This window comes from Talpa occidentalis, unplaced genomic scaffold, assembly GCF_014898055.3.
Source record: "Talpa occidentalis isolate TD23 unplaced genomic scaffold, MPIMG_talOcc4v2.1 talOcc4.7, whole genome shotgun sequence".
Lineage (NCBI taxonomy): Eukaryota > Metazoa > Chordata > Mammalia > Eulipotyphla > Talpidae > Talpa > Talpa occidentalis.
The window spans coordinates 116,514,296-116,651,821 of record NW_023605083.1 but is presented as its reverse complement, the minus strand read 5'-3'; the positions used below and the strand labels follow the sequence as shown (position 1 = coordinate 116,651,821).

Sequence of the window (137,526 nt, the reverse complement as noted above, 5' to 3'; positions counted from 1 at the left end):
CCACTAAAACACCTGTCACAGGAGGGCAGTAACACCCCCCCTAGATGGTCAGTACATGATTCAGCTTTTTAAAGTGGCCCCCCAAGCTGGGAGTGTTAACTTCCTTCTCTAACCAGAGTACCACTGCTGCATCCACCACTGGAACTCACTCTTAAAGGGCCACTGACAGCCACCCGGGAAAGTAGTGGGCAGCAGGTTGAATTCAAATCAAAGGAAAATCGTCTTAATGGAAATCTGCCTCTTCAAAACCCCAATACCTGGCAGGCACCCTGCTGTCCCCTACCCAGCTCCAAATTCAGTTTCCTTGAGGGCTACTTCACACTAATCCTTGGCGTCCCCCAGCTCATCACCTAGATTTGCTTCTCCGCTCCAGGTTCAAGAACCAGGATTGTTCCCCAAGGAAGATTAGGTACCACCATTCATAAGAAATCTCACTCTGAAATACACTGCTGAGGGGAGCAGTGGGCAAGACAGAAGAGGTCTGCTGCACCATGTGGGTCACCTGTCTCTGGTGAATCCTCTTACCCCCCATACCTCTGGCCTGTACCCCAGTTCTTGTATGTATAAATAAATAAATCTTAAAAAGAAATCTCACGCTGGTCTCCGACACCCTGCATTCTCTTTCCTAGAGTGGAGACACCAGTGACTCAGGTATGTGTCTAGAACAGAGGGCCGAGCCGCAACAGAGGGCAGGTTAGCCACCTGGCCCAGAGTTCACTGGTTCAAAGGCTCAGGCAGCAAAGACCAGAGGAAGGCAAGACAGTGGAGGGGGTCACTGTGCCACTGTGGAGATTAGCTGAACGCATTAAACATGATTATTGTTGCTGACTCAACAGTAAGGAAGTTTTAAAAGCTGAGGATCATAGTGCTTTCCCTCAAGCCCACAATCATTTGCCTCTGGAAGGAAGAGGAAGGTCACACACCGGAACCCAGCACTCTGCAAACTCCAGGTCCGATGTAAGGCTGCCTAAGGGAAGGTCGAGAGACAGTCAGACCCGAGGCCTCTGAGTGATTCTGAAGCACCCCAGTGCCACCTAACTGTGCCCCCAGGATGGACTGCCTGGGGTACGTGTCTCCATTCCAGTGTGGCCGCCAAGGCCTTGGGTCTGCTGGCAAGCTATCCAATGTTTAAATCTCGGCTCTCCTTACTGGCTGTAAACTTAATCTCTCTAAACCGCTATTTCCTCCCATGTTAAATGGATGTAATAAGAGTATTTACCTCTTGGGATTAAATGAGATCAAGTGCTTAGCACGGGACTTGGGCTCATGGTAAGCACCCCATAAATGTTAGTTGTTATCATGAGTGGCTCTTTATCTTTAGGGGCTTTTAGGGAGGGGTTTCCACACTCACCATACCCAACCCCATCCTTCCAGAATGCTGTGTCTGTCCCTGGACCTTTCTCTCCTTTGTCTGTCTGTCCCTGTCCTCCATGAAACAAGGTTGTCCCTGATGTCCTTTTTCTTGTACTCCCCTGGAGATAAAAAGGGCAGATGGGTTTATTTGGCTGCCTAGTTCTAAAATCTGTAAATAGAGAAGAAAGCAGAATGCCCCTGCCACCAGATAACTGAAATCAAGGCCCACTTGACCTTCTATCCAAACCCTCAGCAACCTCCACCCCATGCAGTCCTGCTGCCCCAGGGCTGGGGCGGGGGGCTTGGGAGAGGTATGTAAGGCCTGTAAGCGGCTCGCCCCAGCTCCTCAGAAAACTGCTTATCAGGGAATGAAACACCCGCCCAAGCTTGCCATGACAGCAGGAGCTGCCTGAGAAGAGGGGCTGAGATAAATGAAGGATCCTTCATCCCCGTCAGCGTGGGCCAGACAGAAACCAGGTGCAAGGCAGCGAGCCTTCATCTTTTGTAAACAATCTTCCATCGCCCACTGCAGCAGCTTGAGCCTGAGATGGGGATTAGAAGAACAGCTTCTGCAGGCCTGGGGCCTCTCAGCTGGACAGCGAGTTAAAGGGCGCACAAGATAACTCACTGCTGGGAAAGATGCTTGAGGAAACACAGCCATTCGTCAACAGGGGGTTCGCTTGACCTGGCAGGAGAGAATCTGATATCTAAACAGTTCCCTGCGTCCCTGAAGCGCTCTGAAAGTTCTCCAGCTAAATATTTGATACCACACCAGATAACAGCCCAAGGCTCTTCCCACCAGTGCAGGAAGGAAGCTGCTAGAGAGGAGGAGATAGACCTCACCAAGGCTGGATTTGGCTGAAATTTGGTAGAATTTGAGGTAGGGGCATTGCCAGCTATACTGGTTTTGGGGCCTTTTAACCTTGGCTGGTCTAGGTAGGGTCAAATGTTGGCTCTCTGTGAATCCATGAAGACACATAGAACCTAAATCTCTTTCAAAGGCCACTGTCTCCTCCCCATCCCACCCTACCTGCCTTCTTCATGCTTTGATCAGAGTTTTACTTGCAGGAAATGAAATAAGAACCATGTGATCTGATGGTAGATGGATGCCAGCTTCATCCACCTGGGGTTATAAAAAAAGTTAAGTGCTTGAGGGCCTCCCTGGTGGCACAAGGGGTTAAATCTCAGCACTGTGAGGTTATCAGCAGCCACTGCAGCAGGAGTTCCATCCCCAGACAGGGAGCTACCCACATGGTGCAGCAGACCTCTCTTGTCTCGCCCACTGCTCCCCTCAGCAGTGTATTTCAGTCAGTCCACCTGTTCTGCTCCCTACTCTGTCTCTGGTGAATCCTCTCACCCCTCCCACCTCTGGCCTATACCCCAGCTCTTGTATGCATAAATAAATAAAATAAATCTTAAAAAAAAAAAAAGTTAAGTGCTTGAATCCCCCCAGGGAGGTGGGGACAGAGCTTTGAAAAGAAAGAGCTTTTCTGTTTACAAATCCTATTTTTCTAGCAGTGGGGATAAAACTATCTCCAATTCCATGTTCAGAGTTTCTCGTAAGGTGGTGAGAATGGAAGTACATTTCAAATAGTATTGCCTAGATAGAAGGAGGATCCCTCTGGTTATAAGGTAGTAGAGAACAGGAGTTATACAGAAGGCTCTCAGGCCAGCAGACCTGAGTTCAGGTCTCAGCTCTGATGTCTACTAAAGGTATGACCTCTCTAAGCTTCAGCTTGCTCATCTGTAGAGCAGGGATAGAGATCCCTTGTCATAATGTGGTTGTGAAGATTAAACAGTGAGACAAGTAAAGAGAGCATTTTTCAGAGTGCCTGATGCAATAAACTCTCCAAGATTAGAAAGAGGAATCATTTTCAGCAACGAGATCTCAACCATTAAAAGGAAACTTAGAGACAGAAAAATGAGATTTATCTGAGAAGCATTTTGATGGGGCAGGATTTGAGCACAGAACACAGGTTTATTCTTTTTTTAAAACTTTTGGTGAAAGATAATTTCAAACATACACAAATAAAAGAATATAATGGATTCTCATACACCTGCTTCAACAATTATCAGTCTAGGCCAACTTAATATTATCCACACTCCCCTATAGAGGTATAGTCTATTTCAAGGTAGCTATTTTGGATACAAGTCCCAAATCATTTTCTTTTTTTTTTTTAAGATTTATTAAAATTCTTTATGCATACAAGAACTGGAGTGTAGGCCAGAAGAATGGGGTGGGGGTGAGAGGATTCACCAGAGAGAGTGGGGAGCAAAACAGAAAGATCTACTGAAACATACTGCTGAGGGGAGCAGTGGGGAGACAGGAGAGGTCTGCTGCACCATTTGGGTTAGTTCCCCAGCCAGGGTTCAAACTCATGTGGCAGTGGCTGGCGATAGCTTGATAGATTCACCTAGATTATTTTCTTATAGGGTAGGGAACATGAGGTTTAGAGTCTGAAAATGTGTTCACATTGATTATCTGCATGATCTTGAGCATCAAGGGCCCTTAAGCAGGTCACTTAATTCATTCAATTCCCAGGTATAACTATAAAATGAAGTTGATAATAATAACACTAGCCATACATACTTCACAGAGCTCTGGTGTAGAGGAAATGAGATATCTGTGCAAGGGCCTTGGAAGGGGAAGTGCTACACAAACATCAGTTGTTATCACCTCCCTTCTCATTGTGTGGTACCAAATATGCACTCAACAAACATTTACTGAAGTTGTAACTAAGTATTAGGTCACGCCAAAGAAAACTTGCTCTTTAATCTTAGGTTACACCCCTCAGCTTAGTTGGTCACATTGCAAATATCACCAAGGCAACTGGGCCAGAAAGAATGGGTTACTCAGCACATCCAGCCCCACCCTGAGAAGCACCTCACTCCATGAGCACTTCTTGCTGGACCGAGAGTCATTTCTCAACCACATCTCCTTATTCAGTGTCAAGGCCTGGAAAATGTCCAGTCATGTCCCAAGTCCCAGTGTTCTCTGTTAAGGTTCAGGGTGAAAATTACAGAGACAGTAGGCAAGACTGCTGAGGGGAGCAGTGTGGCGGAAAACAAGTTGTAGAGACCACAACCTATATCATCACCCTTTCAAAAGTTATTTGCAGAAAGATCCTAGATTCAGAATTTCAAGCTGTGATAGAAAACCAAAGGGGGATGCATGATCCAAAGATTGCCCCTAGGGCTTCCCCGGTGGCACAGCGGTTGTGCACTGGGTTGCGAAGCTGCCCGCAGTCTTTGAGGTGCCGGTTCGATCCCTGGCTGCCGGAGAGGGTCCCACATGGCGCGACAGACCTCTCCTGCCGCCCGCTGCTCCCCTCAGCAGTGTACTTCGTCAGTCTGCCTGCTCTGCTCTCCCTTGTGGCTTGGTGAATTCTCTCACCTTCCCGTGCTTCTGACTGCACCCAGTGCTTGTATAAATAAATAAATCTTTAAACAAAAAAAATCACATACTTTAAAAAAAAAAAAAAAGATTGCCCCTAATGCTATTTTGGCTATAGTTAAGAGAGACCTTGTTACTCTCTTGTTTTCCTTCCCTTAGAGAGAAGAGAATTGCAGAATTTCCTCCTTGCCCCAGCCTCTGCCTCCTAGTGGCCCATGAAAACAATATTTTCCTGCTCAGCAGGGCAAAATCACTTCTTTCCAGCTGTTCTTTTCCCATTGCCTAGCTCCACACAGAAATCCTTGCCATCGCTGATTTCTCCAGCAAGTTCTTTTCTCACCATTGAGCCCCAGCTGCTGTGCATCCCTGGAGTACATCATGGCCAGAGCAGAAACGAAAGGACTGAGTTGTCTTCAGCTACATTGGGGTCCAGGTCCCTGGTGATCTGAGTTTTTAATGAATATGGAGGCCAGGAACTTGAAAGGAAGGTCAGGGTTCACAGAAGGGTGAGTACAATATGTGTCTGGATTATTAAATCCTGTATGCACGGACATCGATGTTCTTCCAATACCCAGTCCTCCCAGGAGCTCAATGTTGCACTCAGAAGACAGGGCTCCTGATCTCCTGGAAGCCTCTGACTTCATGCTGTCATAAGATGATGAAGGACATTTGACAATTGGGTTATATTCTAAGAACTGGTTTCCCATGCTGACTCACCAGGTTCCTGACTTCTATTTTGCAACAAGAATCCACACCAAGACATATCTATAGCATAGGGAATGTAGTTGGCTGTACCTCCTAGGTTTGTGTAATTACCCTCTGTGGCGTTCACACAAAATCTCCCTAGGATGCATTTCTCAGAATGTATCCTTGATGATAAGTGATGTGTGACTGTATATAATGGAATATTATTCAGTCATAAAAAGGAAATAAATCATGCCATTTATAACAACATGAGTGAAACAAAAATATACTAAGGGAAATAAGTCAGACACAGAAAGGCAAATACTGTGTGATATCACTTTTATGTGGAATCTAAAAAAGCTGAACTCATCAATCAAAGTAAAATGGTGTTTGCCAGGAGCTAAAAGGCAAGGGAATGGGGACATATTGGTCAAAGGGAAGGATGGATAATTTCTAGGATCTAATGTCCAGCACAGTGGTTATAGTTAATAATACTGTATTTCATATTGAAACTTGTTAAGAAAGTAGATCTTAAGTATTCCCCCCACAAAACAAAAAATTAAACAAAATATCTGAGGTGATAGTTGTGTTTATTAATTTGATTGTGGTAATAATTTACAGTATATACGTATATTAAATCATCATGTTGTAAGCATTGTGCAACCTAACTAGAATCAAGTTTTTTGCCATGAAGTTTAGTTGGGGTAAAAATAAGCTATTTTGAATTTTTAAAAATCACTGTTGTATCAAAGGACATGGTCATCAGTGAAAATGCAACCCATAGAGTGGGAAAATATTTGTAAATCATATATATGACAAGGGATTAATACCCAGAATATGTAAAGAATTCCAATAATTCAACAACAAGAAAAACCAATCCTATTAAAAATGGGCTAAGGACTTGAATAGACATCCAAAGATGATGTGTAACTGACCAATAAGCACAGGGAAAATGCTCAGTATCACTAATCATTAGGGAAATGTAAACCAAAGAGATATCACCTCACTGTTATTAGGATGGCTACCATCAGAAAAACAAAACAGCAAGTGTGGGGAGGATATGGAGAAATTGGCACTCTTGGGCATGTTGGTGGGAAAGTAAGATGGTACATGGCTGTGGAAAGCAATACAGAGTTTCCTCAAAAAGTTAAAAATAGAATTGTCATATAATCCAACAATTTTACTTCTGGGCAAATATGTAAAAGAATTCAAACCTAAGGCTCAAAGAGTTGTTTGTGCACCTGTGTTCAGAGCAGCACTAGTCACAATAGCTTAAAGGTAAAAGCAGCCCAGTGTCCAGCAACAAATGAACGGATAGTAAAAATGTGGTCTACACGGGCACTGCAGTATTCTCCAGCCTTAAATAGGAAGAAATTCTACATCTCCCATGCTCCAACCCCGATGAACGTCGAGGGCATTATGCTAAATGAAATTAGTCAGTAATAAAAAGACAAATATTATAGGATTGTAAGTAGAATCATATTTAGGTACTCAGAGTAGTAAAATTCATAGAGACAGAAAGTGAATGGAGGTTGCCAGGGGCTAGAAGGAGAAGGGTCTAGGGAGTAGTTTTTAATAGGTATAGAATCATAGTTTTTCAAGATGAAAGAGGTTCTGGAGGGGCCTCCCTGGTGGTGCAGGGGCTAAAGACACAGCACTATCAAGCTATCGCCAGCCACTTCAACACAAGTTCCATCCCTGGCCAGGGAACTAACCCACATGGCACAGCAGACCTCTCCTGACTCGCCCGCTGCTTCCCTCAGCAGTGTATTTCAGTCTGCCTGTTCTGTCCCCCACTCTGTTTCTGGTGAATCCTCTCACACACACCCCTCATCTCTGGCCTGTACCCCAGCTCTTGTATGCATAAATAAATAAATCTTAAAAAAAAAGAAAATGAATAAGACTGTAAATTTTATGTTGTATATCTTACCACAATTTTACCAAAAAATGTTATTTTGGGAAATTAAAGAAATTTTATATGGACTGGGTTTATTACAAATGTTTTAGGTGTAATAGTGGCACTGCAAATATATAGAACAATGTCCTTAGTAAGGAGAGCATGCTAAAAAATCACGGGGTTAAATGCATGGTGGAAGAATGGATGCATAAATAAAATGTTACATAAATTCATGCTGGCGAAATGGAAACAAGTGAATTCAGATGGTGGATGCACATTGTTCATTGTATTCTTAATATTCAAAATTTTTCATAATAAATATTGGAAATTTTTTTTAACCAATTTATATACCCAGGTAAAGAAAATGAGACCAAGCCATCACACATGGAAACAAACACACAGATAGTCCAATGTGAGTTATCTCTGGGCATGACCACCAAAACATTGTCAACAATGTAAAAATATAACCATGAGCTGTATTAATAGAAATATAGTATTTGTAATGTGACCCTGGACAAGTTATTTCTCCTTAGTCAGTCTTAGTTCCATTGGGTGCAAGATAGGTATTGTAAGAGTAATACCTTGCTTTTTAGGATTGTAGCAAGAATTAAATGAGATAATGCATGTAGAGGGCTTGAAATAAAAGCTAATATTCCATAAATTCTCCATAAGCAGCTGGTAGGACTGTTAGAAGGAGGGAAATGTTATAGTCCTAGTCGATTTGTGCCCCGTGACACCAGGATGCCCAACTTCCCTCTGCTCGGGGCGGTCTCTGAGAACATGGCTTGGTTCCTGCATGACAAGGTCGTGTTGCATAGTGAGAAGCTGCAGGGCAAAGAGGTCCTTTCACCTGGAGTGGGAAAGACTGGGCGTGGGGAGAATCATGACTCCGCTATTATTCTGAAGGAACAGCATTAGGAAGAAGCAAAGGGCAAAAGTCTCAACAAAACCATTCCCAACTTCAATACGAAAACACAGTCAGGGGCCTCCCTGGTGGCGCAAGGGGTTAAGATGCAACCTATGAACCTATCTGCAGCCTCTGCAGCATGAGTTCGATCCCTGGCCAGAGAGCATCCCACATGACACAGCAGACCTCTCCTGTCTCGCCCACTGCTCCCCTCAGCAGTGTATTTCAGTCAGTCTGCCTATTCTGCTCCCCACTCTGTCTCTGGTGAATCCTCTCACCCCCCACGCCTCTGGCTTGTACCCCAGTTCTTGTATGCATAAAATAAATCTTTAAAAAAAAAATAACAGGGCCTCCCGGGTGGCGCAGCAGTTGAGCGCTGGGTTGCGAAGCTGCCCGCAGCCTCTGCAGCGCCGGTTAGATCCCCGGCTGCTCCATGGCGCGCAGACCTCTCCTGCCGCCCGCTGCTCCCCTCAGCAGTGTACTTTGGTCCTTCTGCCTGCTCTGCTCCCCGCTCTGGCTCTGGTGAATTCTCTCACCCTCCAGCGCTTCTGACTGTACCCAGTGCTTGTATGTATGTATGTATCAATCAATCAATCAATAAATAAATATAAATCTTAAAAAAAAAAAAACAGTCAGAATGATATAAAGAGAAAATTGACCGTCTCAGGAAGCTGTATGAATATGGTCTCTGATGATGGGTGGGTTCAATTAAATGAAACTACTTGATGAAAACATCTGCAGTGAAGAGGAGATCAAGCCGGATAATTTGTATGGTCCCACCCAACCCAGAAAATCTAAGATGTTCTTAAAATATGACCCTGGAAGTAAATACAAAATAATAGATGTGAGTTAGTGAGACCAATGCCTCCTTTAATATTTATTGGGGGTCTCCGTGGTAGCACAGGGGTTAAAGTCTCAGCCCTATGAATCTATCCACAGCCACTGCAGCATGAGTTCAATCCCCGGCCAGGGAACTTACCCACGTGGCGCAGCAGACTGCTCCTGTCTCACCCACTGCTCCCCTCAGCAGTGTATTTCAGTAGATCTGCCTATTCTGTTCCCTACTCTGTCTCTGGTAAATCCTCTCACCCCCTGCACCTCTGGCCTACACCCAGTTCTTGTATAAATAAATTTTTAAAAAATAATATAGTTATTGTTATTAAAAAAATCTTGAAGATCTGTGTGGTATATGAAGAAGAGAGTGAAACAAAAGTGAATTATATTTGCTGTGTGTGTCAGCTATTAATAGTACACCGTCTATGCCAAGTGTTGGATCTGTCTCATCATTACTCACATATTCATTCATTTATCTCTCCAATATTTAATATATATTTACAAGATACATGTTTCCCCAGGTACTAAGGATACAAAAATGAACAGACATATAAACAAGAGATAAGAGCAAGGGGAAACAGCCAGCAGTGGGATTAACGAGTCATGGGTAGAGCAAACAAGGACAGAGATTCGCTGTGACTAGGCAGTGGGTGAGAAGGCTTCCTTGGGGAAGTGACATTTAAGCTGCGTCTTGGAAGATAAATAAGGATTTTCCAGACATGGAATGTGTAGAAAAGCATTTGGACAAAGAGGAGAGCTTATTAAAAGTAAGTGTCTTGTTTTGGAGTGCTTCCCTCTCCCAAGACCCAACATCCCTGCATTCCTTAAGCTGGTGTTCCTCCTTCACACCGTAAAGTTGTCACGTTTTCTCTCCAATTATTCTTATATTTTAAGAGAATTCACAGATACAGCAACCTGGAATGGGTCTTTTCCTGGCTGTGCCTTTCAGACATTTTACCCCTCAAAATATATGTACCTCAGTTGCCCACTCCACCTCTTGATGTGGGGGGGTGAGAAAATCACCAGAGACAGAGTGGGGAGCAGAACAGACCGATCTACTGAAATACACTGCTGAGGGGAGCAGAGGGTGAGACAGGAGAGGTCTGCTGCACCATGTGGGTCACCTCCCTGGCCGGGGATCAAACTCATGCTGCAGTGGCTGCAGATAGCTTCATAGTGCTGCGTCTTAACCCCTTGCGCCGAAAGGGAGGCCTTCCTCCATTTCTTTAGCTAACAACAGGGCTGGTGAGGGGAGGATAAAAGTGAGAGTGGAAGAGATACATGAAGCTTTAACTTGGCCTTATAAAAAGGAACTCTAAATCCCCACTCCATACTCTCACTGCTGTTTAATGATTTTTACTGATTCTCAGCAAAAAATTGATATTCCCTTTGGTCAGGGGGCTGAGTGACTGTGCAAAGTAAGTGAAATATGGTGAGCTTGGAGGCCCTTAGCTTGTGAAATTACCAAGGCCCATTATTCCAGCTTGGCTGTCTCTGGGTCGACCCCAACACATGGAAAAAGAACTGGTAAGATGCCTGGCTCCTGCCTTCCCATAAACTACATAATTTGTTTGACACCTCTTGCTGGTGAAAGCGCAGGTGAAGGAATACTAAAGCCGGACAAGGGCCGGGATCGCTAAATATGTTGAAAATGTTATCTGTTCTTTCTCAAATATGTCTCTCCCATTCAGGTATTTACTCTGTGATAGCCTTTTACCTTGGCAGCTGCTGAGTCTCTGTACCTGGTATTTCAAAACCGATAAGGAAAGGCTCAGAGCACCTGGTGAGGAGAGGCCTATGTGACTTGGACTGCGTGGCCCATCACCAGCGCTCACCCACCTCCTCCTGGTTGTGCCCTCCTAGCTCATCTAGCGAGCAGAAGGTAACAGAAAGGAGAAAATAAATGGGCTTTCTCTGAGGGACTCACACACACACCCTCTCCAGTGATCTTCTTATCTGCAGACTTGGCAAATTCTTTACAACATCTGATCAAAGAAGGGCTTTTTTTGATGTTTCTGCATGTTCTCGATTTACTGCCCTGCTGCTGGGATATGATGAGATGCCCTTATCAGGAGCCCCTTCAGAGCTCTCCAGACAGCTTGCAAAGTCTGCGTTTTTAAATAAACAGCAAGCTAGTCCCAGAATGTGCTTCTTTGGGGGCTAAAGCAACATTTGCATAAAGCAGGAAAGTAGATGCCAGATCTTAGTGATCTACCGCCCCTAATCTGGCTCTGTGTCCCTCCCCTCTCCCCTTGCTGTCTTCCTCCACCCTCCCCAGGCTCTCTAGCATGTTAATTCTCCTGTCAGGACCACTCTGTAGGTCCCCTGGGTCTGCACTGAGTTATGCAATGGGAAGCTGTTTCATGGCCCCGGGTTTCTGCTTTCCATCTGCCTTGTGCCTGATTCTGCAGACCAGAGCTGGAAAGCTCACAGGTGGAAGGGGTTGGAGATTCGGACTTTTGACCAGCTTGTTCCTTGAAGTTTTCAAAACTCTAACCTATATGTCTATCATGACCAGGATCTATAACAAGGTGGCAGGAGTGGAGGTCAGGTGGGGAAGACATGGGAGAAATGTGGAAGGAGGCTGATTCATGTGAGAGAAGGCACCTGTGGTCTCTAACTCTAGGGTTAAAAACCCCTACTTCTTACCCATCCTTATGGGTATTATGATTCCCAGTACCTAAGAAGGTACCCTGTACACCCACACACCCATCATCAGAATTTGGAGACATGTGTCATCAAACAGAGCCTTTCCCAAATTCACCTCAATATCCCCTTGCCATTTTCCCCAGACGTGCTGTAATGTACCAATCTGAACCTTTCAGCTTTGAGACCAGTCAAGTTCAACGTGTCTACATCTTTCCAAAAATAGAGCTGACCACCCAAATGGGATATTTCAAAGCCCTCCCCTTGATGGTCAACCCCTGAACCATTCAAGGTTTTCACAGAATCTGCAAGTCAACCATTATGCCACTTGGACTCTCTTTGCAAGAAATCTCACTTCTTAAGAGTTACACAAAGAAGGAGATTCCCTGTGAACTACTGGGATATTTGGGTAGGCCACTCGATTTCTCTTCTCTAGAATGAAAAATGCAGTGACCTGAGGCCCTAAACAATGCCCGGATGCCTGATAGCTAGTGTGGGGTGAGAGGAAGGGTGAGGTAGAAGAGAGGCCATGATCCGAGATGCATTGCATATTCCAAATAGGTGGACTCATATATAAATTCTCGAGGGCCAGAGGCAGAAAAAGAAAATGATATGTTGCTTTTCAAATGTGTAATCTTGGGCACATATTTTCTCTGAGCCTCAGGCTCCTCATATGGGAGAGTAATGATCATCCTAACCTCCCAGAGATGTGAGGAGAACTGAGTGCTAATAGAAAAGTGCTGTATAAATGTCAATAACAACAACAATGATAACAAAAATAATAACAGCCACCACCAGGGAGCACAGTCAGGGGGGAACCTTGTGAAACTGGTGGCGTTACCTTGACAACAATGGCAAGCAGGAGAATTGGCGCAGTTGTGTTATCCGGACCCTCTGCTGTTCCTTCCCTTGAGGTCATAGGGCCTCTCCTTCTCACCTGTACACTTTGTTTCTCTACCCTCCTGCACCTTCCCTGCCTCACAAATTATACAGACACTTCTCAGCAAATGTTTGTTCCCTACAAATGGCTGCCGCCTGGCAGCTCTCTCCCTGAGCCTGGGGATTTGTATGGATTACCGTATCAGTGAACAAAGCAGCCCTAGAGGTCAAGTAGATGAACACAATTTACAAGAGATAAAGGATGCCTCTCCTTTCTTTACCAGCCACCGGTTGTCCCCATTGTCCTTCCCTGCCCAAGCTGTCCTGTCTATATCAAGAGAAATATGGTGTTCAGATCAAGGAAGATGGTATTCCCACACCACTTAGAACTGATTCCATCACGCTTTGTATTTTCTGTTCCCTTCTGGATACTTCATGGGAAGTATTAACTGAAGAAGAGAAAGCAGAATGGGGGAAAGATCTGGAAATCGGGTCTTAGAAGAAACAAATGAAGGAAATCGGGGTATGTATACTAGACCGAAGGGAAGATCTAGAGGCACACACAACCTCTATCTTCAAGTATTTGGAGGGTAACACATGGGAGAGGAACCGAGTCATTCTGTTGACTTCAAAAGGCAACACAGAACTAAGACGGATGGGTACAAGTCCTAAGGAGGCTAACTCCTAATTCACGTAAACAATAGTCTTCTAATATTCTAATATTCTTCTCTCAATATTCCAATATTCTTCTCTCAATATTCCTTTAACATTAGATGAATTTTCCTTATAGTGGTATCCCCACTGCTAGAGATAGCTGAGTCCAGGATGTTGGAGTAAAGGTTGAATGACGGTATAAAGGAGAAACTCTTTCTATATTCCTTCCATCCCCCAGTTTTTCATTGTGCTTACACTTTGATTCTCCACAGCCTCATATTCTAAACCCATTTCAAGTGGGCACTATGAGGCTGATAAAAGCAAGAAGTTCCCAGCAACTGTCAATATAAGCATTGACATGTCTTGGGAAATTCACTCACTCACCTGAAGGAGAAATAGGAGGTTCCTGGGCTGTGTTGGGGGGCAGGGAGGAGGAAAGAGAGAGGGGAAAAAGAAGAGAGTTTAGCAATTCAGATTCCTTAGCTCCCTCTAAGAGCTAAGAAGCAGCTAGATAATCATCAAAATATCCAAAGCTGTGTGCTCTGAAAGCTGGGTTACTATACCATTTGAGGGCAGGAATTTCTCTCTGCATCTGCCAAAGAAAGACATGTCTCCCTAGTGCTGGAAGCCAATCTATAGGTAATTTGCTCCTCCTCTGTCTCCATTACCTTAAAAAACAAAATTCCATTAAACTTGCAGGGGTATGGGGTGTGTGTGTGTGTGTGTGTGTGTGAGAGAGAGAGAGAGAGAGAGAGAGAGAGAGAGAGAGAGAGAGAGAGAGATGGGAGGAGGGGAAAGTCCTTTTTCTCCAGGCACAAGTAGAATAGAAAGACCTACAGTTCCAATCTATCAGGACCTGCAGGCTTTTCTCTTTCCCATTCAGGGGCTTCAGATCTTGCCAGCAATCTTGTTGGCGTGGACCTGGTGATTCATGAAACTGTCCCAGCTTCAGGCTGGAGTTGGAAGGGGCATTGGGGATGCTGAGTGAGACCCTCTTTAACTTAGGAAAACTATCTGAGTCTTGAACCCTGGCAGATGTAAGGAAAGGGTGGAAGAGGGCTTCTCTAGGCTTTCGCTGGCCTGGGAGAAGAATCTGAGTTATGTCTCAGCAACTGTGCAAACATTTACACTTGTCACTGAGAATAAAGTTGAAAACCAAACTTGAAAGTTCTGGGGAGGAAAAAAAGAGGGATTCAGGGTAGTGGGTTTGGTGTTTTGGTTTTTTTTTCTCCTTTCTTGTTTTTCTGAGGGAGGAATCTGACTTTAGGAGCAGCTCAGCATCTGGCCAACACAGAAGACATGGGAGCAAGAGGTCTCTGTACTGATTACATTAAATTCAAGCCTAGAACCTTGTTTTTTTTTTTTCCCCCAGTCTTTTATGTGCAAGAGACATGGACAAGGAGAAAGAGTAGCAAAATTTTGGCTTTGAACTTTTTTCCAGTTTCCCATAACCCATTCCACTCAGAAAGAATAAAAAACAGAAGGGAAATCCTTGTCTATTGACGATAACCCCCTTTTTTAATTCAAAAACAGAAATTCTTGAAAACATATTTTCCCTGGTGAATTGGGAAGGGGGCGGTTATAAAGGGAGGATTTTTAAAGACATAGATTATTCTTGGTAAATCTATTTAACACATTTTTGAAAGCTTTTTTTTTTTTTTTAATAGGTTAGGAGATTGAAAAATTCAACAGGATAGCTACTAGGCCCTCACTGGATGCTACTGTGTCTGTCCCTGTGTTCTTCATCATCAAATTCTAGGGATAAACACAAGCTCTTTTTCTTTGTCCTACTCAAGGCAGGAAGACTGGGGGAAAGCCTACTAAAGCCAGGCTCCAAATACCCAAATAAAATCAAGGGATGGGGGATGGGACTCAACTTTCCAGATCTTTAGTATTCTATGACAAAAATGTAGATTAGTCATGTTTGGGGTTTTTGTTTGTTTTGCTTTGTCTTGCTCTTTGCTTTCCCTGAGTCTTTAGCCACATACCACAGAAGTGGGGGTGAGGGGGCTGACTCATTGCCTGCCTCCTTTTCCCTTTCTTTTCCTCTCTGGGAATTGTGCAATAAGAGATTAGATGGAGGGACTTTTAGAAAAAAGCTAAAAAGAGCCAAGAACTCTTCCTTTTCACTCACACGTCTCAGAAGTTTCATTTTTCACCACTTTCTGGCAAAATATAAACTCCAAACTATGAACAATGAAGAGAAGCTTTCCAAGCAGGTAACAATACCTGTCCCCCTAGCCTGCTTTCTCTGACTGTTGCAGCCACATCTGCAAAGTTGTGTGCAAGGTCAATTTGTTTTCTGGTGAGAGACACCAGTAAGGATGCTTGTTTACAGAGAGGTCTGTGAATGTGTGAGGGAGGCCAGGGTGTCAGCGGGAATGTGTCAAGGTGTGGATTTCAATGGATTTTGAAATGTTCGCACTGTAGGTGGGAGCTGCAAGCAGTCCCTTTCAAAGGCATCTTTGCAATTCTCCAGTTCCAGTGCACCCAAATGATTGAATTTGAATGGTTGAATAAAGACCCCATGCTGGATTTGGGACTTGCCCCACACCACCCACCCATCCTCCTGGGGAGGTGTTGCCTTCCTGCCTTCTTCCAACTCTTTCTAGGACCTCTTCTGGCAAGACCCAGTGAATTGAAAATTGAATCCAGAAAATGACTGAGTGTAAATAAGAGAAATGGAGGCACTGGAGGTGGCAGAAACAGGGAAAGGAAGCTGGAGGCTGGAAAACATTGTGGGCTAGCTCTTCTTACTGCCAGTTTCTTTCCTTCTGTACACCTCAAAGACATCTCCCTGCATAGCATGCTGCTATCCTGAAAACACGACGGCTCCCAGCAGAGTCTGTGGACTGGACTGAAATGAAGAATCAGAGAATTAGGGTCAACATTGTTGGTCATCCCAGACCCTTGAACGCTTGCACTCCTTCAAGTACGACTGAGGAATTCCTTCCCCAATTTTGTTCTATCTCAGGGGTCCCTGATCTAGAAGTCTAACCCCAGGGTGGAAGAGCAAGTGAGACTTTTCCTTTTCCTTGAAGTTTCCTTTTCCTGACTTAAACAAGGTTCCCATTTTTGTGAACAGGTTCCATGGTGTAGCTCTGTGTAAGAGTCAGCCAGAGGAAGTCTTCACTTTCAGTGATGGCCACTGACCACACCAGACTGGGTGAAGGTCCTGAGGGCTCTGTGAAACTTCCAATACACAGCTGTCCTGGCCTTGGGTTTCCATTGAAAATAATGCTTCTCCTCTCTGGTCCCTTTCAGACCCAGACAAATTAATGCACTGTTTTTTTTTTGTTGGTTTTTTTTTTTTTTAAGATTTATTGATTTGTTTGTTTGTTTGTTTATTTATACAAGCACTGTGTACAGTCAGAAGCACGGGAGGGTGAGAGAATTCACCAGAGCCAGAGTGGGGAGCAGAGCAGGCAGAAGGACCGAAGTACACTGCTGAGGGGAGCAGCGGGCGGCAGGAGAGGTCTGCGCGCCATGTGGGACCCTCCTCCCGTGGCCCGGGAGCAGCCAGGGATCGAACCGGCACCGCAGAAGCCGTGGGCAGCTTCGCAACCCAGCGCTCAACTGCTGCGCCACCGGGGAGGCCCTAATGCACTGTTCTTTTGGCCCTAGAAGGGGAAGACATCCCAATTACTTTTAGAAAAGACAAAAGGGAACCTTGATCCAGGGATGTGTAAAGGATGTTAGACTGTGAAGGGAAGTGGGGGGATGAGGAAGTGAAAGGAAACCTTGTGAGGATGGCAACCCCTCACCGCATCTCCTTGCACAAAGATGGCTTCTCTGTCCTCTTCCCATATTTCTACCAATCTAAACATCCAGCTGTGCCTTCAGATACTTGACATTTCCAAATTGAGTCTTTTCTTGCATTTATACTTGCTGAAGTGAAAGAAGCTAAACATAACAAACATAAACTCTGCATGTAAGCCCTGGGCATAGACTGGCCCTAACAGTACAAAGTAAACTCTGTCATTTGCCTGAGCTAGATTCTATTACCAAAGGGTTAAGATGAAAATGCCTCCCTATCTCGTTCTATCTATAACCCTAATTTCCTTATCTTTAAAATTAATATGCTGATTATGATAATACTCTCTCAGACTAATCAAACATCTGAAACTGATATCTTTTCAGAATTCCATTTTGGGGGTGCCTGCTTTCTAGACAGGATAGTTTTGCTTTAATATTCATTTAGTCAACAAGTATTTACTGAGCATCTACTATATGCCAGGAAAGTTCTAAGCACTAGAAATGGAGCAATAAACTAAACAGACAAGTATCCCAGCCTTTATGAACCTTTCATTCTAGAATGGTAGGAGGTAAGAAATCACTTTCAGTGTGCATGTCATTTCTTTATTGTATTGGTTCTATTAGTGTCTTTGGAAAATGAGTCAAAACTCTCATAAGTTCATCAAGTTCTCTGCCATGAAACAGTTTATAATAGTAATAACACACACATATGTGACCTTTTGCAATCCTGGATCAGCTCCCCAATCAACTGGACAGTTCTACTTTAGCCAATCTCCATGCACCCCTTCCCCAAAGAGACAATCATTTGCTGAGCCGGCTCTCCTTTGGGAAACCCAGGCTGCTGGTCCAGCAAGAGTGGAAAGACCAGGGCATGACCCCATGACCAGGGCCCTTCCCCCAGCAATCCCTTGGACTGGCGGCTCCACCAGGGCTGGGGGGTGGGGGGGTCTGCAAGCCATTTCAAGGGCTGAACTCTTGGTGAACCGGGAAGGAAAGGCGGTGGGGGCTGCAGAGCAGAGCCAGCAGGAGCAGGCTGGGGAGACAAGGCTTCTGGGCTAGACTCTGTGGCTGAGTAAATAGTGAGCTGCCTCATCTCCAAGGTGGGGGTTGAAATGGAGCTGTCAGGCCAGAGTAAACTGAAGGGAGCCTGGGCCTCCAAGGAGCAGAGGGCGCATGCTTTGTGGGGCTCCCTCCCTCCAAGGTTCACCTCCAGGCAGAAAAGACTACAGGCCTCAGAACTGTCTGGACCCAGGCCAGTGATCTTGAGAGCTTGAAGGAAATGGACTGGGGTTGGGGGGAAAAAAGAGTGATTTTAATTAGCTCTAACTAGGCCAGCAGGCTACATCTAACAGTATGGGTCCCCCATCCCACTCTCCTACCCTCCTAACACCATCAAGTTTAACATTTTTTTTTTACTTATGGCTTCTATCCTCAGAAGAAAGGATGAGTCAAACTGCAGTGGGATAGTTCAACTTACATTAAAGACTGGGAAAGCAGGCCCAGAGAGGTTAAGTGACGTATCAGAGGACACACCAGAGACTTTTGGTAGAATAAATTCAGAACTCCTGACTTCCTACAATATTCTTTCTTTGAAGTATCCAATCCATTTATTTCCCATGAAGGGAACGACAGTGGGCCAGTGCCAGGAACTCAGCCTGTGAGCTGAAGTCTACAGCTGCTTGACCTTCTCGGTTCTCCAAGGATTAGACATAAAATAGTTTGCATTTCCAACTCCTGTCCCATCCAACACTCACTCTGATTATATAAAGCCTTTAGAGAGTCAGGAAAATAGCAAAAGCTGAAGCACTTGGAATATTATGGTTGAATCATACACAGGAGGTCATGCAAGGAAATCCTTAGAGCCAGGACTGAACCATTGGGGGAAGATCTGGTTCAACCACAGGGGTGTTGATCTCATGGACTATGGTGAGAAAGTGTTCCCAGCGTTATGTAATGAGCCTGTCCCCACAGAGCATGCCACACCATGGCACTGCACTGCCTGTAAGCTGGCATTCTGTGGGACCCCCACCCTAACCTTTTTATTCATAATTATTTTATTCTCTAGATGCAAGTTCCAAGTCATGATGCCAAGTGGGTCAGTGGGTGCAGTGCAGCAGAACCACAGCTGGAGGATGGAAGACAGTAAGAGAAAAATGTCTTCCATGAATACATAAAATAAAAAATCTCTATTGAACGCTGCCAAGCCATCTTCTAAACATTTCTTATATCTTTCATTTTTTCTTCAATATCCTCCATTTTGCACCTAAATGAAAGCCCACAAAAACTAAATAGTTGACTTAAGCTCACTCAGCTAATAAGAGGGGACCACATTGAAAATTAGGTTATACTTCAGAATGCTTATCTTGGACCACCCCAAATCAGGAGCTCAAAGTGTCTGCCTGTAAGACCTATCCATCTTTCCAAATTGGAGAAGAGAGGGGAAGTATGTGGAAAGCCAGATACCTCTCTTCTTCCACAGGTGGGTAGAATGGGATCTGAAGGACAGGGGTTTAGTCAGAAGCACCTGGGGTGTTCTCAGCTTCTCCCTGCCCTTAGCCCCATAACCTGGCTCTAGTCCCATGCACCTATCAGGGATCCAACAAGATATGATTGGGAAGTGAGAGTGTGTGCACATCCCATTGGGTCAAGATATGCCTGAAATAGATCAGGGACTCTAGAATGAAAATGATAATTATTAGAGCTCATATTTTTATAGGAAGTATGCCAACTATTTTATACATGTTAACTTATTTAACATCAACCCTGGGAAGTATTGCAATCCCCATTTGGTGGATAGCTGGGCATAGGGAATTAGACAACTTGCCCAAGACCACAAGCCTGTGAGAGGCAGGTCTTGGATTTGAACCCTGTCGACCTGGACATCTCCCCAGCTCTTGGCCTTCCTCTCAGGCTCATCTGGCTCTCCCTGATCTCAGACATCTGGAGATGCTCCCAGCCTCCCCATCCAGATCCTCTCCTACTCTCCACCCTGCCAGTTCCCTCCCAGCAGCCCAGTGGTAGGTGTAAGGAAAGTTCACAGCAAAGAAACCTGCATTACAAGTAAGAAGAGCATCAGGGTTTTTCAAATCTCTTTTTCTTTTCCCTCTGTCCAGTAGATCAAAGGGCCTCATGTGGGGAGAACAAATGCTGGAGAAAAAGGCAATGAAAGAGGAAAAGTTCACACTTGGGGCTGAGAAACAGATGGTGCAGAGGGTGGAGGTTTGACTGCACACCCCTAGGCAGTGGAGGAGGGGCCAGGAGATGCTCCTGAGAAACACTACAAAGTTTCAAAACAGCCCTGAGAAGAATTCTCCCTCTGGTGAAGTACCAAGAAAAAAAAAATTCTCTCTAGTATTTTATTTTCAAAACAGGAGGGTTTTGTTGTTGTTGTTTGAGATCTGGTAAGTGGAGGTGTGGGGGTGGACATCTTCCAAATTTTGCAGAAAATGCACTTTCAGATCTCCTGGTAAATAGAGCCCCCACCTCCTCCCTGAAAGGGCTGTGAAAAACCACCTATCTGAAGGGCATGGAAAAGCCTATGAGGGAAGCAGTTTGGCATCTGTTCTGGAAAGTTTAGCAATAAAGACCATCAATTTAATTTATTTTTTTTTTTTTTTATAGAGGCATGCTTTATTCATTTGTTTGCTGGTTTGTTTGTTTGTTTTGTTTATACATGCACTGGGTACAGTCAGAAGCGCGGGAGGGCGAGAGAATTCACCAGAGCCAGAGCGGGGAGCAGACCAGGCAGAAGGACCGAAGCACACTGCTGAGGGGAGCAGCGGGCGGCAGGAGAGGTCTGCGCGCCATGTGGGACCCTCCTCTGGTGGCCGGGGAGCAGCCGGGGATCGAACCGGCGCCGCAGAGGCCGCGGGCAGCTTCGCAACCCAGCGCTCAACCGCTGCGCCACCGGGGAGGCCCCATCAATTTAATTTAATTGCAACAAAATGTGTGTTTGTTTGCTTGCCCTACCACCCTTTGTCATTTATGATAGGAAAATACAAAGGGAAAATATACAGGTCTTTTCTTCCTTTAAATAATGGGGCCTCAGGTTCCAAGTGGGGTTTAGAAGACTGCAGAGTGGGGAAGGGGCCGGGATCTTTGCATCTCAGTAGACGGGAGGCTCAGATGTAGTGTGGCTGTTTTGAGCCTATGTGAACAGAAAATTGATTTGCCCCTCACCCTTCCCTGGGGGAATCTGATGGTTCCTTCTGCTATAACCAAAAATCAAATGGGCCAGCTTTCCCCTTTCCTCCAATCCCTTTCATCTTCCCTCCCTCAGGACCTGTCAACCCCAGCTCTACCTTCCCTTGGCCCTGTTCTAACCATTGCTCCCTCCTCTCTGCTCTCCTGCACACTAGTCCAAAGGTTGGGCGAGCCACAAATAACCCAACCAGAAAGCTCTCTGGGCTTGCATGGCATGACTCCAAGCAAGGGGAGTTTTGTTTCCACAGGCACGTGCTCTGTCCCTCTGTCAGGGTGACCCCTTTGGGGAAGCCAACCTTGGTGGCAATTTCAATTAAATGCAGAAAAGCAATTGATAGATTTTTTTTTTTTTAAGACGGGGGCAAGACAGCAGGCTCTAGGAAGCTAGGCTTCCTCTTGCAACAAGCTTCTCTTCCTCTCCAGCTGGGGGTTGCAATTATGGAGACCGACCTCTCCTATAAAGGCACCAATTTCATTAGGAAGCAAATGCTCCGTTTTTGACATAAACTCTTAGTCTTTTCAAGCATCCTCTGTTCCATTGACATTTCAAGGATTAAATAGAGGGGTGGATAAAAAGCCCCCCTAGGTCCCAAGGCTCACCCTGAGGGTGGCCGTCCTGGCTTCTCTGGCTTTTGGGGTCCTGGGTAATCGGAATCAATAAACCCGGGCCGCGGGCCTGTGTCATCTCTACTGCGCTGAGGGGCGAGTGAGCGAGGGCGGTTTGTGGGCGGTCGCCCAGCTTCCTGAGGCTGACCCCCGCCTCCGCCGACCAAAGGTTTGTCAGTGGGACCGGCCGGGAGACAATAGCGGGCCCCGCGGGCGCGCGGTAGGCTTGTTTGGAAAGCCCAGAGGCTCTTCGAGGTAAAAAGGTCAGCTCGGGATTCGGCTTTACCTCGGGCTCCTGTGCCCACCCCCAGCCCTCCCGGGGCCTCTATTGCCCCCCTCTTCCGACTACCTTCTCCTTTCCCCACACCTCACCCCACCCCTTGCCTCAGGCACGGCCGCGCGGTCCTGCTGTTCAGCGCCCGGAGACCTAGGCCGTTCACCTGGAGCCAGGGTGTAAGGGCCCGGCTGCGCCCGGCGGGTGTCTCCAAGGCGCGCACTAGGGTCCTCCCGACATCCCTGTTGGGCCCCTGGGGAAGGGGCGCTAGTTTGGGAGCCCGAGTGAAGGAGTAAACCTGCATGCCAACTGCAGTGTGCCAGCCTCCCATCTAACTTACTCTGAGCAACCGGGGGTGGAGGGAGGCACCGGCGTGCAAACACACACACACACACACACACACACACACACACTCTACAGCTTTCCCCACCCTCTTCACTCCTTTAGCAAATATTTTTGCCCATTCTGTGCCAAACCTTGCTCTGAGCCTGAGGGAGAGCTTGGAGGAGAGGCAGAAGCTCCCTGTGTTTCCTGTGCTTGCTCCTCTTTTTACATCCTTCTCTGTTCTCTTTCTCTCCTTTACTGCCTCTCAGGACCAGCTGAAAACAGTTTCCTCCCACCCCGTCTTTCCTCTACCTCTTTCTCTGGTTCCTCCAAAGACACTGAGGACTGGAGGCTGTCAGACCTGGAAGTCTGGATCCCAGTTCTGCTCTGGACCCTCCCCATCAGTCCCTCTCCTTATCCAGCTTAGATCTTAAAGCTCAACTCTTTCCAGACCAACCTGGCCAACTCTTTTCTCCACTTTCCTTCCAGGACCTCAGAGTTGGAAGCCTCCTCCCCTAGGTGGAGGAGCAGAAGCAGGCGGGAAGAGGGGGAAACACAGATTTTATTGAAATGAGGTAGTTGGAGGTACAGAGAGAACTTGGCTTGGTTGGGGCTCAGGTTTCCAGACACTTGGGTAGTGCCTCCACAGTCTCCAAGGTTCAGAGAAATGCTTGCTGCTCCTAGGAGCTCTCACTGCACCTGGGCTTTCCAGGGGTGGAGAGGAAAGGAGGGTCCTGGGTTTCCCAGGAGGCAATAAATAGGGGAGGATCTAGTGGGGTGTGCCTGCACCTTCCTGGTAGAGGCTTGCTGAGGACAGGCCTAGCACAAACATTCCAGAAGTCTCCCAGAATGCCAAGCTCCAAAACACTTTGGTGACTGGGAGATGAGGTCGCTGGTGGGAGGAAGCAGGTCTCAGAAAACAACCTCTGGAGGCTGCATTAGTGCAATATAAATGTGCAGGGAGGGGTTTAATAAGGTTAGATGGGGGGCTTTTTGGTCTGTTGCAAGGCAGCTGGTGCTACGGTGATTGGGGAGATTAGGCATTGGTAATATGCCTGCACCCAAACATCTCCCACACAAGAAACCTCAAGGCCATCTGTCTGACCTGGGCCTAGAAGGGTGAGTTAGGATAGGAGTGCATGAGAAAAGCCCTCGGGGCTCAAAGGCACTGAACTGAACAAACAGAAGTTGGAAGGGAAAGAAGAATCCTTGAGGGTGCGGTTTGCTTCCAGCCCCACCCATGCGCTGACCCCCAGATCAAAGATGGATGGAAACTCTTCCCTCCACATTTGACAGGTTTGGTGTCTCCCAGGCCTCTGGTCCTATAGGATCCCCAGCCCTCAGCACCCCGCCCAGACCAGAGAAAAGTGTTTCCCATTCCTCCCGAAGGCAGCTCTACACTAGAGAGAGCCCAAAGCCTTGGAGAGGGCCCCCGAGCAGAAAAGCTGACGCCCGGGCTGGGGAGAGCAGAGGAGAGGGCTGGGCTGGGTCCCTCCGCTGAGACCTCGGACCCGGTCGGTTGGGAGGTCTAGTTCAGGAGGTTATGGAACTGGGCGAGGCTTCCGGGGAGGTGCAGGTCGACTGGTCGGAGGCGTCTCCTGCCACCTCCTTGGGACAACCTGGAGGGGTGGGGGGCACCCTGGCTCCCTCCCGCTCGCGCTTCTTCTGCTTCATGCGTCGGTTCTGGAACCAAATCTTGACTTGTGTCTCATTAAGCTCCAGGGTGGCGGCGATTTCCACCCTCCGGGCTCGGCTCAGGTACTTGTTGAAATGAAATTCCTTTTCCAGCTCGGTCAGCTGCCGCGTGGTGAAGTTGGTGCGGAGGCCGCCGGGCGCGCCCAGGCCCAGCTCCGACACCTTCGCTGGGGGGGAGGGGGGACCGGAAAAGAATCAGGTCAGTTCCCTCACCTCTTTTCTCTTCCCCTCTCCTCCTCCCGGGCCAGCTGTGCACCCCACCCTCCCTTTCACCGTTTTGTCCAACTTGAGCTCCGAATTTCCCCGTGGATCACCAGCCCCCTCCCAAAGTGATCTCCAAATCTAAAGCACCCCCCCCCATACTTCCATCCAATCTCCGCCCGCGCCCTCGCAGACCTAGCGCTGCCTGGTGCTGGGCTCCCGGATCAGAAAGTGGGGGCGTGCGTGCGTAGAGACTCACACTTGAGGGTAACCCGGCACTCATTGGTGGGGAGACCCTGTGAGTGCAGGCATGTTCTTACCTGCTTCCACCAGGGCAAAGTACAGAGAAGAACCCAGCCTCAGCAGGGACACCTCAGGGCCAGCAGCACCGCGCTTTGTGCAGGGAGGCGCGGATGACCACGCCCAGGCCTACCTGTCTTGGGTGGGTTCCTCTTAACCTTCATCCAGTCGAAGGTCCGGGCCGTGGGCCTGGGTTCTGACTGGCAGGGCGATTCCTTGTCTTCCGAGAGGAGATCAGCATAGGCCGGTGCAAAGCTCCCAGTCTGCTCGCTCCCGTAAGGGGGCTGCTGAGGAGGGTAGGGTCCCGGGCCCAATCCACCGGCTCCACCCGTTCCATAGCCTTCGGACAAGCCCCCCAGCTGGGCCCCGTAGCTTGAAGGATGAAAATAGCCTCCATCTCCTTCTGGCTGTCCCAAAGGGTAGTACTGAGAAGGCCCATAGCTAGGGCTGCAGGCTGCTGGGGCATACCCCGAGGGCACAGAGCTGGGAAAGGGCACCCCCAGCGCGGAAGGCGGCTGCTGGGCAGGATAGCCTGAGTTCTGCTGGAGGGTGGGGCTGGGGAGCCCCCCGACATAGCGGGCATCGCCTGCATAGCTGTCAACAGCCGGAGCGGAGTTGGGGGGAAAAGAGGTAGGGGTGCTGTGGGCGCTGTAGGCGCTGGGTCCCCGGTTACAGAGTGGGTACTCTAAGAAGGAGTTCATCCTATTATAGTCCATGCGTGGAGGCCGCAGGAGGGTCCGCCCGTTTGGGGGAGACACCCTCTTGCCCTACAACCTTTCGGCAGTATGTCACCACGCTGAAGCTTGCATCCATGGCCTGGCCCAGCTTGGCTGGGCCAGGGCTCCCCTAGGAAGGGGTAGGGAGTGGGGGTGGAGGGGCACATGTGATCTCTCCCAGGCCAATGGGCGCTGTGGGCCAGAGTTTGGCAGCCCCAGCGCCCATCCATCACCCCCCAAGCATTAGCATGACAAAGACACTTCAATCACCCACAGCCCATCCATCTGAGAGCGACATGGAAGCGTCAAAAACATCTTTCTTCAAAGACTTTTGGAAAGAAGGGACCAGAGGGAGAGGGGGGAAAAGTTAGAGGAATATTCAAGACTTTCTTCCCCTCCCACCCCCCAAGGCCTTCAATAGGCTCCTGGGTTATTAGATTTGGACAAATTCAACCCAGCTGCCCCCTCTTTCTTCCCACCCCCCAAAGGAGCCTTTCCTCCAGGCTGTAGACCTCAGAGGTGGGAAATCCAGACCCTTTACTTTGCCCAGAACTCCCACTCCTCATTTCTCTCCCCCAATTTGTCTTGGGGTGATGGGCTAGGACAGCTGGGTGAGGGGTGTTGTCTTTGGCCAAATGGGTGACTGTGAGGAAGAGGGTACAAAAACACCTAAGGGTGTGAGGCAGGGTCTAGAATCTAAAGGAAGAATTCTTCCAGTGAGGGTGGGAAACTGGCATTTGAGGAAGCAGGACCGAAAAGTGGTGAGGAGGCTGAGAGATGCACCCTTTCTCTCTGCATCTCTCCACATAAACTCTCTCTCCTCATTCACACATTCATTTCTCTCCCTCAGCCTCTCTTTATATTCTCTCTGTCTCAATCCATCTCTCCGTTAGTCCATCTCTCTCCATATTTATATTCGTTTCCTACCAATCCATCAATTCATCTCTCTAGATGTATTTATCCTCTCTCTAGCCATCCATAGCTGTAGCTGGATCACTCACTCAGACTCAAATAACTCCCTATATCTCTCCAGAGAGCCGCAATGAGCACTGAGCTAGGTGATGTTTAAGGTAAAGAGGAGGAAATTTTTTATTCTCTTTCCAAAGCCTTTAAAACTGCTGTGCCTCTTGCATTGTTCTAATTCCCTCCTGCCCCTCTCTCCTTCACCACCCTGCATTTCTCCCAACCCACCCCCAAGTCCCAGGCCAACAGTCCATAAATTCAAGACCAATTACATCTTGAAGATTACTCACATTTTCAATTTTTTTTTTTTTTTTTGGAATAGATCTAGGGAGTTTGCTCAGAGAATGAGAGATTCACTATGGAGGTCCTGAAGCTCAGCGAAGTCTCACCCCTTTCTGCTCTGCGGTCTGTTGGGATGGGGTTGGGGGAGGGGAGGAGCACAGGAAATGCTTCCTTCATTCTCTTCTAACCAGGAAGGGACTGGAAGAGAAGCTCTTAGGTAGAGCCCATTGATTCTCCTCCTCCAGACTCCCAGGACAAGAGCTTGCCGCAATCCCACACCCACACTCATTTGTAACCTGTCAGGGTGTCTGCCAGGCCAGGGAGGCCTGAGGCTGGGGCTAGGGCAAGTCCAGGAGGGCAAGAGTTCAGGGAGGAGCTCTGTAAACTGTTGAGCTCAGGAGAGGCTGGGAAAGCAGGTGCGACAAGTCTGGCAAGGACCATCAAGATTTCTCAGGGTCCCCACCCCCAAAAAGGGCAGGGTGAGTGTTCATCTCTCGGCTAGGAACCCTGAAATGGTCTCTCTCATGTTCCCCATCCTCTGGAGTCATCTCTCCTGCTTTCTGTCTCTATCCCCAACATCAAAGTGCCTTTCTCTTCTCCTAACAACTGTGAGCCTTGCTTAGTTCAACTGTGAAAGAGCTCAAAGCATTGCACAGGGCCCCTGTCCCTTTCCCTCCTCACATGCACTCAGCTCCAGACCAGGACAAGCAGGGGGGAGGAAGACCAGCTGGTAACTTCTTAAGAGAGATGCAATGGGGGAGGGAGAGAGAATGTTCACTGCCACAGGGATGTGGCAGACAAAGGCAGGGAGAATTGAGATGGGGGACAGGGGTATCTTGCAGGGGGATTGAAGAGAAAAGAGTGTTGAGTTGAGAACAAGCATGGTTCTTTCTATTTCCCTTTTTTGGGTTTATAAATGTTCCCAAGTTTTCCCTCTTGCTGTAAGATATTCTCCACAGAGGCCTCAGCTAAAGGGCATGGAAACTAGGGTTTCCTGCTTGCTGGGGTAGACCTATATGTGATCTGGCTGCCCTGCTTCTAAGAGATTTGATATTTCTTCACTTTCTACCCTTCCCTCAACACAGGAAGAACTTACTCACTGCATCTCTTGCCTCTCTACATAGGGAAAAATTGAGGTCTAAAGAAGGAAGTAAATTTCAAATCAGTTTAATAAAAGATCAGAAATCTGTCTGGAGGCTGGGAGATGCAATCTCCCTCACAGCAGCTGAAGTCACCAATAGTCTATTATTAGTGACCGACCAGAAGAGAAAGAGTGGGCCAAGTTATACTGTCAATTATAGTGATTGTTTTGACCTCAGCTGTCCAAATTCACTGTGTTTTCCCATCCATCCAGTCTTGCTATCTTCCCTTTATAGCAGACAAATTAAAACTTTCCAAAATTCCTCTCCTAGACCCAGCAGAAAGGACCTGAAGAAATAGTAACTTAGCTTCCTAGATTCTCAAGTCTCTTCTTCCTTAAAAGAAGCTTCCACAGGCTTTGGATTAAGGAGAAAGTCTGTGACACCTGGGTTCCTTGCTAAGCCCATAGCTGAGCGCAAAACAAAATAATCAAAGAGAAGTTCACATCTGGAGTAACCTATGGGTTATAGGATTTTTTTTGTCTGACCAAATGAAATTCATCAGAGAATGTCTGAGTGGACACAATGCCAAAGTGAAATAAAGCTTATATCTTCTTCTGCGTAATCTTAGTTAGACACATAGGCCAGCAAACAGAGCACAGGCACGTTTTAGAACTGACTTTATCCTTGAGAGGTGCTGTTACAGATCACACTGAAAAATCAAGCAGGAGAACCATTCTAATCAGAATGGAAATGTGTTAGAAGTTTACACCTGATTCTGGACTTTTCTGTAGAGGAAGTTGCTTTAGATGGGGTGGGGAGGCAAGAGGTCGGCAGAAACAACCCGTAAAGTCTTTCATTAAATCCTCCCGTGTCTATCTGCCTCTTCTCCTAGCTCAGATCTTGGAGACTAAGTCCAAGCCAAAGGCTGTGCCTTGAGAATTTAGAGGGTTTTCAGGGCTATATAGTTTTTTCTTGATAAGGAGATGATTTCTTACTGCTGGGTAGGATAGAATTTGAATGTAGTGGTGTTTGTTTTAATGTAAGCTAATTAGATTGTCACAACTCTGATAAAGAACCATATATATTATAATGGGAAGGCTACTAGTTTGGGGAGGCTAGGATACATGGGTTCACATTCTTGCTTGGCCATTTATTAACGTTATGTCCCTGGACAAGTTTCCCAGTTTGTCTGAGTCTCAGTCTCAGAGAAGAAGAATGGATTTAATACTATTTACTTCAAAAAAAAAATACTACTTACTTCACTACATTGCTAGTAGAATTAAAACAAATAAGAAAACATAAACTATGGAGAACTCTATAAATGATATTAACATTACATGTACATTCTGAAATAATATGTCAGTCATCTTTTTTAAATGTAATTAGCATATTAAAATATGGAAATAGGGCCTCCCCGGTGGCGCAGCGGTTGAGCGCTGGGTTGCGAAGCTGCGCGCGGCCTCTGCGGCGCCGGTTCGATCCCCGGCTGCTCCCCGGCCACCGGAGGAGGGTCCCACATGGCGCGCAGACCTCTCCTGCCGCCCGCTGCTCCCCTCAGCAGTGTACTTCGGTCCTTCTGCCTGCTCTGCTCCCCGCTCTGGCTCTGGTGAATTCTCTCGCCCTCCCGCGCTTCTGACTGTACCCAGTGCATGTATAAACAAAACAAACAAAGAAACCAGCAAACAAATAAATAAAGCATGCCTCTATAAAAAAAAAAAAAAAAAAAAAAAGTTTAAAATATGGAAATATGTGATAGGAGAATAGCATATGTGCTATATTTTCATGTAACCTATAGCCATATATTATACAATATGTACTTTGTCATATGCAAATTTAATTGAAAATTAAGGCTGGTTCTGGCTAAGCAAAGAATTTTCTTCTTAGCTGAAGGGCTTGTTGAAAACTAAAGCCTAACATTATACATTGTACATCTATGAAGAATCCAAAGATTAAAATTGCAGCAGAAAGGTTTGAGATTAGACATTTGCAAGAACTTCCTGATCTTCCAAATATTTGGGAGAAGTTTTCCAGGAAGGAAATTGTCTCTCCCTCCTTAAGGGATTTTAGCTTAGAAACTGTCCTTCCTGGAATTAGGATTGAACCTGACATCTAAGGTCTTAGAAGATCATAGATCAACAGGATGTAAACTTACATCTGGAGTGAAAGGCATGTCAGAGTTGGGATCTTTCTAAAAGGTAATATTAGAGTGACATGAGGAATGGCAGAAAGTTCCTAGTTAATTGGGCTTTCCACCTTGGAAATCCTAACAAACATGGTTGAACTTGAATTTATGTCTGAATGACTGTCTGAACTGTGATTTTGCTGTGGTGGTTGGGAGTTACAGGAGGTTTTAAGAGACTTTTTGATTGTTTACTCTCTGGGAGTAGAAGCAGTTTGCTAGATCTCCTGGTTGGGGTGGGGTTAGGGTGACAGCAGGAAGGCAGAACTGGGCTGGGGAGTCCAGGTTGAGGGGATGATGTGGTACCTTAGAAGGTCACCTTCTGCAGACTGAGGTCATGCATTTGACTACACATTTCTGGATAATGGGATCATGGAACACTTATCAGAAATTTAGGGGAAAGGTGGACAGGGGGATTTATCAGAACTGTTTAGGGAGAGCCAGAATTTATGCCTCTGTGCTGATGGCCTAGCAACCAGATAAAGCCCAACTAAAGGCGACTTTTTAAGTCTAGTACACCATGTCAAAGAAGTTTGGTGGCTCTTTTTTGCCCTACTCATTTTTCAACAAGAGGAAACATAACCAAATGTTGGAGAAGTTGGGCCTCCCTGGTGGTGCAAGGGGTTCAGCAATGCACTATGAAGCAATCCCCAGCCTCTGCAGCATGATCCCCAGCCAGCCTGGGAGCAGCCCACATGGTGCAGCAGACCTCTCCTGACTCACCCTCTGCTCCCCTCACCAGTGTATCTGCCTATTCTGTTCCCTACTGTCTCTGGTAAATCCTCTCACCCCACCCCACCCCCATCTCTGGCCTGTACCTCAACTCTTGTATGCATAAATAAATAAATCTTTAAAAAAAACCTCTTGTATGCATAAATAAATAAATCTTTAAAAAAAAAAATGTTGGAGAAGTTGGCAGAGGATGAAAGCCAGAGGAAACCTTGACTAGGATGCTTCTTAATATTCATGTGTATTGAGTACCTGACACCTGACACTCAGTACTACACCTGATTACATGTTTGTCTAAAAGATTTCTCACCCTACTCATTTAAATAATGATTGGGTACGTGATTATTGGTGTAAAAATACAACTTAAAACTTGTTAAAATGACCTTACTAGATATGTGAAAGGTCCTTTATTAAGTATCCAGTCACCACCTCCATATCAAAGCACATGGCACCAATCATAATAAATATTTGATACATTGTTTGTGAAGATTAATGATTATATTTTTTGTATATTGATAGAGGATTTTAGAGATGTTTATTTCTTCCATTTGTCTTACAGAGGGAGAAACTGAGGTCCAGAAAGGGGAAGAGACTTGTCCAGGCATAAGATAATTTTTTTTTAATGACTAGGGGTTATCATGATTGCAAATAATTCCTCAATCTAATGGTACTTTGCTTTCACCATAATATTAATGAACCATTCTTCTTAAAGGAATGACTCACCAAGAGCAGGGCAGATTGACCAGCAGCTTTCTGCACTACATTGAAACCTCCCAATTCCAACCATAGCTGATTTATAACCAGCCTATGCTGCTCATAGCTGGTTCTCACCCAAGGAGAGCCCTGCCCTAAACACTACAGGAGAAGAGAATGTAGCTGGCTGACACTAGCCTCTAACCTGTCATCAATGGATCATCAATGGATCCCCACCTCTTCTTCCTTCTCCATAGATACCTGGGAAGATGACCGCCCCCCCCCCATGATTAAAACAAGGAAAAGGAGCTAATTTGGAACACAGGCATCCTGAATCCCAGTCCTTTATGAATTCCAAATTGTCAGGAATTCCTTTTCATTTGCATTGGATAAGGATACTGAAGACAGGGGTTGTTTCCTTCTGGAAATGCATTGCTTCTTTGTTCTACTGTGGTGGCCTCAGAGATGATGAGTTCTGTGAATGTGGAAAAGGAGAAAGAGAAAGGTTATATGTTGTCTGTAAAAAGACTCCCCCCTCCTCCCTAATAATCAAGCAAGGGAAATGAAATGTTGGAACTCCTAATTCTCTGCATTGGGAGTTTCTTATCCCCAGGATACACAAGAACCTAGATCTAGGTATATAGGTTGAGCCTTTGGCTGGAAACTCCTAGCTCCCCACTCACTTTGGGAAGGAGGAATCAGGGCTGATGCTGCCTCAGGTAGGAGGTAATATTCCCTGACCAGTGGGCCATTGGTTTGGGTTGGAGAGGATTGGAAATCAATGAGCAGGTAATGTGGGCCAAATTTTTAAACATGGGAGTATTAGGAAGCAAGGTGGCACTGTGATCTAGCAGTATTTTTCAAACTTTAATATGCATATAAATTACGTGGAGATCTCCTAAATTGAGATTCCTACTCAGTAGATGTGGAGCGGGCCTAGGATTCTGCATTTCCAATTAGCTCACAGGTAGTTCTGATGCTGCTGACCAGCTCTGAGAACTGAAGCCTCAGAGGCATGATCCCAGGATGTGAATTCTCTCCAGCAGAGCAGATCCTGTGTTTTTGTCATTGATGAAGAGTGCTCTCCTTCTGACCAAAGAAAGCTGGAAGGTGGGCAATTAGCAAGATCCTTCTGGTATTCTTGATCTTTGTAACAACCTGCTATAGCTGAAAGAACATTTTTAATTAGACCAAATTATCTAGTTTGGCTGTCCACAGAAATCAAAGCCCCAGCTGAAATGTCTGTTTCGTTTTGTTAGTATAGAGATGGTTATGTGCTGTGATTTTTAAGATGTTAAACACCGCCTATGGGCATATTTTATGGAGAAATAAACGCACAACCCAATGAGATGTATAGTGTGGTTTTAATATATTGTATATTCACTTATTTATGGGGAAAATAAACACATGAGCCAATAAGCTGTGTATTATTACTTTAATATATTGAATTTATTTCATACCTATATATTTTATGAGGGAAAATAAACTAATAAGATACATGATATTATTATAATAACACATCTAATTGTTCTATATTAATTTATTTATGAAAGAAATAAGTGCAATTTAACATGACATAAGATTATTTAATGCAGGAGTTAAATTCCATATTAAGACAGTTTAAGGGATTAAATTCCAGCTGAATAAGATGTGTGTACTTCCTGCACTGGGGGACCAGCTTAAAAAAAAAAAAATCAAGATCTGTCTATTCCTGTATGTCACGACCTATGTTGGTTTCTGGGTTATTCTGACAGTCGTCGCGTTTCTGCGCATGGTACTCCAAGACCCCATCCTGCTGGTCCCGGGGAAAGTCTGAGAGGCCCAGGAAACAAACTGCTTTTGGAGAAAGGCAGCATCTGCCAGGGAGGCAGCCCCGCGGTGTCTGTTTCTGAGCCGGAGAAATATTAAATAAACCTAAGGAGGATGGATGGCTTTCCAGGGCCCTTTAAATCTCCCCGTTCCCCGGAACAAACCAGGAGGCCGATGGGGGAGATCGATCCTTGCTCCCCCGCTTACGGGTTTGCAAGTAGCCTGGCAGGGTGCGGTGGGGGACAGGAGCTAGTGCTCAAGTAGCAAATGAAGCTGTTGGTCGAGACAGGTAGGTCTGGACTTCGAGAAAGCTCTGGCCAGGCTTCAAGTCCCCGCGCAGAGGCGCAGACTCGGCCGGGCAGCCCCGGGCCTGCAGCCCCGCGGCGCGCCCCGCCCTCCCCGCCCACGCGGAGCCGCGTCCACCTCGACTCCTCGGCATCCCGAGGGCTGGTTTTACAAATAAAACAAAAACTGAGAGCAGGCTCCCCGGCTCCCTTTGGTGTCTGGCGTCTGGAGGATGCGGAGAGGAGAAGCGGGCGGGGGACGCGCCTCCCGGGCCGGACCCCGCGCGACCCGCCGCGGCTGTCATGGCGGCCGCAGTCCCTCCCCGCGGCCCCCGGCCGCCCGGCCCCAGCGCCATCTTGAGCATCGTCCTCGCTTCCCCGCCGGCCTCTCGCGCTCCTCGCTCCTCCCGTCCTCCCCGAGGGCCCGGCGCCTCCCGACGCCGCCCGCGCCAGGCTGGACCGCCCGGCCGGCCGCTCCCGGGCCGCGCCCCCAGCCGCAGGGGCGCGCGGGTGGCCGCGGGGCCCGCGAGCCTCGTGGGGGGGGGCAGAGCCGCGTCCCGGGCCCGGTCCTCGCCCACCCGCGCGCGGCGCCGCTGCCCCGGGAACCCTCGGCGCGTCCGCCCCTCGGCCGGCCCTGGGCCTCCGCCTCCGGCTCCCAGGTGTCTTGCATTCGGCAAAAGGCCGCTCCACCCGGCTTGGGGTACTGAAGCGAGAAACCCGGGAGACGCTGGGACCCCCCTCAACTCAGCTAAACCGCGGAAACCAGTCCCTGCCGCCCCCTTTCCTCGCACCCTCTTCTGCTGGCCGCACAGCCGCTCCCCGCACCCGCGCGCCTTTATTGTCCAAAGAGAGGCCCGCGCGGGGCCCGAGGTGTCTGCGGAGGGGCGCCGAGGTGTAGGAGCCCCCAGCACCCCTCCCCACCCCAACCCCCACCCCACTTTCTCGGAGCTGCTGGAGAAGAAGCAGCGGCCACTTTTGTTCCACCCGGACTTCCCCGATTCAGGGCACTTTGCCGCCCCACGGCGCGGGACCCCCCAGTCTCCAGCCGCTCCAGAAGGAGGGGGGACCCGACTAGGGAGTGCGGAAAAGGGGGCTGAGTCCCGACACAAACACTTGCTCGTTTCCATATTATAAAGACATTTATTAATCTATGAAAATAATGTACAATAAATACTTTCCCCTTTGCCTATTAAAGAATTTTAATAAATAATCTACAGTCTAAAACTTAAAAAAAAAAGAGGAAAATAGGTCCTCTAGTTATTCTTAAGAAAGCCCCCTCAAGTTTAATTATTCCTGAGATTTCGTTGGAAGGAGTCTACCAAACGGAATTTGTCTGTGTAATTTTAAAAAGATGCCCGAGTGCCCAAATTTTAGAGAGAGAAGAAAGGACTGGATTGAACGCTACTTGGATAATACCTGAATTTAGCAAAACACATAAATAAGTTTATACGACGGGGGAGGGGGTGCCCTTGGTTTTCCCAGCAGACAATCGAGGGGAGCGGGGATCGGAGGGGCCAGCGGAAGGAACCGGGTCGGGTCAGGGGAACTGCAGGTCGATGGCACAGAGCGTGCTGGTGAAGAAGTCCAGCTCCTCCTCGGAAAAGGGCACCGGGCTGTCGAGGGAGCCCTGAAGGCTGGGGGAGAGGCCTCCGGACACTTGGAGACAGGAGTCGGCCGCGAAGAAGTTGAGGTCCGGCAGGAAAGGCGAGTCCTGCCGCTCCGGGAAGGCGTCCTCCGGCGACGGCTCGGCTTCCAGCCCGCCCGGCCCGCGCAGGCCGCCGCCGGGGCCCCGCACACCCGCGCCCTCCAAGCGAGCGGCCGAAGGCCGGGGGCCGGGAGCGCCCGGAGGCCGCGGCGCGACCTCGGACGGGCGGGAGCAGGCGTCCCGCGCCGCGCGGGAGGCGGCCGGGCGGCCGGGGCTGGCCCCCGGGTCCTCAGCGGCGTCCTCCAAGGCGCCGGGGCCGGCCGCGTCGCCGTCGGGCGGCTCTCGGTGCTGCGTCTGCCGCTTGTGCTTCATGCGCCGGTTCTGGAACCAGACTTTGACCTGCCTCTCGGTGAGGTCCAGCAGGGCCGCGATCTCCACGCGGCGCGGCCGGCACAGGTACTTGTTGAAGTGGAACTCCTTCTCCAGCTCCAGCAGCTGCGTGTTGGTGTAAGCCGTGCGCAGCCGGCGCGCCCCGCCGCCCGCAGCCTCCGCCAGTCCCGGGCCATCTGCGGGGAAAGCAGATCCGAGGTCAAAGCGGGCCGCGTCCTCACCCCCACCTCAGCTCAGCTGAAATAAAGACTCCCCCATCCGCCAAACGCGGGGTCACAAGGACCCCCACCCGTACCCAAAGAGGCGCGCGCTGCTTTTCGCTTCTTTCGGTCCTTCATCCGCGGGCAGACCCTGCCGGGCCAGAGCAAGCGCTCAGGAGGCCGCCCACGGGTCACGCGGGGGCGGGGGCGCGGCTCCCCCTCACCCGCAGACCCCGCGAGCCCCCTTCCAGGCTTTCTGAGCGGACCCCTCAATTCGGCAATTTCCAACTCAACCCCGGGAGAAAGTTCACGAAAACTGTTCCTCCTCATGCCCTGTCCTCCTGGCTCTGAAACTGCCCCTCTGGTCTGAGAGCTGGGGCAATGGGGGTGAAGCTTCCCCTGCCCCCAGATTCAGCCACGGCAGCAACACGTTCTTTCCTTCACACAGAAAAAGGTGACGACCGCGACCCAATCCTTCTAGCATAAAAAGAGACTTGTCCCCAACCAGCTTCCCAAATCTGCTGGGGGGGAGGGGGCAGTTGACAGCGGCCAGGCCTGAACCCCAGCGGATATTCTGCTTCCTCTTCGCTGGAATCGAGGCAGGCGAGGAACCCCAGCAGCTCCGCTGTCTGCCTCCCCCAGGGCTCTTTCTCCCCGACCCCTCCAGCTGCCCCCTCACCCGCCCCTACCGCGCGTACCGACCTGCGGGCGAGCCGACCCCGGAGCCCGGGTCGGTGGCGGCGGCCGGAGGAGATGCGGCGGCTTGGCCCGGTTTCCTGGCGGATTTCTTCTCTCTCATCCAGGGGAACTCGGGGGCAGGGGGGCGGCGGGGAGCGGCGGTGGCGGCAGCGCGGGCCCATCTTCGGGTAGCTTTTGGCTCCCGGGTCTCAGAAGGGTGGAGGCGTCGGGCTGGAGGCTGGGGAAGGTTTGCTCGAAAGGAGGAGGAGGAGGAATTAATGTCGACTCCTTGATTGATGAAGTTTGAAATGTCTCCAAGACAGCGGGGAAGGAAGTCAGACACTCGGCAAGCGATGGCTGGCTGTTTATAAACCCAATCTCCCTCTCAAATTCAAAATTCATGGCTTTCAATGGTGGGGGAGGGGGTCTGCTGGGGGGGGCTTCAGGAGGGAGGATCGAAGGGACCCCCCCTGCAGCCCCCCCCAGGTTTATGTGATGGAGCGATTTTGGGAGGGGGAGATTTCCCTCTCTCTCTTTCTCTCTCTCTCTTTTTTTTTAAATTTTGGGCCTTTATAATTGTATATTGCTGATAAATACAAGCGTATGGGGACTCTCTCTATTAAACCCAGGACTCCGGCGAAATTGCAGGGAATTCGTGGTCACGGGACCTACCTCGGCCAATCACTCGTCTGGGCCTGGTGGAAAACAGAAAGCATTATTTGCTTTAATTGATTCAAAAACTCTAGAGGATCACGACCTGGACACCATGAGCCCCCCCAGTTCCACACTGCCCCTCCCCAGTGCTTCCTTTTCTCCATAAAAAGCTAGAGGAGTGTTTCCCTCATCCTCTTCACAGGATGGGAGATGCTGCAAACCTAGGAAACAAGAGAGGCTGAAGAAGAGAGAGACCTTCCCCCTTTCCAAATATTTTTGATAGAGTAAATTGATGTCTTCTTTGGCCAGTAGCATGCTTTTCTTCCATATCCCTCCAAGAAAGAAAGAAAGCTGAGTGTGGATCTCAACGTGGGAGGAAGACGTGGTGGAAAGAGGTTTCTACTCTTGGGGAAATGTTCATGTTAAGGTGCAATAAGGAAAAAAAGAGATTTACAATCATCAGCACCACTAACCCCATCCTGTCCCCCAAAAGCAACAGATAAATCTTGGGAAATTGACACAGCTGACACAGGCATGAGATAGATGGTGAGGAGGCCTTTTTGGGCCTCTGGCCTCCATAACTGCTGGTGTCAGTTCCCTTCTCCCCCCAGTGTTTGCAGCAGTGCCTTTGCCCTATGTCCACCTGCCTTCCTCACCTGGAGGCATCTGCACCTCCTCCTGGACACCCCCCAACAGGCAGGGATTAAGATGCACATGCATTCACTTAAGCGTCAAGCCTCTATCTACATCTATATACAGAGACCGGTACCAGAACCAAGATCACCACAGTATCAGAGCACTCTCAAAGCTCAGACCAGTGTGGGAGGGGCTTTTCCCTCCCAGGACAAAGAGAGTTCCTTTCCCATTTGTGCCACTGTGCTATTAAAAAACAAAAACAAACAAACAAACAACATCAACAACAACAAAAAAAAAAAACTTAGCAAGAAAGAATTCCCTGAATTCTTCCTCTCACATGGAGATGAGAAGAATAATGACCACCTAGATAATATTCCATTTTTGGCCCCTACGGGAAAAATCTTTTTTTTTTTTTTTTTAATTTGGGGGGTATGTAGTTAGTGTGAATTTTAGGGAGTGTTGTTATTTACTGGAGGGAGGGGGCACAAGACTCAGGGCCCCAAGCAATTGGTGGGAAACTAGATCTCAAAGCAGAAAATGAAAAGTCGATCTGGGGGAAGATTTTTAAATAAGTGGGTCAGAGGGACCTAGAGGAGATGAGGCGATCAATCTTAGCCCCCTGACAGCTCCCTCCGATGGCATCAAAGAATTTGGCTCTTTGGGAAAGCAGAGGGAACAGCCGAAATTCCACATCCCTTTAAAAGGCCTGGGGGTGGGGGTGTCAGCAAAAGAGAAAGGTGATTCTGGGAGAGGGGGAAACAGATGGGAAATGAGGACAGAGGAAAGGGCGCTAAGTTGGATGGAAAGTTTGTCTGGAGAACTCCCACGGCTCGGGCCTCCCCTCCCCCTCCTGGCTCTCAGCCGCCCAGCAGAGGAGAAGGCTGGTTAGCAGAGAAATGGCAACTCAGCCGGGAGCTGGAACTAGAAACTTTCTGTCAATAGAACAGCTGCGTGGGTGGTGGTGAGTATTCATCCGCGTGGGTGGTGGTGAGTATTTAAAAAGGGCCGAGCCGTCTGAGGACGGAGGGGGGGGGCGAGTCTGGCTGCAGAAAGGGGCATTGGAGGTGGGGGCTGCAGCGACAGTGGGTGGCAGGCTCTGGAGGCCTCAGAACAGAGAGACCAGCTCCGGGGTGTGTAAACTGGCCGGGGAAGGTTGTGTCCAGTTTCAGTCCAAAGAAAGTAATTTCGTCGGTTGTCGGTTGGAAGTATCCGGTTGGGGAGTGGGCGCAGAGGACTCGGGATAGTAGTTGTCTGCAAGTTGCCCGTGAGGCCTGAGAAAGAATTCTCCCTCTGGCCACTCCTGGAGAAGCCCTGGGCGCTTTTTCAAAGCCCCTCCAGCTCGCTGCAAGGTGGAGCGCTTCTCTCGGCAACTGGCAACTTCGCTGAAACTATCCCTGCAGGAAATACGGCTCTCTCTAACCCTGCTGACAGATTTTACGGCCAGATTAGAGAACAGCAGAAAACTTGGGTGTTAAAAGAGGCCAAGAGAGCCCTCCTTCCTAGAGACTCCGCTTCCCGCCCCCCTCCCCGTTGTGCTGTGAATCTTGCAGCACAGATATTTTCCCCACGCCTTTGGCTGCCTGGGATCTCGCAGAGAGAAGGGTAGGGAACACCAAGCCAAGACGGTCCTTATTTTTTCTTGTTTGCAATTCCAGCTTCAAGCCAAGGCGCTGTTTTTCAAACTCAAGCTAAATTTTCTCTCCTGGCCTGCCTCTCTCTTGCTAGATAATCAATCCACTCCACCCCCAGAGCCAAACATGGCGCTTGGTCTAGTTACATCATTCAGAAAATGTTATTCGGGGAAGAGGAAGAGAAAGAAAGAAAGAAAAACCCTTGAGCGTTATTTGATCCCAATCAAACTTTGCACGCTCTTATGCCTTTAAATTATAGCCTGACCCAATGCTAAATTGCTTGCTGCTTGGATGAGCCCAGTCCAGTTAAAATCCTACTTGGCGGGGGTTGGGGGGGGGGTTGGGAGGGTGTAGAATTCAGGTTGCTTTTTTATTGTTATTTATCGTTGCATAAAGACTGTAATTACTAACCTTGGACTGCCAGAATGCAACATAAAAATGAAAATCAGTCCCCCTTTAAGGCTGAGGGCCTGGAACAATTCTCACCAACAACCCCCCCCCCATTCCTACCACCAAATATATGCTCCTAATTAAGCAATGCGGGCGCATCGCTTACAATTAGAATTATGCAACTCTTCAGCAAGCAGCCATCGCTTCTCTTTCAACGAATTAGCTCCATATTTCAGCCGCCCTGTCTCCTCGCTCTTATCGGCTCCAGAGAAGCGGCGGTGACATTTCATCTTTGACAGACCCTCTCTATCCTCGCTCCAATGTGATAAAACTTTTATGGAGCCACGACTAAGAAATGAAGTTTTCCCAAGGATGGTGGAAACAGCCGCACACATGAGCCTGGGGACCATTTTATTTACGCTTGGATCCAAGAGCTTCTCCCGCCCTCCTCTTCCCTTTCCCTGGCAGGGGAGATCAAGTGCACCTCCTCTTCCTCCGCCCCGGGTTTTATTTAGTGATTTAATTTCACTTTAGTTTTAAGGTTTGACCTGAGAAGTCCAGGCCTCCAATTTTTTTTTTTTTTTAGATTAATCATTTTCCTTTGTTTTCATTTTAGACCCAATGGTGGTTGGGCTTCGGGTCACGTGACGACTTCTTTGTAGCTCCGGAAGAGAACTGTGAAGTTTAGGGTGCATGGAAGAAGCTGTAATCGCCCAGGTTTTTTTGGTTATTGTTTTGGGGGAGAGGCTGTGGCCAAAGGAGCAAGATGACAAAGGTCAATGAATGAGAAAAACTGAACTGGCGAAGAAGCCAAGCAGAAAGACCCAGAGAGAGGACCCAAGAATCTCCCTTTTTCCCCCAACTTGTTACTGAAAGCTTAGCTAAAGAAGTTGGCAGGATGGGGCAGGCTCACGTGAGTGAGAAAAACTATTCAAACCTGAGATACAGCAACTGGGAGGGTGGGGCCAGGATAGGGTCTTCAAAGTCCTCTCCTCTTCCCCCCACCCAACCCCCAAATTTAGCAGTCAGCAGCCTCCCTCTGCGATCTAAATTGGACCACCAGGACAAGATAAAATTGATAACAGAAAGTTTATTCAAGAATTGTTTGACAGACAACCCTTTTAAGTAAGGAAAAAAGTAACTACTGAAGAACAAAGAAAGTTCCAAGAGGGAATTAACTCTAATTCTACAAATTCGGGACTATACAGTGACAATTAGGAGCTGAGTTCATGCCTTTTAGAACTAATTACAATTGCTCATAAGTACGAGTTTAACATAAATCTACAGCTCTTTTCTAGAGTACAATAATAACTAAAATAGCTGGTTTTACATGACAGGAAACACAATGTCCCTTAATGACAAGTAAATACTAAAAAAAGTACATTTTTTTTCTTTTTTCCCTCATATAAATACATAATGTAGGGGGATAAATAATACAAAAAGAAAATATTTTAACAGGCTATAACCAATAAATATATATGAAAATGTTCACTAGAACACACGCTTTTTGAGCGATGCGGGGGCTCCTGCAGGCCCAGGCACCTCTCACAGTTGTTTTTATATCCATTAAAATGTAAACTCTAAGTGCAACAAAAGCGTCCTGTCAGAGGGCTGAGCCAGGCCCTAGGCCCGCCACAGCCCCTGCCTGGGACAGACAGTTTGTTAAAATATACCCTGTTTTCACGTGAAGTCAAGAGAGCAACAGAAGAAAAGAAAAGTGTAGAACCTCGTGTCGCCGATTGCTTTCTGTGGAGAGAGGGGGATGGACCTGGAGCTGAGATGGGCGGTAGCAAGGGGGCAAACCTTCAGTCCTGACGGTGTGCCCTCACCTCCCAGCTTTTCCATAAAAGAAAAAATATATATTTATAATATAGACAGCTCTGACTTTCAGGATCTCTCACCATCCCTGAGCCCTCTGAAACTGTACCGGATGGGGCGGGGTAGACTTATTACCGTCCTAGAGCAGAGAAATGCGGGGTTAGAAATGGAGGGAGTGCCCCATAGACCTCAAATGGATGGGAGCAAATGTGAGGCTTCAGGGAAGTGGGAGGGGAGCCTGCTTTGTGCCCTTGGTTTTGAAATGTTTTCTTTTCTTTTTTTTTTTTTTAAGGAGAATTTCGAGGGGGGGAAAAAATCAAGATTTGGGGGAATTACCCACAGGGACGGAAGGTAAGTCGGTTGGTGAGTGACGGCCTAGCCATCTTGTCTGTTTTTTTCAAAATGTGCTTCTCTGCCTGGTTCTCCTATGTCTCCCTCCTCTACCTCACTCCCGAGTGTGGAATTCCAACTGGGTATTGCTGGAGGCCTAGGGCCGAGGGGGTCACCTCCAATCTGCTGTGGATTCCTTGGCGATGGGTTGGCAAGCAGATGGAGCAAGAGCTGGGGCACTTGAGAAGGCCACTCTCAGGCCAGGGGGAGGGGAGGGAGCTCCGCGCCGGCCCTTCCCAGGAAGCCTGGCCACCACCTCCAGCTCCCTCTTTCCAGACGCCAGCCTGCCCCCCAGAGCCCCAGAGCCCCCGGGCGCCCACCCCCAGGGCTCGCCCCACCCCACGCCCTCGCCCCTCCGCCCTCCCCCTCCCATCACAGGTGTGTTAATTTGGGCGCTTCTTGGATTCTACCCTGAGGAGGCGGCGCGTGGTGAGAGGAGAGGTCTGTGTAGGTGGGGTGGGGGTCGCAGGGTCCGTGGTGCTGGCTGGGGGCCATAGGGGGCGCCCCGTTGTAGTCCAGGCTCCCCGAGGGGTGGTGGGAGAGGTGGTTGAGGCCGTAGAGGGAGGGGCCGGCAGGGGGCGGCAGCGGATCCGCGTAGCCGCCCCCGCCCACGTACACCGGGCTGCCCTGCATGGCGGGCGTCCCGTAGGCGCCCCCGTTGGCCGGGAGCACGTGCGGCTCGTAGTCGGGCGCTGGGGTCGGGGGGTACTTCTGCGGGGCGCCGCAGCCCTTGAGCGGGGGCTGGTAGCTGGAGGGCAGCGCGTAGGCATTCTGGTGGGCTTTGCCGAAGGCGGGCGGGGACGGGCTCTCGTAGCTGGGGGTCATGGAGTGTAAGGCGTTCATGAAGCCGGCGGTGGACTGCATGGGCTGCGGGGGGCTGCCGGCGGGCGAGGGGCCCCCCGACGACGAGGCCAGCCCCTTGGCCTTCTGGTCCTTCTTGTACTTCATGCGCCGGTTCTGGAACCAGATCTTGATCTGCCGCTCGCTGAGGTTCAGCAGGTTGGCCATCTCCACGCGGCGCGGCCGGCACAGGTAGCGGTTGAAGTGGAACTCCTTCTCCAGCTCCACCAGCTGCGCGCTCGTGTACGCCGTCCGCGCCCGCTTGGACGCCGCCGACCCCGACCCCGGGGGGCTCTTGTCCCCGCCCCCGCCGCCGCCCGCGCCCGCGCCGCCGCCCGCGCCGCCGCCGCAGCCCTCCGCTGGATCCGAGGGGGCGGGTGGGGAAGGGAGAAAATGAAATAAAAGATAATTACTGAACACGCCGAAATTGAATGCATCATTTCTTAATAAATCCAGGCCTGGGCGCGGAGCCCCCGCCGCCCGCCCCTGCGCGTCCCCGCCCCCCGCGCGCCCCCCCGCCCGGCGGATTAGCGGACACTCCATAATAGTGGCATTTATTAAGAGACCTGTTCTCCTCCCGCTGCCCCAGCTTATGAAAATTTGATCATGTCACGCAGACAGAGCCGCATGGCCATTTATTTCGGGCTGGATTTTCTCACACTGGCTTTTCTCCCTTCTCCCCGGTTCCAGGTTTGGGAAGACCCTGCCGCCCCAGGCCGGGCGCGCCCTGTGGGCAGGGCGCAGGGTGGAGGCCAGCACCCTTGGGGTGAGCTGCACATGCAAGGGTAAAAGCGTGGCGCAAAGAGGCGGCCGTGCCTGGAGGCCGGGACCCCGGGCCGCCCGAGCGATTGTGATTAATACCCGCAAGTAATCATACTTAATAATAATCAATCGTTGGCGACGCCGCGCGCACCAGCGGCGCCTCCTGACTCTAAGGTCTTGCGCGGGGCTGAGGCCGAGCGCCCGGCCGTCTGGAGCTCTAAGCAGCTCAGGTGGAAGGTGGCTGCAGGGAGAAGGTGCTGTGGGGTCAGAGGTCATCAGGGGATGCGAAGTACGGGAGATGCGCCCCTGCCCCGGCTACCTGACATTGTTCCCAGGCCGCGGACGGGGCGCCTGGGGGTGGGGTGCTAGAATAACAGTGACATTCCTGGCCCGGACAAAAGCTGACGGAGGAAGGCAGAGAGCTGGTACCTGTGCCGGGGGAGCTGTTTTTCAGCTTGGACGTTTGCCTCGACTCTTTCATCCAGGGGAATATCTGTTTGGTGAGGGTGGAGTTGGAGCCGGGACCGCACTTGGGGGGGCCGCTTTTGCTGGGCCCGCCCCCGTTACTGCTGTTGCTAGTGGTACTGGTAGGTGCGGCGCTGGGTGGGGGTGAGCCGGGCGGGGCAGGCAGGGGCTCAGGGGCCAGGCCAGGCCTCATGCAGCTGCCGTTGAGCTCCTTGCTCTTGGCATGCGGGGTGGCGTTGCCCAGGGACTGCAGCGAGCACGCAGAGCGCTGGTAGTCGCCCTCCAGGTGCGTGGCGGCCTGGAAGGGGGGCTGGGGGGGGCCATCGTAGCCGAAACCATTGCTGCCAGGGTACGAAGAGTAGCCTCCGAAGAGCGCTGCGGCGGCGTTGTCGTAGTAGGTGGCTTTCTGCATCGCTGGGCGAGGCCCGTGCAGTGGGTGGCAAAGTGCAAGGGCCTGATACCCTCACGACCGGACATTGGCACCCCTGGGGGTCACGTGGCACGCCGGACCCCCCCTCCCTGTCCTGCCCCCCTCCTCCCGGGGTCCGTTCCAAGCCGCTGAGGCTGACCTGCGGGGTGAAAGAAGAGACACAAGGGGGAGAAGAAGACTAGGGCTCCGCTCGAATCCATCTTAGAAACTGAAAAGGGAACTGACATCAATAGGGTGTTTTCTTCTCCCCCACCCCAACATCTTCACAGCAGATGCTGAGGCCACTTTCTGACCTGAAATGGATTTTTTCCTTATTTCAATGCTTTAATTTTATGGAAAATCCCACCAGTTTTCATTTCACTGAAAAATAAGGTCTGTACTCCTTTGGGGACTGCCTAGGTAGAGAATCTTACTACTGCAAGAGCCAGTGCTTCTGCCCTGCCTGCATGTTACTACCTCTGACCGCTCCTCCTCCCTCTCCCTACTTCCCCCCAACTCTGGGATAGGGTGGCTCAAGAAGGGGAGGAGGGGGGAACTAGGAGACTCTAAAATAAAAGCATCATCAAGGCCCTCCTCTGAGCTGAGAGGCCTCCTGCTCCCTGTCTTTGCCTCCCTCCATGTCCATCTAGGTCTCTTTCACCCAAAAAGAAAGTCTGAATTAAAAACAGAAGATCTCCAAAAGAGACAGGAGGGAGAAGCAAGTCGCACAAGGAATCTTCTCCTGTAGAGATCCGCACCTAACCAAGATACAACAGACCGACCTAGAAACTTCCTGAAGATTTTTAACCTCCAGCGCCAATGGAACCGAGCTTCTTTTGGCCCCGCTGCAGATATCACCACCTCCATCCACGTCTTTGCTCAGTCAAATCTGAGACCCAGCAGCCAGTGGCCTCCATGGGGGCCCCAAATGGAGCAGATTTCCCTGGCCCGCTCCATTCCCAGCCCTGACTGGTTGGTGATGTGACCATTTGGTTCCAGTCTTCCCCCACTCCCACTTTTTTTTATCAGACTTATTTTTCCCACCCTTTCTTTGACCATCTGTATCCTTTGATATTTCTCCAAAAGAAGAAATAAATTGGATAACTACTGGACTTTTCTACCAGGAGATGGGAAAGTGCTTTCTAAAAGAAGTACCAGCACTTTCCTATTCCCCAGGAAAAAAAGAAAGTCAACAGAGTAATCTGAATGTTATTCTCTGGGTTGAAAACACAGTACCCCAGTTTACTGAAGTTCCCCAAGGCACAAAAAAAATATATATAGTTTAATGCAGCCTTTATAAAACTGTGCTGGAAAAATAAAGGTTCAAGCCGCCATAGGATTTTGCATATCTCTTCTGAAACTTCTGGCTGCCCTGTCTTCCCAACCCATCATCTTCACTTTCCACAACACCTCCAGACTGACCCTCTCCAGACACGTGAGTTTGGAATACTTAAATCTCCTTCAGCCCAGCTGGTCAACTCCAAAGTATACTAAAAATAAGAAAACAAAATAAAAGGATGCAGGTGAAGGAAGTCCCTCCCACACATAAATCCTCCTCTTAATGGCACAGATTTACACTCAAAAGAGAGCTGGGATAGCCCTGAGTTCCGATTGGTTTCTGGAAAGATTTGTTTCTGGGAAATACACATGGGCCTGCAGAGCAGCAGGTCCTTCCTGGGAAGCAAACTGGAGTTCAATTGACCAAGCTGACCCAATCCCTTTATTATTATTACCATTAGCCTCTGATGATTTAACCAAAATTAGCTTCGGAGCAGCCCTGGCTGAAGGGGGAATTAATTAACAGGCATCCGTTGAGTTTGTTATTAATAGATAGAGAGGAGAATGGAATAAAAACGTTGGAGGGGGTTGGCTGACTGGCCCTGGCTTTATTTAGTCTAAATGATTGTTACAGCAGTAATGATGATGGTGATGATGACCATGGTCATGATGATGATAAAATAATAATAACAATAACAATAGTAATAATTTGACTATACGCCTGGGGCCGAAATTCCTGTCTCTCCCCCTACAATATACTCGCAAACCATCACAGGACCCAGGCCAGGCGAGTGTGGGAAGCCGAGGAGCCAGCGACGAGATAGAAAGAATGGAGACTCCGCCGGCGGCGAAAAAGGGCCTGGAAGGTTTGTGGACGGGGTTCGCCCCGGGCTGCGCCGCCGGGCTGGCTCGGCCGCTGTCGCGGCGGCGGTGGCTGCCGACTAGCCCAGCTGGCCCGACAGGAGCAGGGCCAGCGCTCCGGAGGCCGAACCGGTTACAGCCGCGGCAGGTTCCAAAGCACCCCGGGCTCAGGGCCGAGCCCTGCGGGTGGCAGCAAGTTTGGGCGCTGGAGGTAACCGAATTAAAAGGCGGCTCAGCAACTCCGTTCAGGGACTTGGCCAGGCCGGGCTCGGCTGGAGGCGCCTAGGCCCGGCTGGCAGGACACTGGTAAGAAGGAAAGGTGCGGAGGGGATCCAAGCTCTGGAGCTCCAGGGGAAGAGGGGGTGGGGAGCAGTTCTACTACACCAAACATGTCTATTTCCCTTGCCTCCATGTTGGAAAAATCCAGGCTCCATATGGCTTCTCGGGCGAGAGGGAGGGAGATAGTGTCTCCCGGATTCCCCCCAGGGTCTCGCTGGAGGAGGGTGGTGAGCCACCCCGAGAACCCCACCTTGCCAGGCACACCCCAGGAAAGAGTAACAATAGCTGGGGCAGCCCCAGGAGAGGGGACGGGCCACCTTCCTGGACTTAAAAAAAAAAAAAATAATAATGGAAGGAAGTAAAAGAACAAGAGACAGACAGAGAGAGAGAAAAAGGTTAGATTCTTCTTAGCAGCGGGGGAAATTTTTAGCCCTGGCTGCTGAAAGAAAAGAGAGGAGAAAAGGAAAGAAGCAGGAGAGAGAGAGAGGTAGAGGGGGAGAGAGAGGGAGGGAGGGAGGGAGGAGAGAGAGAGAGAGAGAGAGAGAGAGAGAGAGAGAGAGAGAGAGAGACGCTGCGTGGAAGGAAGCTTAAAGCTTGTGAACTCTTCTTGAACCGAGATTGGAGTCATATGGGCCATAAATCATTGAGACATACTCTCCGCCATTCACAAACTGATAGCCTATTTCAGTCCAGCTTACCTTAGCCACCGACGAGGGGAGAACAGGCAGACATAATATATATTCACATCGAGCCCCAGCGCGAGCGGCAGGCGAGAAATCTCCCCTCCTTGAAGGCAAAGGGAAAAAAGACCCCTGTTTAAAGCTGCGCCGCCCCCCCTCCGCCCCCCAATAGCCACCCCGGCTGGGGAGAGCCCGAGGGGCAGACCGGCCGGAGGAGCCGCGCGGCGTCCGCTTCAATTCACTCGACTTAGGAGCGGGGGTGCGCAGGAGGGAGGGGGTGGGGGAGCCGGGAGAAAAGAGAAGCCCGAAAGGTGCTCGGGCGGCTCAGCTCGCCGAGAATCCAGCCCCGGGCTGCGGCGCGGCCAAGCCGCCACAGTGTGCTTGCCCTGTAAGACTGGTACGCCCTACTCTCCGTAACAATGGCCTCTGCTTTTGCACAGGGAAAAAAAACCACAGACACACACACACACTCACTCACTCACACACAAGCTCACCCCCCCCCACCGCTCCCCCTTGAGCAGGCTTAGATGCCTGATAAGCAGGGAAGGTGAGGGGAGTGTTGGGGGAGGGGGGCATTTTTTGATACACCCCCCCCCAAAAAAAGGAAGGGGAGAGAAGGTAGAGGGTTTGTTTTTGTTTCTGGTTACGAACAGGTAAATGTTTAAATTGGGATTTTGTCGGAGGAGGAAGAGGCCGAGCAAAGGCAAGGCAAGGCGGTGGAGTTCACAGCTCCCCCACACCCCACTCGGAAACCATTATGCTAATGAAGAAGTAGCTTTGGGAGGGAGGCCCCAGCCAAAGGCACAGGCCTGGCCAGGGGGTGGGGGTGCTGGGTGCCCCTCCGCCTTCATCCACAGTGGGAACGTGAGGACTTTTTTTTTTTTTTTTAAGTAGTTGTACTCCTCTGGGACTGGCGGCTGGGTCTCTGCCCTCAGCCCTCTCAGTCTGGCTTCTCTCTCTGAGGGTCCCAGTCTGTTTCTTCCCTCTCCCCCCTTACACCCTCTCTATTCCTCCTCTCTTCCCCCAAATCTCTAGGCCCACTCTCCAACCTTATGGGGGGGGGGCAGACTATATATATATATATACACACACACACACATTTATACATATATATGTATATATATTCCCTCCTTTTTTTCTTTTTTCTTTTCTTTCTTCTTTCTTTTCTTTTTCTTTTTCTTTCTTTTCTTTTCTTTTTTTTTTTTTTTTTGAGAACAGACAACAAGAGGTGAGTGATTATTTTAAAAACTCAGAACATCTTGCAGGGGGAGGAAGGTTGATGAGAGGGTGACAAAACCCTGTGTTTAGCTTGAGCTCCAGACACGCTGGCAATAGAGGGGCTACAAGAACTTCACGGAGAAGTTTCTGTTAAGATTCTCACCAGCTAGACAGAAGGGGCTAGGAGGTGATAAGGGCATTTGCACTTCTAAGAAGATGAGAAGAACTAGCGAAATGACTGAGTTTTAAGTGCACTTGCACAAGAGATGGAGGATAGCAACTATTATTATGCAGCACAAACCTGTTTGTTTCTCTTAGCTTTGCAAGATTTATGTCTCCTGACACAAGTGAGGAAGACTAGAGAGCTCAACTTTTCTGAGGGTGCATTTGAGAAGGGGAAGAGAAGGCCAGGCAGGCTGTAGGAGGAACACAGGAGCCAAGAATGTAGGTGTCTGCAGATTTGGGGTGGGGGTGGGGAAGAGCCATTCGAGTGGAGGAGAAAGACAAAAAGAGCACCCGGACCTTTCCCAAAGCTCGAGTGTTTGCAGCCCTGCCTAGTTGCTGACTCGGGGCTTAGTGGATAAAATACAAAGCTCTCTTTTTTTACAAAGGCAGATCGGCAAACTTGTTCTCTTAACTTCGAGTAGACAGAGGCAACCACTACTCTGTGACTTCCTGGTTAGAGTCCTTGGCTCTTGCCTTCCCCCGGTTTGGATGTACCAGGAGATGGGACTGGGAGAACAAAGGTGAGAGATGGTTTCCATCGTCCTCTTCTGACCAGGAGAGGGTGGCTGTGTCTGGCAAAGCTTCCCTCACACCCCCTCACTCCCCACTTATAGGCTCTGCTTTGGACTTGCTCCCCCAGGGAGTGGTCCCAACCAGCCTCCTCCAGCCCTCACTTCTTCCAGGCCCACCAAGTCAGGCTTCATAGACTGGAGAAACCAGTTTCCTGGGGACCTGCTGAAAAGGAGACCCACTGGTCTCCCTACCCTCCAGCAATAGGAAGCCCACACAGCACAGAGCCTCCCGCTGTGATGCCCAAGGATTCTGCTGCCTGCCAAGTGTTGGTAGCCAAGGGAATGGGTGGAGGGGGTGAGGGGTGGGAGTCATTTTTTCCTGTTTATCAGCAGTGTCAAGAAAAGATGTCCAGGCCAGGTCCAGTGTTGGGGCACAAGTCAGGGCTCTCAGAGAGAACTGACAGGGCTGCCTGAGTTTGAGGCTGCAAGGTGTCTTTCCTGAAATCTCTAGACTCTGGTTAGAGAGCTACACGGTACCCTGTGTAGCTTTGGGCCTTCTGGGCTAGGGACTCTCAACCAGGGAGACTTCCAGAGGTTTAAGGAAGCCAGCCGCTTTGGATTGGTTCTCTCATTCCCCCAGACAAAAAAGTCAAGACTACACCGGACCCTGCAGCTCGCACAGCTATTGCTTCCACTGGCTAGTGAAGTCAAGAGAAGGTAACTCTTGGCTGTGGGGCTGCACAGCTGTGCCTCAGGGAATAAGAGAGACTTGAGTGCACCCAGACATTTGTACCCTCTAAGGTTGGGCTGTGGGACTATCAGGCCTGGTGCTGAGCTCCAGTGGAAGTTTTCCGGAGACTGTGGCAGCCCCCTCCCTCCATCCCAGAGCCTCTGGACTCCTTGTGTTCCCTCTGGCTACACAATAAAGTGGGGTGCAGTGGGGTGGGAACAAAAAGAAAGACTAGAGAGCAAAAAAGCTAACTTGGAGAAAAAATTCAGAAGCTATGCACCCCCAAATGTAGTAGGATAGAGAGTTGGGGTTTCTCAACTAATTCTGGAGAGCAGAATCTATCTGAAATGCTTGAGAGGCACTCAGAGTCTCAGTTTAGTTTTTTCCTTGCCCTTTTCTTCCTTTTTTGGTGATTTCTGGCTGACTGGTTGCCACAGACTGGAACTGGGAGGGTGGAGGTAGATGGTAGAAGTAGTGTTCCTCACGCAGGGAACCCATTTCCTTTGAGGTATTGCCACAGGCTAACTCCAGGGGACAAAGGCAGGGAAGTGATGAGGATGAGCAGGGAACTTGGAGTAGAGACATTAGGTGGGTCTGAGGGAAACTTTATGGTCTGGAAAGGGAGGGAGAGGGGAGAAGGGTTTATCACTATTTATAGTGAACTCAGGATTTAGGGGCAGATTATAGAAAGAAGAGAGGACAATTTCTTCCTGGATCTAAGGGAAACTTGGGCAACTTACTCTATGTGTGCAGGCTGTGTGTGTGTGTGTGTGTGTGTGTGTGTATAAGGGGTAATTGAAAAAGAAAAATTAGGAGAAAATTTAGCCACAGAGATCTTAGTGTAATCTAATAAAGGCAGGAATTAATAATAAAAGCAAAAATTAGAGCAAATGTCTCCGTTCATAGACATTCTTTCTTCTCAGATTGTTTTTCGCTGCAGAACCAGGGCACTTGCTGGTGGGTAATCCCTCCTCCACACTTACTCTGTGCCCAGTGCCAGGGGACAGGAGCACCGTAAGCCCCCTGAGCCATTGCTAGCTGCCCACTTCAAGACCCAGAGGGGAAATCATGTCTGTTTGCCTCCCCAAAAAAATCTATCAGAAAGCAAATGAAAAGGAGAAGAGAGGAGAACATTCTCCTCTTTCAGAAAGGATTTCTGACATCAGCCTTGGGGGGGACCAAGGATCTACCCCAACTCAGCCAGTCCCGTATATGCAAAGCCTACCGGCTGGCTTACAACCTAAAAACTATGGGCGAGGCTTTCAGCGAGAAGTTTCTTTCCGGTCCTGCCCGGGTTCCAAACTCCAAACTCTTCCAGCTTCACTGTCCAACTTTTGGACCAAGGCAGAGTGATGTAAAGTTCACCTACGTTCCCAATTCTCCACTTTTTCTTAAATATTAATAAGTGTTCACCTGGGGTTGTAAAATGCCAGTTGCTACTGAGGAGGGCTCACGCTATTTGGGCTTCCGATATGCCTGAGCCGCAGGGAACAAAGGGGCGGCGGGAAAAAGATTCAGCTCCTCCGTGGCCCTGTAGACCCGGCTCAGCAGAAACCAGGATCCAGGCTCCAAAAGGAAGAAGAAAGCCTCTGTGGTTGGAGAAGAAATATCCAAGCTGTACTCTCCTCCCTACCCCAGTTGTCACCGGGGTGCAAGAGGGCAGCAGGGGAGAAGCAGGGCGGCCATGAGGGTTTTGCAAACTCTACTCCAAACCACCCAGGTCCCCTGAACGCGCTGGCCAGAGGCTAGCCGCGGTGCCGTGGACCACGTCTGGAGTCCCGGCAGGCGGGCCGTTCGCAGATAAGGCTTTCTGAATCAGAAACTCATCTAGAAACTCAGTCCTGGCCTGGTAACCCTACCCAGGCAGAATGCGCTGAAGGTGGGCTGAGTGGAAAAGGCAAGGGAGGGCAGAGACTCTTGGAGGGTTGGGGTGAGGGTGGGCATTGCTGGGAAGGGAGGGGGAAGCCAGCAAGAGAGGAGTGGGGTCCAGCCCTCTTTGGTGATGGCGCAGGCCTCTCCTGACAGATTGGATGTCTCTCTCCCAGCGACCTCTGTTTAACAGACAATAACTCACTGGATTAATGACCAATCAGCGGAAGGCCTTCCGACTTGTCTCCAAATATAAAACTCCAGAATGGGATAGGGCCAGAGACAGGGCCCAGACCCTTTTGTTTTTTTTGCTTTCTCTCAAAATAGTTGGGGCTTTAGGAAGTGGATTTTCATCTGGCCTAAGACTCTGATTACCAGAACCCCAAAGATTAAGTTGTTTCCCATCACTTCTTCCCACTTCCTTCTCCAGAACATACTCCTGACCACACTTCCCATGGTGGTCTGGAAACCTTCCCTCCTTGGTTGGCCTCTTCATATTCCTGATCCTAGAAGAAATCTCCCTTCTTGCAGTGGGGCAACTTCTGGGAAGTCCCCAACCACCTCTTTTTAAAAAATATTTATTTTATTTATGCATACAAGAGCTGGGGTGTAGGCCAGAGGTGGGGGGTGTTTGGAGGATTCACCAGAGACAGAGTGGGGAGCAGAACAGGCAGATCCACTGAAATACACTGCAGAGGGGAGCAGCTGGTGAGGCAGGAGAGGTCTGCTACACCATGGGGGTCAGCTCCCTGGCTGGGGATTGAACTTGTGCACAGCAGTGGCTGGCAATAGCTTCATAGTGCTGAGATTTAACCCCTTGTGTCTTCAGGGATGCCCACCACCCACCTCTTTTCTTCCCCAGTTTGGGGAAGAAATGAAAAACAAGAAAAAGAATACAGCAGTGTTTCATCTACATTGTAGGTTTCAGTCCTGGCTGTCCTGGAAGGATACCCTGGTATATAGTTCTGTGGTACCTTGCCAGGAGGAAGGGCCCAAAGGCCCAGGGGTACCAGCGAGACTGGGATGAGGGGGGGGATTGGCAGGGACTGGAGCTGGAAGGGTGGAGGTAGATGGTAGAGTAAGTGTTCCTCAAGCAGGGAACCCATTTCCTTTGAGCTGTTGCTGCAGGCTAAGGGACCTGTCAAACTCCAGGGAACAAAGGCAGGGTAGAGATAAGGGTGAGAAGGGAATTTGGGGTGGAAGACACCGCATCATATGATCTAAATTCCAAAACCACAATTCATTTTCTGGGTTGGAATAGGAGGGACTTCAAAAACCAGCCGAATTCTGAACAAGAATAACTCCAGCCTTAGTCAGGTTCCTGGCAGGGAAATGGCTTGCTCTGCGAGTCTGGGCCCCTCCTTCCTTAGCTGCCCTCCAAATGCCAATCCTAGCTTCACTCACAGACAGGCAGACACACACACACACACACACACACACACACACATCCCTATATCTAATGCTCTCAGCCTGGGCTTCTCTGGTGAGAAAAAGAACACGTCTAGGAAGAGGAATTGTCCAGATTTTAATGGATTTCCTGGAGCCAATCTGAATCCACTGCTCTGGGTGTACACAAACTCTCAGTATGCTGCGCAGAGCATGCAGGAACTTCTATACCCAGGTGCCAAGACAACCCTGAGAAACACCAGAAGATGTCCCGAGCACTAGACAATTACTCAAGTAGTATCTTATCCACCCCTGCCATTGTTACAGACAGGGAAGCTGAGGCCCAGAGCTGGGAAGTGATTTGTCTAAAGTCAAACTTGGGATAGGCTTGGCAATGGGGAGGCTTGGTTTCACCCACTGTGTGAAGCAGGGCGCTGTTGGGCCTCAGTGTCCCCTTCTGTAAAGCCAGAGCATGTGTGTGGCAGAAAAGGGTTGGAGTAATTTATCTCTCAGGTCCCTTTTTAGACTGACAGTTTGTGTTGCTCTGTGTGCTGATGTCAAAGTGAGTGACAATAAGCAGTAATAAACCGAGTTCCGACAATAACCGGCAAAATCCTAACCAAACACAGACTATTTCCTCTGGGATGGAAATGCTAACACCCTGCCACTGTGCACCAGCTCCACTCCAGGTCCTCCCCCCACCCCCCCACCCCCGCCCGCCCCCACAGGTGCTCCCAGGCTGGTTTCACTGCCCCCCAGTGTTGGGGGTGGGATGGGGGAGTTGTTCTCTATCTTCATCTCTTCATCACCAAATCAAAAGTGCTATTTTTGGACACAGTAACCTGAGCAGTAAATAATTAATTTGTATAATTAGAAGAGGAAGGCTTGAACCTGGCAATTTTTAACCAGGAGTCAATGCGCCCATTGTACCGGCCTGGCCTTCTCACCCGACCCCCAACTCTGTCTGCAGCCTCCCCAAATGCCTCCCCCACCCCAGTTGAAGACCAGCATTCTCAAGATGGCAGGGTTCACAGAGTCAGACTCTGCTCCCTCCCCAAGGAAGTTCCATTCTCTGTCTTGCAGCCCCCCCCCCCCTATCATCAGTCTGCCTGCAGCTGCCCCTTGCAGTTTGCTTTCCCTACCCCCTAAAGCTGTGCTGAGCTCTAGGTCCAGGCTCTCTGCTCTTCGAACACATGTAATCCACCTCCCCAGCTCAAAGATGCCTCAACAATGCAGCGAGTTTGCATTTCAAGAAACTCCCATTAATATCAATTTACTTCACTGAAACCTCAGGTTCTTCATCAAGTTGATGATTTATGATAAAATCAATTAAATTACGGCCACTTAGGGCCCAGCCGCTTCCTCTCAGATTTCATTGGTGCAGGGCCCAAGTGTCTGGTGGAAAATGCAAGTTTGGCTGGAGGCGAGGAAAGATAATTCTGCGGCTGAGAAAATTTAATGCAAAACAATTTCCAGGCAAAGTCAGGCGTCTGGATAGAAATGCAAGAGCCACCAGTTGGCCTGCAGAAATAACTATCTGGGGGTCAAATATTTTTCTCTTCACCCCCATTATGCTGCATCTTTCTTGCTCACTCTGTTCCCCTTTGTGCTCACTTGACCCCTCTCAAGCAGAGATTTTTAGGGGAATCTGGCGTTAATTGTAGGACCCAAGCTTGCTACAGCTTCAAACCAATGATACCTACCACCCCAGGCCCTTTTCTCCTCTCCCCTGCCCCTCCCTACCCAGCCAGGTTCAACAATTTCTCAGTCTCCCATGGCAAAGTGAAAGGTTCAAAGTGAAGATCAGGCAGCGTGGGAGATGGCACAGAGGGGCCAAGAGCCAGGGGCCAGGCCAAAGTGGGCTTTGCTGCCTGTGGCTGTGGGAGGAAAGAAAGCACCGGCAGGAACAAGCACTGCCGTTTGGCGAGGGCACGGGGCAGCAAAGTGCGTCCAGAGCTACCAGACTCAGAGGACACGGAGTCTCCCTCCTGGCTCCTTGTGTGCCCACTCACAAATCTCCCTCCCGGGGAGTACTGCACGCAACAAAAACCAAACAGAACACACATGCACCCCAATGTACAGACACTAAGGCAACACGCCAGCGCACCTACACAGGAGCATGCCTGCACGCTCCTTACACCTCTCACAGACCCGCTGCATCCCGCACCGGCAAAAGGGCAGCTCCAGTCATCTCCCCACATCTGGGAAAATAAACCCCAGCGAATCAAGCTGGCATTGCCTCCCACTCCAAGGAGAGGGGCTTCTCTGGCCTCTGAGCTGTTTGGTTTTTGGTTTCCAGAGGAGGCAGGGAGTAAACACAGCTTCTCTGAAGCCATAAATCATCCCCTCTTTTACCTTCTCAGTTTAACACCCGGCCTCAGCGCAAACCCTTGTAGTTTCAGCTTCAAATAACCCCCTAGGTGCTAAAAGGCTCAGCCAGGGTGGCAGCTGGACTGTGGGAGCAGGGCCCAGCCACCTCCTACCCCAGCAGATGCCCCTGGCGCTCTCAGCCTACAGCTCCCACCTCCCCCGGAAAACTCTCCACTGCCTCCAACACCCCTCCAGGACAGGAGAACACCCCCCAGCCCCAGCCCATTCCTGCCCACACATCCACACCCACTGCCCCGCGCTCCTCCACACTGTCCTGCAGACCAAGATCCCCCGTCACCCTGCCCTGCCCACACCCTGCGTCCTGAAGTTGCGCACATCTTTGTCTACCCCGCTTCGGGTCCAGGCTCTTTCCTCGCCCAGGAGAGAGGCCTGGAGCCCGCGGCTCAGCCGGCTCTGCTCTGACCCTGCGCGCCGGGACTCGGCACCCCACACTTACCTGTGCGGACTCCCGCTAGGGCGTGGGCAGCGGCGGGCGGCCGGGAGCAGGGGGCGCAGGAGAGCCTAGTGCCAGGCCCAGGTCCCTCGGCCCCCGCTGGGGCTCCGCGGCCGCGGCCGGTCTCATCCCGGTCATTCGGACCCCAGCAACCCGGGAGCGCCCTCCGAGCCGGGGGAGAGGCCCGGAAGCGCTCGCCCCCACCCCGCCCCGCCCCCGCCCCCGGCTTTGTTCGTTCTTCCAGGCCGCCGGGGCCGCGAGGCGCGCGAATGCTGCGCTCGGGGCGCGTTTGGCGCCCCGTTCCGGAGAAGCCGGAGCTCCCCCTCCGCGCGGGCCCGCGTGGGGCTGCGGGAAGCCGGGCGCGTCCGGCACTGAGCTGGGGTCGAGGCTTTGAGAGCCGGCCAAGTTGCCAGGCGAGAGGAGCAGCGACTGACAGGGGGCACCGCGAGGCGCGGGGAGAGCGGGGGCGCCATGGCGGAAGGCGGGCGCACCGGCGGCTCTTCAATGTCACCAGCGAAATGGGTTCCATATGTCCGGCCCGGCGGAGAAGGGAGGGGAAGGAAGAGAGAGTTCTGGGCAGGACGGCCCGGGAGGTGGGGAGGTGGGGAGGTGGGGTGCGCAACGGGGGAGCAGAGCAGGGGCGCGGAGGGGATGGGGGGTTGGGGTGGTGAAAAGGGTTTGCATGTTCCATGTCCCCTCGGGTTTCCTAAAGCTGCTTAGGCTGGTAGGAACTTTCTTCCCCCTTTTCCTTTTCTTTCCTGAAAGATGGGGGAGGGAGGAGGTTAGTGAGGGTTGCAGCAGTTAAGGCTGGGGGTGCAAGGGCTGGAAGCGAAAGGGACAGTTCCCAAGTGGTAGAAGATCTACTTCTCCCTGCCCCTGAAGAGGGGGAGCAGAGCCCACACCCCAGAGAAAGAAGAGAGGCCAAGGGAAGGCTCCCTGGGTCCAGGTGGAAGAAAGAGACCCCCACTTCCTCCCCTCGCCCAAGGTGGACTTGCTTTGGGACCTTCCAACCATTCAGCAACGTTGGTGGTGGCAGAGGGGATTGGGGTGCCCAAGACGTCTTGGCCATTTCCTGACACTTGACTTCCTGCCGCTGCCACACACCTGCCTGTGCCCCGGCCTGCTCCAGCCTCAGCTACTTCTGGGATGGCCTCGCTGTAGGCACCTGCCTGGGGGGAAAGCTGGAGTTTGGAGGAGCTTCCAGACTTGCAGCCCTTGCTCCTGGTGCCTGTCCCCCAGGGTTGGGCTGCGTTTTCTCAGTTCTCTCTCTCTCTCTCTCTCTCTCTCACACACACACACACACACACACACACACACACACACACACACCCCAACCTCCTTTCCTTTCCTTCCCTCCCTTCCCTTTCTAGCCATCTCTGCTCCCTGTCCCTCTCACAGTCTCTTTGTCTTCTACACTCTGCCTGTGTGTCTTAAGTTTGACCTGAGCCTTGTGAAGGACTAAGCAGTGTCTCCAGAAATCACTTCTGGGCTCACTTACTAGGTTACCTCTCTCCTTAGGACAACGCGGAGCTCTTGGCTTCAGGATACTTTCCTAGGAGTGGAGGAACCCCCTCTCTGTCATGGAATCATTCTCTTCTACAGAGAAACAGGCAAAATGAGTGGTTTCCTTTCCCCTTCCCTTCTCATTTAAGACTCTGTGTGTGTGTGTGTGTGTGTGTGTGTGTGTGTGTGTCCCCATCCAAGTTGTGGAGCTCTTTCCAGGACAGGCTTCCCTCCCTTCTGGACTATCTTTTGTCTCAGCTCTCCCGTTATCCTCTCCTCGGGTCTCAGAAAGGGATACTGGTGTTTATCTCCAGGGGCCTCTGTTTCCCTTCATCCTCGCCCCTCATCTTTCTGCCCAACTCCTCCGGTCATGAAAGCCCTGGCAGCCAGTTTCTTAGGCACAGGCTAGCACTATGAGCACACAGAGAAAGTGGACGCCAACAGAGCATGGGGAGAAGACAGAGTCAGCAGCTTTCCTGAAGCCCCTTCCATCAAATGCATTCCATCCCAGCCTCTGAATAGCACAAAAGCAAATGTGGAGTGTGTGTGTGTGTACACAAGCACATGCACGCGCGTGTGTAGAACTGGTAAGAAGGTCATTCATGGTTAGAGGAAATATATACATTAACAACAAAGTCTTTCAAACTTGCTGATTTGGGGGTAGGCCTAAGTACCTGGATGGAGGGCATCAGGCCTCGCAGATGGATTTATCTAGGGGCTGGCAACTAAAAGATAATGGTGGAGAAGGATGGTCTCCCTGCTTTTGTCTCCTGGGGATGTCTGTGTGCTCTTTGGGGAAAGGAAGGGGAGGGGGTATCCCCAGGGCCGAAGAGACAAAGACCTGAGGGGACTGAGAGAATGGAAAGGAAAAGAGGGGGGATCAGGCCTCCACGTCATGAGGAGGCAGCAGGGGAGGGCAGATGGAGAAGGAGGGAGGAGGAGTTGGAAGCAGAGGGGTGGGGGTCCTAAGGGTCTGACTCCCAGCTCTCCCCACTACCTATGGCCTGTCCCAAAGAGCAGATCCTTCAGCCCCCCCCCCTTTTGTCCCCTACCCTCCAACAGGCTGAATTTAGAAGCTAATAAACATGACTATACCCTCTTCCTTCTCCTTCCAATCCCTCCTTTCCTCGGAAGAAATCCTCCCCCACTCTCTCAGGGAATCCAAGACTTTGACCTAAATTCTGGAGCACTCTTTAGGGGGGAACTCATCCTCTCAGGGACATGACACACACACACCCCACTTCCCAGGTGAGCGAGGAGGAAATACTTGCCTCCCATACTGAGTGAGCTTGCAGGTCTCTCAAGGAGAGAGGCTGAAAGATTTGGAGCCCCTTATCCCTCAGGTCTGTTGCTGAGTCCCCCAGCCTTTCTCACCAACCCCCTCGCCGCCCCCATAATCTCTAGTCCTGTCAAAGTTGCCTCTGAATCCAGTTTCTCACCAATTCCTTTTATCTAGGCCAAGTAATGCTCCCACCACCCCAGCCTGGGGCTTGGGCCTTCTCCTTCCCCCTATACCCATTCGAGCCCAAAATGGAATGCATCACCCACCACCCACCCACACATTTGCCTGCTAGCAGAACAGGACCCAGCACCCACTTGGAGCAGAGTATGGGAGCCAGCTCCTGCATGCTGCCAGGAGTGGGGCCCAAGACCCCACTCCACATGGCTAATGCCATGAATAATTAACACCTGGGCTCAGGCAGGCTTCACTCTCATTTTCCTGCTCAAAGGTTTATACTAGCAGACAGAGTTAAATATCACAGATAATAGTGGCTATAAAGCCAGTTGACTGGGCTCCAGCCAGAGATGGAGAAGTCAGCGGCCAGAACTACTCTTGGCAGAGGCTCCTGCCCTCAGCCCTTCATCCATCACAACTTTGGGGCACAGTGCAGAATATCCCCAGAAGCTACCTCTGGCTTTGCTCCTGACCAGCAGAGGGACTGAGACTTCCACTTGAGACCTAAGGAGAAAGTTACCAGTTCCCTTTCCCGGATCTGCACCCCATTTGCTCCCTGTTAGGATGGGGGTTAAGAGGAGGAGCACACCCCCTGTCCTGGCACACTCACCAACTTTCTGGAACTACCTGATTCCTAGAACATTTTTCCTAGAAAAACTTAGAAAAGTTTTCACTGCTTTAGTCTCAAACACATCATCCCCCCACTGCTGAGGAAACTTTCTTTGTTTCAGGAGGTCGAAGGAAGGCTACTGGAGTGTGAATTCATTTCCTTGTTTTGTTAGCCAGGAAGGTGGGGAACCAAGGCTTACAGCTTCTCTCCCTGCCCTTCACCCTCTGTCTCCATTGTCTCCCCAACTTGGGCAGCTCCTTCTCTACTCTCAACACTGCCCTACACATAGTCCTGTAGATGAAGGTTTAATACTGAAAATTGCACTGTATTTATATAGCATATAGCTTTACTGCTAGAATCAAAACTAATTTAAAGCTAGAATTTAAAATACTGAACCCCCAGCCCCTCCAATTGCAGAGGACTTTGATTTGGTTGCCCCCAAGATAACAAAAATCTTCTCCTTCAACTCCAATAATTCCTTCCTCTGCCTCCACCTCTCTTGGCCCATCAAGCTCCTTCTGCCTACAGAGCTGGGATCTTTACCCCGGGTGGCCGGAGTCAGAGCAACCCAACTCCTGGAGGGGGAACCGCTGAAAAATGAGGCTCTGCCTGCAGCTGCAGGAATGTTGGCTCTATCAGGCTCGCAAATATAATTTTTATATTAGGTCGTGGTCTTTGACTGGGTTTATATGCCAATGAGGCATTTCTGGTTTACCAAATTTATACAAATCTCGCCTTAATTGATAATCACAGATGCTGTAATTTAAGACCTCCAGCTATACAGCTTTCATATTAACTGCTGATATATTACTGTAAATCGTCTGAAATAACCAACTCCTGGGAGCAGAGCAGAGAGGGAGGAAGTGCCTCTGAGAGCGACTCTCTCCCGGCCGCAGAAATAGCCCAGCTTTCACATCATTTTCCATGAGAAATGATTTATCGAAGACACGGCCATAAACAACACAACTCGCTCACAAACACACGCAGACGCTCTCGCACACACATACACACGCGCACAATGGCTGGCATGCTGGCCCGAGAAGCTGACACCCATATTGCTATAAATCAAGAAAAAGGTTGGAGGAGAGGGAGCGGGCGAGAGAGAGAGAAGAGGAATATTCCTAAAATCTCTATGCAATGCCTCAATGGGTATAAACACACAGAGCACCGTGTGAAGAGAAATGGCAGGAAATGAAGATGGCTATTTGTCACATTTTACGACAATAACATTAATAACAAACAATAAATTTACATGGACATATAAGACGCGGTAGGTAGTGAGAAATCCCTTTTACTTACAATACCCCAGCCCGCGGTGTGGCTCCGGCTGCGGGGCTGTTTTATTGCTGCCTCCCTCTCTTTTTCTCTCTCCCTCTCTCTCCCCCTCTCTCTTTTTTTTCTCGGGGTACAGGCTTGTTTTTCAAAGGACAGTTGAATTGCACGTCAGAAACAGGGAGACCGAGCCTGCGATTTTCCTGACGAATACATATCTATTCTGCAACCTCGGCATTAATTATTTAATGAATCACGTGACCAGGAGGGGGAAGGGGGTCTTTCGATTTCAGGCTCAAAGGACCACTATGACCTTCCCCTTCAGGAGGAGAAATTTTCCTGCAAAATAGGTCCCCCCCAACCCACCAATGGAACAGTAGTGAGTTCTCCTCTTCCCGCACTCACATCTATACCTTCTGTATCCACAGCTCCCTAACACCCCCCCACACACTTACCCACAGCCCACCTCTCCTCTCTCCCTTCTCCTCCTGCTTCTGCTTAGTTCATGAAGGTGCAGAAATAGTCTGCAGGGGCGTCTGGGGGGTGGGGGTGGGGTGGGCACCGAGCCCTTCTCCAAGCTTCCAATTTTTCTCTCTGCATCCTTTAAGATTAAGAATTCCCCCCAATTCCATTCTGTCCCTCACTCCTGGGGGATTTATTTTAGCAGGACCTGCTTCCCCTCTTCCTAAATAGTCAACAACATTTCTAAAGGAAGCAGCTTCAAAAGGAACAGTCCCTATGTCTATGTTGTGCGTGTATAAAGCAGGGGTGGGGGGCGCGGCTTCTGGCTTTAATTCTCTTTTTTTATTTTTTGTGGACCTTCTGAAGGGGCGGAAAGGGACAGGGTGAAAAGATGACTCTGGAGCATCCAGAGTTGAGAGTAACCCCATAAGGGGGGTTTGTTCTGCCGTGTTATTACTATTATAGGAAACCAAATTCTTCCGACTGAATGGAATATGCTCTAGAGACAAAGAACTGGACTAAGAGTTCTACACAAAAGAAATGAACATTCAATCTCTTGCTATCTCTTTCACCCCCTGTTTCAAGTGCCCCCTTCCAGTGAAGCCCGCTGGAGATCTCAGTGGGAGAGGAGGGGTAGAGAAGGGGAAACAAGGCTTTGAAGTTGGCCTGGCAGCCCGTCCCTCTTTCCCAGGTGTTAGTGCCCTGAGCTTCCAATCAGCACACAATGGAGCCTGATCAATGGGAAAAAGATGGGGATGGGGGTGCACATGAAAGGATTAAACCCCAGGGATAGGAGAAATCCATCCCCTAGGCCAAGAGAGAAACATAACCAGACTCCTTCACCCCAGACACAGAAACAAAACAAAACAAAACCCCAAATGCCCCAAACCTTCACACACAGCTTGGCCCCAGAAAGAGGAGACCAGTCACAAAGTGGAATGAGAGTCTTGGGTGACAGTGTGGATGGGGGTGCAAAGGGGAGCAGAAGAGACATTCCTGAAGAAGCCCCACGCCTCACATTCCCAGCCTTATCTTCAGCAGCTCTCTGGGCTGCAGGGCCACAGCTGTGGGGGTAGGCGGCACAGGAAGAACAAATGAAACTTGGGGCTCAAAGTGATTTATTTGGAGGGGGGGCTGAACCAAAAGCAATTCAATGGAGAGACGGTTCCGAACCCAGCTGCCACCCAGCATGGGCCTCTGTACTGCCCGGTCTGTGCTGGGTCAACAGGGCCTCCCCAGAATTCCAACCCCGACTGGGTGGGGGGCCCTGAGGGCCAGACTCTGTAGGGGGGTGGTAGGCTTTGATTGTCCAGATACAAAACACAGACTGGTATTGAATTCAGCCTGCTCCAGACAAGAGCCCGGCGCCCGGCTCCAGCGAGGGCAAAACCCCCGCAAGGTCCTGGTCACAAATCCACTAAAAATTGTCCCCCAAAGAAAAACACTCCTCTAAAAGTCTTGAAAGAAAAAAGAGGGGGTGGGAAGGGGGGAATAATGTGCCGTATGCTGAGGCATGGGAAAATGGGAAAACAACTATCTCTAAAATGGAGAGATTGTTTTCAAGGACAAGAAAAAGAACAGTAAAATGACATGAAGGCACCGGGCAGGTTCTGTTAAAATGCCCACACTCCATTCGGATCCTGGGAATGTCGGTGTTCAAATAAACAAGCGCCGGAGCCTGAGCTGAGCGCTTTCTTGCTGCCGATAAAGCGAACGTTTATACAGTGAGAAAGGCGAGATTGATTTACGAATCTGAACGCGCCAGTTTTATGGCCGATCACAAATCCGTCAGCGCTCAACTCACGCTGGGAAACTTCCCAACTCCGTTTTCCAAGCAGACCCCCCTCCCGGCCACTGCTTCCCAGGGAGACCCACCACGGGGCCTGGGGCTGCCTCCAGGCTCCAGCGGGGCTGGGCAGCTCCAGTCTGCCCTGAGGGTGCAAAGCAGGGAGGGCCCAGGAACCTCAAGGGAAGGGAGGTCAAAGATTAGGAAGACTTGGGGTGCACATCAAAAATGTAGGCGGTGAACCCTAGGGTCAGGAAAACTCCAGGTAACTCTGAGCTCTGCAATGTTGAGGTCTGGGAGGAAGGGATAGGGGAGATCTCCCAGTGCCATCTGCATCTGTGGGGCTGAAACCCTTGCGTGAACCCCAGCCTTCCCTTTCCATTGTTTCCTTCTTTTCCGTTGGCGGACCCCTAATCCTCACATCACAGAGAGAAGCTTACAAAGTCCCGGGTGACCAGGTATTTGACTCCCAGACCTACAGAGGTTCCACAACTGGTTATCGGTCCTTAATGAGAAATGGGTGCTGTGCCCCAAATATTTCCAGTCCAGGAACAGTCCAGTTCACCTTTCTGTTTGCTCCATTTCCTTCCCAAGGCCTCTAGCCCCTGCATTTATTATGCCACCCAGGGACAAAGGAGATGATATCAACCAACACTAGTTATTTTTGCTTGAGACAGAGTCCCCAAGTTACAGGGGACCATTGACAAAATGCAAACCAACAGTCCACACACAGCCCAGCAAGGTTCTGTCTCTCTTCCTCTTAATCCGAAAGGAGTATTTCCTCTTCCCAGCTGGAGTCTGTCTGTCTGTCTCTCTTTGTCTCTTCCCCCTCCTAAGAGAATGACTGCTGGTGTGGGCTTTTAAAAAACACATCAAGTAGAAATACAGACATGACTCTTTTGAGGATTCACTTTTTAGCAAATCCTCCACTTATCCCTGCAAATTAAAAGTTGCTGGAAACTTCAGTTAACGTGGCAGAACAGCCCCTGAGAGTGGTCAGCATAAAACACTGACCCTTCTCTCACCTCTCTTGTTTCTCTTGGTCTCTTAGTAGCTGGGATGGGGTTGGGGATTTGGGGAAGGGGGTGAAGAATGGTTACAGGGATAGCTTCCTGAACAAAGAAACTTCAGAGGCTGTGGATTTGGTTAAGAGACCTTAAGAGACATTAACTTCCAAGAGTGGACATGGAGGGAGCCCTCTCAGTCCTCAGGACCCAGGGTTTTGTTCCCCTAGTTCCCTGTGGACCCCTTATATAGCCTCCCTTTGCCTTTCTTCTTCAAATCCCACCAAGCCAAATAGGAAAGAAGAAAAGGATGATCTGAACATGGGGGAGAGGGGTGATGAAGCCTGGCCTAGGGAAGGAACTCTGCACAGAGAGACAGATCGTCACCCTCCACTCCTCCCCTGGCTGTACCCTGAGCTAAAGTATTTACTCTTCTTATCCCTGATGGTCTGTAGTAGGAAAATAATCCAAAAATTCCAAGAAACTAAAGAAGGGGTTGGGGGCTGGAGGGAGATGGAAAAGATGGGACACACAACAGCCCAAGGACCCCTCCCTGCCGCGGTGACTTTCCCTCCCAGGCAGGAAGCAGGGGCCAGCACAATGTCCAGTCTCAGAGAGGTCAAGGGGCTTCCGAGGTCATTTTGTGGTTCTAATACTGAGCTAATCGCCTAGAAAACGTGGCCTCTCCATGAACTCTCTCTCTCTCTTTCTCTCTCAGCCAGCCTCCAGCCTCCAAATCCTCAGTGAGCCCCAAGGAAAAGGGGCCTACATATTCAGGCCTGGGGCAGAGCCTGCTGGCTCCCTGGCCACTAGAGGGAGGGGGGGCGGAGAGCCCCCAAACCAAGAGAGCCAAAGGAAACCAAACCAAACCCTGAACCTCCAGGAAGAAGGGAGGGGGGAGTCAAAGAGAAAGATTCCGGTGCCAGAGAAGCTCGCCTGTGAGCAGGACAGTTTCCTGCTCCAGAGAGTTGCAAATATTTGTCCAGAATCGCAAGCTAGGCGCAAAAATTACAAAACAAAGACATCCACCTATATCCGGCTCCAGTGCTGGTGCATCCCACTTTTCCTGGCGCAGCAGTGACAGCTCACCCGCCAACAGACACCAGACACGTAGGACCCGAGGAGCCCCCAGTGTAGACCAGCAGAGTCCCGAAACAAACCAGCCCCTCAGTACCCCACCTTACAAATATGCACACACGCGGGTATTCCCCCAGCCGCCTGCATTTTCCAAAAGCGGAAAAGCACCTCTGGGCTGCCTCCCAGCCAACCTTCTCTGGGATTTTTCAGAAGCCCTGACACCTCCGCCGCAAGCAGTTCAAACACTTTCCAGGTGTCGGCCCCTCTCTCTCTGACCCAAGCATCAGTCATCATAAAAGGCAGCAAACCTGACTAAGTGTCCACCATAAAAACCCGAGAAGACAGTTGAAAAAAGAAAAAGGAGGCGACAAAGTGTTTCTTCTTTGTAAAAAGAGCTTATAAAATGATTCCCCCCCCACCAAAAATAAAGTCAGCTCGGGGGTGGGGGGGTGCTCATTACCTTTGCGCCTCTCGCCTCCTCTCGCAGACGCCGAGGATCCCATTCATGGCGAACGGTGTCTTCCAAACTGAGAGAAAAAAGTTTTCAACTTTATGGTTCCAAATTTTTTCCCCCTCGCAGATCCGGGAGAGACGGCTAACACTTTTTTCCCCCAACAGCCGGTCTGCGGAGATTTGCTGTTGAATAATAACAAAGGAGAGAGGATACGTATTTAAAGAAAAGAAGTGATTAATGGTTTTCTGTATAATTCTCACATTTTTCTTAGCTCTTGTCTACACAGAATGGCTGTGAACTTTAAGCTCCATAGAAATCTTTTTTATTCTATTCATACCTTCCAACGAGCAGCTTTGATTTGGTTCTATAGAGACATTCCTGGGGGGGCATATGCTTTTTAAGAACTATTTTCCCCTCTACCAGGCCGCCACGTCCCCTGGCAGCTAAGCATCACACCGCGATTCGACCGAAACAAAGCGCCGGTCTCATCCTCCAAGTCCCGGGATTTTTTTATGAGTCTCCGGGCTGCATTTACCCGGCGGGTTAGCCGCCCTTGCCTGCTCCCGGACACCGGCCCCGCGCGCCCCCTGGTCCTGCCCAGCCTCAAACTCCCCGCACTGCAGCGAACTGCAAACCAGAGCAATACCAAAGAAAGAATAATAAAACGTGGGTGGGGGGTTGGCTCTTTTTATTTTCTGAAGAAAGATGGGACCCCAAAAAAACGACTTTTAATTGCATATGCTCTCCAGAGCTTTTTGGAGAGGGGTGGCTGGACCCTGGACATCATCCGGGGCCCCCGCGGCCCAAGCTCCCAGACCTTAGAACTTCTCATTGGGTGCAGCACAAAAGCGACCAGAGCAGGACCATGCTGCTGAGGGTCATCTGCACCCCAGCCCCTTCCCCCACTCCATTCTAGGGGTGACTGGGACCTCAGAGACAGAAAGCTATTTGGTCCCCAGTCATACCTTCGATACTTTCTATGAGAAAGAAAATGAAAATTAATACAGGAGCAGGGCTTCACAAAAGAGGCCATTTGTCTTCTTGATTATCTATTTGCTTGTCAGAGTTTGAGCTATGGCACCGGCTAGCTCCTTTGTAATATAAAAATACTCTGAAAACCTGCAAACACCCAGAAACATCTGTGCAAAAAATTAGACTCATTAAACCCTTAAACACCTCAGAGGAACACGATACCTTCTTAGGCAGGAGGAAAGAGGCCGGCCTCGCGGAATCCTCTCTCTCGAACTTTAATAAGCAAAGAGCCGTCTGTCTAGAAGGAGACAGCTTAACCGCATTTTATTTGCTTATGACAAATAAATCACAATATGAAAGGCTTTGCCGCACTTAAGCCTCTTGTGTCCTACAATGAAACATTTTCCCCCCATTAGGGATTGGAGTCAGCCCTCCCAGCCCTTTCAATCCATTTTTGGACTGGAAGGAAAAAAATTAAAAGGCCCAAACAGAACACACCCATCCCAAAAGGAAAACAAGCCAGCTATTACAAGTTGGAGTCCTCCGAGACAGAAATTCCCACCGGACCCTTCGGAAAAAATTCTTAACCACATGCACTGTGAGTGGGGTGCTTCAATCTACTGGGTGGCATTTGTCTGTATCTTCACATCAAGGTTTCAACAAAAACACGCCGTGCTGGTCACAAGAAACCAAACATTTATTTCTATTGTCACTCCATACAGGACACAAAGTTTCACACCAACGAAGGGTTTCTAGACTCGGGCAAGCCCCAGAACTAGGAAGGGGCCTGGTTTGGAATGTCAGAAAGAGAATAGGAGAGCAGACGTACATGACATAAAATTAATAATAATATAATAATAATAATAATAAAATAATCATCATCGATGCAACAATGACAAACTAGGGGGGAAGTCTCCCAAACGTGGTCTCCCACACTCGGAGGGGCGCGACATTTTATTTCCTAGTTTCACATTCATTTGCAGTCTAGGAGAGAGGCCTCTGCTGCACCGCCCTAGGTGAGCCCGAGGGCCGTGCCTGGCTCTCGGCGCTCTGCAGACCCCTCGCCCTGCCAGGAATGACTTGACCTTCCAGAGGAAGGCCCTTCTGGTCTCCAAGTCTCTCCTTTTTTTTTTCTTGGACTCAATTTACCTGCCTGCTCCTGTGTTACCAAGGCCGCCCCCCACCCCTCCACTTTCCCCCTTCCTGCTGCCCCCATCCCAGCCCTGGGTGGAAGAGGATGAGCAGTCAGTGTCCCCGTGAAAGGGCGCGAAGGGGGAGGAAGGTTATGTGTGTGTTTGTTACCGTGGCCAAAACACTGCGCTATCTGGCAGTCAGAGGGTGCTTTCGCTGGGTGTCAGGAATGGGGGACAAAGAAAGAAAATCCAGGCTGTCTTCCAGCAGCGGCAGCAGCAGAGGCGGCGGCCGAGCCGAGCCTCATTTGTTAGCCGGGTGTCGAGGTAATGGTCGCCACGGAGGCCCGCGCTCTCCTCGGCAGAGTAAACAAGACAGATGGGCCTGGGCCTGGCGTGATTAAAGATGAAACGCGGATCCATCTTCGCCAAAGCTGAAAACGAGGAGTGCAGCCTCCTCCTATTTCTCTTTCTGTCTTTTTCTTCCTTCTTCTTCTTCTTCTTCTTCTTTTTTTTTAAGGAAGAAAGCAAGAGACTTGAACCTTGCTTCTGGGGGGCCTCGCTCGGCTCCCTATTGTCATTTCTATAAATAAAGCTTCCCCTCCCCCTCCTCTGCGTTTATTCGTGTAAATAGATAAAGTGGGGGGGGGGAGGGCAGGTATGCTTTAGGGGGCCCGGGCCCCAGGGTCCCCTCCCGCATCTCTCCCCCGGCTCCCGCCCCGCAACCCGCCCTCCCCGAGGTCCGTGGCTCCCGCGCCGCGCTGGGGGGGACACTAGAGCGCGGGGGGGCCTCCGTTGGGCCGCCCGGGGGCCCCGCCGGCTGCGCCTGTGGTGCCACCGGAGCGGATCTTGGTGTTGGGCAACTTGTGGTCTTTTTTCCACTTCATGCGCCGGTTCTGGAACCAGATCTTGATCTGGCGCTCGGAGAGGCAGAGCGCGTGGGCGATCTCCACCCTCCGGCGCCGCGTCAGGTAGCGGTTGTAGTGAAATTCCTTCTCCAGCTCCAAGACCTGCTGGCGAGTGTAGGCGGTCCGAGAGCGCTTGGGCTCCCCGCCGGCGTAATTGGGGTTTACTGGACACACACAGAGAGAGGGAGAAAGAGAAAGTTTTATTGCCCCGAAAGGGAGGGGGAGAGCCCTTTCTTCCAGCAAACAGCGGCTCCCGCCCTCCTCTCCCCACCTCTTCTTCCTCCAGAGGGGGGTGGGGGGCGAAAGGGAAGGGAGCGGCCCCCAGGAGGAGAAAGAGGTCTCCGAGTTTTGGAGATTTGTTTTCCTGCTGTTGTTGTGGGTGTCTGGAGGGGGTGGGCATGGGAGCGAGTGGGAAATCTTTACGAGGTTTTGGGCGCTCCCCCCCCCCCCGCGCACCCCTGGCTTAGGGCCGGGGGGGGTGAGAATGCGGGGTGAAAGAGGGAGGGGGCGTCCCCAAACCCTTCTTCTGTTAGTTCCACCCTCGCTGCTCAGATTCCAAGCAGTGCCTGCCTCCAGCAAAAACTTTTGCCCACTTGTCCAGCCGAAGAGTCCGATTAGAGGCAAGAAAGGGAAAAATAAATACTGGGAGTTGACTCAACTCTCCGCTTAAATACAGATGACCCCTCCCCCCGCCCCAGCGCCCCACCACCCCCCGCCTTCCAACTTCACTGAGACGGCATCTCCCTGGCGAAAAAGTCGCTGGTGAGAATGGCAAAGAGGATGGTGAACCGACTTCAAAGGCGCGGGGCCCACCAGGCCATAAAAATTTATGGGGGATGTAATTATGTGGCTCTGAAAACAGGCGACCGTAAATCTCCGGCAATGGCGAGTTTATAGCGGGGACAATTGGCTTCTCCCAGCCCCCCCCCCAAGCCTGCGCGTCCCTGCAGTGTACAGCGCCGGGGTGGGAGGGGAAGGGCCCCACGCACTCACCCGTGCTCACGTGAACTTTGCGCATCCAGGGGTAGACGACGGGCTCTTTGCACGCGGAGTGGGACGGGTTGGGGTGCAGGGGGTTCTGGGCGCAGGGAGGCGGCGGGGGACTGCTGCTGACCGCCTCGCAGCGCTGGCCCGGCTCCGGGAGGAGGGCCCCGGAGGGCGGCGGCGCAGGAGCCCGAGGGGACAGCCTGGGCGGCGGCGGGGGCTGCGGGGTGGCGGAGCGGGCGGCGGGGTCCGGGGTCCCGGCAGGCCGCGTAGCGCTGCACGGTGCACGCCGCCCGCCGCCCGAAGCCCGCCTCCGGCTGGAAGCTGCTCTCTCGCCGCTGGCCGCCGGCGTAGTACCCTGGCGAGTGGTCGCTGGGTAGGTAATCGCTCTGTGAATATTCCTCGCACGGAGGGAACTTGGGGTCGACATAGTTTGAGTTGATCAAAAAAGAACTCATAGCCATTAATTTCTGGGAATTGCCCACAAAATATACTAAAATTTATTCCGACCCCTGACTCGTTTTCCTGTTTCCGAAAGCCCTCCTACTTACTGTCAAGTGAACAAAGTTAGGGGCCCACGTGATCCCCGGAGCCAATGGCCGCCCCGCCTGCGATTCCCGGATAAGGAAATCTGCTCACCCGGACCCTACTCCAGCCAAAGAGGCTTATTTCCCCTTCTTCTCTTCCCTCTCCCCACCCACCCAACACCAGGATTTACATAGGGCTCCTGCGGGGCGACCGCCTCCTCGCCCTGCTCTCCCCGGGATGAGCGAGAACCGCGCAGGTTGCCATCAGGGGGCCTGCTGGGGCGCCGAGCAGCGCGCAGTCCCTGGACCCCCCCCTTAGAAGTTGGGGCTCCGGGTGTAGCTCCTCCAGTTCTTCCTCACCTCCACCCAGCACTCGCTGCCTCCCATAGGTCCCCAATATGCTCCCCACTGCCGGAGGGGGCCCAAGCCCCCTGAGTCTATGCAGGGACTTAAATGAGGGGTGACTGGGGTTCCATCCAGAGAGGGGAACCCACATTGGGCTAAGGGGCGCTTAGCACCGTGCTCGGCTCGGCTGCCAACTAGGGAGGGGCTGAGAGAGGAGGCGTTGGGAACCAGCGGGGAGGGTGCGTGGAGGGACTTGTCAGAGATGAATGGAACCGCGGGCGGATCGATAGGAAATTCATGCACTAATTCGGGGAGACCTCGCCTTCCAAATCGCATTTAGCTGCGCTATTAGTTTGGCTGTGTCAGTCAGTCCGTCTGTTTCCCTCTCCTATTCTCTCCTCCCCTTACCCCACATAACCCACGCCAGGAGGAATGACTTGGTTCCCCCACCCTGAACGTGAGCAGTGGAGTAAACAACCTGCAACTTTTGAGAGCAAATTGAATAGCAATTTGCTAATTCCAGAACCACAGGAGCAATCCTAACCACCGAATCCAGACATTCTAATTGCAGCTAATGCCGCCTCCACAGCGAACAGGAATCTCACATCCTTTCAATGCTGGGATAGGGACCCTAGAGGTGACCCCCACACTTATATTAACTCCCCTTGGTAATTATGTATTTCCAGGGCATCGTGTTTTGAACCCAAGCAGAAAGGCAACCTCAGCGTCCATTTGAAAAGTGAATTTCCTTCGCGTTGGCACAATTGAAGACAATAACCATTTTTTTCTGGGATTTTCAGTAAAGCGTCCCTGAGCCCAGAATACAGAATAGATGGGCTTGAGGCAAGAGAATAAATTTAAAACATCATCAACATTAACCTCTTAAAAGACGTGGAAAGAGGACTAAGGCTCCTGGGGACAGGCATGGGAAGATTTCAGGTAAATGATTCCTTCATCTCTAACCAGTTGCGGGAGGAAAGAAAGAGGAAGAAAAATTCAAAAAAGGAAAGTCTTGGCGAGGTCATCATCGGATCATCCTCATTTAGGAAAAAAAAAATTCTTCAGGGAAAAAAATGAGCGGAGTGTTTATGTCAACTACATATTCCCCTAGATACGAATTTGTGACCACAAAATTCCTTACACAAATTCGGATCTACAGGGTATATACAGAAGACAGACAGATCTTCTTGGCCCAGAAATTTTCCAGTTCTCCTACTTTCCGTGTGTTCTTCGTTTGGGGCGTGGTTTGAGTGGTTTGATTTTATTTCGTTTTGTTCTAGTTTTGAACTCTGAGAGCAGGAAAAATCACTGCGGGTCCATTGTTGGAATCACAAGGTTTTCAACTCTCTTGCAATAGCGAGAAATAGAAGCAGCCGGTCCGCAGAAGGACGCGAACCTCGCGGCCGCCGCGCAACTCTCGGCGGCGCATGAATTATGAGATGTAAACATTAGCTAAGCACAAAAGGAGGAAGGGTCATCCCGAGGCTGCCTCGAAGTCAGAATCAGGCCCTTCTGGGTGCCCTCTCGCCCCTCCCCTCCCCCCAGGACTTTTTTTTTTTTTTTTAAGAAAAACAAAACCCCAATCGACTTCCCCATGCCCCTAGCAGCCTTTAGTTTGTGATCAAACGAATATCTAGATATTTTCCTAGGCGCCTCTCGGCAAAGGGAGGAGGGAAAAACTGCTGGGTGTGAAGGAGGGTGTCATAAAAGTCCTTTTGGAAAAATTCAATGGTAAAAAGAGAAAGAACCAGCTGTAAAGAAAATGCTGGGAGACCAAGCAGATGGGGCTCCCGGATATTTAATGATGGGCAATTCTATTTACAACCTGAGAAAAAGATCAAAGGCATTTCATTTCCGAATGAAGGGCGAGGAGGAACCATAAAAGGTGCAGCCAGATGATGTTCTGCCCCTTCCCAACCTCCCTTGCCTCCTGGGGCCAGAAAAAGGGGATAATTCCCAAATTTTGGGTGAAACCCCAAATTCACCTCTTCAGCCTCAGGCAGGTTTTCTCTGCCTGTATTTGCTGACTTGGCCACCTGCTAGGGCTGCTGGCAGGGAGGCCAAAATGGGATCTGGGGAACCTGAGAATCCGTCAATGTTGAATTTATTTAACTGGTAGACTGGGCTGGAGGGAAGTGATACCAAGATTATGATGCTGATGACCTTCACAGGGTGAGGGAAAGTGTGCACAGAAGATGCTACTTTCACACCCACGCCCCTCCAGCTATGTCCCTAGGTCTGAGAAACGCTTGCACCCCCACTGAGCAAACCAGAATAACACCAATTTCATTAACAAATACAGAAATAAAACAACCCTCTAACCACCACACTCCAGAGTTCTCTGCCCACTCTAGCCAAGGGACCCTTACAGGTGGGTAGGAGGAGAGTACCCACCTGCCAGCAATTAGGTCCAAGAGACCCTCTGACTCTCTATCCCAAACCTAGATTGCCAAGGTTGGCCTTTGGAAATCAGCCTGATTTCTAACACCAGCAATCTCTTAGCCAGGTTGAGCTCACATATTTGAAAACACACATGCACGCGCGCGTGCGCGCGCGGACACACACACACACACACACACACACGGTTATATGAATGCCAACCGTTACCTTTGCCAAGAGAAGGTCCAATAGGTAGGCTCAGACCCCCATCTGTATACCAGGGAAACCGAAGTCTAGCCCTGGGCCCACAGACAAAGTGCCTGGGTAAGACCCCCACCAGCCCCCCCAGCCATAAGCAGCTTCCGTTCCAAGTTTTGTCACAGGCCACTTAGGAGCCCCAGGACCCATTCCAACTGGTCAGGCCCCCTCCCCCACCCCATACCTCCAGGTCCTTCTCAACTTGCCCTGTTCTCCGAAACCCGTCCAACTCGTCAGTTTCGAAATTTGGGGAGGGCATCTGGGCCTGTCTGCTGCTCTACACTTCACAAGGAATGCGGCCCAGGTGCCCGGAGCACCCCAGAGAAGGACGGGAGGCAGAGTCACTGCAGGGCTGGGAATGGCTGATCCTGGGCACTGGGCGCGGAGACTTTCTCCTCTGCGCGCTGGAAGCCGCCACCTGCCCATCCTAAGGAGGCGCACTCCCCCCACCCCAGCCGGGTCCAGCCGCGATGGGTGGAGGCAGAGTTTATCAGTGACTCCCAAGACGAGTTTGGCCAAAGCTGGAGGCTGCTTTCCCCTCGTCCCACACAACCCAGAACGCTAACATCAGTGCGCGCAATAATAACATAAAGAAGAGCTGGGGCTCCGCGCGCCTTCGGAGCCACGGCCCCTGCGCCCCGGGTCGTTTGGCAGCTCTCTGGCCGGCGTCTCCGGGCAGCCACAGGTTGCTCGCGTGACCCCTCACGGCTCACCCCTCCCCCGAACCCGAGCCAGCCCACGCGGAATCTTCTACCGTTAGTCGGCGGGCGAGGGGGCAGAGCCAGGGAGGGAAAGCGAAGGGCCGAGCAGCAGCCCCCAGCCGGCTCGCGCACCGCGGCAGCCGCGCGGAGAGTGGAAGGCCCGGAGGGAGCGGGCAGGGTACTCACCGGGCGGCTCCCGCGCCCTCCCGCCGCCGGCCCGCCCGCACGCCCGCTCGGCCACCGAGGAGCTCCTCTTGTCCATTATTGTGTGGCCGGAAAACCGAACCGCGGCGGCGGGCAGAGGCGCTCCGGGCCCCCTTTGGAGGCCGGAACAAGACTTTTTTTTTGGTGTGTTTTTGTTTTTGAAGCGCAAGTTTTCGTATTAATCTCATACTTTGGCAGTCTTTGTTAAACAGCTAGGCGCGTCACGAGGCTCTCAAACATTTTAATAATTTTTAGACGCCGTGACCTGCGGTTCACCCCTCTTCGGGCCTCCCCCACGAGCAGGCAGTTACTATAATACGCTCGCGCAGTTCGCTCGGTCATATTGAATTTTGCGCAGGTCATTACTTGGGAGAAAAATGACGGAGCAGGAATTTGATTCAGCTCATCCTCTCCAGCTCGACTTTTTGCCAGAACCCTCTCCTCCCTTCACCCAACCCCCACACCCAAAAAGTCCCATTCGGATAGGATTCTATGGGCCCCGCCCCCGCTTTGATATTCCATCATGCCTATATTTTTGTCAGCTGTGGCTCCTGGGGCAAAGAAGGAGAAGTTAGGATTCCGTGGGGTTCCTTCTGTGGCCTGTTCTGAAGGAGGCTGACACCTGGAGGAGTAGAAATGTGGCCTTGGGGACCTGGGTCCCAAGCAGGCCTGTGCCAAAGGACCCCTCCTGCCTTTCCCCCAAATGACTGCAGTGGCAGGGTCTGTAGCCAGACCCCACTGCACACTCCACCTATTTTGTCCCCTCTTCCAGTGCCAGAGACACCCATTTTGGCCAAAACTTTGGTGGTGCCAGAACCCCAGGAATGACCCTTTCATCTCTCAGGCTGAGGTTTGGTCCATAGACCAGCATGTTTGGGGAGGACAGCGGGAACCTGGAAAGAAAGGCAGGACTGCCTGGTCAAAGCTGGAGACTTGGCTTTAACTCTCTCTAAAAACTAACCAATAATCTCCTTCCCTCCCCCCAAAAAATTAAGCCAATTCTCATCTTTGCAGTAACTCCTTTGACTACCAACATACCACTATAAGGAGGTTCAGGAACTAAACAAATAGGTGCTACAGTTAAGAACTTTTATTTGGTTTGTCCCTTCAGAATTAGTATCCTTAGGACTGGATTGTCAACACATTTTCCCCTTTCTCCAGCCTCTATGGGAACCACAGGGGTAGGTCAGGTGATTCACTTGCCATCCAGCTCAGGTCTGGGGGAGTGTTGGCAGGGTGCTATACCCCCAGGGAGGGGTGGTCCAGAGAGGACATCCCTAGGTACCCAGCTTGAATGAGTGGCAGAGGACTCTCTTTCCCACCTTGAGTCCTCTCTAGCCCAGGATCTCAGGCTTCTGTGCCAGTTATCACACACAGCGGTACATTTACCAACATGCTATCCTAGCAAGGAGGAAGAAGAGATGGCTAAGGGGAAACAGGAGGTGAGAAGGATTTTCCAGTTCTGGTTTTGACCTCTAACACCTCTGGACCTGAGGAATTGCTCCCTGTCCTGACTCCCCAGAGAAACTTGCCTGCACACCTCCATTGGTTTAATAAAAAAAAAAATTGGGGTCAAATTGATTTGAATTTGACATTAAACCGTTGTCTCTTCTGGCCCTATCTCATAAAGCATCTTTATAAGAATGCTCAGGTTATCTCAGTTCTGGCAGGACAGACACCCACAGCGCACCTCCTACATTAAATGCTTGGAAGAGAAAATGATGATATCTCCTACTGCAACAAACAGTCATTTAAATACCAAAAATAGGCATATGCCCTGGTGTTATAATTATAGAGCCTCTCTAAGCATTTTAGTTATGAACTAAACTTAATGCAAAGATTCAAGGTTCATTTCAGGTCGCCTGTTTCAACTCCAGTTTAAGAGATCTCTGTGAGGCCATTCAGTATTTTTCCTTCTCATTTCGCCTCCCTCCTCCAAATTGGAAGAGGGATTCTGGTTGAACATACAAGTGGAGGTTTGGGAGAGAGCGAGAAAATTAACAAGCTAAACTTCTTTCAATATCCAAGTTCTTAAACCTAAGCAATTTGGAAAGAGGGGTGGAAATTTAGTCCTGGCCATGCTTATGAATTCCAACTGCCTGGACCCAGCAAGGAGAAGAGGGGATGAAACCCTGAAGAACCAGCTGTCCTGGGGGTGGGGGGGGAGTTTGGGGAACCAACTATTTGGCCCCTTTGGGGGTAGCAGGGTGGGGCTGCTGGTGAGAATCAGGCCTTCACCTTGGAAGTCTGTTTGGCCCCATGTCCAGCAAGGATGTGTGTGTAATTGGATTTTTAAAATGTGTGCGGCTGGGTAGGTTTTAATTAAATTTTATATGGTGACTCAAAGATTATCTTTGGGAGAGAAAATTACGCAGAGGAGTCACCGGGCCTGGAGACCTCTCTTTTATGCAGGTCCCCACTCGTTTTTTTTTGTTTTGGAGGTTTGGCAGGGAGCTTTGAAAAAGGGTTTCTTCCTCCCTCAGTTTCTCCTTCCCAAGATATCTGCCTCTTCTCCTCCCCAGCCCACCCGTCTTCCTTACCTCAAGCATCTTTGCTGGTGCTCTCTCTTCACACACAGCCCCCTCCTCTCTCACCCCGCCCCCGCCGCTAGATGCCTCGGCGACTCACGCACGCGGTAAACTTTTGACCCTCCAACTTTGCGACCCCTCGGGCAGTAACACTGGCCTCACCGCCCAGGGTCTCATTCTGCTGCACTGGCTGCAGAAACCCCAGCGTAAAACGTTTTGCCTACCCCTCCCCCCTCTCCACCAGCACCAGGGCCTTAGACTTGGGGAAGAGATTTTTTGATTGTCAAATAACTCCTTGGAGAAAGGCACCAGGTGGATCCCATTCCCGCATTTTCACCGGCACCCCTTGTTGGGATGCCTGCGAGCGCTTTTCACAACCCGCCCCTGTTCCCTAGAGGGGGTGGCATCGCAGGGCCAGGGGACCTATGGGAGTGGTACAGTGGGCTGACCTGGAGAAGGGTGTTTCTGGGGTGAAGAGTAGAGAGCGCCTGAGTAAGTGTTCCTTGGAAGCGAGGGGGCCAGTCCCCACGGGCTGGAGGGAGTGCTCCCTGTCCAGGCAAAGAGTGCCCAGCTGGCCCAGGGCCACCTTGCGCCGCCGCTCGCTGGCGCCTTGGAGGCCTCAGCCTGGCTGTGAACTTGGTCTAAGGCGGACTCTACTGGCAGCTCGAGGACGTTACAGCTTCTGCCTCTCCGCCGGCCGGCGCAGCTGCAACCCTGGCGACCTGCGTTCTTTCGGTTTCCCTGAAGCCAAATATGGCCCCCCAGGCCCCCACCTCTCACCAGAGAGGGATTCCTTCTTCCTTCCCTAGGGGCTCTTGGGGGTCAGAAAACAGAAAAGAGAGCGCGAGTTAAGAGGGACACAGAGAGAAAGAGAGAATGGAAACCACAGGCCAAAGCTGCCATATACAGGAGTGATCCTCGATGGTGCCTTCCAGCCTAAAGAGCCTGTGCTCCCACGCTGGGGCTCCCCTCCACGGGCCCCCTAAATGCTTCTCTCCAGGTTGGATGGCCTCCCTCTTAGGCGGCCTGGGTCGGCTCCGCTCGTGGCTAGGTTTATGTTGCTGCGGCCTGCAAGCTACCTCTCCTTCCCGGGCGCTCTCGGCCTTACCCCCGGGGCTCCACGGTCAGGGATGCAGCCATCAAAGCCCGCGCCGCGCCCGGAGGCCGCAGTGGACGCCGCCGCGGTGTGGGCTCCGCCGGGAGGCACCGCAGAGCCGCCAGCCCGAGGCCGAGCCTGGATCCCATTCCAGGGAGAAGAGAGAGATGCTGTGCAAAGTGCAGGTCCCTCTCCGTGGAGAAATGTAGTGAGAAGAGACGGAACAGAGACCCTTGAGTCATAGAGAAAAGGGAGTGGGCGAGGGTAAAACTTGGGAAGGCGGTGACACTCGGGGTCTGTCAGGTTTCTAATTACCCTAAATCCAAATTCCCTCCCAAAGTCCCCCCACTTCGTCTGGGAGCCCACAGTCCGGTTCCTGGTAAATTCTCCAAAAGAAAGAACGAAAAATCGTCCTAAACCTGTAGGCATGGCCCTGCCCGGCCGGCCGCGGAGGTGGCGGCTGTGTGGCCGGCGGCGCGTAATGTATGCGGGGCGGCTCCGAGCCCCACGTAGGCCGGCGCTGCAGCCCCGTCTGCTGACCTCTGCGTGATCCCGGACTCTATGAATTATTGATGAGATATGAGCGCTGATTTCCCCTTTCAGGATGCAAACTCCATTATATTGTTAAAATGGCGATTTAATCGTTGAGAATAGCTTTGGTGTGGGTTTTTTCCCCCAACTCATTTGCGCCTCCTTCCTTTTCATTTAACTCTCTTAATTAAATCCTTTAACAGATTTTAATCACTTTTTGGAGGGAGGGGTAGGAGAGCAGGGGGAAGGACATCGCTACCACCAACAACAAACACTAAAACAAAACAAGCCCAAATCCATAAAAATCTTCCACCTTGGGAAAGTTGAAATAAAGGTGGGAAGGAGGTGTGAACCCTTCAGAAAGGTCCTTCTGGGAACTCCAGCCAGAGGATCCCTCCAGCGGAGGGCTTGGGGAAAACTAAGTGACAAGGCAGAGCCTGGCCTGGGAGGTGTTCAGTTCCACTGCCCAGGAGACTGTGCAAGGAGTCCAACAGTGGCGAATTTACCCTTGCAGAGGCGTGGAGGAACTTCAAAATGGGGGCAGCCCTCTGATTGTGGTGGGGAGGGACTCTCCAACCTGAGTCCCAGGGCACTTAGGGAGAAAGGTCCATTCTCTTTAAGGGGCCCCCATTTCCTCCCTTCTCCCCCCCAAAAAACTCAATTTCCAGGCGTAGTGTCTGTATTAATTAATATGAATGTGTAACAGCACTGCAGCAATCAATAGATCCTGCTGTGGGCAGATCCCAGCCTCCAAATCAAATTACTTTGAAAAACTCCAAAAATGGAAAGGGTGACTGGTGGGCTCTCCCCTAACAGAGGGAAGGGCTTCTTGCTTGCCCTGTCCTCCTTGGCTGGCAGGGTTGGTCTCCAAGCTGGAAGCCCAGATAGGCCAGAGCCCTCTCTGCCATCCGAGAAAGGCTGCGTTTGGTAGGTTGTGCTGAGTGACATCTTCTCCCTTGTTCCGAATCCTGCCTTTTGCCCCAGCATCCCCACCTCAGGATAAAGGAGAGGAGCAAGACCAAGAGAGGAGCTTCCTCTGGAATCCTGCCCCCACTTGCCCACCAGCCCTCAATGAATAGGTTCTCTTAGCTAGGGAAGGGTTAAGTGTCCCTGCTGCAGTTATAGAGAGGAAGCCAGTGAAATATGGGCGCTCGGAACTCCAGGCCCTGCTGGTTTTCCTGTTTACACTTCTTTATACTTCCTCCCACCCGGTGGCCACCACGGAGAAACAAAACAAAAAAATAACCAAATAAAACAAAACCCCAAAAATCAAATTGTCCACTGAGTGGTGGTCAGATTGGCCTCTGAAGGGGGAAAGTGTGCAGCTTTAATCTCTGGCCACTGCTTCCTGCGCCCTGCCCCAGATTGAGGGTGCGCTGTGGCTGGTATAAGGATCCAGGCAGAAGGCACCAGCCTGTAGCTCAGAGGCCCGGATCCAGCCAGGGAGGTGAAGTGAGTGGCAGAGAAGATGGAGAAGAACCCTGGAGAGAAGCAGCTTTCCCCAAGACAGTCCTGGCAAGGCCAGAGGAAAGGGTGTGGGTCTGGGCCACAGGAGAGAGCTCCTTGTACCAGAAAAATGCTTATCACCTCTCATCTGCCCCCCAATGAATCCTTCTTGGGGTTCAGGAGAGAAGATTTCCCAAAGAACCTGAAGTGGGGAAGAGAAAAGCCCCACTAGGGCGTGTTCTTTATGATCCGCTTAGAGCTGGAGGAAATCCTCCGAGGGTTTTGACCTCCGAGGGGCGGAAGTGGGCACCCCCGCCCAGGGCTGCTGTTCCCATTCCGGAAAATCTGTCCAGATATACCCAGCAGATGTCCCTGGGCCACCCGCCCCACACATTCTTTATCAGAGTTTAGAGAAGATGAGAGGGGGCAAAAAAAATCTTCAAGGGCAGACTTGGTGGTCTGGGGTTTCTGAGAGAGGGAGGCCAGGGGCACAATAGGACCAGGGTTTCCTGGAGGCCCCAGGTTGGAGTCTGTCCCTGCTGCATTCTTCTCCCGCAACACATCCAACTTATCTGCACTGGCCAGAGTGGAAGCCTGAGGAAGCTATGCCACCAAAATGTATTAGTATTTTTAATTGTGCTGGGGATCCTTTGGGAGCTGATCAGAGTCTCCCCATGGATATCAGTGCCCCATCCATTCTTAGAGAGATGTGTCTCCACACCAGGGTGAAGACCCCAAACTCTCTGTCCTCTCCTCTCAAAGCCTGTAAAGGGTTTCCCATAAGTCAGGCCTGGGCAGGGACTGGAGTGCACAGGGGACAAGATAGCTGCTGCAGGAAAAGAACAGAGGTCCTTTCCTGGGAAGTGGGGGGATCTTGTGACCCTTTCCTTGTCCCAGAGATTAGAAACCCCTAAGGTGCCAGCATGTTCAGTCCCAGGGACCATCCACGGGAATTGATAAGCTGAATCAGGAGATGGCAGACTGGAGAAATCAGGAGTGCCAACGTGGTTAAACTCCTGGGTCTTAAAATTAGGAGATTGATTTGGAGGGATGAAGGCTCTGACTTTTAGAAGAAAGGTTACTTATTCTTAGAAAATAACAACCTGCGGGGGTCAAACAATGAAATCCCTCTAATGTGTGGCACCACAAAACAAAGGATATTTTACAGGTACAGTGAGAAGAGAGCAGGGAAGGAAAGAAAAAAGAGAGCACCTTTCCAATTCTCCCTCCCAGCTCCTGTGTCCAGTTTTTCCTCTGGACAATTGTGGGGGTCTGTGTTCTTGCGTAAGTTTTGTTTATTGATTTCCAGGGATCCTCTAAGCAAGGAAGAGGCTGTCCCCTTCCTCATACTCCTGGCCAGGAATTAGGTTTTGGATTTGAGGGGATTGCCCCCCTCTGCCCATTCCCCATTCTGATCTCAGGACCCTTCTTAGAACCAAGCAGAAGGGATGACTTGGGGCCAATAGGCTGAAATTGGGTGCAAAAGTGATTCGCTCCCCATCTTAGATAACCCTGATGAGGCTATGGAGAACCAGAAGGACCCCCTTTTAGTGGGGTTCAAAGAGCTGAAAGCCAGAAAGTGCCCCAGTGCAAGGCAGCCCACAGCCGCTGCCTTAACAATCCCCCCTGCTTTTTCTCAGCTCAGATGTATCCAGATAAAAGTGCCCAGCGGCGCGCCCCCACACACCCCTGACAAATGAATGTCATAAAGTTCCTCTCCTGGGGGTGGGGAGATGTCTGTCTGAAGATATCCAGCAGCGAAGTGGCCCCCACAAGAGGCCCTTCTTTCAGCAATATGTATTCCCCTTCTAGCCCCCTAAATTTCCAAGGGCACTGAAGGAACCCACACAACCGCCTTTCCCCACAAATGTCCAGACACTCCTGCAAATAAAAACCAGGCACTCCGACGGCTGAGGCCTTATCCAACTGAGCGCCCCACTTCAGGTCACCCAGATTGTCAGAACTTGGTGCAAAAAGCAGACTAAATTTCCCCCCACTTATCACCCTACAGCCCTGATGGGGGCAAGATTTCCTTCCCCAGTTCCAAGCTCCAAAATTACAAGGGAAAAAGCGAAAGCTGGAAGCGACTTACTGCGGAGTGCTGGGCCTGGGCTGCCGCCACCGCCTTCTGGGCTGAGAGAGCGCTCACCTACCTCTGCCCCCTTCCCCACCACAGCGAGCAGTTAAAGTGTCACTTAACATTCTGGAGAATGTGAAATATACCGCGCGGTGTCAACTCCCCAAAACCATAAAACTAACTTTATGGACCTCACGTGACTTTCTCGAGCCAGTGAGGGGTATCTGTCTGACTTCTCGGCGATTTTTACGATCTAACTTCGAGATAAAACCCCTATCCATTTGACATCTAAATGTCATAGCGACTTTTGGGATAGTTTGCTATGGACAAAGGGGGACAAAGTCAAGGGGTGAGGGGGAAGGAGGGCCCAGTAGAGCCTCCACGACCCTCGGCTGCCTCCTCACCAGCTTCCCCTCCCCCCAAGTCCTGTTAAGAAGTTGGGCCAAGCTGGAAGGGATTGACCGGGTAAGTGTCCAGACATGACTCTTGCGCTCAGGGTGGAGGCTGACTTGGATGGAGGAGGACTGGGCCCTGGCCCTGGGCCAGCCTGACTGCAGGGGGAACCCGGGGGTCTTCCAGGAGGGACCCCAACTCCTAATCAAGAGGGAAGGTCAGTTGGGCCCCTGGAGAGAGGGAACCCTTGATAAATGTAGAGAAGGCTGAGGGGAGAGAAAACCTTTGAAATTGAGGTGATTCTTTTTTTTTTCCTTTTTGGACTCAGTGGATGACAGGACTGAATTGGGATTTGGAGCAAGGGACATGGGGCTGGGCAGGCCTGTATCACTCCCAAAAGGCCAGGAGTCTCCTTGCTCAGGATTTGGGCCCAAAGTACTTTTCCTGAAGAGGCTTCCATAAGCTTTTCTGGCCAGTTGATAGAAGGCCAGGATGGAGTCCAGCTCAGCCTTTCCCTTGTCCCAGCCCCACTTGGGGTTTCTGGGCCTCTCAGTTCCTCAGGTATGGAATAGAAGCTTGTCCCCTGGCCCAAGCACTGCTGGCCAAGCCAGGGATGGACCTAGGTGGCTGAGAGGGACTGATGGTGAGCATCTTGCCTCCCTTTCCCTGTACCAGATCTATCAGGAATGGTCTAGGGTGTGCCCGGTGATGGGAGAGGCAGGCCCTCAGAGAAAAGACAAGTGGAAGGGCGGTGGAATAGGGGAAACATTTATTTGACTTCAAGGAAAGCTACAAACAAATACCAAAAGCGAATCACTGAGACAGGCCCGGCAAAGACAGATTTCACACACAGCACAGCATCCACTCGCTCACCACAAATGGTCTTGGAAGCGAAATGGGTAGGGGGAGGGGGTGGGTCTGACCCAGACTATCCCCATATTTACAAGCTTTGTTTGGGCCCTCCACGCCAGACCCATGGATTCACAGAGAAGTACACAGACATTTTACACTGAGGATTATTTTTGTTTCCGGATACTCCCAGACCAGGCCTTGTGGGGCCTACCTAGGCGGCAGGAACTTAAATCTCACTATTTTCCTTCCCTCTTCTCAACATCACCCCTTTGGTCCTCCCTGGCCTCTTCCCACCCCAGGACCAAGCCACCGAGAGACTTGGACCTGGGGTGTGGGGCGGGAGGAGGGTGGAAAGAGACACAGTCATGGACTCCATCTTTGAGGCCAGCTCAGCTGGGCCCCCGGTGCTACGCACGACCCCACCTCAGCTGCTGCCCCTTAGAGAAGTTTCAAGCTGAAACTCAAGACACAGCGATCATCCTTTATAAATAAGTTAGAAGAACATAGATGGGGAAGGGGAAGTTCACATTAAACATGCGAGTTTCTTTTTTTCTTTTCCCGTGGGGAAGGAGGGCAACCACAGACACCATCATTCAGAAACACTGGTGGATTTGGGGCGAGCGGAGGGGCGCATGGAGGGGGAAATAATAATTATCATATTATTATTAACAATAATAACAAGATTAACCAGTCCAGGAGAGAGGGAGCCACAGGAAGACCTAAGACCAAACGAAAAAACGTAACACAAGGCCGGGGTGAGGCAGGCTCGTGGGACCCGGTCCCCAGCGGGCGGCGGCAGCGCGGGGAGGCTGGAGGGGCCGGGACTGGGGGCGGGAGGGGCTCTCGGGCCGCCCAGGGCTCCTCCCGGCGGGCTCAGGGCTGGAAGGCGCTGCCGGCTGTCGCCAGGCTCATACTTTTCAGTTTGTTGTCTTTCTTCCACTTCATGCGCCGGTTCTGGAACCAGATCTTGATCTGGCGCTCGGACAGGCAGAGCGCGTGGGCGATCTCGATGCGCCGCCGCCGGGTCAGGTAGCGGTTGAAGTGGAACTCCTTCTCCAGCTCCAGGGTCTGGTAGCGGGTGTAGGCGGTCCGGGCCCTTTTCCCATCCGGCCCCGTCATATCTGGAGCAGACAGAGCAGCGCCCCAGGCAACGTTATTCCGGTTAAGGGAGGGGGCCCTGGGTGGGAGGGGGCGTGGAGCAGGACCCAGGCGTCCCCGGCACCCCGCTCGCCACAGCGCCCATCCTCCCCACTCCAGTTGCCCTCGTCGGAGCGCCCTTCCCGCCCCCCATCTCTGCAGCCCCCACTTCTGCCGGCAGCGAGGGCGCCCGGCTTTGTCTCTTGCTCCCTCCGTGAGCCTCACCCTTCGCTGGGCTCAGGCGGCCGCTCGCCCCGGGAGGGAGGGGAGCGCCTGCACTTTTGCCCTGGAAAGCCCGTTTTCCTGCTCGCCCCTCCCTCGCTAGCGGCTGTCTCAGATTTTCGGGGGGTTAGCAGGACCCTTCCCCACATGACAGAAACCCCATCCTGCACCCTAAAGCTAGCACAGCTGAGAGAATAAAACCCAAACCGAACATAGGAACAAATTATGAAAAATACTCCTCTCCACCCCCCAGCTAAAGAGCACGGTGGCTCTGTCCCCCAGTAGTGAGACCCCGCTTCGTGACTTCTGCCCCTCTGGAAAAAAAAAATCTATATTTGAGGAAAAGCCAAGCTCGCCTGCCCCCCCCCAACCCCCCAAACGCAGAGAAGGAAAGCCGAGAAGACAAAAAAGAGAGCGAGAATTACCATGGCTGATGTGCAGCTTCCTCATCCAGGGGAATATTTGCGGAGTCTGCCCCTCGGGCGCGGCTGTGGAGGTGGCCATGGGCTCTGGCTGCGCCCGAGCTAGACTCGGGCTGCTTAGCTGGCTCGCTGCTTCCTCAGGCTCCGAGGACGCGCTGGCCTCGTCTATTTCGGTGAAATTGGCGCTGGAGCTGGCCGGGGTCGCCTGGTCGGAGGGGGACGAAGCAGAGGGTTTGGCGCCGTGGCTGTCGCCGTTGGTGCAGGGCAGGGACTCGGGCGAGGACAGGGAGCAGCTCGACGCCGCTTGCCTGAAGCGGGGCTCCTGGGCGGGCGCGGGGAAGGCGCGCGAGCTCTCGCCCACCGCCCCAAAGTGGCTGGAGGAGGCCGAGGAGCGGTTGACGCTGAGGTCCATCCCATTGTAATTGTAGCCGTAAGAGCCGGTGTGCATGGCAGCGGGATCCCTGTAAGAGCCGCTCAGAGAGCTGCCACTGCCATAATTTAGCAACTGATAGTCCGGGCCATTTGGATAACGCCCCGAGAAGGAGTTTACAAAGTACGAGCTCATTTGGGTGATTTTGGAGGGCTTGATTTGTGGATCGTGGTCGTTATAACCCTGTGCTTCACGATTTATGATGTATTAATGAATTATAGCGATGCACTGTACTTCGTTTTGCTATGTATGCGGCCAAATATGGGGGGGGGTTGGAAGGGGGATGGGGGGGCGTTAGGGAATCACGTGCTTTTGTTGACCAGTCGTAAATTCTCGCTGATGACCTCAAGAGGTAATTCATGCTCTATGGTTACAAATAATGACGATCCGAGAATCGTTAGGGCCGATTCAATGCGAGCCTCCGAGAGAGGGGGAAAACGGGAGAAGGGGGAGAAACGGGAGAAGGTTGGCGGCGGCCTCTGAGCAGAGCGCGCCACCTTCCGGCGATCGGCGGGAGCGCGGGCCACAGACCGCCATGGCGGCGACCGCTGCCTCCCTGCTGGCTCCCTGCAACCGCCCTGGGAGAGAGAAACCTGGCCTAGGCTCATCCGTCGGGTTGAGTCTTTTAAAGGAGGGATGCAACTGAACCTTTCCTCGCTTTCGTAGACGTGGCGTTAGTGTCTCTATTTGTGTCCTCCTTGCACTTATCATCATCATCATCATTGTTATTTTAACTCTGGTAGATGATCAAAGATTGAGTTGCTTTTCCCTTACCCAGGTTTAGCATATCTCCAACTTGGGGGTGGAAATGGGGGCAGGGGGTGGTTGGAAGATGTGTGTGAAAAGCAATTATTGCAGTGGGTTTCCCGGTAGCTTGGCCTGGCCTGCTTCCTGACCCCGCTGCAGTGACTTGTCCTTAGCTTACGGGCTTAGCCGAAAGGGCTGGGCAAGGGTTGGAAGGAGAAGCTTTCACTTCTCCTGGGCCCCTTAGAAGTTTGGACCCCTCTTCCTGACCTCCTCCGTATCCTTAGGCAGGTCCAGGAAATGACAGAGCAAGACAAGGACCTCAGAGGAGGAGCTCCGGGCCTAGTTGCCAGGGGAAAAAAACGCTGGAAGCTGATTCTGAGAGTTTAGATCAAGGCAGAACCCTTTCACGCCTCCTCACCAGACCCTGCTATTGCACTGAGAGGCCCCACTCGAGGCCCCTCACTGGTGTTCGGGGTAGTTTTAGAATGTGCCCAGCCCTGGGAAGGGGTTCCAAGGACCAGCGGCGCCTTGCTGAGCGCGCTGGGCGGCGGGAGTTCGCTGCAGCTGGGCCCCTTCTGCCAGGCAGCTATTTTCTTTAAAAATAAAAAAGGAGAGAGAGGGAGGAGGAAGCAAACAGTGTCCGCAGATTGCCGCCTGGGTGGGGGTGGGGAGAGAATGGGTCGGTTTTGGTGGAGGGGATGAGACCAAACCACCGCTTATCACCTGGCCTCCTGGCCTCAGGTCTCCAAGGAGCAGGGGAAAGTGGTGCCCTTTCGCTGGCGCCTACCGGTGGTTTCATATTCCCCTGCTCCTCGCTGAGCTCTTGAGGCAGGAAGGGGCGCCCGGAGCCTTCACTTGCGGGTGGAGAGACACCGGTAGCCCGATTTAGTCTCCAGAGCCACAGGCCCCAAGCCGATGGCCCAGGACGGCGGAGATCGGGCCATGTGGGCAGGCCCACGGCCAGGGGCATCCCCGAACGTGAGGCCAGAAAAGCGCTGCTGAGGCACGAGACCCGCCTGGCTTAGTCTCCGCAGAGGCTCCGGTCAGGGGGGTCTCGGTGGTGTCCCTCGTGCCACGCACAAACGAGGATAAGCTAGAGAATGGAGGGGAACGGCCCCTTTCTTCCCCCCCAAGTCTGCCCCGGGAGAGGCCGTTGGCAGCCTCAGCACCGGCGAGGCGCGCCGCTGGAGCCCGGGCGGGAGGCTCCAGCCTTTCATCTCAACTGTAACTTCCGAGTCGTGTCGGGCCCGCTGGGGCCGAGCTGGGCTCCAGCTTTTGCTGCGGAGTTTCCGGCACCGGGAAGACAGGGTGGGGGTGTGGGGCAGGAGAGGCGGGGGAGGAGCGGAGGTGAGTGAGCGGCGAGTTTTTACGTCTTTATTATTATTATTATCATCATTATTAATAATATTAATATTATTACCGAAGTATTTCACGTCCAGAGCTAAGACAAGACTACAAACACAACACATAGAAAATTAATAAAATAGAACTTTGTTTTCTTCTGAGGCTCCTCTTCTTACTTCTAGGTAGTATGTGCTCCTTCCAGTGGCTTTAGGGAGGGGTGGGAGAGAGGTCTGGGGACCAGGGAGTCTTCGAGGCCCCGCTGAGGGGCCTGCGAATCTACCATTGAACCGTGCACGAGGGACATGGACGGAATGAGACGCGACACGGACAAGAGCATTTGCTCTGCTTCCAGGAAACATCGAGTGAGTCCAGTCCTCAGTTCTCACCGTGGAGCCTGATCGGGCTGAGGCGGGTTCATCCTCCGCGGAGACGGAGGGGGCGCGGGGTGACGGGTGGGTTCGGGCGGCGCGGCCTCTAAGCACCCGGCAAGAGCTCTGCGGGCGGGGGCGTCCCGGAGAGGGCTGGGCGCCGCCTGTCATGCGCTGGCGAGCAGGCCCCGGCTTCCCCCGCCCGCAGAGCCTTCTTGGGGCTCTCTGCAGACCTCGTCTCCCCACCGGCCTCGGCCTTCGCGTCCCCCCGCCCCCCTCCAGCGCCTTCACTCCGCTGGTTTTTCTTCCTCCTCCTCCGCACTGAGCTGAGACGCACTGAGCAGTTTGCTCTCCTTTTTCCACTTCATGCGCCGGTTCTGGAACCAGATCTTGATCTGCCGCTCGGTCAGGCACAGGGCGTGCGCGATCTCGATGCGCCGCCGCCGGGTCAGGTAGCGGTTGTAGTGAAACTCCTTCTCCAGCTCCAGCGTCTGGTAGCGGGTGTAGGTCTGGCGGCCTCGGCGGCCGCTGGGCCCAAAGGAAGAACCTGTTAGCAGAGAGGAGATGCTGAGGTCTGGGGTCAACGGGGCTGGAGACCCCCTCCCCCGCTCGACCCTCAAACCTGGCAGATTCTAGCTTGTCCCGGGATGCCCTCCACATGCCGCGGTCCCTGCCCCCCTGCCTCACCCCTCCAGCGCCCCCTCCAGATTCCCTCGGGTCTCCGAGGCCTGCGTCTCGGGTCTAGACTCCTGGTGGGGGATGGGAAGGGCAGTTTAAAATCCCACCTGAGCCCCGGAGGAAGGGCCGGGGCAGTCCTGGCCAGGTGTGTCTCTTCCTGGCCGCACGCACCCTCTCCTTCCATCTATCTAGCTCCCCCACTAGCCTGTGATAGATTCCGGTCCTTAATCCGTAATGACGTGGATCGATCCATAGTGGGCATTAACGGCTCCTCACTTTCTTGTCCCGCTAATGGACATCAATTTGGGACTTAAGGCCGACAAATAATCCAACCTGAGACCCAGGCGCCTGCTTCACCCCCCCCAACTTCTCTCTCAGTCTGTTCCCCCTGAATCTCCCTCCCTCCTCTAACTACCACCCCTTTCCTGGTGCCTCATCCTTCCCAGCCTCCCCCACCCCTAGGGAAACCCAGTCCGGGACAGACTCAACTCTCCCTCGCCAGCGTCACGCCGCCCCCTTCCCATGACGCACTCGGTTTTTAATGGAACAGTCTTTGGGTGGGGGACGCGACCAGGGCTGGGGGCGCAAGGGAAAGCAAAGCCAGCGACTGTGGTCCCTGCCCCTTCCCTGCCCCGGAATCCCAGCCCTGGCCTGACGCTCCCGGAGAGCCCACTGGCTCCCCCGGCTCAGAGTGCAGCTGGGACTTTGCAAACTTTGCAACTCCTGCGGGCGAGAGGACAGAGCAGAAGACCCGGGGCGGGCGGCCCATCTCCCCCCGTCTCCCAGCCGAGAGGCCCACCCAGCACCCTGTGGGAGAAGGGCGCTGCGGGGGCGGGGGGGGGGGGTGGAGGGAGCCTCGCTAGTTGTTTCCCGGGGGCGGGGGCGCGCGGGGGTCGCGGCGACCGCGGGGAGCCTCACTCACTGTTGCACGAATTCATCCGCTGCATCCACGGGTACACCGGGGTGGAGCACTTCTGCTCCTCCGTCTCTCCGAACGCGCTCTTGTCCTGCGCGCAGTCCGACTTCCGCGGCTCGGGGTGGAACGGGGGCGGCTCGTCGGCGCCCGAGAGCGCGCAGGCCGACTCCTTCTCGCGGTAGAAGGCCGGCGCCGGCCCGTAGTCGCAGGGCGCCGCTCGGCCGTAGCCGCCGCCCGCCGGCGGGTAATAGGAGGAAGCGGCAAAGCCCTTGTCCTGGCCCGGCCCGGGCCCATAGGGCGCGGGGTAGTGCCTCAGGGGGTCCGCATAGCCCGACGAGTAGAGCGGTAGCTGGCCCAGGAAGGACTCCTGCCCGCTGGCCAGAGTGACGGGGAAGGTGGAGTTCACGAAATAGGAACTCATTGGGAGGGAGGCGCGCACGGCCGCTGCAGCTCCGCCGGGTTTATGATTTGTTGTGTTTTATAGTCCGAGCGCCGCGCCTATTAGTAGTATATCTGAGATTGGGTTTTAGCTGAGGGGGGATGGCGAGGTGCCAGTGAGGGCCAGAAGGAAATACAACCATCTGATCCAACACTGACCAATGGCAGAGGCAGGAATTGTCAAATAGCACCCAGGAGGAGCGCAGCCCGCACGAGGGACTCGCGCACAAACCTATCAACCTTTTTTTTTTCCCTCCTTCTCCTTCTCCTTTCTCTCTCTCTTTCCCCAACAACACAACGCGTCCCGTTCCACCTACGTAGGATCTGCGAAAGAGGCGTCTGTGCTTTGAGGGAGGAGGGAGCATTTGGATTGAGACCACCCCATCCCCCAGTGATTAAATAAATATATCCCTCCCCTTCCACGCAGGATAGGAAAAAGTTAATTTGTGTTTTCAGAAAAGTTAACCCCTGCGTGGCTTGAACCCCATCCCTTCCAGGGGAGGGTGGTTTAGCGTTCCGAGTCTCCAGTCGCAATCTCCTTCGTTAAGAGAGCAGAAAGGAGAAGGTTGGTTGCTACGGTTTTGTGTTGGTGAAAGGCCAGAAGGGTTCTCCGCTAATAGACATCGTTTTAAGAAAGAAGCGACGGAGAAGGAAACAGTCTCCTTCCCAGGTTTTGAAAACCTTTTCTCCTGTTTCTCAGACGTACTCTGTCTTCCCCAACCCTAGTTTACTATTCCTGCTTCTTTGCAGCTCTTATGCTGACAGGGCCAGGCCAGAGCCTGCTGTCCAGAGGACCCAGAAGCTAGAAGGAAGGAAGGTCTGAGCCCAAGCTTCTCCCTTGGCTCTGCGGCTAGGCTGGGAGTTTCTTGGAAAGCTGTGGCTGCCTATGCCTGCCCAAGACATCCTTCTGGTTCTACCACGCACCCCTGTGGGGAGGGGTAAGAGGATCCCCTCGGCTAGGATTGTCGGATTCCTGTCCTGCCTGCCATCCCCACTCTACTCCCACCTCTTACCCCTAAAGACGTGAATGTGGTAGGCTGCAGATTCTTGGGAATCAAGGGTGTTGTTTCCTAAGTCTGAACACAGGGGGAAACATTCTTCCTCCTCCACACTGGGGTCCTCAAACCCTCCTATATTTGAGTCAATCAGAGACTCCCAAGAAGAGAGAGGTTCTTGCTCCTTCTCCAGGTCTCTCCAGAACCTGGTCATTCTTTTCAAAAGTAGTTACATCCCAATACTTGATTTTGGTTTAGTTTTATCAGCAGGGCGAGGTGTTTGGGTTCTCCTGGGGCTCAGCAGGCAGCTTACAACTGCCAGCCCCATTCCCTCTCCAGATGCTCACAAGCCTTCTGCCTGTATCTGAGCTTCTCTCACGCTTGTATCCGCAGCTTTCCTGCCACACACGCTTAGGTGTGTGTGAGGCTCTGCTTCTCCGACCTGCGTTCTCTCTTTTTCTCATCTGAGGAGAATGAGCATTGGCTGGAAGACTGGGCCCAATGTGTTTTCAAGATTCTAACATGCACCCTTCACCAGGAAGCAAAGAGTGACCACTTCTGGATCTGGGGCCAGGAATGGGCCAGGGTATAGGACAAAGTCAGACGATGACAGGGCCAGGCTGACCCTCCTCACCTTGTCTTTGGGCTCCTTTCAGTGGGCCAGCACTGCCTACTGGCGATGGCACGGGATACAGGAAAATGGTAGAGCTCTGAGGCTGGTGACCACAAGTGGATCTTTAGTGGGTTACAAAGCGGCCTACAAGGCTCTCTGAACTCACAGGGACAACTTCTGGGCTGTGCCTTTATGGCCAAGTGGCAACCCCTGGATGTCCACCAACCTCTTCCTAGCCAGACTGTGTGGGGTGGGGGGTTAACATCGGTTTGAGCCTCCTAATGATGGACTCATAAGTGCTGCCTTCTAGCAGGGCCTGGGCCCACTTTCAGAGAGGAATGGGGAATACTTGGGCAGAAGGAGTAAGGTGGGGAGACTGCCTGTGTATACATCCCTACTCCCTGTCTCTGAGGCTGGGCCTCAGCTCTCCCTGCCTTCTCCCTAGCCAGAATGTCCCTCTCACAGGACTAGGTGTGGGTTTTCCTGTGGAGTCTTGCTGTGCTGAGAGAGGGAGTCTTCCCCTGTGAAGGATGCACAAAAAAATAGCTCCCTTATCCTTACAATCGAAGCCCCCAAATTAACCTCACCTCTGCAGGTTGCCTGTGGTGAGATGGAGCCGCAAAGGCAGGGCCTGGGCGCCTGGAGTAGGCATGAAAGGAAATAGCGCCTCATCGCTCTTATCTAAGCCCAGAGGTATTTATGAGCGTTTATTCGTCTGATCCGTTTGTTTGGGAGAAAGAGCAGGCGGGCAGGGCCAGGCCAGAGGCTGCCTGGTTTCTGGAGCCAGATCTCTATGAATCTGTCTGTAGTTCTGTCCACCTCAGTCTGTCTCCAAGGGGGAATATGTAAATACACAGGGGGCACAGCCTTCTGTGGGTTTGGGGTGTCTCTCTTTGCCTCAGCGAGGAAGTATGTGCATAGAGAGATGGATATATATGTGCACCAAGTCTTGAGTACACAACAGAAAGGATGTACAGAAACCCCACAGGCAGGATTTATAATTGTAATTTTCTGTGCTGGGAGTCTGTGGTCCCGTGAACACACACATTCCAGCTCGCAGGGATGTGTCTAAGTTGTATTCAGCTCAGGAGTAAAATCCTCCTGTACCGGTAACCTCAGAGAGGGGTATTTGCCTGTGTGTAGGGGGGGTGGGGAGAGAAGATTAAGACATTGTCCAGGCTTCCCATCTCTTCTCAGCTACAAAACTCCCCTCACTCCCAGCTTTTTGGACGGTGGGCACCTTCCTCTCCCCCACTCTCAATTCTGGCTGGACTGGGGCAATTAAAACATGTCAACCCAATCCTTCCCCTGGACTCTGATTATCTGGGGTTGGGGAACATAAATGCCCTCAGAGGGAGAAGTGTAGCTGCTCCTAAACGTTTGAGAGCTATTAAGTTGGGATGTAGCCTTAAAATCAGCCTGTCCAAAGCGGGCTACAAAGACCTTATTTCCATTATGCAAATTAACGGCATCGTCTCAGATCTTGGGGGGTGGGTGGAGTGGGCAGTAAGGCTTGTTCCTCCTGTTCCCTACCCCCAGGTCTGTAGTACCCTAAGAGCCCTGAAGTGTTTTAACTTTCCGTACCGGTCGCCTTTCACTCTCTACCTGTCCTTTGGACAGCCTACAGAAAAAATTTCCGAGGGGCCCAAGACTCTCTGAGTGCGCTTCCACTGGTGGCCCTGGGCTGGGCTTTCTAGATGCCAAGAGTCATTCTCCCTGCCCATTAACTGAAAGGGTTGCTCCTGCCCCCCAGACTCAAGAGGCTCAGAGCCATGGGGGGCTGCCACCGCCTTTGCCTCCAGCCCCACCCAGGTCTCAACCTCGGCAGCTCCTCCAGCTCTGGGCCAGATCCCAATAACACCTCTGCCTGCCTGGCACCACAGGCAATTTCCTGGAGCCCCCGCCCGAAAACCGGGGCCACAGCACCTTGAAAGGAGCAACCAGAGCTTCCTCCTGAGGCTTGAAAGCCCGAGCTAATCAGTAACCCATGAGACCGGGGCCAATATTCAAAGGAGGCAGCAGAGGCGCATTACCCCCCCCCTCCTTGGCCACCCCCTTCTGCGAAAGCGTCGGGTTAAGCGGGTGTGTAAGGGGGTCGAGCAGCAACGGAAATTACAATGGTTTGGCTCCTTAGTTATTGATCCCCACTTCCACTCCCAATTTCTTCCCAAAGCATATTTACGTCGATTTCGCTTGAAACGATAGGAAATGGGGGAGGGACCCACACTCACTTGCAGACACCAACAGTTTCCCGAAAATTCGGCTCAATTCCTTCACCACGGACACACCGCCCACGGAACTGGCAAGACCCAGCAGCCACCCGGGAGAACACAGACCCGGTTTGTCTTTTGACAACCGAGTGGAACTGCTGGGGCCAGCTCCCCGCGGGCTCACCGCCTCCATTGGCCGAAAAGAAAACCAAATAAACCTTCCACAGCCTTGGCCTCGGATCTCCCCGGCGGCCCGGGCGATCCACTCGCGCGCCTGGGGGTGGGGAGGCTCGAGACTCTGGTGCCCCGACCCTCGGTCCAGGGCCCCCTGCCCGCGGGATGCAGCATCAGTCCTGGTTAAATATGCCCGGAAAAAGCCGCTCCCCCGGCCAGCCCCCGGGTTTGGGGCCCGGATGGGCGCACGAGGAAGAGGTGACACTTGTTTTCTAATCCACAAGCAGACGGGTGGGAACCACGATACAGAGGAAAGCGACAGTCTGGACTCGACGTGCCCGAACCCCGCCGAGCCCGAGCGGCCGGGCTGCGAGCGGCGCGCACGGTTCCGGCCGCGTCCCTGGGCAGGCGGCGCCGAGGGCGCATGTCTCGGAACGGACGGTAGATGGCAGCAAACCGCATAATTTGGGTCAGAGCAAACTGTCTGAGGGAATGATTTATACCCCTCCAAGACTCCAGGAGAGAAAGCTCTCTCGTCTGGGTGTGTTTGGGGAATTTTTCCTTTGAGAATCGGCTCTTACGGGTCGTGGGTGCTGGCCGAGAACGGCTCTCGCTATGGCCCTGAACCCCCACCTCCACCAGCCCTGGCCTGCTTGGGAGAAAATCTACCTGTGCTTGGGGGGGGGGGGCGGGGAGGGTGGAGGCGCGGGGAGGGCCTCCAGCGCCACAAGTGGCTGCGCCCCGGTCTTTCCAACTCAGCACTGAGAGAGCCAATATTCCCCCACATCCTTGCCCCAGATCCAGCAACCAGACTCTGGGCAACCAGAGAGACCCAAGGTTGAACGCTGCCCATCTGGTCTTTTAAAAAAGAAAACCAAGCACTTATTCGTGCAAAGCAAAGGAAATCAATCTCCCATACTCTCCGCACCCAAAGTCGCTTATCTATTGGTTCCAAGCTTCCCCAGAAGCCCTCCACTTTATTTTAAGTCCTCACCTAGGGCTTGCACCCTCTTCCACTACCCCTCCCCACCCCCACCAGCTACTTTAAGAATCAGCCTCCTGTCCAGCGATTCTTCTCCCTCCCTCAGGGGGCCTGGCTGTGGAATGAAATCAGGCGCCGAGGGAGGGACAGGACTAGCTGTCTGAGCTCAGCACCAAGCAGCTTTCCAGTCCCGACAGCTTCAGGTCCCCTAGTTGGGGTTTCTTTTTATTTGCTTCTATTTTTCTGTTTTTGTTTCTGTTTACAAGCCTAAAACAACCACACACTAAACAGCCTCTTCATATCCACCACATCTGGATCCAGGAAAGTTTGAAACATTTCTGCATCAGACACACACATGGCAATTTTCTCCTCCACCAAAACCCACACTCATACCAATAAAACACAGATAATAGAATCGATATTGCACAGAAATCAACACACTGTCACCTACCGCATTAAAACCACAAAATTGTCTCCCTGCAGAGCGAGGCTCCCTCCTGCGGGAGTGGTGAGAGACCTGGGCGTTCTCAGGCAGGCTTCCTGGGGGGTCTCCCTGGGTTTGGGTGCCTCCACCTACAACCCTTTAATTTCAGAAATGTCTCCGAAGGGAGCTAATGAGCATTTCTCTGTGAATTGTTCTTTCTGTTCTCTCTAGCCGCCTCCTCGCCCTTTGCTGGCCTCTGCGGAGATTCCAGGCCCTCCAGAGACCAGGACGTCCCTCGGCGCCACCGCCCCTCTGCCAGGGCCGCCGGGAAACCGCCCTTGAGCCGCCGACACCCGCACCCGGGCAAGACAACTGCGCCGGGGCAAATGGGGGAGGCCAGGGCCAGGGCGGGATGGTTGGAGGGGGAGGGGGTATAAACCCATAGAGGCCGCGGCGACCGGCGGCTGAGAGCACCCTGAAGCCCAGACACCCCCATCCTTTCTTTCTCGGCCCCTTCCTTGAGCCTTGTCCTCGCATCTTAAAGGGGCGAGGTGGAGCTCGCTTCCGTGGCCCCTTTCCGTTCCCCCTCCTGTCTTCCCTGCCCTGGCTCCCCCTCCAGGAAGCAGCCACCCCTTTCTCGGTCACTGAATTTCCTGGGAAGCCTCTCCCTGCAGCGCCCAGAGGTGGGGTTCAGCCCCTTCTTGGAGGGGGGAGGAGGGAGACAAACCCAAGCCCCACCCCCTACAAAATCGATGCAAAAGAATCAAAAGAATTGTAGAATCTCTCTTACCTTTGCAGACCTTGGGAAATTTTCCCTCCGGATTGAAGCGGGTGGGGGACGAAAAGGGGGGGTAGCGTTCGGGTTCTTCTTCATCTTCCAGATAATATTGTCCCAACCTGAGAGCCGTCGCCTCCCCTTCTCTGACTTGGGAGAGAGGGTGTTTTGCTTTTCGGATATTTGCATAGAAAATGGAGTAAGTTCTGGCTTTGAAAAATGGTATCAGCCTGCGGTTCTGGGCAGATTGTCCATTTACCCTCCATGATGACTAAAATCCCAGGTCAGCAAGCAAATTAACTTAGAAATTAAAATTATTTTTGGTTTTCCCTTTTGTGTAATCCCCACCCCTTCTCTCTCTCTCTCTCTCTCTCTCTCTCTCTCTCTCTCTCTCTCTCTCTCTCTGCTTTCCTCTCCACCTTGATCTTCCTCTCTCTCTTTTGCTTTATCGAGCTGATACTGAAGTATAAAAATATCAAGAGGCTGGAGCCCTGAAGGACGACAGTGCTCCGACCTAGGTGTGGTGTCCAAAAGAATGCTGCATTATAACCACCAGGGAAATGATAAAAAGTTCATGTTCACGATCGCCCGGCCACATGACCGGCGCCGGCCAATCGCTGGATTCAACCACTCATAAACTTCTATCACAAAGTTGTAAATTTTCATAAAACAACAAGGAATTTATTGCATTTCTTCATGGCTGCTCCACCAGCAACCCTTTTCTCAGTCGCCATCTTCTTTTCTTCTCCTTCTCTCTTTTTGGGGAAATCCTAACCTGAGAAGAGATCAGATTTAGGGTGCAGGGAATGAGGCGGAGGAGCCACAAGGGTTCAGCTGGGTATGAGGTTCTTTTTGGAACCTCCTGGATTCTCAAAGGAGCTCGCCCTTCTTCTAGTAAAAACTCACCCCAAATTCTCCACACTGGGGCTGTTCTAAAGCAATTTGGGGGTGAGTCAGAAGCAGTAGCTGATGTCCACATTTGCCAATAGCATCAGGGCAAAATGAAAGCTTCAGTGCCCCCTCGCCCCCTCCGAATGCCCCTGCACCCCTAGCCCTGTAGATGATGGAACTCCCACCTGTGAAGCTTGTAGCATTGCAGGTGTGGGGGGCCCAGATCCCCTAGAACCTAGCTTTTGCCCAAGGAGGAAAGGTGTCCCGGATGCAGGCTGTGTCGGACAGTCTAGCAACCGGATTCTCGCCTCTGCTCCCCAGAACTCGGAGAGTCCAGCGGGATCCCGGTCTCCCCCGCTCACATGCGGCTAAGTCCGGGGTCCCTATAGCAGCTCCGCGGCCGATCTCCAGGGGTTTCTGCGGTCATTGACTGGGGAAAACTAGAGGTTTAGGGGGCTTTTAGTTACAAATTCGAATTAAACAAATTTTTCTAAAACATTTCATTCCAGCCTGCTTCTCCCTTCCTGTCTGGAGCCCTCTCTTTCTCTCTCTTTTTTTTTTTTTTTTACGTTTTAAATAATCCGGAGTTCATGATCGAATAATTACTAAAAATCAGCTCAGCAGTTAGATGTCACCCCCTTCGTTTTTGTCATTCAATCGGGGGTGTTTTGGAGCAAAAACAAGCAACAAAATTCACCCCGTATTTCCCAGGTCTCCTGAAAAATCCCCGTATTTTGAATTCAGCCCCTGGAACCCAAATGTATGAAACGAAATAACCTCCCCAACAATGTTTTTCTTTTTTCTCTCTTTCTCGGGACTGGGGAGAAGATTCCAGTTTCCCCGCAGCGCGAAGAGCCGGCGGAAAGGCGCGGAGGGAGCCAGCGGAGACTCGCTCGCGGGCAGCCCCGAGCCGCCGGGTGCGGCCGCCCTAACCCGGTAAACTCGCCGCTCGGACTCTCGCTCGTGGGGCGCCTCTCTCTCCCCAAATATTAAACTTTTTCTTGGCTTTCTGTATTAAGTTAGAATCAGGTGAACTAAAATAAATGAAAGTAAAATAAATTAAAATTAAATAACCGAATAGCTCTGGAGGAAAATATTTGTCAAGTGAGCGGAAGGCCAGGCGCGCCCTCGCTGGAGGCCTCTCTACGGCGGCCCCGGCGGCCTCTGCGCGCCGCTGGCCCCTGCCCAGCACCACAGGCATCGGCAGTGGATTTGGGTGGTCGCTTTCCCTTTCCTTGCATTCTTCCTTCCTGCGGCCTAACCTGGCTTTTTAGATTTCTGCTCTGTGTTTGTTCCCCAGCGGCAGCTCCGCCCGAAAGGCAGCAGCCTGGTTTGAAGGCCTAGATGAAGAAGAATTTGTGGAACTGTGGGGATTTTGTTTTGTTTTGTTTTGTGAATGTGTGTTGACTGAGCATGGAGGCTCATGGATGTATGCACTTGGGGGCAAATGTGAGTCTGTGTGTTTACAAGGCAATGTGTGAATGTACATTGGTATGTATAAATGTGTCTGTGAGTGAGTGTGAATGTGTGTTTACATGTGAGTGTGTGTGAACGCAAATGCCAGTGTTCTGGATGTGGAGTGGAGATGTGTGAATGCCTGTGTGTTTATTTGTGAATATGTGTGTTTATTGGTAACTGCTGTGACGGTGTGTATATTTGTATACTGTCAGTCTGTAAATGTGTAGGGTTGTGTGCATTTGTGTATGTCTATGTGTGTAAGGGCATGTAAAGGGAATATGTGTGATCTTGGGGTTTATTAGTTTGCAGCCCCCCAGAGCAAGAGGCACCAGGGAAAAACAGCAGACCCTAGCACAGAAAAAAATAATAATAATAATGGGCCAGAATTTGGAGCAAAGGGTTCCGTGATGCATGACTAACCCCGATCCCCTTCAAGCCTTAGACACAGAAAATAGGGCAAGTGTTTATTTTTAATCGCTTTATTGTTTTATTTATATTCATCCTTCAGATACACATAGAATGAAAAGAGGACCTCAGGGGCTGGTGGGAGCAGGATCACTGGGCAGTCCAGGTGCATAGAGGGGACAGGAGCTAGTGGGAGGGTCCTGGGGGCTCCTTAAGGCCCCTTCAGGGCTGCTACTGGGAAGGAAGGGCTGGGCAGGGTGGGGAACCACACGTTAGTTAGTCCAGAACCACAGACCACAAGACAGGGCATCAAAGGAGGCTTACAAAACAGCAAGATTTTACAAAGACCTTACAATAGCAACATAGAAAAGGGAAGCAGATTCCAGAAAGCTACAGCACAGGTAGATGATGTCCTTCCCATATTGTACAAAAACAAACCCGACGGACTTCGCTCTAGGTAGTATTTTATTTTATTGTTTTTTTCAGTGTCAAGAAACCAAAAGTTCACCTTTCTCCTTAAAAAAAGTTAACTGCTTTCCATTAAATATCCCCCCCCTCCCTTTGATCTGAGTTTCCTGGTTCAGTTCCCAGAACTGGGTTTCTTCTTCTCTCCCTCTTTTGTCTCTCTCCCTCCGCCCTTTCTGTCTCTCACTCTTCTTCGTCCTCCTCGGCTTCGGCCTTGTCCTGGCCGGTGGCTCCCGCGCCCGTGGTCTTGTTTTCTTTTTTCCACTTCATGCGCCGGTTCTGGAACCAGATCTTGATTTGTCTCTCGGTGAGGCAGAGCGCGTGCGCGATCTCGATGCGCCGCCGCCGGGTCAGGTAGCGGTTGTAGTGGAACTCCTTCTCCAGCTCCAGCGTCTGGTAGCGGGTGTAGGTCTGGCGGCCTCGCTTGCGGTCCGTTCCTGAGCAAAGTAATTAGAGGAGAAAAATCAGTGCGTGCGGAAAACGCCAGCGTGCCTGCCTCCCTCCTTAGACCCTGTGTAGTGCTGGGATGGGTGGTTGGGAAGAACCCATTTTCCCACTAAACAAAACTCTTACTTTTTCTGCCCCGTGCCTAGGCCTGCCCTCTTCCATCAGTGCACAGACAGGTCCGGGGCCTTCTGAGGCAACCGCTTCCATCTTGTCTCCAGGAAACCTTTGGGTCTGGGACTTCTAAACCTAAGCTCTAACCTGCTGACCCTTGAAGCCCCGCTCCCCGCCCCCCACTTCCAGGGATGAAGCAGGAATAATCTTCCCTGACTCTTGGGAGGAATCAGACACCCCAAGATTCCCCTCACAGAGGCTGACTCTGATGGTCTGGGGTGGGAGGACAATGGACACTGTGCACAGGACTCTGGAGTGGGACTCCAAGCCTGGCCTGAGGGCATTTCCCGCCCCCCCCACCTCAAAAAAAAAGAAAAGGAGACAAAGGAGCTTTACAGGTCCAGTACCCAACAGCCCCCCACAAGGAGCCCCCCCAGGAGCCAATTGCAGAAGGAGGATGAGGTGAAAATTTGCAGGTTTCCTTGGAGTTGAGTACGCCAGTGAGCAGCTGCCCTCTGATGACTGTTTTCCAGCGAGTGAGAGGTTCACACAGGGTCAGACTGGCCTGTCTGCCCACCTGCCCAGCCCGCGGAGTGACACTCAGCAATCACTGGGCCTCCGCGCAGGCACAGGGGGAGAGGACGACAGCAGCCTGCGCTGGGGTGGAATGTGATGTGTTTGAGCTGTGGGACTGGGTGGCAGAAGAGAGCTCCCCAGATGAGGCCCAGAGGCTTGGGGGAGGATTGTGCAGGAGGAGGTGCTGGTGCCAGTACTGCTGGGAAGAAGACAGGAGGGAGGAGGGCTGGGGCCCTAATTTCAAGCCAGATGAAAGCCAAGTTGAAATGTTTATGAGTAGAAAAATTTGGGCTTTGATAAATCAACTGGAAAAGCAGTTGAATTATGGAGCAGGCAATGGGAACTGTAACCGCCAATACGGAGGGTGTAAGTGCTGGGCCCCAACCAGAGCGGGGTCCGGAGCCTCTGTCCACAAGTCTTGCACCTTCTAGGTTTGGGGTTGGCCCTTGAGTCCAGGGCAGCATTAAGGAGGCTGACTGGGCAGGCTTGGCAGAAGATCCCACTGGAGTCCCAGGTCTCAGGGCTCCTGCAGCAGCTGGCCCAGTGGCCTATACACTCTAACTCTTGATTGGGCTACAGAGAGTTTTAGTCCCTCTCCCAAGAGGACATTCACCTTTCTGGAATGATACCTGTAAACTTATGGACCAGTACTCCAAGGAAGGTGCCCTCTTAGGAAGGTCGCCTGAAGAAGGCAGTTGTACTCCCAAGAGGCCTCTGCCCTGGGGGCGGGGGTCAGGAGCCCCATCTTTCTTGGCCTTAGCCCCCCTCTCTCCACCTGCCTCTGGCTCTGTGTCCCTTGCTGGATTCTCATCTTCCCTGGTACCCCCTCCTCCACCAGGGCCTCTAGAGCCCACCTCTAATTGTCCAGAAGGGAATAATGGGGGAGCAGGGTTGGCTGGAAGGAAGGGGGAGGGGAGGGTTACTCCGCGCTGCAGGCCCCCTCCCCTAGACCTTCTCCAAGCAAGGGCTGGGGGACAAACCCAGAGCTAAGATCCCCGGCGGAGAAGGGAGGGGAAAGACCCTAATGGCTATTCTCTGCAAACCCCAGCCTTCCTCCGCAAGACAAACGGCCTCATCTCCAGTTCGTGCCGGCGCGGCTGATAAATATTTAAAGCTAAAAGGCCGGGAGGAAGGGCTGGGGGTGGACTGGGGGCTCGGAGCGCCTAGGCGTCGGCAGCGAGGGCTCCGCCAGGGAAGCAGAGCAAGTCTGAGAGCACAAGCAAAAATGGAGGGGGGCCGAGGGGGGGCCGCGTCCCCAGGGCCGACCTCCTGCCGGCAGCACTCTGGACGCGGAAAGGGACACTTGGCCAGGGAGGGGGCGCCTCCTGGGGAGCGTGGCCGGCCGCGGCGGCCCCGGACGGCCCGGCGCGCGGCATTACCTGAGCTTCGCATCCAGGGGTAGATCCGGAAGTTACTCTCGGCCGCCAGGTCCGAGTCCCTCTGCTCCTTGGCGCCCGCCGCCTTGGCGGAGTCGCCGGGACACACCCCGGAGAGGTTCTGCTCAAAGGGCGCGCAGTGCATGTTGAAGGAACTCGGCTCGAGTCCGTAGCCGGCCGCGTAGACGCCGGCCGCACTCTGGCCCGCCATGCCCCCCCCGCCGGGGTACAAGCCCTGCATCGAGGCGGCGAAGGAAGCCCCGGAGCCAGCTCCATAGCCCGGGCGCTGGGGGTTGGAAGCAAACGCGCAAGAAGTTTGTTCGGGGAAGGCTCCGGCAGCGAACACCGAACTTGCGGCTGGATATTTAGAAAATAAAGCATTCGCATAATACAATGAACTCATAATTTGGCCGGATGATTTGTAGGCAGGGACGTTTTAGTGTCGGTTTTACGAGATTCCTTGATATATTACAGAATTAGAGTCCAGATTTACACCAAAAAGGACCCCCTTTTTCCTCTGCAGACCACGTGACCCCCTCCCACGTGACGGCCCCTCGGCCAATGACCGGGCAGCCTCCCCACGGCTCCCGGTAATGTGGAAAAAATTGTGTGGCGTTGGATTTATAAAATATGATCAATAATGAATGGGAAAGCCAAGCTCTGTGGATTGGGGCCGGGGGCGCAAGGGTCGCTGTCGACCCCCGTGGGCGAGAGGCAGCTTGCAGGCGAGGTTCCGGGAGGAAAAGATTGAGCAGAAGAGAAAATAAATAATCTCTGAGCGAACCGTGTTGTCGCCCCCCACTCTCCGGCCCAGCCCGCTCCCCAGCAAGGAGCCAATGCAGGGCTTGTTCGCGGGTGGGTGGGTGGGTGGGTGCGGGCAGGCCGGGGCTGTATGAGCCCGGACCCGAGCCTTCTGGCTAGGCCTTGGGGGGACTTGGCGTGGTTCTCCCAAGGTGAGGAACTGGGTGACCCTGGGCTCGCGGCCGTGTCTGCAGCGCCCCGGGCACACGGGGAGGGGTGGCGCGAGGCTTCGGGGCTCTCCTGGAGGCGCGGGATCCAGCCCACGGGGGGCTCTGCAGGCTGCAGCTTTGGGTGTCTTTGAAAAGAGGTTTGAAAATAAAAAAAGGAAGGCAGCGGGGTGGGTGGGAAGGGAAAGGAAGGGAAAGGAAGGGTGGCCAGGGTGTTCTGCTCTCCTGTTCCGGGAGGCGGATGCCTCGGCCGAGCCCGGCCGCCCGAGCTGCAGAGGGGGCGACGGAAGGAAGGAAGGCGGCGAGCCGCGACCTCGGCGCTGTGTGGAGGTGGCCAGGCCCGAGAGCAGCGGCAGGGACGCGCACTTCCCCTCTCCCCCAGCGCCCGCCCCGCCCCGCGCCCACCGGAGTCCGGGAAAAAGAAAAATATCAGCCGGTTCAGCAGCCCCGCGCGCTGCCCTCACCCGCCCCCACGCCAGCTCCTCCCACCCGCGAGCGGCGCGCGGAGACAAAGGGGGAGCTCGCGGGGAACCAGCCACCCGCCCGGGCGCCCCTCTCCAGCGTGGCCTGCCAGCCGGGGTCTCGGGGGCCGGCCGGCTCCCAGCGCGAGGGGAGGGGGCTGCTCCCCGCTCCCCTCCCTCGTCCCCGTCTCCTCCAATCACGCGCGGCCGCCTCCCTCACCCCCTGCGCCCCTGGGCCCCGGGACTCGCACCACCTGCCTCCAGCCCCCGCCCCTCCTCCCCGCGGCCTGGCCTGGAGGGCGCAGCAGCCCAGGGACCGGCTCCCCCCAGCTCTGCGAGGCCCCGGGAGCAAATGAGGAGCGCGGACCAGGCCCGTCTCGGGTTCTCGCTTGTAAACTTTATTGTAACTCTTCCGCCCTTTTCAGGCGCAGACAACAGAACAAAGTATAGAGGAACAACAAAATATATAATTAGCCCTCCCTCCCCCCAATAAAGCAATTCACGGATACAGGATACATTCTCTTCACAGTAAACCTAAGAACACTTTTAACAATTGCCCACAGCGCGCATGCTAACTAAAGTAACCTCTTTTGAGAAACACTTAAGACGAAATTGTCAAACCAAAGGGGGGGGGGTTGGGAGGAAGAGAGAAGCAAGAGAGAAAGCCAGCGAGCTGGGGAGGGGGTGCAGCGGGGAGAGAGGGGTTGGGAGGGGGAAATGAGGACAGAGAGAGAGAGAGAGAGAGAGAGAGAGAGAGAGAGAGAGACGGGGAGACAGAAAGAATTACGGCGTGAATAGGCAGTTTCATGTTGTTGGGAGAACTTAGCAGAAATCGGTACCTCGGTCATTACAAAGAAGCACGTTCAAAGGAAAGAGACCATTGCACAAGGAGCTTTTTACACGGGGTGGGAGTGGGGGGCGGGGCTCAGCCGGGCCGCGGCCGCTCACCCTCGCGGGGCGAAGGAGTCCTCGCTCTCGATGCTTTCCCCCCAGCCCCCCAGAAGGGACGAGACCCACGGTAGCTCACACACAGCAGCTATTACGAGATACTACCACTAGCGGGACCGGCGCGGCGGGGGACGCGGCGGCGGGAGGCCCGGCTCGAGCCCCGCTCGCGGGGCCGGGGCTCTCCCGGGCGGGCGGGCGGGCGCGGGCGGGCGGGCGGGCGGGCGGGGGCGGGCGGCGGCGGCCGGTGCGGGCCCGGCGGGCGCGGGCGGCCGCGGCCCTGGCAGTCCCAGCTGGAGCCTACTTCTTGTCGCCTTTCTGCGCGTCCGCCTCGTCCGCCGCCTCCGGGGCGCGTTCCAGCTTCTGCTTCTCCAGCTCCTCCTGCTCGCATTTGCTGCTGGGGAACTTGTCTTTGTTGTTCTCTTTTTTCCACTTCATCCTCCGGTTCTGGAACCAGATTTTGACCTGTCTCTCTGTCAGTCCCAGGGCATGCGATACCTCGATCCGCCGCTTGCGAGTCAGATAGGGATTAAATAGGAACTCTTTCTCCAGCTCCAGGGTCTGGTAGCGGCTGTAGGTCTGTCGGCCTCGCCTGCGTCCGGCGGCTGCTGGGAAGGGTGGAAAGGGCCAGACAGAGGGGAGGGGAGCGTGGGGGAGGGGCGGAGATGGAGAAGGGAGCAAGATTCGTGAGCCGGCCGGGGACACCGGGGTGATGAGGGCAGGGGAACTTCTGCCCCGCGCGGGAGGGGGCCGCTGGCAGGCCTCGGTGTGGGGGGAGACGTGGGGGGGGGATCGGCTACCACAGACTCTAAGGGAGTCAGAAAGGGGAAGCCCCCTCCCCTGGTGACCAGCCCTGGAGAGTTGGCCGGGGGGTGCTTCACATCTATTAAAAGTGCCATAAACTTTAGGAGGAAGGATGTGGAGAAGGGGAAGCAGCAAGAATACAAAAAAGCTGGATGGGGACGAATGGACCCACCTTGCAAAACCCCCCAGAGCCTCTGCCCCAGAAGAAAAGTTTCTCCAGGGCAATTAAACTATAAAGCGATTGAGAAGTGCAAAAGTTGAGCGCCCCCACTCCCACCACCCGCTCTCCATTACCCCCCATAAAACAGTAAAAGGGAGGGGGAGAAGAAAAATAAGGCAGGGTGAGGGGTTTATGGGTTCAGGAAATGTCGCTGAGCGACCCCCCTCCAAGGGAAATAAACAAGAAAGGGTGGAAAAAAGAAAGAAGAAGCGAGGAAGGAGGAAGGCAGGAGGAAGGGAGGAGGAAGCAGGAAGGAAGCAGGAAGGAAGAGGCGATCTGGACGGAGCCGGCACGTCTTGCAGGAGCTGCAGGGCGCGAGCCCGGCCTGCCCGGCCCCCGCCCGGCCCTGGGCCCTCGGCGCTCCCTCCCGCCCGCGCGGCCCGGCCCGGCGCGAGCTCACCTTGCGGGCGCATCCAGGGGAACAGCTGCGTGGGCGACGGGCTTTGCTCGGAGCCCTCGGCCTCCTCGCCCAGGCCGCTGGCGGCCGCGAGCTTGCAGTCGGCGTACTGCACCAGGTCTGGGTCCTGCGCGCCGAACAGGCTCTGCCGCTGCAGCGGGTCGTAGCCGTAGAAGTTGCCCGGGTCCCCGTGGCACGCCACGGCGCACGGGTTCTGCTGGTAGGGCGCCGTGGACAGCGACGACGGCCCGTGGTAGAACTCCTGGATTTGCGACGGGTGCTGGAAGCTGCCGCCGCTGCTGGGACCGTACACCACGGTGGGTCGGCCGCCCAGGTCCTGGGCGAAGCCGCAGTCATAATAATTGGGGCGCAGGGACTCCCCGGTTTTGTATTTGGAGAACAGTGAGTTGACGAAATAAGAGCTCATTTTATTGAATTTTGAGGCGGCGGCGGCGTCGGCGGCTGTAGTTGGGGGCTGTTGGGGAGGGGGTGGGGAGGGGGAGAGGGAGGGAGAGAGAGAAAAAAACGCGGATTCGCCGGCTCCTAGTCACCCTCGCCAGGAAAGGAGCGGGCAAGGGAGGAGGGGGGGGGTGAAGAAAAGAAAGAAAAGGCGAAGAAGCTCTCGAAGCCACCACACTTTTTGTGATTTCCAGGAATAGGAAGGGACAGCGAAGCCTCCAAAAGTCTACGCCTGCATGGCAGCCGCGGCGCGCGCGCCCTGCCCCCCACCCCCCACCCCCAAAACAAAAATATACCGCCACTTAAAGAGGTCCTCGCTTTACATTTCGAAGAAGGGATGCCAGTTCATAAACAGTTTTCGGTGATTTACTTCCCTGCAAATGAGTTGTTTCATATTTTGCACTGTCTTTTCATGATCATTTGCATCCATTAGAGACCCCGCATCCTATTGGCTTCTCCGTACTCCTCCCGGACAGAACGCAGAGCGAGGGCGAGAGCGAGCGAGAGCGAGCGAGAGAGAGAGCGAGCGAGCGAGCGAGCGCCAGGGAGTGAGGAGAAAGTGGGAAAAAAAAAAAAAAAAAAAAGGAGGGGAAGGAAAAAAAAAAAAAACACCCAGGGAGAGAGAGGGGGGGGGGCGGGAGAGGGACGGGGGTGTGAGAGAGAATGAATACGGATTAAATCTGTTTAACTACCTACATTAATGAGATATCTCTCGCCTCCCAACAAATCAAATACCTTCGCAGACCACCCCCAAAGACGGATGTGGGGGAGTCACGGAAAAGAACACGCACACACACATACACAACGCGCCAGGCGTAGGCACGCTGTTAATTTCGCGATTTTAACGAGGCAGTTGGAGTCTTTTTAAATGTCAGGGTCGCTTCGGAAAAATGTAAAAGAACACGGTTTAATTGCGCCGAGTTTTAAAAGGTCCTATAAATGTAATTGGTATTTTAATACAAGTTATCAAATCATACAGCTTGCTCTCCTAAACATATTTTCAAACAAACGAGGTAGTCATATTTAAAGCTTTAATGATCAATTTCCTTATTATTGATAAAGGTTTAACTATCGTGTGGAGGGAATTGGCTGGGTAACCGGCCCCCAAAAAAACGGCTGTAAACTCTTTAACAAACTATAAAATGCAATAAAGCCGGAGTCTGTTGTTGTTTATGCCGCAGCGCATAAAAGCTGTTAGCATTTTACGAGTTCTTTCCTCTACAGCTATAAAACTGCAGCTTCGATCGCCCCCGCCGCCCGACTGCAGCACGGTGGGGGTGACGAAGCTGAAATGAGAACGATTATGGGTTTTTTCGGCGCAAACGGTGATTTTTTTCTGAGATTTTCTCCTTCAGCTGTAGCAAGCACCTGCCCCCACCTCTCTCTGGAGCCCCTACACCACTGTCTCCCTGCCCCACCCAGGCCCCTCACCAACTTTCACATATTAAGCAAACAAGCAAGGATTTTCTGCAGGGTCCAGGAGGGTATGAGGGGAAACCAGGAGGGCAGGAGAAACTTCTGGTTAATGGGCAGTGATGAAGCACACAGCAAAGTTACTTGCAACCGCCGAGTTGCAGCTCTGCAGACCTCAGTGGGCCTGGGGGCCGCTGTGAGGAAGGGGTCTCCACTAGGCACTGGGGCCCAGTCTGTGGCTTTGGGGGACCAACTTTGCATGAGGGGAGAGGTTCTGATGCCACCATCATTAACACCCAGTGAGCTACCTCACTCCTGCACCCAGGCCTTGGGATTCAGTAGCCAAACCCAACTGGCCCCCAACCTTCCCAAAACAATCCCCCCCCACCTTCTGAACCACCCTTAGGTGAGAGGGTGCCGCCCAACCCATCAGCACATCAGAGGGAGGGAAGAGGAGGGGAGGCTGCCTCTGGGCACCTTGGTGGCTGGCCTTGGTGCCCCTTGTCCTGTGCCTTCCTTTGCCCTTGGCAGTGGCTGCAAAGTGTGTTTGTGGGGGATGGGAGTGGGCATCTTTTAGTCTTCATTGTCCTTTGTCACCTCCTAAACTGACCTTGGGGTGGGGGGGATTTGGATGCAGCAAGGCCACTGAGTCACCCATCTTCTCTCCCTTTGGGGAGCCTCCACTTAAACCTGGCTCTCCTTCCAGACCCGAGGGCCTGGGGCCTGAAACACAGGGTGCAGGGAGAGGTGCTGGAGCTGCTGTCTTCCACCCCTGCCTCTCCCCGGCTCTCCACCCCAGCAACCACAGTGGGCAGGCTTCAGAAGGCCTCAGTGTGACCATCAGAACCCAGGGCCTCCTGGAGCAAATCATTGGCCAAGGAAAGTAAAGAAGGAAGAGAAAGAGAAAAATATTTCTAGCAACAAAGGTGGGGGGGCAGGTTTAACAAATATGGTCAATCCATTGATTATTCAGGGGAGAGTGGTCTGCTCTGGAGGGGCACTTTTGGCTGATTCCACTCCCCCCGGCCATTGTAAAAAATTAAACCATCAAAAGGGAAGTTACCAGTGGGGTCACTTGGTCCTTCAAAAGTGAATCCGGAGAATGGGAGAGGGGCTGACAGAGGGAGAGAGAGAAAGAAGAAAAGGGAAGAACGGAGCAGGGTCCTGGATTCTCAGCGCCAGGCTGAGGGGGCGGTGAGGCCGCCGCCGGCAGAGTTAAGTTGTTGCGGATTGAACATTTTTATCAAGTGCGGGGGATTTTATGGTCATGATTTGAGGACTCACCGGTGAGGTAGAAATTCAATGGCTTGTTCTAAATCATCCCTACACCGCGCCAGAAATTCTTGATGGAAGGAAAATGTTTCTATTATAAGAAAAAACAAGAAAGAGCGGGGAGATAATTTATAAACACCCAACGGAGGGCAGATTTATTAGAGAAACTCAAGTTGAGGAGAAACTCCGCTTGCTTCTTTGCACCCGGTCCTGGAGGAAGAGAGGAGAGGCTGCAGTGGGGCTAATTTTAAGGAGGGGGGAAATCTATTTGTCATGCAGGTTTGTGGGGATAGGGACCCCGATCGGGCTGGGCCGGGAGGAGAGTGGAAATTTGAAATCCAAGGGACCGCGGGCAGAGAACACGCGGGTCTTAGAACGAAAAATGCCCCTGACCTCCAGCTGCTAAATTACGAAAGAATCTGTGCCCCCCGCCCCATCGTGGGACCCGGCCGAGGCGCAGGGCGCTGCAGCTCTCACCTGGAAGCCACTGGAGGCAGAGACCACCGCGCGCCCGCTTCCTGTTGCCTGCCGGCTCCCACTTGCACCCAGGAAACGTGCTTTTTAATTTGGGGGGCCACCCAACCTAGGGCGTGCAGAACCCCCCGACGAAAACCGCGCCTCTCCGCACCTTGCCGTTCTGGAGAGCCCCGACCCGGCACCCGGACGCCCGGCGCGCGCCCAGCCCAGCCCCAGACGCGTACAAAGGCTCTGGAGCCTCGGTCTGTGCGGAGTCACCCCGCTGCCTTGGGGTACCTCCGAATTCCCACAAAAGCCACAGATCCACTTCCCCCAAATTATGCCCAACCCACCCCGGCTGGCTCACCCGGCTCCCTCTCCTGCCGGTCCGGCAGGTTCGGGGCAGCTTCGCCTCCGTGCGACCTTCTCCCGCCCGCTCGCCCGACTCACCTGACCTGCTCACCCCGATCCACAGACTTTCCTCTCTTTCCCCTCCCCGGAAAAACTCATGCCCCCCAACCAAACCTCCTCTCTTATTTGGCTCTATTATTCCTATTCTTATTATTATTTCCCGATTTCGTGCATTTGTTGCCCTCACCAAACACAGAAACTGGGTGAGAAGCCTTGAGCCCTCCTGGGGAAATTCAGAAAATTTTTCATTTGAGGGGAGGGGGCAACTCTAGTATATCTGAAATCTATAAGGTGGAGAGAAAGGCCATAACGAAGCCTAAATTTTTATTACGCTCACATTATTCATGACTTTTGGTAGCGCTCAGGCCGCGGATTCCGGGCCGCCTAAGGTGAGACCCGCAGCCGGCCGCGCTCCAGCCGCCGCGCCGGGATTCTCGCGTGGAGCACGGCTGCCATCTACCGGCCGCCCCGAGAATCGGCGCGCGCCCGCCCCGCCGCGTCCTGCAGGAGCAGCCGCCAGGCGACCAGGGGCCGAAACTTTCCTTATTAGCAGAAAAAAAGGAGAGCGAGGGAAAAAGACATCGGACATAGGGAAATCGTTCATGAAATTGTGCAGATAAGCTGCAAAAAACCACAGGGCGAGGGGGTGAAGAGGAAAAATAAGTCACAAGCTTTTTTCTCTCCTACTTACACGGGTCTCCCCCCATCTCAGCCTCTAATTTCTGGCGGAGACCGACCGAGCAAAGCGCCTTTATGGTCCGTAGAGGGGGGCTGAGCACTTTTCAAACCCAACACGATTGTCTCAAATTCTGAAGAGAAACAATCGGGCTTTTTTTTTGGGGGGGTGGCGAGGATGAGAGGGTGGGATGGGACCGTAAAAAGGATCAAGAGGCTGCCCGCGCCCAGACGTCTGGCCCCGCCGGACCTGTGTGTGTGTGTGTGTGTGTGAGTGTGTGAGTGTGTGTGTGTGCGCGCGCGCGCGTGTGTGCAGGGGGCTCCTCGTGTATGACGCCCGATTCTGGAGGGGGGTGTGAGGAACAAAGACAAGCGTCCGAATCGCGTTCTCTGAAGCATATGTGACAACAAAGTGTTGTCTTTCCTCCTCCCGTCCCTCTTCTGCCCTCTTTGCCCCCTGGGCGCCCAGGAAACCCCAAGTCCCCAGTCCAGGAGGTGGGTGAGGGTGGGGGCCCCGGAGTCCGGCCCACCCATTGGCCCCGCGGTGCCCGGAGTCCAGGCCCAGCTGCGGCTCTCCAGCTCCGGAAAGTTTCCCCTCACTGTTTGCTTTGCTGCTGTTTAGTTTCTTAACCTTCAGAAATTTATACGCTATAAACTTTTATAGCGGTCATATTCTTTTATGGCTGCGCACACGGCATTGAATTCCTCTCCTGGCTTCTCCGTCTCGCACTCTCGCGGTCTCCCTCTCTGAATCGCTCTCTCTTTTATGACAACAGATTTCCCCATCTCCGGCTTCCGAGCCTCCGCATCTTCGCCTTTGTTTGTCTTTAAAGAAGCCACCCCGGGCTCCGCACCCAGACGCCGCCCGCCCGAGGCTTGTCCCGGCGACCTCGCCTCGGCCCGCCGCGCGCCTGCCGGTGCCAGCCTCGCTCGGTGCGGTTCCTGGCGGAATCTGGCCTCTGGGCTCCCTCCTGGAGGCGGCTGGCTGCAGGGAGACCCGGCTGGGGAGGGCGTCTGGTCTACACGAGCTCTCAGGCCAGATCCATTCTGTACCCCCATGGACCCTCCTCGGAGGATGCGGGTCCCGGGCCCTGCCATACCCAGGAGCGGCGCGTTCTTCTGCCTCCTGCTCCGCCTGCGATTAGTGCAAGCCGGCGTTCGCTGGAGAGGGGTAGGCTGGGCCTTTTCGCTGCCAGGCTCCTTTCTCTCGGGTCAAGCTTTGTCCCCACCTCTACTCCACCCCTTGGGGTCTCCGCGGGCTGCCGGGCGCCGCGAGGGCCGGGTGGGAGGCGCGGGCGGGAGGCCGGGGCTCCGGCGCTGCCCGGCACAGGCGAATCCCAACGCCCGACGAGAAAGAAGGCCCCGCCGACGCCGAGAACCGCCGTCTCCGAAGAGACTCCGGTGGGGACGCCACGAGTAGAGAGGTGCCTCTGGAAACTGGATTTAGTTCTGGGGTCAGATGGGGAAAGGATTGGTTTTGCTTTTGTTTTTTGTTTTTGTTTTTGTTTTTCCTCCTGAGATGTCTCTGTTCCACACTCAGAGCCGCCCCCCTCCAGGCCTGCAGCCCGGCCAAATTCAATCAGCCTCACAGCAAAGCTGCTTCCCTGGGGCTCAAATCCGAGTTTCCAACTCCAGGTAGGGACTGAGAACCCTGAGGGGGTTACTCCTTTTGAGTGGAAGAAAGGAGAGCAATGACCTTCCCCAGGTCTCTGAGCAGACACTCACCCTGCTGCAGGGAAGAGCAGGAGGGGTCACTGCCTTTCTTGCTGACATATTTATTGTAAGCTGGCCAAGCCAAAGCGAGGTGCTCAGGGATGAGAGGGCCACCCCAGAAGCGTCCTGCCCCTCTGGCTCTGGAGTTGGTGGGGAGGTCTCCAGTGCAACTTTGTTTGGAGGAAGAGCTCAGTGCTCCCTGCAGGTCCAGCCCCTCTCTAACCTGCTCATCTTTCCTTTCCTTTCCTTCCCCTCCAAGTCCACCTTGCCCTGAGGGAAGACTGGCTGGGTTTAAGCCACGGTCTTGGGATCTGGAGTCTCAACCCACTGCCCAGCTCCCCCCCCCTCCACCAGGCTGCCCTGCAAGAGCTCAGGAAACCTCTTGGGCACAGGAGTCTCTCTTCTTTCCACGCTGCCCTCGTGGACCTAGGCTCTGTACCTCTGGCCAGGTGAGGAGAACCAACACAGAAGAAGACACAAGGAGAAATTTATTTTCTAGATTGATATATATTTTTTGTTCTTTTTCTTGTTTTTTTTCTTCCAAAACAAACAATCAACTCTAGACCCCGGTCCCTCCCCCTCCCACCCACAACCCACCCATATAAGCCACAACTGAAACAGGCGAGATAATCACCCCCAAAGAAATCACAAAACACAGCACAATTTCACAACAGCCACCAACAAAGCAAGAAAGTTCTACTGGGATGCCCCCTTGCAGGGTCAGGAGAAGCAGGAGCAAGAGTCCTTGGAACTGAAGGGGATTGGAAGGGGGTCAGCGGGGAGAAGGGAAGCAGAGGGTGAACTTCAGTCACATGATTGAGGTGCAATTCGCCTCTTCCTTTGCACGCGGGACTGTTCCCCAGAAGCTTGTGCACAGCCGCCCCGCAGATCACTGTCCAGGCCTGAGTCGTGGGAGGCACAGCTTGGCGCTGGGGCAGGTCTCGCTTTGCCCTGGGGAGGGCAGTGGCTGAGAGTGGGGCCTCTCTGCCTGGGTCTGGAGTTGGGTAGGGTAAGGAGACTGCGCCCAGCTCTGAGCACTGGAGCCTCTGCTCCTCCCTGTCCTCAACAACTTACCCAGGAAGGGAGCTAGGTATCGATTCACAATAAATTCTCAATTGGACTCTCCTGACCTGGCTTTCCAGCCGCTGGTGGGGTTGAGCTAGTAGGGGATGGGGGGGAGAGGGGTTTTTCCACAAGGGGTGACTTGACTCGCTGGTGCAAGGTGGGTTTGGCCGAACAGAGTAAAATTAAGAGCTGGGGGGCTGCGGAAGAATGCAGGGCCCAGGCAGAGCAAGAGAAGCTACAGTCTCTGTCAAGCTGGGCACAGATGGACCGAGGACGACCTTGTCAAAGCTTACGACCCACAATTTGACCTCCTTTTGTTGGAAGGAGAGGAAAACAACATGCAGAATTAAACATTTCCTGCAACAAAGTGTGTGTGTGTAGAATAATTTCATGAGACCACTGCTGTCTTTCCTTGCTCTTTCTAGCCCACCAACTTGGGGGCTGAGTGTACCCCTTCCGTCTTTGGGCCCCTGCTGGGGCACAGATGAGGATCCTCTGAGGATGGTATGATGATACTGAGCCCTCCTCGGGACTGCAGCACCTCATTTAGGAATGTGTCTCTAGACATCTTGGGATGTATTTGTGTCAGGACTAAAACCTGGGCTTGCCTGATGGTCTGGGCGGTTCTGCCAGATTTGGGGCACAGTTATCTGCATTTGAAGTGTCACTTCACTGAAGTGTTGGCTGTGAGTCTCTCCCCTATTATTACTGTGGACTCCACGTTTTATGTATGCAGGTGTCTCTGTGCAGGGGTGTCCCTGGTTGACTTTGGGATTGATGCAGAGAGGGAGCAGTCAGGCTGGGAGTGGGGAGCTGGGGCTTCGCAGAAAAATTAGGGGAGTTGCTAAGGGCTCAACTAGGTTCTCTCTTTCCTGTGGCCCATCATCTTCTTAGGAAACAACTACTGCTACATTCTAAATCAACAAAACTTCCTCCTGAGGCCCAGGGAGAAGAAAGGACAGGTAAGGAAGGGCAAAGGAGAGGAGAGAGATGCAGAAAAGGACTTTGAAGAGAAAGGCTCCCTTCCCCATTCACTTGAATATATCCCAGACAGCTCTGGCTCTGCAGCCATCACTTATAAATAAGAGTGAGATGGGGAAGGGGTGGAGGGGCTGAGGGTAACCTTCACTCCTTGCCCTGTTCCTTATTCATTTTCTTCATTTTCATCCGCCGGTTCTGAAACCAAATTTTGACTTGTCTCTCACTCAGATTGAGGAGTCTGGCCACTTCGTGCCTACGGTCCCTGGTGAGGTACATATTGAACAGAAACTCCTTCTCTAGCTCCAGCGTCTGGTATTTGGTGTAGGGACAGCGCTTTTTCCGGGAAGAGCGAGCGTGCAGCCAGTTGGCGGAGGGATTGGCTGAAAGAGAAGCAGCGATAGAATCAAAGAAGGGAAGGGGAGAAGAAGGGCCCCAGTGTTCTCCTTCCAAGAGGGCACACCCCTGCGCTCCACTCCCCATCTTGCATGGCAGAAAAAAGACACTTGGGTCTTCAAGTTCCCAGAAAGAAGACCAGAGAGGGCCAGTAGTTGCTCCAGACACCTCCAGGTGAGAGGTTGTTTGGACAAGATGGAACCAAATATGCGCCCAGGGCTCCCAGCACATCCCAAGCGTGCCTGCCTCAGGTTCTCTCTAACCTTCTTCACTTGGGTGCTAACTGGCCCAGCCACCACCAGCACTGCCACCAGGCTAGAGGTGTCTGACCTGAAGGGCTGGGAGGTGGGCTGGGAGAGAGCAGCTTCCCTTCAGCCCCAGCCGAGCGACCTCCTGGCCTCCAGTCCAGTCTGAGAGCACCCTGCCTTGCTCACAAGCTTGCATCTCTTGGCCACATGCAAAGGGCCTGTGTGTCCACGTTGATATCATGCGCCACACACCGAAATTATGGGTCCGCACTTAGAGTCACAAGCATCCAGTACACTCCAATTCACATGCAACCCTATTGCAACCATTTATCAACTCCAGCCTGTGGACAAGGGAGCGCCAGGGGCTCACAGATAACTTATGGTTGCAATCTCGCCTTTTCCGCTGCTGTTCAGCTCACAGTTTGGTTAAAGCAAGTTCAGGGAGACTGGGAAGCAGGATTACTCCAGTCCCAAGGTGGGGAGCCGTGGATGACATGGGGGTAACAGCAAGCTCTTCACAGAACACCTAACTCCAGTGGCCTCCATGTGAGAAGGACAGAGGAAGGGGTAATTGAGTGGAAGGAGGGGGAGAAAGAAAAATACACACAGGCTTCTTTTCTGCTTACCCTCTCTCGCTCCTTACTCTGGAACTCAGAAAAGTTGCCAAATAAAGCAGAACCAATTGAAAATAACAGCCACCCTCTGCTAGACTTCTCCCAAAATGAAAAGCATTGAATATTAAAAAAAAAAAAATCTGGTTCATCCTACACTAAGTACCGTGTCTTACCAATTTGCAGCGCTATTTCCTTAATGTGATTGCCTGGGAGGGGACCCGTAGCCACATTAAATATGAAAGAGGGAAAAAACTGTTAATAATTGATCCTAGCCAAGCCACTGTCTGCAATAATGGGCTTTCCAGGCAGTTTGGGGTTTGGGGGTGAGGGGTCTGTCTGGGTGTGAACAGGGAGGGTTTGGGGAGAGCGTGTGTAACCCAAAGGGCCACTCCTGTGATTCAGACTGGCAGGTTGGGGGGTGGTGGGAGCCGGCTGGGACCTGAGGGGAGCGGGGCGGCGCTCCACCCCTGGCAAGCAAGGGCGTGCCAACTGGTCCGAGGACTTGTCTCGGCCAGCCTGCTGGCTGGGGTTTTGTTTGGGGTTCAGGGGTCCCCAACCAATTTGCCCTTCTCAACCTTCAAAACACGGAAAAACCGAGACTCCCCCCACCCACCTCTCACCCCCCGGGGAGCAGCACCTCCTGGAAATTAGCCAGACTTGGCGGGGGGCGCTTTTGCAGGAGTGGGAGGTGGTGAGAAACCAACCGCCTGGAAGGGTAAAGTTCTCCGCCTCTCCGCAAGTCTCTCCCCCCACCCTCGCTCTCCCCAGGGTCCCTTCGGGATCTCTCCCCTGCACTCCGGCGGTCAGCCCCGAAGTTGGGCAGCGATTCCCCGACTCCCCGCGAGGCGGACAACTCTGGCTAGCGCTCGGGAGCCGGCGGAGAGCAGCCGGGGCCGCAGGGAAAGCAAGCGCCGCGCCGAACCGGGCTGCCAGCGAGGGGCGGGGGCGGCCGGAGGGAAGGCTGCCGGGGAGGGGCCGGCGCCCCCGGGGAGGGGGCTCCGTCCGCGGGTCCCGGGCTTCCCCGCCCCTCCCGGCGGCGGCCGAGGACCCGGAGCGGCTCCTGCGCGAGGTCTGCTAGGAACCATCCTCCGCCAAGCTGTTGCATCGCAAATAAAATCCTAATGAGCCCCCTCCCACCTCCCCCTGGCCGGCGTTTACGGTCTGCGCGTGGCGCGGGGAGGCTGCCAGCCGCCCGGCCCCCGCAGCCCCGGGTGCCCCGGCCCTTGGCCGCGCCGGGCTTTCCGCCTCTCGGGCTGCCGGCCTCGGCGCGGCCGGCTCCTCTCTCCGCCGCTCCCGCCCGCCGCTCTCGGGCTGCCGGCCCCGGGCCTGCGGGAGAGTGGGGGAAGGGAGCCCGGGGCGCGGCGAGCGCGCCCCACTTCCCTCCAGGGCTGGGGAGCGCCGCGGCGGCGCAGCTCCAGCGGCCTCAGTCTCCCCTTCTGGGACCCTCGGCCTCCTTCCGCCCGGGCTCCCTCTCCCCTCCGCCCCCGCTCGGCCCCCGGCCCCGCCGCGGTTTCCCTTCACATTGTCCGCGGTTTATTGCCTCTCCCCTCCCCCTCGCCTGGCCTTCGGCCTGGGGATTTCCTCACTTTTTATAACTTACTTTGATCCGGCCTCTCTTTGTCCTCGCTTCCTTCGCAAATTTTATTGTCCCCGTAGCCGGGTCTTTGATTAGACAGGACGGCCTCCCTGCCCGCCGAAGTTTCCAAACTGTACTCGGGCGAGCCCTGTTTGAGCAGCTCCCCAGGCGCGCCCAGCAGCGGCTCCGCCTTCACCGCCGCCTGGCCCTGCCCCGGGGCAGCTTCGCCGCGCGGCGCCGGCTCCAGCCAGGTGCGGAGGTACCTGCTCTCGGCCGGCGGGACGCCCTGGGGCTGGAGGTAGGGGTGGTAGACCGAAGGCAGGCTCCCGGACGCGTGCGGGCTGAGCGGCGCCCAGGACGCGCCGAACACCGGCGCCTTGGGCTGGAAGCTGCACGAGGGGAACTCCAGGTGCTCCGCGTGGCCCGGCTGCCGGGGGCTCGCGTACTGGCCGGAAGGAAACTTGGCTGGAGGCGCGTCCTCACTCTCGTGACTTATGATCGAGTCGACATAATAGCTGCTAAGCGTCCCAGAAATGGACATTCTCAGACATTATCCGGGCGCTCGCAGGGGGAAGGGAAGCGCTCGCGCGGCGGCGCCCAAGCAGGGAGAGGTGGCACCCAGACCGGTGTGAGGGCTTTCGGACGCGACCCCCCCAGCCCCCCACCCTCCCACCCCCACCCCCTGCTCAACTTCTCAGCCAACAAAGTACAGTGGAGCAGCCCGGCTCAGCGCTCCTTGCAAAATGATTGGTCAAAGTTTTTCCGACTGCCTGATAAAGCGTCAGCTCGGACATAAATCAATCGGGCGAGGGGGCTGCGCTCTCGCTGTCATCCGTCCGCACCGCATTCCATATCGAGGATGGATTGTTTTATGCTGATGCAATGTGCTATCACGTCAGGGCTCCGGCGGCCACGTAACCTCAGCCGGAGCTGCCGGCCGCCCACCCGCTCCCCCCCACCCCTTTTTGCAGAGGGGGGGGGAGTCCTCGACATGGGGCGGCAGGGCGGAGGAGAGGCGGAGGAAAGCAGCGGGCTGCCTCGAGAGGGACGCAGGCTGTGGAGCCCTCTCCCCAGGCGGGTCAGGAAGGGAGAGAGGCAGAGCAGGGTCGAGGGAGAGAGCCCCAGCGTGGGGAGCACCCACAGAGACCCCACCACGTAATTAAAGAGGAAGGGGTCCTGTCACCCCCACCCCCAAACACACCTGCACTCCCCCGGGTAGGCCCTGTTTCCTCTTCTCTGTCCCTTGACACAAGATGTTTATTAAACAGCGCGGCAGCAATTCACTGGAGATGGAGGGGGGGCAGCTGGGGCTTTATAGGACGCAATCGGCTTCAGAGGGGGCTCTCTGTGCCTATTTCTGGAGGTTTACAGGCCTGGGAGCTTCTCCTGACCCCCTCAGGAGCTGAGGGAGGAGATGAGGGAATGAAAGGGAGTGATTGTCCAAGGATCCTGTCCTAAAATTAGAACCTGCGTGAGGTTAAAAGGATTCATAAGGCCTTGGAAACTTGAGCCTCTGAAAGAGTTTAATACAACTAGCAAAGGTCCTTTAAATTTCTGGGGCTTCTCAGGCCCTGGCCTGAGAGAAGTACTGGGGGGGGGGGACAGAGTCTTTTCTTCACTATATAACAACCCAGGCCCTTAAAATTGCCTAGATGGAGGCGCTGAATGTGAGAAATGGTTAAGGGAGCTTCCCCAAGGTCTCAGCAGAGCAGAGGTGTGGAAAGAAGCACAGAGTTATCGCCCCTTCCTCCCATTGAGGAAAACGCCAAGTCAGAGCCTTCCCTTCCACTCAGGCAGCCTCCCCACACTCGGCATTGCAGCTTAGAGAGATTCCCAAATACCCGGAGTTGGGCACCAGCAGATACAGCATGAGCCCCTGGGGTCAGTCTCCCGCCCTCCCATGGCCTTCCCTCCTGCGGACTCACTAGCTCGCTGGAGCTTCCAAATAGCCGGTTTTATTGGTATCTACTCAGGCGGCCCAGCACTGGGACTCCCCGGGGCCCACCGGCTGGCTTCCTGGCTCGTCTCCCAGCCTTTTCCCTCCAGCTTCTGCCCAGGGTGCAGCCGCTTCCTCTGGTGTGGGGCGCATAGGGAGGCTGGGCCCAGGACAGAACTCACTCTCCTCTGGCTGCATTTAGGGGAAGGGTAGGGCAGATTTTTCTTGGCATCCCCCTACCCCCACCCCCAGGCCCCTATAAAATAAGCTGCCCCCAGCCCATCCTTTTCACAAATGCACAGCCATCCTAATGTGAGGTTTTATCTTTTTGGCCACGTACCCCTCTTCCATGCAGGAAGCTGCGGATCACCTCCGCAGACGCACACACGCACTCCTGCCCGCTTTTCTTTCCAAATGAAGCCATCTCGTGTCATTACATGTGAAATACGAGGGCGAAGCGCCATATTTCTTCACATTATGGCGATTTTAAAATGATTTTTTAAAGATCAATGCCGCCACCCAGCCGGCCCCCTCCCTCGGCACCCCAGCTCTGCGAGGGCAACAGCCCGGCAGATCCGGAACCAAACAGCGTGAAGACCTGCTTTTTCCAGGGGACCCAAGTGGGGAAACAAATATCCGATGATGCAAATTCTGCTAAGTAGCAGTTGGTCGCTCGGGAAAGTCGAGGGAGCTCCCCTGACTCACCAGCAAGAAAGCTGGGCGCGGAGTGAATGAATCACAGTTAAGGCAAAGCACCTGTTCTCGATTTGCCAGACGTATGGAGTCTGCTGTCGGCTTTACCTGTAATAAATATATTCTCCAGGAAAAAAAAAAAACCACAAACCACTCCTCTCCTGCCATAAATAATGGCATTATGAAGCACGGCGGGCTGAGTATATGACTTTCTCTAGTATATAAATTAGGGCCAAAAAGGACATGTGGACTGGGGGCTGGGACTTTTTTTATTTATGGAAAAGTCACAGCGCTGGGCTGTTCTTAACACCCAGGCTGCAACAGCCCTCTGGGTCTCATTCTTAAGATCTTGGCTATGCCTGCTGCCTCTCTATTTGCAAAAAGAAAGTCAAAAGGGTCACTTAGTTTAGGGAAGATGAGTAAGAAGAACATTTGGGCTCATGGCTTGAATCCTAAAAGACGAAGTGCCCCAGTACACAGGGTTCAGGTTTGCGGGATGCTGTCTGGGGAGTTGCTCTGAACCCCTGCGGAGCCTGGATGTTGAGTCAGGAGGACACTCAGGCCTCTTTTCTGAGACCAGAGCTTACCCTTTGCTCACAAAGAGGTTGGAGAGTGGGAACAATTTCAAATGAAAGATTTGGGAGTTTTCAAACTCCTCAGGAGAGGGGATTCTGGAGGGAAAAGAATGAACTAGCCCCCAAGCCCTGGAGTCTGTACTGTCTGTACCCCAACTATTTCCTTCCAAGTGGGGATGCAGATGTACCATCCAATGGGTCCCACCCCAACCAGGCTTTCTAGAAAACTTTGCTCTCCAAATTGGAGCTCAATGCCAGCTCAAGTAAATGATTAAAGAGTCAGTCGGTGGACAGGGAACCCCTTGTGTGGGTGCTCTGAAGACCTTTGGAATCCCCCCAACCTTCTTTTCCAGAAAATGGTACCCACCATGGCGGGGGGGGGGCAAATAATATTGGGGCCCTTGGGATCTAGATTCTAAAAGTGCTATCTAATAGAGGGGTTGCTTCTAATAGTGGGGGTCAGTTTTGTCCTCACAGCAAAACTTCTCCCCTCCCCACCCCCAGTCCTAAAGAGAAAGAAGGAAAACCCTGCCTTCTATCAAAGCCTCTTGCCATTCCCTACACAGAGCCGATGCTGAACACAGCTGAGGCCAGTAGCTGATGGCTCAGGGAAGGGCTGGCAGGGAATAACTGCAGTCCCTGGGCCACCCTGGGGCCCAGAGCAGAGGCGGGGAGAGCAGAGGCCAACTCTGGCCACGACTGGCCACTAGGTAAGTACCTACATTTAGGGGCGGATTTTGGAAGGGTCACTGAATAAGAAGAGGAGAGAGAAAATCTAAACAGAGGGAAGGAAAGGAAAGAGAGGAGGAAAAGTTATGAAAAACAATAGTATTGTTTTTAATTAATAAGCTAAGTTGACATGTATGCATGCTGTGTCAGTATAGAAGTGTGTATTCTGCATGATATTTTAAACCAATATTTTTTATAGGGAACTTAGGGTGTAGATGTTCTGTGCTCTGTGCTGTGTAAAGATCATGTAATAAACACATCTACTCAACTATAATGTTGGATGTGCTTGGGTGTTCATATATTAGATCTAATGGTGCATAGGTTGATGCCTGTACAACCACTGTGAGTGGTGTGGATTTATTATTCTGCTCATAGAAAAAGATCTATGAGCCAAAAACTTGTGTGCACATTTTTATAACCGCCACACACCTATGGAAAGGGCCCAAAACTTGAGCGTTGGTGTGCCTGAATTGTGGCTATAAAATGTGAACGGATTTGGGCCTCCCGGGTGGCGCAAGGGGTTAAGCGCCATGCTATGAAGCAATCCGCAGCCTCTACAGCACAAGTTCGATCCCCAGCCGGCCAGGGAGAAACCCTCATGGCGAGGCAGACCCCTCCTGACTTGCCCCGCTGCTCCCCTCAGCAGTGTTTTCGGTCCCTCTGTCTGTTCTGCTCCCCGCTTTCTCTCTGGTGAATCCTCTCGCCCCCAACATCTCTGGCCTGTACCCCAGTTCTTGTATGCATAAATAAATAAATCTTTAAAAATATATATGAACGGATTTGGAAACTTCACTTGAAAATCTGTTTGTTGATTTGATAGTCAAGAAAAATATGTATCGTTTCCTCAAACACATGTGACTTAGATCTGAATTCTCTTACCACTTCTAAAATTTTTCTCTGGAGGGCAAAGGAAATGCCTCAAACTGATCCAGGGGAGGTTATGAAATTTTGTGACTTTTTCAATCTGACTGTGAAACCCTTTACTGTGGATCTTACCCCCAACCGCGGGGACAGTGTGCATCAGTGTGATGCTTATTTCATGGTAGAAGGGGTGCAGGGATGAAGGCACTGTGACTTGGGGAACACATGTGTCCCTGTGTGAATCTGACCAGTAGATCGAGGTGAGTTACCCACGGAGCCTTCAGGTAACCCTGGAGATCAGACAAAAGCACTGCTGTGTACAACGAAATTATATAAGTGCCCAAGCCTATGTCCCCAAGCCCAGGGAGATATCTCTTCTGACTCAGGGCCAGAGTCCAGACCCACTCAGGGAGAGAATGAAGTGTGGGGACATTTGTTCTAGGGGGAAGAAATCAAGGTCCCCAGAACCTTCACCCTTTATATAAAACAACTTCAGAAAAAGATCATATCGAATGTGCACACATGGATTCAAACCTCTGAGCTTCTACACCCTTCACATGGAGATTTTAATTGTAAAGTAACGAAATCTTCTGCCAACCACCACCCCCCCAGGATGTCAGAGGTGAAAGGAAGGACGGAGAGGTCAGCAGCCCAAGCACCCCTTGGAAGTCTTCTTACCAATTCTCAGCCATCAGGGCTATGGAAGGCAGTGGGGGAGGCTCACTCTTTGGGAGGGGGCATCCCGGAGGCCAAACGGGGTGGGCGGTGGGCGGCAGGCTGGGCAGAAAGGAGCTGAGCAGGTAGAAGGTTGTTACGGAATTGCTTCCATAAAACCTGTGGCTGTTGTAAAACTCTCTGCTTTCCAAAGACTTTATTTCCTCCTTTCTCTCTAACATCCCCCCTTTTTTCTTTTTACAGCACTGTTCCTGGGAGGGGGTGATCAAGAAACACCAGGGATAGAAGACAGTCAGGCTCTCAGAGACCGGGCAGGTTTGCCCAAGGCCCAGGAGAAGGAAGGTAAGGACAGGACACTCCAGACCAGCTTTACCCAGACAGGAGGGCAAAATGTCAAGGGACAGCGATACTAGCCTTTGCCCACCCGGACTAAGGCTTGAAGGCTACAACCCCCTTTCAGGAACAGGTTTCCCCAGGGCCCCTCCACCCTAGCAGAGGCCTCCCCTCATTCTCCAAGTCAGCTTGGCGCCGGACCCCATCCGGTCTGGGGCCTCTTTCCTGGGCCCCATTTCACATTTCCTCTGCCTCAAGCAGAGGGAAAAGTTTGGGAACAAAAGTTAGCTTATGCTTTGGATGGTCCCCCTCCTTCCGCCAGTGATTCTAGTTATTCCTTTCCTGGGCAGAAAGCCAGCTGCCTGGGGAGGGCTGGGGTCAAAGAGGGTATCATAGCTTTGCCCTGCCCCACCCCCTGCTCCATCTCCTGTCACTCCATCAGTCTGGGCTCAATTGCCCAACAGCTTGGGCTCCCCAGTAGCCTGCAAATTCAGGCCCCTCTCCCAGGGAGTGGCCCTCAGCACCTAATGGAAACCCAAGCCCAGCCCAAGGGCCCACGGGGAAGACTTGGCCACTTTGTGGGGAAGGAGCCAAGGGAAAGATTGGAAGGAGCACTTTTTCTGAGCCACTTCTGTCCCACTAGAAGACCCTAGGAAAGAAGTGGGGGTGCTCTAGGCGGAGGCTGCAAGGGATTCTGACATTTCCCTTTCAGAATGGAACATACTGAGCTCTCTTCAAAGACCAGAAGTTTCCTGTTAAGGTGAAGCCCTGTTCCCCAAAGGGTTGTAAAGACCCCAAGGACCGCCTGTGTCTCTTGAAGTTGAGTACTTGCCATGTTGGAGAGACTTTCTTTGGAAGTGTGACAGGAGCCCAAGACCTCAAGGCAGGAAGCTTGAAGCTGCAACCAGCATCCTTGGACTCTGTAGAACAGCCCAACAAAATCCTTTGGAGAGTGGAATGGTATTACGCCACCCACCCCTTCCTTCCAAACACACACTTAAAAAATACGAGTGGTAAGACACTCCATATCCTTCCAGACCTCTTCTCTGGGGAACATCCTTGCTGCTCTTGGATGAGGACCCTCAAACTTCTTCATCACCCCTCACCAGTACTGACTCCAATTCATTACCTCCTCCCCACCCCTCCAGCTAAGCGGAGGACCAGTGCCTGCTGTGAATCGGGTGGTTTAATGTTGTTGTGTTCAGAAATCTGGGCTCAGCAACATGAAACTCCCCGATTCACTCAGCAGAGTCATGCACGCTGCAGGTCAAGGGCTGGCCCGCAGGTGTGCCCAGACTCCTACCTGACTGGCTAACTTCATCTTCTTCTGATTCTTCCCCAACAAAAGTCAGTTGCTAGAGAAAAACAACACATCCAAAGAAGTGGAGACAGGACTCCAGGGAAAACCATTTTGGACTTGGACCTGGTCCTGGCAATTAGATTCCAGGAGTTTTTGCTCTCTTTCAGGAGCCCTGGATGGAGAAGACCCTAGGCCGGGCCCCACACCTGGCCAGGACCTCCCCGGATACACCTGTTTCAACAGCTGGAGACTTCCACAGAGAAAAGATTTCTCAACTTCAAACTGCCTTCAAGGTGTGTCTTACTCCCCGCCACGTGCACCCCCCCACCCAGCGCGGCCCCGAGAGGCCACATCCTCAAGCCCCACGCCAAGTCCCTGCTTTGAGACTGGCCTAGACAGGAGAGTGCAGAAGAGTGCTGAGAAAGTGTCTGAGTCCGAAAAGCAGAGTGTGAGAAAGTGTCAGGAGACCAGGGCGCACAAAGGACAAGGCTGGGAGGGAAAGCGGTGGGACCTGGACAGTCGCTGTGAAGTCAGGCTGTCGGAAAACCGCGGCCGGCCCCACTGCGGCGCTGACTGTCCCAGGAAAGAATCCATTCCCCCATGAACGCGGGAGGGTCACAGGCGCAGATGACAAATTTGCCTCTTCCTTCCTGATCAGTCCGGGTCCTTGGCTCTCCCACAACCACGGCCCCCCACGGCCATAGTTACCCCTCCGGACACCCGCTCCCTGGCAGGGGTGCGCGCACACAACCCGCAGAGGCCGGCCGCCGGGCGCCAGGCGGGGGCCGAAGGCAACGGACTTACCTGGGCGCGGCGGCGACGCGCGGGGCGGAGCGGCCGTCGGAAGGTGCGGGGCGCGCGGTCTGGCGCGGTCCCCGGACTCCCGCCCGCCCTCGCCCGGAGGCGAGTGTCCGAGGGGCCACGTGTCCGGCGGGGAAGTCCGAAGGAGCAAAGGAGTCTGCCTGGCCGCCCGCTCCCCCTCCCGGGTATAAATCTTGGGGACCGGAAATACAATAAAACTTCACCGTGTTGATGAACTTCAAACGGTTTACATCCCCTCCTGTCCTGAAAAGAAAGACGGCCGGGGGCGGATTAAAAGGAAAGGGAAACAAATTTACGAGCCAGGCCGCAGAAACACCCGCCTCGGCCCCTTTCTTGTGCCGGCGCAGACTTTGTCCGCGTGGAGAGAAGCAGCCTCTGCCCCCGGGACTGCGCCTCGGCGGTGGCGTCCCCGCCGCCGGGCGCGCTCTCCTCTCGCGCGCGTCTCAGAGGAGTCGCCCGCTGACCCGCCGCGCCGCAGCCGCTGGCCTCGCGGCCCGGACTGGAAGCCGCCGCCTAAGCTGAACATCCCCGAGCCCCGCGCACATCCACGCGCTCGGCTCCCGCGGCCCGGCCGAGGCTCCCAGCTCTTCGCCAAAGCAGCGCTGGGCGCGCAGGTCCTTCCTGGCTCACAGCCCAGCGCTGCCAGCCACGCCCTGCGGCCTCCACCCTTTGCAACTATCCGCTGAAAGCGGGTTTTTTCATCTTTTTTCCGTCTCTAGCAACCAGATCTTTGCCTTGCCCCGCCCGTTTATGGCCAGGTTCTTGCGAGAAGGGGAGAGGGTGTCAGGAGGCCTGAGGGGGCTGAGCGGGGCAGGGACTCCAGAGGACAGGCCAGGGGCCGGTCTGGGCGGAGGGGAAGGGCGGCCAGCGCTGCGTGTGCCCAAACTGACTTTCACTGAGCTCTGCCACCGGCTCCTCCCCAACTCCTAAAAAGTCTCCAAAGCAAATAAAGGCAACTGCTCCCCATGCCTCCACTACCCTATCCATGGGTGTTTCTACTCTGGAATATTTGATTGTTTACAAAACTTTGTAGAATCCGGGTTTGCTAAGTTGCTTATTAGACCACTGTGAACCAAAATAGAAAATCCACATTGGGCTCCAAAAAATACCGCCCATAAATACCAAGAATTCAGATCTAAGAGGCACTGGAGAGCTAAGCTTTGATCTCTCCACCTGAGGCAGGGTCAGGTACAGAACTGTGGTCCAGCTGCAGGCCTAGGTGGGGATTTAGGGCACTGAGGTGACCTTCCTCTCTCAGAAACCCGCAGGCGTGGCGCTGTGTGACCCAACCCCTGCCTCCCCTTTCCAATAAAAGGTGCTGAAGTATTTTTAAATGGATAAAAATTGAATTAAAAAATTTGAGAAGATATAAAATAGTAGGATACAGTTCCTGAATTTTCTGAAAATTGTTTCCACCCAGGGAAAACATTAGACTGTGGTCTACACTTTCTGGTTTTCTGCAAAGCTGACTGCTGCAGGCAGTCCTGTTCTGTCCCAGCTAGTGGGAGTGGGGTGCCCTCTGGCCCCTTCCACGCACCAATAAAGAGGAAGGGGAGAGCTTCCTGGAGGACAGGAAGTAGCTTATTTAGATCCCAATGCTTATATTCCAGGATGTGCCTGGGAGGCCGCTCCAGCTGCCCTCCTTGTGCCCCAGCCCCCTCATTCACCATGCTATATTTTTTATTTTAAATACCATGATGGCAGCCACTGGCAGTTACCTCCTCTAGTGGGATTTGCCTCTGGGAGCTGTTAGTGAGGGGCAGAGGGCATGGAAGAGGGGCCTGCAGCTTCCAACCATTCAGGGGCAGGTAGTTGCGCCACCTCTCCATCCGCTGCTGACTGGGGTATCCATGGCTCCCTGGGCCAGGGAAAGGGAACAGAACCATTCTAGAGTCTTTGAATCTGGAAAAGCCACAGCCTTAAAATGACGTACGTGTGCACACACGTTTTGCATACATTTTTCAGGGGCTTTGTGGCATCCCCCAACCCTCACCTCTAGAACTCAGGCATGGATTCCAGTTTCAAAACTAAAACTCTCTCCACAGAGCTGAAAGACACCCCCAAACCCATCCCCATTGAAGCCAGCCTTCTCATTCCCAGGTCTCCTGGTCCCAAAGGATGTCAGCTTTCAGATGCCTAGCACACTCACCCACCAACAGGGACGCTGGTGCCGAGAAGCGCCCTACTCCATATCACTCACTCACTACTTGAGCCGATGATCAGATGACCGCTACCTTCTAAAGGCCATTTAGGCAATGTTGCTTTTCACCCTCAAACGTTTCCCAAATACTTTCCCCAAAGCAAGTCAATCTCCAAATTATTCAGAAAATTGAAAACGTAGATGCAAGATTTAGGGGCAAATTTTCCCTCCTCCCTTCCCTCCTTGAGCAGAGTTATAGCATAAGTGGAAGGGGCTGGACAATTTGGATGTTGAGAGGAGACCGCGTAGACACAGATGCGGAGCACAGGATCCTCAAAGAAACCGAAATTGAGAATCCCCCACCCCCACCCCCTTCCAAGTAGCAAGAGTCACAAGAGTAAATATTTCTGGTCCTCCCTAGCCTGTTTCTCTTCCTGGGGTTTATTGGGGGGGAGGGGGACAGGGTCCCGGAGAAGTCAGAGGTGCCAGAAACCGCGATCCTGAGACCTAAGCTGGATTTTTTTGTTTTTGTTCTCAATTTCTAGCCAGCACTGGGAAAGCAACTCTGGTCGCGGGCGGGTGAGACCGAGGCAGCGGCCGACCTCTAGGCGGCGCCCTGGAGTTGAGTCCGCGCCGACGAGATCCTCAGGCAGCTGCGTCGCGCTCCGGGTGAAGGGGCCGGTTGCTGCAGACGCCCTGGGCTTGGCCTGGAGCTGGCCGCCGGCGCGTCGCCTTTGGCGCCCTCTGCCAAGCAAGAGAAACACGATTAAAAAAGTGAGGGCTGGGAAAAGAAAGATAGCTAATCATGGCTCTATCTGATCCCCGCCCCCTACCCCCAGCCCATACTCCAAAGGAGCCTTCTATACACACCCCAAATATCCTTCGATCGCCCTAGAAGCCAGCTCAAGGGCAGCGCCAGCATCTTTAAACCCCTCTCCCAACTTGCAAAGAAGATTTTGAGGCCTGAAGAAATTCAGTGGCTAGTAACTAATTACAGTGGTTAGTAACTATTATAAGTAGTGAAGCAGGGCTGAAGATGGGTCCTCTACTCGGAATGAAATGAAATGAAATGTTCTTACCCCACATTATGACAACCCCAGCAAAATGTCGTTCCTGAAAAGCAAATTTCATTTCCAGAAAGGCAGTTTTGGGATCTTGTCTGTGCTGGAATATTTAGGTGTTTCTGTATTTAAGATTTGGGGGAGCAGATGAAGGAACAGGAGCTGGTTGCCAAGACAAGTCAGGTCCCCAGCACACAGCCAGCTCCCAGCTCATAACCTCCCTGTTTTGGTGTGATCTTGGGTGTGCCTTGGGCCCTCCAACTGAAAAGCACTTACTGAAAGGGTCTGAATACTGGGTAGAAGAGATCCTGATGACTAAGAAGTGTCAGACACACAACTGTTCCATAAACTCCAAAGAAAGGGGCAGTTTGGGGAGGCAGTCAGTCCTTGGCTCATGGGGCCTGTGGAGTCATAGGATGGGTTAGAAGCTTGCATCAGGACTAGCCCCTCTGAGCCTGAGCTCAGAGATATCCAGAATCAGTGGAGAAACTGGCACCTCTTCTCTCCCCTTCCTCTCTCCCCAAGATGCCATTTTACACTGCAGATGTTTCTCCAGAGTTATTGCCAATACAGAGGCCCGGATAGTAGTGGACAATGGAGAAGAAAATAAGAGGGGTGGGTGGGGTCAAAGGGGCGGGTCTACAAAGGGTATAGGAGTACCAGGCCTATGGTGAGGCCGAATACCTTGCAGGGCCTGCCCTAGTCTGCGGCTCCTGACAACGTGCCTAGCCCAGCCCGCAGGGGTTTTCCCGGATGCCTAATTACCCAGCGCACATCTGGAGCAGCTGAGCCCTGCACGGCCTCAGGCACATTATTCGGCTCTAAACCTTATTTTCATTCCCGAGGCTGAGTCATAAAAGACTTTGGAGGCAGGATAAAATCGGGTCTGTGTGTGTCAGCATTCCTGTGTGTGCGTGCGCGCGTGTGCGTGTATCTGCGCGTCTGGGTGGCGTCTGTGCGTCTCGCTGAGATTGCCCGATTGATTCGCAAGAGTTGGAGGGAGGATGGAGCAACATCAGGCGAATTCACTGCGAACATACTGTCGGCCTCATTATCTGCCCATTTCAAGGGAGAGCATTTGGGGCTCGGAATTAGCCAGTTAATTGTATCACTTCTTTGTTCACTTTAGGGCAGAAGAAACTGTCTGCTTTCTATTAAAACATTCTATATTTCAGAAACTTTGCTTTAAGATCTTTTGTCAATTTTCTTTATTTCCATGCGCATTATACCACTTGAGCATTTAGATCTGCCAGTAGCACATCAACACACACACACACACACACACACACACACACACACTCATGCAGAAAAAGTAACTTAGTTTCTGCATCTGCAAAATCTGGATGTCTTAACTCTGAAGGTTGTTGTAAGGATTAATGTAAAATAGTCTAGGGTTTATTTAGCACAGTGTCTAGAGAACAGGGAACATTTAGTAAATGGTAACTATTAATAACAAGGAGGGGAAGGAGAAAAGAGTTGAAGGAGGGCTGAAGGGGAAGAAGGAAGCCTGCTTTGTTCTCAGAGACCAGTCTAGATTGGAGGGTGTGGTTCTCAGCTATCTATGTGTAATATATTCTTTTGACTTAGAGCAATGTCCATAAAAGTGAGGCCCCTTGAACCCCTTAGCCTGTGACTACCCCTTCAATAAGGAACAGAGGATTGGGGCAATTATCTGGCTCATTTCAGGTTCAAACTCCCTTTAACCTGAAGTATCTGGACCTGGTAGGGGATAGGTCTGTGGAGGATGGTTAATTCGCATTTGGTTTCTCAGTGACACTTTCCCTTTTGTGGGAATGTGCGAGGTCCTGCCTTAGCAAATGGGTAGGAAAGAAGCAGGGGACCCCAGCAAGTTGGAATTAAAACAGAACATCCTGAGAAAATGCTTGAAAAAGCAGGTCTTGCTTATTGGCTGGGTAGCCAGGCTGTCTTGGAGCTCTCCATGCACTAGCCTGAGACTCCCCCACAAGTCAAAGACCTTTGCTGACTGAGAATTTTCATTCCATTCAACTAACATATTCTCAATGCTTACTGTGTGCCCAGCACTGGACTTAGCTTTGAGGTTCCAGCAGGAGTTGTGCCCCACCAGCTGGCAGTGCTGACTTGTGCATACAATGAGGTTGCTGCTTCCAGAAATAAGTCTAGGGACCCAGGAGGGGAAGGACCCCCGCTGAGCAAGAACTTCTGGCCAATGGCAGCATTGCCTTTTCAGGGCCAAAGTCCTGGTGCAGGGGCGGAGCCAGAGGGTCTGAGGGCACCCCCTCCCATTGTCTGTCTGAAAGAGGCCAACTCCACGGTGGGGACCGTCTTGTGGGGGGAGGGGTGGGCGTAAGTGAGTCAGGAGACGCGGAGAGATGACTAGAGGCTCCTGACCCTCAGTCGGAAGTTCCCGAGAATACCAATTAGCTTTCTTTAATTAGTAAAGTAGAGAGAAAATGGGCATATATTTCTTCTGCTCTGATTAAAAGTATTTAGGTCAGGTGTTCACAGCCAGGATTATTCAGTTTAAGCTGTCCCAAGCAGAAAATATTTTATTTTTTTCTTTTTATTTTCAGGCAGGGGTCTGAATTTTATTAGTCAACCTTCTTGTTCAAGCCCAGAACTGCTGGGGCTGGTAGGTGGTGGTTGTGCCAGTTCAGAGAGGGGCAAGCAGGACCCAGTTCGGGACTTTCTGGCCCCAAGTTATATTTGTTTGAGATGTGCAGGCTCTTGAGAACCAGTCAAGAGGGGATGGGTTTGGACTGGGTATGTGTTGCGGGAGAGAGTAAAATATGCCAGGTAATTTCCAGTTCCTCTGTTTTGTCTGAACATAGTCCTAGAAATATGTTCACTTCCCAGATCCCAAAGAAATTTTACTTTTCTTCTTTGAGATCTAGATTGGCAATTCATGGGAGCAAGAAGAAAGCCAGAAAGTCTTCATTGGACTGGAGAGGTCTAAACAAATCTGGGCCTCCCCTGGTGGTGCAGCGGTTGAGCACTGGGCTGTGAGGCTACCCGCAGCCTCTGCAATGCAGGTTTGTTCCCCAGCTGCCTGCGAGGGTCCCACCAAAAAAAAAAAAAAAAAAAAAGTCTAAACAAATCTTAGTATGTGAGGCTGGATAAAAGTGGGGGAGGGGCAGCCTTGTCAGGAGTCACTTGCTGTTTGGCACCCACAAACAAGATGACAAAAATAGTTTGGGAGCAAATCTCTCCTCTTTTAGTCTGGTATCCCCCAGCTCTAATCTTGTCTAAGTTTTCAGCCCCAAGAAGAGTTGGGGTCACTGATGAATCAAATAGGTAGATTAATAAGAGACTTGACAGAATATTCTATTGCCTGCTCTGAATTTACTTAAACAAAGAGGCTTCCCTTCCCAGGAAATGGTTCCAGTGAACAGTTTTTTATCCCTGAGAGGTTGCTCAAGCCCAACTTCCTTCCAGCAGCTGGTCTCACTGCTGGGCAGTTCAAGATCAACTTTCTCCAGCAAATCTCCCACTTTCTCCAGCCCTTTGATCCCTAGGAGGGGAGGAAAGACAGACTTGCACTGAGTCCCCAGATGCTGATCCAGTAGAGGTGGGGGGAGGAACACTGATGCAGGAGCATTTTTAAAGGTATAGGTTGACTTGGGAAACACAGAGTTATCAGCCACAGGGAAGAGGGGGAAATGAAGACCTACATTAACCTACAGGACCATATTAACTGACCCACTCAGCATTTTCCAGACACCAACTTCCTTGATCAATCCAAATAAGAGTCCTTAGTTTGGGGTTCCAGGGGTCTGAGGTTATGGAATTTGGTGAGTACTACAAACATGCATTATCCACCCCACCCCCAGATGGAATTGATCACTTTCATCAGATATTTGAAGTTTCAATGAACAATCCCCCAAATGTCAAGAAACTTTCTCCACCAAATACCAATAGCACAAATGTGATGCAGAAGGAGGCAGTGAAACAGGCAAGGGTATCTGATAAATTAAAAGAGATCAAATAATTGTGTGTATCACAATGTGGGGAGGAGGATAAATCATCTGTGCTTTCCTGAAACAACAGGCACCAGCTCACAGGTGCTGAGGACCCTGGGGCAGAGACAAGGCAGCCCACACAGCCCAACCCTGCACCCTTGCCTGTGTAGGGGAGTGTGCAAAGCCTCTGTATCTAATCAAAACCTAATCAAAACCATTCAGGAGCTTTTCTCCACTGGGGCTTGGATCTTCTGTAATTTGGCACCTGTCTCGACTTGTCCATAGAAAGAGAATCTAGGGGCCTCCCTGGTGGTGCAAGGGGTTAAACACAGCACTATGAAGCAATCCGCAGCCTCTCCAGTATTAGTTCTATCCCTGGCTGGCCAGGGAGCAACCCACATGGTGCAGCAGACCTCTCCTGCCTCACCCGCTGCTCCCCTCAGCAGTGTGTTTCAGTCAGTCTGCCTGTTCTGTTCCCCACTCTGTCTCTGGGGATTCCTCTCACCCTCCACCCCGCACCTCTGGCCTGTACCCCAGCTCTTGTATGAATAAATAAATAAATCTTTAAAAAAGAGAGAGAGAGAATAAAAGATTTCAGGATCAGTTTTACTCCTCACAAATACGGGCGCTTGGGGGAAAGAGTGGGGACAGAGATATAGATCGCGAAACCTCCAGTTCCCCCAGCTCCAGTCAGGCCTCAGGTGGTGCGGTGCCTGGGACCAGAGCCAAGTTAAGTCCCCGCCGCTCTCCGTGACCTTAGAGTTCTCTTGGACCCGGGTTTGGAGCGGGAAAGGCAGTGAGAGCCAGCTGGACGGGCAGACAAAGCAGACGCCAAGAAAGGGGGCCCCTAAGGTAGCCAGAGAGAAGGTGGAGTAAAACAAAGGGCGAAGGGAAGCCGCCAGGCAGGAGGCGGGATCTGGAGTGGCCGGGCAGGTGGGGCGGCCCCGACCCGCGTGCTGAGAAGGCCCCAGAGCGGCCCGAGGCGCCGGCGCGTTTCCTTTCCGGCCCTTCCCGGGAAGGTTATCGACCTAGTCAGCGCCCCCTCATTCCAAACAGCCCATTTATAAGTCCTGGATCTCCTTCATGCTCGCAGAGGAGCCGGCTAGGGAGGATGGAGGAGTCCGGGCGCCAGGAACGTGGGGGGCGGAGGGCGGAGGTGATGGTCGCTGGATCGTTCCTCAGTTGTGCGAAGGAAGCGCGCACCCGGCAGGAGAAATCCAGACCCGGGGATGGGGGCAGGTGGTGCTGGCGCCGGCCACCTGAGGGGATGAGGGGCAGTCTACGCCGAGACCAGAAACCAGAGCGCCCACCCTTCAGTGCAGGGCAGCGTGAAGATGTCCACCCGGGCCTCCCAGCCCCCCAGATCCCGCGCGAGGCAAGGCCCTGGGTCAGCGTTACCGCTGCTCGGCTCTGATCGCTGGACAGATTCCCCCCCCCCCATGGCGCCCCCATCTCCTCCCATCCCTGGCAGCAGAAGTTGTGAGTCTCTAAGCCCCTTGGCGATGCCGCGACCCAGAAGGCACCTGCGTGATGTTGACCTCTCTCCGCCTCTTTATTGACTTCCTTTCTAATAAATCCCTCTTCTAGGCGCCTCCGAAGGGACTAGGCTCTCCCCGGCTTCCAGATCCCACCCCCGCCGCGGCGCCAACCTGGGCTGGGCTCGGGCGGGTGGGGCTGGCGGCGCGCTGAGTCCCCAGGTGCCGCCACCCTCCTCCCGGTGCCAGTGGTGCGGCTCCGGCGCGGCTGCCTCCCAGCCTGGCGCGCTTTCGGCCCTTCTGCCTGCAGCCGGGAGGCAGTCGCTGACCTAGCCCGCGGCTTGCACAGAGATCTTCATTCTGCGCCCAGCCTGGAGGCCTACGGGAGGGTCCCCAGCGGAGCACCGCGGGGTGCCTGCCGTCGGGTCCGCGGGTGCTCGCTCAACGCAAGGAAACCTTTGCCCACAGTCTCAAGCGCTTCCTGAGCTGGTGGCAGAGTGGGGCGGCCGTCTCAAACGCTTCCCCGTGGCTTCTCGACCACCTAATTCCCAGGCGACCTGGTCCTACTCCCACGAACCTCAGAGCAGGAACATCAGCACCTGGAGAAGCAGCTTTGCCTCTGATCCATCTCTGAGCGCAGAGGCCCTGGTGCTGGGCCAAACAGTGATCAGACCGAGGAGGAGGTAAGAGGCTTAGCGAGTAGAAATGTGGACCGTCTCTCTTTTGTTTTAAAGGATGGCACCTCTGGATATTGACTTCTCTCTTCGGGAAAGAAGTTCCGGCATTCTGACCAGTGTCGGGCATTCTTGCAAATCTGGGCCACACCACCAGCCAGGCCATGGTGTAAGGAGGAACTTTTCTGAATGGCGGAAGCTGGGGGATTATTCTTATCAATTAATACCCAGGGAATTTCTGTCTAAGTTCTCCCTCCAGTCCATCCCTGTAGTACTTCAAAGCCAGGGCTGAGAAGGAGGCAACCGACAGGGTCTAAATTGGGTGAGGGGATGCCGCGCTTTCACTCAGCACCTTCCTGGGAAAGAAACTTGCAAGCCTGAAATAGAGTGGCTTTCACCATTAGCTTTAGACAATGGTGGGCAGAATAGAAAGAATACTGATGCCACCAGGATGCATTCCCAGGTAAAGGGCCACCATAAGCACTCATTTTTTTTTGGGGGGGGTGGAGAAAGTGGAGACCTACATTAGCAACCGTATGAGTCTCAATATTTTCCAGAAACAAACTCTTCTGATCAGTCCACATAGTTCTTAACCTGATGTCCAAAGAGTCTGAAATCCTTAGAAAGTGTGGGTTGTCATGTTGTTAATAAGAAAGCCCTACACTTGGGGTCAAAATAAGGGGGTTGTAATTGTAAGGGGAATATAAAAATAAAATTTAAATAATAATTAAAAAAATAAGAAAGCCCTACTTACATCCTCTTGGAAGAAGCTCTGAGAGAGAAGATGCATTAGTCAGAGGGGACATGGGAAAAGAAAGGGCCTCAAATCCTGCTCTCTAGCTCACTAGACCCTGGGCTCTGCACCCCAAGATCTGAAACCTCAAGTTGACCCCATGCACACATTATCAAATTGAAGAGTGGAAAAATGCAAATAGTTGAGGGGACAGATTTTGTCCACTGCTTTCAGGATGAATCTGGATGCCTGAGCAGATTACAAATCTAGATTTATCTCCCAGGTTGTTTCCTACCCCCACCCCCATCAGCTATTCCTGAATTTTGGCCCAGAGTAGGCTCTGAGGTCCATGAGACAGCCAGACAGGAGAGGAACCTCCAGGCCCCTGACCTCACCTCCCAATGGTGATCTCTCGCACCCTTGGTGATCTCGGCGGTCTGTCCTGCCAGCAGGGGCCAGTCCTGCCCTTGCCATGGTTTTGGTTGCAGGCCTTGCCCCAGCCCGCTCAGCCCTGAGGATTTGATTCCCTGCGAACCAGGCCTACTGGTCAAACTGCTCCCTCCATGTCAAAAAGCTCCCTCCATGTCCATTCTCCTGAATAGCCACAGCAATTTCTCCTAACTTTTGCTTCTGAAAACTGCAGAAGCCCCAAATGCGCGGTTTCTCTTAAGGGAGATGGTGCTGTGGGGTCCTGGGGTGATGGGGGTATAATAGAGTCAAATAACCTCTAAGCTGACAGGGCAGGGTCCAGTATGAAGACTTGGTGGTTCCCATCAGTTCTGTATGCTGCCTACGTGGTCCCTTCTCCTGTCACTCATTCCCTCCAAACCCAGAAAAGTCACAAATTTTCTGTCTGTCTATATGGGGAGAAACAAAAGGCAAAATCCAAGAGTAAGAGAGACATGAGGGAGGAGAAAATGAGGGAGACAATTCTAGTAGATTAGAATAATTAAACTCTTTCTAACCCAGCAACATATTTCTAACCCAGCAACAATATCAGTCAGGCCAAGAAGAAGAGGTGGAGGCAGAGTGGACAGAAGACTAAGTCCCAAGCTAACATTCCCCCACACCCCACCCCCTTGTGCTATGTGCCTCCTGAGGTGGGGTGACGCTAGAACTCCCAACCATGTGCAGGCTGGAAGGGGTGGGGGTGAGTGTGTGGATCTGGAAATTGCATGTGGAAGAGTGAGAGGCCTTTTGTGTGGGTCTCTGAGGTCTCCCACAGTGCCTCCCCTGCATTTCTGGGCCAGTGAGCACATGTGCTGGGAAGATGGTTCTAAATTGTAGCAGACCACTCACCTCCTGGGGGACAGGGCAATGTGGTTGGGGCTAGGAAGGGGCTACATTTTTTCTGGACTTGGGGAAAGAATAGGTTCGTGGACTTTGAGCCAGGTACTCCACTAGGGAGAAGGAGGAGCTGCAGCTGTAAATTAGGGGGAAGATCATGCCAGGAAAAGCCCAGACTCTCTTCCTCCAAGGATGAGAGAAATCTACTGAGCAACACAGTGTCAGGCAGAGACATCATGGGTCTTTGTGCTTCTGTGGATACTGGAGAGTGAGTCCTGTGCTGCATGTTTCCACATTTAGTATGTGTGAAATACATAGTAACCCACTTCAGAAAAGGGGGGCACATAGGAACAATATGAATTTCCTATCTGCCACCTCTATTATCAAGTCCCATGGTGAGTACCTAACTTCAGGTCTCCCACGTGTTTGTATGAATCCTCAATCCTTACGTTGCGCTTCTATTCTCTGAGAGGCACAGCTGCCTTGATGCAGGGTTCCTTGATGACTCCTGAGGGTTACTAATTCCTAAGAGACCCCACAATACCCACCAGACAGCCCCTTTATGCTTGCTTCTCTCTACATGCATTTTCAAAGAAGAGTCGCTTTTGTATTGACCCATGAGCCAGTCCATACAGACTGCGATCTTTTCCTAGCCTTCTGTCCCTTCCCACAGACAACTGGCTCCTCTACGAAAATGCCCACATCAATTTTGTGAATGAGTTTCAAGTAAGATGGCGGCGCCTGGTATCTTTGCGGATTCAGATGCAAGCTCTCCCAGGAAGGAGGCCACCCCAACCCAGTACAGTCCAGACGCCAAGGAAACCTAGGTCCCTGTTGCTGCACCAAAAGGCAATTCGAAGTAAAAAAAACCTCCCAAGCATTTCCCTCCCCCAGCCCATTTTCCCGGGGGCTGGGTGATGGGAAGCGCGCGCACGCCAGCGCGAGGCGAGAGCAAGCGCACGAGCTACTCCGCACCTTGGGGACCAGAGGTCTCCCATCCAGGCCCAGAGTTCCTGGTCAATTTCTAATTTGCCTGAAGGGGAAAATAAAACAAAACAAAACCTTTGTGTCTGCCCAAGCGACCCCCACCCCCCAGAAGAGGCGGAGGCCGTTCCGGGCAGCCCGCGCCTTTCTCCGGCTACGTCTGCCCGGGATCCGGGGCCGTGCGCTGGAGATGAGGTGGGGGAGCGAAGCCGGGCGCAGCACCCACCACTGGACTCTGGGGAGTTGAGGGTGAAGGGACAGGAGGGGATCCTCTGTCCTCTCCACCTTCGCTTGGAGGGGAGAGTACGGTAGGAGCCGGCGGGAAGGCTGCGGCGTCGCGTGGCGCCCCGAGGCCCCGCCGGGAGGCCGGCCTGGTCTAGAGCTCAAGGTTAAGCGGGTGGTCCAGGCGCGCGCGGGCCGGCCCCGAAGGGTCTTTCGGGCCACGACGCTGGTCCGCGTGGCCGCGGCCCCAGTGGCGAGAGGAAAGGGGGGGTGTCACCTACCTCTAGAAAGCGCGCCGGCCTCCGCGCGTCTTCCTCGGCTGCGGGGACCCCGGGCTCTGGAGG

General features: G+C 52.6%; 9 protein-coding genes and 1 long non-coding RNA gene across 13 annotated transcripts; 1 reads left to right on the top strand and 9 right to left on the bottom strand.

Annotated features, from left to right (window-relative positions):
• Positions 1-23,857: 23,857 nt before the first annotated feature.
• Positions 23,858-25,327, bottom strand: HOXB1 (homeobox B1). The gene is made up of 2 exons (XM_037493534.1): positions 24,741-25,327; positions 23,858-24,273 (listed from the first exon to the last, which is right to left on the bottom strand). Exons 1-2 carry the CDS (start codon positions 25,321-25,323, stop codon positions 23,945-23,947), a joined length of 912 nt encoding a protein of 303 aa, XP_037349431.1. The 5' UTR covers positions 25,324-25,327; the 3' UTR covers positions 23,858-23,944.
• Positions 25,328-34,411: 9,084 nt separating this feature from the next.
• On the bottom strand, positions 34,412-36,659 carry HOXB2 (homeobox B2). The gene is given in 3 exon segments (XM_037492404.2): positions 34,412-35,555; positions 36,282-36,413; positions 36,416-36,659. Coding segments are annotated over 3 exon segments (1,050 nt in total). The 3' UTR covers positions 34,412-34,881.
• Positions 36,660-38,178: 1,519 nt separating this feature from the next.
• Positions 38,179-41,980, top strand: LOC119232587 (uncharacterized). Its single transcript, XR_005122158.2, has 3 exons — positions 38,179-38,508; positions 40,185-40,285; positions 41,679-41,980. It is a non-coding gene; the product is annotated as an uncharacterized LOC119232587 (long non-coding RNA).
• Positions 40,610-65,920, bottom strand: HOXB3 (homeobox B3). Of its 2 annotated transcripts, XM_037494648.2 has the most exons (4): positions 65,745-65,920; positions 47,369-47,456; positions 43,808-44,412; positions 40,610-42,975 (listed from the first exon to the last, which is right to left on the bottom strand). In XM_037494648.2, exons 3-4 carry the CDS (start codon positions 44,253-44,255, stop codon positions 42,149-42,151), a joined length of 1,275 nt encoding a protein of 424 aa, XP_037350545.1. In that variant the 5' UTR covers positions 44,256-44,412; positions 47,369-47,456; positions 65,745-65,920; the 3' UTR covers positions 40,610-42,148. The 2 variants fall into 2 exon arrangements, with proteins under 2 accessions (XP_037350545.1, XP_037350546.1); XM_037494649.2 differs by lacking the exon at positions 47,369-47,456 and having other exon boundaries at positions 65,745-65,781.
• A 2,693-nt stretch (positions 65,921-68,613) lies between these two features.
• Positions 68,614-70,412, bottom strand: HOXB4 (homeobox B4). The gene is given in 3 exon segments (XM_037494651.1): positions 68,614-68,912; positions 69,742-69,968; positions 69,970-70,412. Coding segments are annotated over 3 exon segments (753 nt in total). The 5' UTR covers positions 70,197-70,412.
• Positions 70,413-83,007: 12,595 nt separating this feature from the next.
• HOXB5 (homeobox B5) lies at positions 83,008-85,558 on the bottom strand. The gene is made up of 2 exons (XM_037494650.1): positions 84,854-85,558; positions 83,008-84,190 (listed from the first exon to the last, which is right to left on the bottom strand). The coding sequence occupies exons 1-2, from the start codon at positions 85,413-85,415 to the stop codon at positions 83,943-83,945; spliced, it is 810 nt and encodes a 269-aa protein (XP_037350547.1). The 5' UTR covers positions 85,416-85,558; the 3' UTR covers positions 83,008-83,942.
• Positions 85,559-87,266: 1,708 nt separating this feature from the next.
• On the bottom strand, positions 87,267-96,001 carry HOXB6 (homeobox B6). 2 transcript variants are annotated; one of them, XM_037494653.2, is made up of 3 exons: positions 95,960-96,001; positions 89,340-89,863; positions 87,267-88,286 (listed from the first exon to the last, which is right to left on the bottom strand). In XM_037494653.2, exons 2-3 carry the CDS (start codon positions 89,752-89,754, stop codon positions 88,027-88,029), a joined length of 675 nt encoding a protein of 224 aa, XP_037350550.1. In that variant the 5' UTR covers positions 89,755-89,863; positions 95,960-96,001; the 3' UTR covers positions 87,267-88,026. The 2 variants fall into 2 exon arrangements, with proteins under 2 accessions (XP_037350550.1, XP_037350551.1); XM_037494654.2 differs by having other exon boundaries at positions 89,340-89,831; positions 95,960-95,996.
• A 5-nt stretch (positions 96,002-96,006) lies between these two features.
• Positions 96,007-105,895, bottom strand: HOXB8 (homeobox B8). 2 transcript variants are annotated; one of them, XM_054688936.1, is made up of 3 exons: positions 105,472-105,895; positions 104,437-104,652; positions 96,007-96,387 (listed from the first exon to the last, which is right to left on the bottom strand). In XM_054688936.1, the coding sequence occupies exons 1-3, from the start codon at positions 105,893-105,895 to the stop codon at positions 96,200-96,202; spliced, it is 828 nt and encodes a 275-aa protein (XP_054544911.1). In that variant the 3' UTR covers positions 96,007-96,199. The 2 variants fall into 2 exon arrangements, with proteins under 2 accessions (XP_054544911.1, XP_037350549.1); XM_037494652.2 differs by lacking the exon at positions 96,007-96,387 and having other exon boundaries at positions 104,333-104,655.
• On the bottom strand, positions 99,252-102,195 carry HOXB7 (homeobox B7). The gene is made up of 2 exons (XM_037494655.1): positions 101,677-102,195; positions 99,252-99,600 (listed from the first exon to the last, which is right to left on the bottom strand). Exons 1-2 carry the CDS (start codon positions 102,074-102,076, stop codon positions 99,347-99,349), a joined length of 654 nt encoding a protein of 217 aa, XP_037350552.1. The 5' UTR covers positions 102,077-102,195; the 3' UTR covers positions 99,252-99,346.
• A 6,583-nt stretch (positions 105,896-112,478) lies between the features above and the next one.
• Positions 112,479-117,352, bottom strand: HOXB9 (homeobox B9). Its single transcript, XM_037492228.1, has 2 exons — positions 116,769-117,352; positions 112,479-114,293 (listed from the first exon to the last, which is right to left on the bottom strand). The coding sequence occupies exons 1-2, from the start codon at positions 117,283-117,285 to the stop codon at positions 114,058-114,060; spliced, it is 753 nt and encodes a 250-aa protein (XP_037348125.1). The 5' UTR covers positions 117,286-117,352; the 3' UTR covers positions 112,479-114,057.
• Between the last annotated feature and the right edge of the window lie 20,174 nt (positions 117,353-137,526).

Excerpts from the sequence above, each read along its gene's own strand:
- HOXB1 (XM_037493534.1), bottom strand. The coding sequence starts at position 25,323 with ATGGACTATAATAGGATGAACTCCTTCTTAGAGTACCCACTCTGTAAC. Across the intron at positions 24,274-24,740 it reads GAGGAACCCACCCAAGACAG|CGAAGGTGTCGGAGCTGGGC; the intron begins GTAGGCCTGGGC and ends CCTCCCCCCCAG.
- HOXB3 (XM_037494648.2), bottom strand. The coding sequence starts at position 44,255 with ATGCAGAAAGCCACCTACTACGACAACGCCGCCGCAGCGCTCTTCGGA. Across the intron at positions 42,976-43,807 it reads AAACAGCTCCCCCGGCACAG|CGGAGGGCTGCGGCGGCGGC; the intron begins GTACCAGCTCTC and ends CCTCGGATCCAG.
- HOXB5 (XM_037494650.1), bottom strand. The coding sequence starts at position 85,415 with ATGAGCTCGTACTTTGTAAACTCCTTCTCGGGGCGTTATCCAAATGGC. Across the intron at positions 84,191-84,853 it reads GAAGCTGCACATCAGCCATG|ATATGACGGGGCCGGATGGG; the intron begins GTAATTCTCGCT and ends TGTCTGCTCCAG.
- HOXB6 (XM_037494653.2), bottom strand. The coding sequence starts at position 89,754 with ATGAGTTCCTATTTCGTGAACTCCACCTTCCCCGTCACTCTGGCCAGC. Across the intron at positions 88,287-89,339 it reads GCGGATGAATTCGTGCAACA|GTTCTTCCTTTGGGCCCAGC; the intron begins GTGAGTGAGGCT and ends CTCTGCTAACAG.
- HOXB7 (XM_037494655.1), bottom strand. The coding sequence starts at position 102,076 with ATGAGTTCATTGTATTATGCGAATGCTTTATTTTCTAAATATCCAGCC. Across the intron at positions 99,601-101,676 it reads CCCCTGGATGCGAAGCTCAG|GAACGGACCGCAAGCGAGGC; the intron begins GTAATGCCGCGC and ends TACTTTGCTCAG.
- HOXB8 (XM_054688936.1), bottom strand. The coding sequence starts at position 105,895 with ATGAGCTCTTATTTCGTCAACTCACTGTTCTCCAAATACAAAACCGGG. Across the intron at positions 104,653-105,471 it reads CCCCTGGATGCGCCCGCAAG|CCGCCGGACGCAGGCGAGGC; the intron begins GTGAGCTCGCGC and ends CCTTCCCAGCAG. Across the intron at positions 96,388-104,436 it reads CAAGTTCCCCAGCAGCAAAT|CAAAAGAGAGAGAGGAAGAT; the intron begins GCGAGCAGGAGG and ends AGCTCGATAAAG.
- HOXB9 (XM_037492228.1), bottom strand. The coding sequence starts at position 117,285 with ATGTCCATTTCTGGGACGCTTAGCAGCTATTATGTCGACTCGATCATA. Across the intron at positions 114,294-116,768 it reads CAAAGAGAGGCCGGATCAAA|CCAATCCCTCCGCCAACTGG; the intron begins GTAAGTTATAAA and ends CTTCTCTTTCAG.